Raw genomic sequence first — 144,179 nt, forward strand, 5'->3', positions numbered from 1 at the left:
GTTAACCACCATCTGGTAAACCTTTTATAATGTAGCTTAGAATTCAGAAGGCCAGAGAATTTAATATGGGAAAATGAGTAAGGTACTTAAACTAAGCTTTGCATTATATATATATATATATATATATATATATATATATATCAGGAAATGAATAAGATATAAGTCAAGAAAAAAGCAGCACGCTGACTTCAAAAGTCCTACAGTTTGGAAGAAAATAGGTTGGTATTTTCTTAAAATCCTGCAAATAAGAAAGTCCATTTTTAGTTAGAAAACATAAAACTATTCCCAGGAAATAATCCTGAAGCACTTTTTCTCTAGTAAGAAATGAAAGATGAGTTGATGAATAAGTAGCACACCTTCTCTTTCTCTCTCTCTCTCTCTCTCTCTCTCTCTCTCACACACACACACACACACACATATACTGAAATGACATTCCAGCTCATACCTAACTCTGCAGACACAAAAGAGAGTAGCAAGACAGCAGAACATATTTGAAGTCTGAAATGAAGTTGTTTATCTATAATTAGTGAAACATATGACAAGTTGAAGAATTATATAATCATAAATAAGCCTAGTGTACTTGTTTCTCTCGGGGATTGTTATTAGAAAATATGAAACAAAATCATTAAAATTGAGATAAAAACACTCTGAAAATTCACAGAAGAACATAGAAACAACAGATAATACATTGATAATAAACAAGACATTCATAGGAGATAGTGAAGTGGGTTATATCAATATAAAAAGAAAGCAAAAAAGAAAGAAGATTTTTTGAGTAAGGAAAAGAAATAGAAGTAAAAACAAATTCATTATTATGTGTTACACACACACACTCACACATACATGTCTACACACACTATCTTTACAGACAAATTGTACCCATAGTTTTTCAAACACAATCTCTGATATTCGTATTTACTGTGAGCATCTATTCTCTATGTTTCCCTAAATGACAATAAATACAGCATGTGCATTCTGGTGGGAGAAGCCATCTTGTTACCTTTAATTTTATCCATTAAATATTTCTATTGTTTAAAAATAAAGAGGGTGGATATAGAATTCTTTTAATTAATGAGTTTCAACAATACAATAATTATCTTATCCAACGTGAAGCTTTATTGCATCATTCAGCCAGATATTCACAGTTCATAATTCTAGAATCAAATTTGAAGTTCATATGGGACTAAATGAAGGGCAACAGAAATAGATTTATATTTGCTTCCTGAAGCTAACTCCAGTTCTGATGAATGAGTACCTAGGCCAAATTCTAAAGTTAACCTCAGGGCACCTGATTTGTAGTATGAGGCACATGGTCATTTTTGGAACCCTTGTCCACACAGATTTCTTTATGGTAAATAATTCTGCCTCCTTTTACCTCCCTCAGAATCAGTCCAGCTATTCTCTTTCCTAGCCGCGCTCTATAGCTCCTCTAAGCAGTTTCTGGGATTTTTGTTTGTTTGTTTTTGTTTTCACAGATAACAGCAAAAAAACTCTTTCCCTTTATAACAGTCATACCATTTGATTACTTGGAAAGTATTCAGATTACACAGGCTCAAGAGAGATATGCAATCTGGTTCAACTGCAGTCTTCTTGGTACCAGTAGTGGGTAGGATGTCTGTAGATAACCAAAATGGAGATGCTCAAATCACGTATGTATTATTGTAGTATTTACACATTCTCTATATAATGTTGTGGTAGGTTTCAACCATATATATCATGTTGTAGTAGTTGCAAATCCTGTATATGATGTGGTAATGTTGGCATATAATCTAGTTCAGCCCGTGTATACATTAATTAATAGAAATATTTTACTATAAATATTATTATACATGGTGTGTTAATAGTTATACTATGTTGTTTAAGAACTAATGACAAGAAGAATATCTACATTGGGTAAAGCTACATTCAGTTGACAGAATATTCATCATGTAGATTTGGTCTTGTGGATTAAATCAGTGACCAAATGTATGAAATTACAAAAATAAAATAATGAGAGTTTAACATTAGAGATGGCAGGCTGGCGAAGTATGGAGCACATGAACTTAGATTTGAATTTCTGTCTGTAAATGCTATATATGGTCTTATAGCCCTATACTCTGGTTCACAGAAAGCCAACACTAATCACCCAGGAAAAGGTCAACTATTTATGGAGAGTTCTATGTCCCCATTTGTTTTATAACTATATATTTATATATAATAGGTAGAGTTGTAAAAATCTAGGAAACTTGTGAGGCAGATTCAATTTCCCTTTGTTCAATCATACTAAATCAGAAAAAAAACAATCTAGTAAAAAAAAAAAAGCATGTGAGCAAGAGAGAGAGAGAGAGAGAGAGAGAGAGAGAGAGAGAGAACATGGTGTTTCCCCCCAGGTAAAATTAAGAAACAAAAATTAGTTCCAGAATTTTTCACTTAAATAAATGCCTTTTTTCCTCACAGAATAGGTTCTCCAGTAGACGTATTTCTTTTGTTCAGACTATAGTCTCCCACAGGTAGCTAATCGATGCACTAGTACCATAATTTCTTTATGGGACTTACAACAGGAACATGACTTAGCTTAAGATGAAACTGACATTTTGGAACCCTGCTAAGGATTTAATATCCAAACCCTCTGGATCCATTTTTCCTTGTAATATAAAAATCACTCAAGTCTACCAATGTGCAGATAAAGGTAAACCCCTAAATCTTTTCTCGTACACCTGCTGTAAACATGCTTCTTGCATTTAGGTCTAAAAAATAGATGCTCAAAGAGGGCAGGGTCAATATAAAACTATAATATATACCCAACTCTACATAGCTCACAACAAATATTACTTCTGTCAAACTTAACAGAGGTTTTCTGTCCTTATGTAAGGAGTGTGACTTGGATACAGTTCTTAATATTCTTGTCATTAGCTGCTATTTTATTTATCAGGAAGAATAATCAATAAATGAATTAAGGTTCCCATAGTATAAAATTCATACCATCTTTTTCATTATTTAGAGAATACTTTATTTCTGTAATCAAACCCATAGATAAAACTTTACATTCTTTTTTTTTTTTTTTGTCGGTTGTGGGGCTTGAACTCTGGACTGTCCCTCAGCTCTTCAGCTCAAGACAAGCATTCTACTGCTTGAACTATAGCACCACTTCTGGTGTTTTAGTGGTTTAATGGAGATAAGAGTCTCATGGACTTTCCTGCCCAGGCTGGCTTTGAACTGCAATCCTCAGATCTCAGCCTCCTGAGTAGCTAGGATTACAGGTGTGAGCCATCATTGCCCTGCGACTTTACATTCTTAAGAATGAATTTACCCATGTACAAATGGAAAAAATAAGTAAGTTTCTAAACTAAGGTGGCTATTAATTTCTACAATGTCAACTTTATACAGTAAACTGGGATAATTTTTTCCAAAGTTTACAGCCCAGATACAGTTTCCAATTCAAATGATTTATATTTATATTTATAGAAAAGGCCAATAATAGCAGTATGTTATGCATCAATAGGAGCAAAAGTCTTTTTTTCAAGTTCTTCAGTCATCGGAACAAAATTAGAAATCTAGCACATCCTATTAATAGAAAGAAAAGAAAGATAAAACACAAAACCTAAGAAATATGCAAATTTCTGTTACTGTTGTGGTAACTGGCACCTATTTGTTAACTTCTCAATCATCATCTGGAAAGAGAACATTCTTGAGTAACCCCATTAAAAATAGTTCCTATAAAGCACAGTCACTACTATGCAAAATAAATCATACATGTTATTTTACATCCCAGAGGTACGATGCAGTACTCTCCTGTACAATACTAGAGGAGGCAATCATAAAGGCATTAATAGCCTACATTTTTAGCAGTGGGCCAAAAGCATGGTATGACAGAGCTCTTTAAAGAAATGCACTTTCTTAGACAGGATTTCTTTCTATCTGCAGCCTGGTTCTAAGCATTCATTCTTAATGAATATCAGCTACAAACCACTTGAAAATGGCGAAGAGGGAGAAGAATAGCAATCAACACAACAAAACAAAAACCATTCCCCACAAACTCCACATACCCTCTTATGTTAAGAAGTCCTGGAAATTTAGGAATTTATGTTGCTTTGTATGATTCATAACATGTGTGTCTCCTGCGATGTGTTCCTCATCTTAGCTTGACTTATGCGAAAGCTTACCTCCCACCTTCTCTGGCAGGCACACATGTATTGTCAATGACCACTACTAATAAAGCACAGGCAATATTCAACATCATTCTCACCATATCTTATTTATAAACTCATTAGTTAATATAGTTGTGCAATTGACCGTACTTCTTGTTCCTCCATATAAATAAATGCTAATTAAAGCATTATTTGTTGTTTTAAAAGTTAACTTTTGGGGCTGGGAAGGTGGCTCAGTGTTAGTGTGCTTGCCTTGCATTCATGAGGCCATGGGTTCAATTCTTCAGCACCACATAAGCAGAGCAAGCTGGAATTTATTGCCTGTGTACAAACTTTGCAAACTCACAAACAGTTTTAGTCTCTTCATATTTGTTACTATTTTATTTACAAGTAAATCTGGTATACTGATCAACTTAGCTGGCTTTTTCCTTGCTCTGAGAATAAGATTCATAACTTGCCTACCATTCCAGAACTACACAGGTGCAGTTTTGTAAACAATGTTCCATTCTCTATTTTTATTTGCCTTCACATCTGCACTCTGGACATTGACTTTAGGCCCTAAGCTTGTTAAGCATTTCCTTTAACAAGTGAGTCATATCTCCAGACCTTTTTTGCTTTTTTTTTTCTATGAACAGCCAGTGTTGGACAGTGATCCTCCTACTATGCCGCTCTCAAAGCTGGGGTTAGAGCCATGGAATGCAAAGCTTATTTTAATGAAACAAGATCTCACTATGTGTGCAGGGACTGGCCTAAACCAAGAGTCATTCAATCTCAGCCTGCTCAATAGCTAGAATTAAAGACATGTGGTACCATATCTGGCTTTCTTCTTCTCTTAAAATTTGACACAGTAACAATTCTATTCAGAACTCATTCACACACACACACACACACACACACACACAATCTCCCTCATTATCACTGCCCCCATACATTCCTAACTCCGCTCTACCAGCTCCCTGAGAGTTCAATAGTTTATCCTTATTATGTAGCTTTTGTTATTTTACTTCCTTGCCTCTAACTCTAGTCTTTGAGCCTTTGGGAAATAAATTTTGTTTTGTTGTTGCTTTGATTCCGAGAAGCTGCTGCAGTGCCCACGCACAATAGGCAAGAGCACAAAGCAACATGTATTGTCAATTATAATCCTTATTAATTTAACAGATTTCCTTGTCTGGCATTATTTGCTTCTTAGACTTATTGCTGTCCCTTCTTGTATCCTGGTCCATTTTAGTTTTTCTAGAGGTGAACTTTTAAAGAATTTTCTGTCATGTTTTTGTGTAGTTACTCAAAGAATTATTAACCGTCTTCCTCTTTTTTCCCTCTTTGGCATTGGCATTCACTTGTATTACATGTACTCAAAATTATGTTTTTGAAATATGATTTCCTTTAACCTGCACAGTCCTTTCTCCATTAAATCACCTAAGACCTTCCATGCTAGTTTGCCTGAGGGAAGATATGCAATAGAATAGAGCACAGAAAATAGGAATCTATTCCTGGGTTTTAATTTTCTAGATCTTACTCACCAGGAGAAATGGAAAAGAGCTAAGGAAAGGACAAAATATTTATAAAGATACAAAATGGCTTAAAGCAATACTTTCTTCCCCATTCCTGCTGCAGCTGGAAAAGGCTCCTCTAGACTGGGGAAAAATGAAGAAATTCAGTGGGAAAGCATAATCTACAGGCTTATCTTAAAGGATCCTTGAATTATGAAGATAAGGAAAGTTTTACAAGAGTTGTCTGTGTACAACTAAAAGACAAGACATAAAAGTAACTCTCTAACATAGAAACAGCTGTGAGGTATAGGTAGGCAGGTTGAGGCAAGGTGTGTAGTGTGGTTTGAGGAACACAGACTATTGCAGATGACCTGGGGCAAATATTGGTGAATGTCTAATTCTAAGAGCAGTGTTTAATATCACTCTTATTTATCACATGACACGGTTTACACATTAAGAACTGAGACTAAGAGAGAGGCCTCAGAGAGAAATCAAATAAAAAATGTGTGTATATGCTGTGAGCAGAAATCAAAAAGGGATTGCAAATAAAAATGGTATTCACCACAGACCCTGATTATGTTTTGGTCCTTAGCAACATGAGGTATCAGAATGAAAGAATATAATTTATTGTATGGTAGCAGCATAAACACATAAACCTATCTATTAAAAAGTGAATAGAAGCTCCTAAGTGAATCTATATTTAAATCTGAAGTGTTGTGTATCACCTTACATATTGAAGTGATACTAATTGGTTAAATTGCTTGATATTCCCATTATCACATCATAAGGCATTGGCTTTGTAGAACACAGGAAGGAAAGATTTAAATATAAAGAAGAGGGTTTTTTTGGGAAAATTTTATTGTAAAAATGCTGTAAAGAGGGGTTACAGTTACATGAGCAAGGTAAAAGTACATTTTCTATCCCCCTACCATCCCCTCCCTCTCACCTCCACAACTTACCCCCCACCCTTCCGCGGCCGAAGTTGTATTTCATTTTCAATATAGTGTTTTGTACATCTCATTGTTACAATGGGTCAGCCTGTATCCTTATTTAAGCATTATTTTCCCTTCCACTCCCCGAATTAGAGAAGCATATATACAAGAAGAGGTTTTTAAGGAATTGACTCTACCAATCATGTGTTTAGAACTACGATCACAAAAGATGACAGAGAAAACAAGTGCAGGGTACTTTGTGCTTTAAAGATGCTTGCATTCCATTCTAACCAAATAATTTCTGTAAACTTTCTAGATATAAATACTACTTTCCCAAATGTTGACAAAATTGCAAATGGCCAACACAATAATATGACTAGTAAGATTTGGTTTGCATTTTTGTCCCCTTAAATAACTAAATAAATTCTGAATACATTCTCATTTAATTTTGAGTCTGAGTCATTTTAGACCTTTTTAATCAGTTTAAATTTGCCCCTGAACCCACTCCATTTTCCTAAATTCCTGTAAGTAGTCTTCCAGGTTATCATCAACCATTTCTCTTGCTTTTAGAGTTAGGATCTGTTGCTATGACTCTTTTCAGCAGACCTCTAGGCTGTGTTTTGAGGCTATTTATAAAAACATGGATGCTTTGCTGTTGTAAAAAATACAATGTAATGATTTTTAGTCTATCTTTACTAGGTTGCCTCTGCCTCCCTATATTTTAACATCTGTCATGTCATGTATGGATCCATGTGTCTGTCTGAACATTGTGTAGGCGGGGAGGGGAAGGGGATTTGAATTTTCCTTACAGGCTTTTTAGCTACAAATACTTCAATTTGTACAAAAAATTCGCTGAAACAACAAAACATAATTTACTTTTAAATCTTTGTTCCAGACAAGAACTCTACTGAATGCTTTTGTATCATTTAACTCTTTTATAAAAAGTAAATCAGCATTATAAACATGGCACTGCTATAATTTATGCTTACTTCACACTTTCATTTAAAAAACGTGAATATTTCATTAAAATCCACAAAAAGTAAAAATTTGAGAATAGACTGAGATACATTACCTTGCATTATAACTTTAAGAAGACTAGTAATTATTTAATTTCTTATCCTGAAAGTTCACTCACCTAGTCAGTCGACAATCTTTGGAATTTGTTTCTGTTTGAAGCCTACCAATAAATTTGTGTGTGTGTGTGTGTGTGTGTGTGTGTGTGTGTGTGTGTGTGTAGCATTCCAACTTAATAGTTTTCAAAAGAATAACATTTATTGAAATGAAATAATGAAATAGTACTAGATAATGATATAAAGGAATTTGCAACTATGTTCTTATCAAATGCTTGTTAACAGGTTTGAAGTGTATTCATGTATTATCTATCATTTAATTGATTGTAAATTTAAATACATTAACTTAAAATCTGAATTTCATGGATTCATGAATGCCATTTTTTGATTGTTTATAGATGTGGTGATTATTAATGTATTTTCTGCCTTTTTCTTTTTATTGTATTTCCTTCTGTCTCTTTTCCCCAAGTGGTATGTTGCCATCATAATTATTTTTGCTAGAATACTTCATTTTCCCTAATTATGAGATAATAGAATTGAATGTAGCTAAATATTATAAATTATTTATTTTTGTCAAGAATACCACCCTCTACTGCTTGAGCCACAGCTCCAATTCCAGCATTTGCTGGTTAATTGGAGATAAAGTCTCATGTACATTCCTGCCCCAGTTAGCTTTGAACTATGACCCTTACATCTCAGCCTCCTGAGTAGCTAGAATGGCATGTACAAAACACCAGCTCTCAGTTAAAAATGATTTTTAACCCCACCAGAATAAAAAATAATTCTACCACAAAGCAACATTCATCTAAAATGAGAAGTCAGACATGGTAATGCTCAAGTGTGACCTCAGCTTTTCTGGAAGCTGACACATGAAGATCTGGCCAGTTGGAGGTTAGCCCTGGTAACCAGTGTACTAAAGAACAAAGAGCTGATGGAGGGGTTGATAGCTGAAGTGGCTGAGTGAGCCCTTGTTCATTCAAGAACTCACGCCATTCCTCCTTCATCATATAGCGCAGCAGTACATATGGGAATTATCACTCTCTTTCATACTCAGGAGGAACTCAATTATCTGCAATTGTTTCTAACATAAGATGATTTCTTTGTTGCTTTGTATGTCCCTCCCCCACGGTATAACCCCTGCTTTCACTGTATTTGATGTTGGTATAATTTGTGGAGGAGAAGGGAAAAAATAAAGCGTTTAAATAGGGATACAGGTGGACCCATTGCAACAATGAGGGGTGTGGGGATGGCGGGGTAGGGGTGTATGGGGAGGATGGGAAGGGATGGGAAGGCATGGGAAGGGGAAAAAAAGGAGAAGGCAACAATGCTTGATAAGAAATGCCTATGTAATTGTAACCCCTCTGTACGGTATTTTCACAATTAAAAAAAAAAAAAAGAATCCCGGGCAGACAAAGAAGAATCATTCAGTTATTGTCATATAGAATTGTGCTCTGTTATGTCTCCAGATGCATCGCTGAAACTCTAAATCCCATGGCTAATCAAACTAGGCCACATTTTATCATTTTCTCTTGGATAATTTGAAAAAAAAACTCTTAAGACTTCAATAGCATCATATACTTGATATAGATAAATGATTATATTCAAGTGTAACAGGTTGCACTGCTATTTCATAAGTTCAACAGATAGGAAATGATTTTGCACTTAAATTTTGTGCTTAAATTTCAGGGCATTTACATTTACTTAATCTATGAAATTCTACATATTCTGCCTAATATTAATTCACACTTCTGGTTCAAAAGACTTAAAGTAGAACAATAAAATGTCTTGGTAAAATGAAAAAAAAGCACTTTTAAAATGAAATCAAAATCAGTTCAAGAACAATAGAATTTCTTCCATGAATCACATATTTATACTCTTTATAATCTCTCATAGATCGTTTTAACTCTCTCTCGGGTTAACAAAGATCTGTCAGTTGAATTCGTTATAGGACTCACAATGATATTATTTCAACTTCTCTGTGTTCATAGCTACATTCTTCAATAGAGCACCGAAGATAAACTATGAGGTATTCATTGTTTTATTTTTAGCAATTTTATTTATCACCAGCTTTCTGCTAGCTTCTCTGAAGCCATAGATCAGGTACACTGAATAATTTTGGCAACTATGAAATCCAGATAAACACATCTAGATTCATTTATACATATTCTGTGTGCTCAGCATTTTGATTAGGCCCTTCTATTAGTTTTAAATTACTTTTGATTTATCAAATGAATACATATTAGGATGACTACTGGACACTGGTTTTCAGAAAATTCACTTTAAGATGGACTGACCATTACAGTAACTCAAGCTAAAATGTTAAAACTCATTTTAAATGTTGTTTACAAACACAAAACTACAGCTCATTTGTACAAATAACAGGGAAGTTGGTTGTTTTATATCATCAGATCCTCTCATACACTTTCTGGTAGATCAAAAAGATATTACTATTATGATTAGCAAAATTGGACCAATGCAGTCTGCATGTAAGCACACAATAAAAGAAATCTGACAAAATTTCAACAATGAGACATCACCAAAAGGCACTCAGAGTGTATTACCCAACGAGCAATAAACATTTTACATATGGTTTAAAGATAAACTTTTTTAATACAGGAGAATGCCATAAATACAAAAGTGATGCATTGGTTTAATATTAAATATTTCTAGTTGCTCACTATGATGTCAGGACATGAATTATGTGTAGAAGATACTAATTTTCAAATCTTTTCAACAAATCTTTTTAGGATTTAAATTGATTGTGGCTTTCTTTCTTATAATCAATGAATTAAATATGTAAGACATTTCTATAACTTTATTGTGCAATAAAATAGGTCTTTAAGTCCTAATGAAATAAAATGTTGACATTTGAAAAATATCTTAAATATGACAGTCCCTGCTGCTGGAATTTTGTAATGAAACCCTGTGCACATTCTTTGTGATCTGAATTTCTGTTATATAATTCCATAAACATGTTTGGTTCATCCTGAATAGACTACAGGAACAAAGAGTCAAGACATAGGGATTTTAATTAGCATGTTACACTCAGTGCCAAAAGTTGTGTCTGTTTTATAACTTGTACTGAGTAGTTGTTGGATTAAATAATCAAAAGCAAACTTTCAATGTATGATAAAAATATGGCTTCATGTGGGTGTGATTGTGTTTATACTACTTTATAAGTGAGTGCTCTGAACTGATCTTACTAGTTATTTTACAAATGCAAAAGAATGCATATTCTGAAAGACAGAATTAAATGTACTTTTATCTAAGAAATGAACTATGTACTTTGTATACTGCTGTGATGAGACTCAATGACTTCAGAGGAAATGAAACACTTTCATAGAAGTTGGCTCTAAATTTACAGGCTAAGGGAAATAACAACTAAAACAAAAACACTGAAATCTAATTACATTTGTTAGTAAGTTAGGAAGTTCATGATGATTTTTAAAATTACTTCAATTTCAGACTCCTCCAATCCTTTTAAATTGGAATGTGATGACTTATAAAATGAAAATGATATTGCATATTCAGCTTTTGTAATGGAAATTCATAAAATCAAAAAGTTATCACACTTGTGTCAAAAATGCTAGTGATGGTATATTCTTCATTTTTCTTTCTTTCTCCTTAATAAATGTATATTCATAAATTTAGAAATTTGGAACATATTCTATTCTGGCAAATTTAAATATATAAGAGAGTATTTCCCATAACAGAACTTAGCACTCAAAAATATCTCTCTACTGGTGAATTTTATTAAATTGTTGAAGTTTTGTGAAAGTTAGGTTAGTCTTTGAGAAAAAATAATTTCTATCAAAAATGAAAAATAAGAAATTGCACATTACTAATAAATAAGTATACTATATATAAACAATATATATTTAATATATATTTGTATTTAATTATACATAATTATTTAACTATTTATACATATATATATTTTTTTTTGTCAGTCATGGGGCTTGAACTCTGGGCCTAGCCATTGTCCCTGAGCTCTTTACCTCAAGGTAAGCACTCTACCACTTGAGCCACAGAACTTCTTCCTGTTTTCTACTGGTTTATTGGAGATAAGTGTCTCACAGACTTTCCTGCCCAGGCTGACTTTGAACGGTGATCCTCAGATCTCAGTAGCTAGGATTACAGGCATGCGCCACCAGTGCCCGGCTATATTTAATTAAATTTACTATATATATATATATATATATATATATATATATATATATAAAGTATAGATCTTAAATATTGGTGAAAAGTTAAAATTTGCATTTTTGTATGTGGCTGAAAATGAAAAGTGATCAGGAAACATGTCCCTAAGTTGCTTCAATTACTTAGATGATGAAAAACTGTTTCTCTTCCATTGTTTTGTGTATGTATGTATGTACATACAAATGAGTGTATGTATATATCATATATTTATGTTTAGACAGATAGAGCTAGGTGCTCTAACACTTGACCTATAGTAATAATTCTTTTGCTCAGGTTATTTTTGAGGTAGTCCTACTTTGTTCCCAGGGAAATATGGACTGTGATCTTCCTATCAGTTTCCTTTACCAGTTGAGATGTGATACTGTGAGTTAACACAGGACGCCTGGAATTTTGATCCTTCTGACTTCAGTTTCCCATGTAACTAGAATGCAAGCTTAGCTAAAACATTATTTTGGAAGAAATTGTGTGCTGCATGGAAAAATTTATAAAATATTTTTTATAAGTAATTGATTAAATATATTTCAAAAAAAGAAAAACCCAATATATATATCCGCTAATAAGTAGTTAAATACATATATATACTATTTGCTATGCATATTTCTTTCATTATAAAAATGATAAAGCCAGGATCTAGTGGTTGCTCATGTTTATAGTGTGGGCTACTCAGGAGACTGAGAATAGAAGGATTATTTTTTCTATGTCAGCCTGAGCAGTGAAGCCATTAAGACCCTGTATTCACTTAATACTAACATTCCAGATTGGAGGCTAGATGCAAATGGTAGATAACCAAATATCACCAGAAAAACTGAGCAAGCATTCAAGTCCCTCATTTCAAGCCCTAGTAGAAAAACATAATTTAATTGCACATTTTATGATTTTTAAATCTCATAAGTTAGCATTAGACTGGATTGAAAGAAACTCTCCTACAGTATCTGAGACAAAATAAACCTTAGGCACATCTCTCAAAATTCTATGCATCATTAATTATCATTAGGAAACTTGGTCCAGGAAAACAACATTCTTTGTTTTCCTGAAACTAAAAAACAATGCTATTTAAGATACTGTAGAATTTTGGACATGGGACATCAGAGTTGCAAAGGAAAAAAGCAAACAAAAAAACAACAAAACAGTGTCCCATGGTGGGCACAAGGAAACTAAGAGTACGTTTTTACATGTTTCTTCCTATTTCTTCTGTAAACAAGATTGCTGCTTCTCTAAGACACTAATAAGTCATCCAGTAGGAACTTAGTTATGCCATGGTGAGAGAAAATAAATAGGATTTCTAGACTAAATAAGGCTTCAATGCTCTAAATTGAGTGCTTACAAACATTTTCCCCAAAAGGTCAGAGTAAATATTTTGGGCTTTGTGGAAGAAATGATAACTTAAACAACCTCTTGATTGGTTATTGTAGAGTGAAAGCAACCACAGTTTATGTAAGCTACAAATGAGCACAGCCCAGTTCAGACACATTTTAGTTTTTATAATCTATTTGAATTTCATGTGGTATTCATATATCATAAAACATTTTCCTTTCACAATTTTTACAGTAATAAAAGCATGGGAAATATTTGCTCTTAGTTCATAGTCTAAACAAAACACAGCACTTGCCATCTCCTGTTTTATTAACCTAAATGTTTATGTTTCCTTAAGAGAATTATTTTTCCTGAAGGGCATGTGATATGCTAACTAAAGATATATGTATTTATAATATATATAATGTGCTTTTGTGGTGTGAGTTTTGTATTTGTTTGTTTGCGTGTGTGGAGTATGCATGGTCTGTCAAAAATATATAATATTAGTGGATTAGCTGTTTGTGTATGTATTGTATAAGTAGTGAATGTATCCTGTGAGGTCTGTGTGTGTGCGTGTGTGTTTATGTGTGTGTGTGTTGTCTGTGTGGTGCTTTTGCTGTTCTCTTGTGTGTGTGATGTATGTGGTGGGGGTATGCCATGTCTATATTGTATGGTGTGATCATATGTAATAGGAATCTACTATTTTTCACTAGACTAAGATTCCTGATCATTGTAAATTTTCTACAATATTTCAGTGTCAGGCATGCAGCAGGCGCTGAAAAGATCTTTGCTTAATAAACATTTACTAAAAAGTGACTAAATAGTTGAAGCTATAATAAAAGGTACTTGTGTTTTAAATCGGCTAGACTTTATTACTGTATATGTATCATCTGTTTATTTCTGTCCTGCACAAAATAATTACAGAAAAATGTAAGCAATATTTTGAGACAGTTAGGCAAAAGTGTTGGCACTGAAGACATTCTAATATACTTTTCAGCAATTTTCAGGAAAAACAGAATTCTTTACTTGAGCAAGGGCCTTAATAACATACCATATATACATCACTCTAAAAAACATTAAGGAAAGGTTCTCAGATGACTCAGACTTTCATTAAATTAAGCAAATAGGGAAGTAGCTTCAGTGGATACAATGATAACAACACAAATGCTCTGTCAGGATTAATTTAGAGTCTTGCAGGTCATAGGTGTATAGATGAAGGAAGAGGACTATTCTCTTACTTTTCTGACCCTGAGAACATTTTGCCTTTCTAATTTAAGTTTTTAAACTTTTGCTCATTCTGCACCTGTATATTTCTGCAGTCAAATGCTCTACCACTGAGCTAGACCCCCGCGCCATGCACCTGTATATTTCTATGTGTTTTTCTTAACACATTTGTTTTTGCTCTTTATTTAAAATTACACAAGAACATTATTAGTTTTCTCATTAGTGAAAATCACAAGATAGTGATTTCTAAAGTTCTTTCCATCCACAAAATTGATGAATAGGTTGATGGGTTAAAATAAAATAAAACCTTGTGTGGTTCTGCAATCTAATCTAAAAGTTATAAAAAATAAAGGTATTTAATTATGTAGCTCTGGTATTTTAAAGACTCTATTACTTCTTCTCTAATCTCCATTGGTCTTGTCACCCACATTACTGAGACAAGTTTTGACACCAAAGGGAAGAAAATATATTTTATCATAGAAAAAAAATTCTGACTTGTTTCCATCTATCTGGTGTTTTATCTGAAAGATCAGCTCCAAGAGTTGCTTTGTTTTTTAGCTACTTTGGAACTTCTACAGATTTAAGGTCATTTCTGGGTTCCTATTTGTCAAAATATTTAAGTCAAAATCTATTAGCAGACAAGGAACCTCCTTTTGTTAAAATAATGGAACAACAGGAGAGTTTGGAAAGGGATAATTTGGGGAAAGAGGAGTTTGGATCAGCAGCATCTGTGGATTCTATCAAGAGCACATCAACATTGTTAGCAACTGTGAACGCATAGTGTTTACAATGCACTGGATTATTATGAATGATTTAACATATAGGTAAGCTATGTAGTGGTTATGTTTGAAAATGTTAGTCCATTTTAATACAAAAAGTAGAGAATTCATACATTTCAAAATTAATCGGTGGAATTCAAGATCAATTCTTCACTTATTTTTTTTCAGGAAAAAGGAAAAATAAACATATGGAAAGTGTTTTTGTTTTTTGGAAGTAAGAGGTTTTTTATTGTTTGTGCCTCTTCTTTTTCTTTCCTTTTTTCTTTTGTTTATTCCCTTCTGTCTCTGTTTTTTTTTAATTGTTAAAATACTGTACAGAGGGGTTACAATTACATGGGTAAGATAATGAGTACATTTCTTATCAAGCATTGTAGCCTCCTCCTTTGTTTCCCCTTCCCATCCCAACCTCCCCTGCCCCCCACCTAAACCCCCGCCCCACCAAAGTTGTAAAGTTCGTTTTTCGACATAAGGACTTGTACATCTCATTGTTGCAATGGGTCCACCTGTATCTCTATTGAAACGATTTGTTTTTTCCCTTCCCCTCCACTAATTATACCAACATCAAACACAGTGAAAGCAGAGGTTATACAGTGGGGGAAGGACATACAAAGCAACAAAGAAATAATCTTATAAATGTGTTAGAAACAATCGCATGAAAGAAAAAAAAACATTTGAATACATATCTTAGGGTTCATTTCCCTAACATCAACTTATCTGACCTTTTCTGCTTGACTCAGACATATACTAGATATTGCAAATAAAGGAAACCATGGTGGAAAGTGTTTTTGTTTATCCTGGAGTATCCAGAAAACCTTCCAAGGCCGACCAGCTCTAAGCTTGCTAAGAAAAGAACTGTGAAGACAGGAAACTGTCATGCTTCACCTTCAAGATTCCAGATATAGGATGTGAAGGCTGAAAACAGGCCTGTTTGAGAATGGATGGGGTCCCTCAACACAGACATAACTTACTAACTGGAAGCGTTCTGATACGGGTGTCTTTCTTTTTCTTTTGTGATGAATGTTGAAAAACAACAACAACTCTCAAATCACTAAGTCAGTAATTTAATGGAACAGAGATATCCAATGCTGTCACATTTTTTATCCCACATTACAATATTAGTTCCTAATGCCAGTTAGTGGGAAGAGTGAGTATTACGATTTCCAAATTTATCATACTAAAATACCCAGAATATCCAGTTAAATCCAACTGTTTGATGTATACAAGAAAACAGACGTATGGTTGACTCCTAAGGAAAAACAGAAAACAGTTATATATGATTAAGCGCAGACTTAGGATTTCCTAGATAAATGGAATAAGTCCAATGTTTTATTTATATAAAGAAAGCCTACCAAATGGAGACAATTCACTAAGATTTAGGAGTTATGTAAAGGATTCATAGGAGTTTTGTTAGGACATTCTATCTCACATCAGATTAATATACCTTTTTAACTGCTTTCCATTCTGCAAAAGAGTTGATATTTTATATTACTCAGTTCTGGATAATTTCAATACTGTAACTTTCATATACTAATGCAAAGACAAGACCAAAAAAATACCTTCTCTGACTGCATACAATAAAGCTGGAAACCAAAGAGATGAAAATCTGAGAAACTAATAAATATGTATCAAGTAAGCGAAGCCTTCTTAGTCAACCAAAGGTAACAAGAGAAAATATTTGGAAACAAATATCAACAAAATTCATAATAGCAAAAGACATAAAATTCATCAAAAATGGAACAGTAGAAGTAGTGGGACTATAAAATTTTACAATAAAAAAGTTAAAAAAATCTCTAAAATAAAAGAAATAGAAAAAGAAGAAACACTTTTTAATTTTAAGTGTCTTAATTTTACAGACTAATATTCCTTAATAGTTTCCCCAAGTACCATGATGAGATGACCAGATAAACACCCAATAGTGCCTTTTTTTGGTCTTCCATAAAGACATATCATTGAGCAAATCTATCATCATTTTTCCTGAAACATTTCATGTGTCTTCAATTCCTTACTTCTCTGATTTTATGTTATATCTCAATTTCATTATTTCTCAAAACTGGCCTTGTATACTGATTTACCTAAGATGAATAATCAACTCAACTAGTGTATCTGTATAAAATAAGAGCAAATAGGAGAACAATATGAATAGAGAATAACTATTATTTGGGGAATAAGATATACTCCTTAACTGAGCTATTGAAAAATATTCAGTTATTTTAATCATCTGCTTTAAGAAATAAAAAATTGAATTAAAATATCAAAGCTATTAAATGAGATAACTGGTTTTGGAACTGAATTGAAAATTCACAAATATAGTCAAGATCACAAATTTCATTACAACTACATTAAAGCTGTGTGGACCAAAATGAAATAGTTTTATTTTGATCCACACAGAGAAGGATGTGAAAATATAAGAATATTTGAATGTTAATCAGATAGTTTAAAAAAGTATAGACATGACCATTTCCATATCATTTTAACAAATCAGCTTGCTATTATAAATGCTTTTTAGTAAGTTAATAGAAGGATTAACATTTTTCAGATATTACAAACTTCTGAGGTAAATTGACATTCTATGATACTTATCTGATTCTCAATATTCACCACTTTGTACTTAGATTTTGACTTTCCTGGAATTGATAAATCAGCGATAAATTTCTCTTCTCTTCAAAAAACTTTGCTGATGGCATTTTTGTTGTTTTACTTATCTGGAGATATATATCTTTATAAATATGTGTAAATTCTTATTTTAGTGGGGTATAGGAAATTCTTAATGATAAGTGTATGGGATACCATTTTTTAGCCTGAATTTATTGTTTCTCAATTTGAATGAAGTACATAAAACTCAATAATATCATGAGAAATTAACATACATAACCGAAGAATCCTTGTTGGCACTGAATGTCAGCTGGCTTTTTATTGCATATATTTAATGAAGCACATAGTTAGAAATTAAGAGTCCTAAGTTACAGCAGGTCTGAGAAGGAAGACTGTCCTCTGTTTTTTATATCATTTTATTTTTATTTTTACCCAGTAAAAATAAAATGCACCAGTATGGTGCATTTCTATTTATCATGTCCTGGCAAGTCACTGTCTGACTATAGATGCTAAAAATACGAATAGATAGTGGATTAGCAAGACATGTTTTATCTTCCCACAGATTTACTAATAATCTCCTGACAATTCAATATTTGTCAAAGATCAACCTGAATCACTGTATTTTTCATCTACCAAAAGACGAAAATACCCAATGCATATATATTTGATGACTACTATCTACAAATGAAACTTTTCTCCTTTATAAAAATGCTTTTTATTCCAAGTCAGATTAATTAGGCTTATGCTGATGTAAATAACATGGATTTGGAAGAATGTCTGCACTTACCCTGGCTTAACTGAGAATGGCATCTTCAGGGACATGAACACCATGTGTTTTTCTCCTTTCCTGTTCTCTACTTGGGGATGTGTGCCCTTTTCCTCCTCTGAAATAGCACAAGATACTTGTTTCGATTTAAGACCTTCACATCTGTTGCCAGGTTGAGGGTAATGAGATAAAGAAGAGATTTCTGGCCGGGTACCGATGGCTCACGCCTGTAATCCTAGCTCTGAGGATCGAGGTTTAAAGCCAGCCCTGGTGGGAAAGTCCGTGAGACTCTTATCTCCAATAAACCACCAGAAAACTAGAAATGGCGCTGTGGCTCAAGTGGTAAAATTCCTGCCTTGAGTTTAATAGCTGAGCCCAAGCCCAGAGTTCAAGCTCCACGACCCACCAAAAAAAAAAAAAGAGAGAGAGAAATTTCTTTCATTAAGAAGTTTTGATTTCCTTACCAATTCAATTACTTTTGTATTATTATTATTGAAGCAAAGAAAAGGAAACCAGGAAGATTTATGCTACTTTTTCATTATGCATACCTGGTCACATGCGTGACTAAATACCAATTTAAAAACCCAAAATCAAAGATGTTCTAAGTTTTTTTGTGAACAAATCTGAAGTATTCAGCATTATCACAAATATTTGAAACGACTATAACCTACTCTTATACTATTGCTTATGTATAAAAAGTTCTTTTTTATAATATTGATTTTTTAAAAAGTTGCTAAGAAACTTCTTTGCTCTTTTATGAGAGAAAATGTCTGGGCTTTTCCATAACAATTTATTAGTCTGCTGAAGTTATACCTGGACTCTGAAATTAAGATTTTAAAAATTGTGTTGCAAAATATTTGAATGTTTCCCATATATCATAACTGTAATTGCTTTAGGATATATATATATATATATATATATATATATATATATATCAGTGAATCAGGAGCTCAAGAATGAGATTAATAGGATTAATAGAGCTTGGGCTAATTTAAAACAAATTGTAGAGACTCAGCATATCATCTATCATGCTATCCTTTAAAACATTTATAAATTTTAATAAAATATGCAAATATTTTTATTTAAATGATATACCCTTATTGGGGCTATTGTACTATTAATTTATGATCTCATGTACAAGTTAATCAAAATGAACAAATGTCTTTCTTTAATAAATTGCAAGCAAGTCTTGAACTAGTTAGCTGGAAAATAATAAAAGGCAATCTCAATCCTATTAGCCATATAAAATAAAATAAAACACCCAGTAATAAGCATAACTAAGTAGGTAAAAATGTCAAAAATGGAAAGCATATAACATGTATGAAATAAATTGGAGAGGGGACACAATGGTGCAAACACTTCTTATGTTGATGAATTATCAGAATCAATATTGGTTAATGAAAATTTCTTTTTTATCTAGTTCTGTAATTTTACACACACACACACACACACACACACACACACACACACACACACACACACAGAGCAATCTTGACCAAAAATATCAAAGTGAAGGCGTGACTCTAACCCCAAAGAGGTTACAAATTAAAGAGGTTTCAAATTAAAACAGCGTGGTTTTAACATAAATGTATTCATAGACCAGTAAAGCCAAATTGGGAGCCAATAGTGAACCCACAACGTGGAACCGGCTGATCTTCCACAAAGTTTCTTGTAACACTCAATGGAGGAAGAAAAATTAAATTGATGCTGCAAAATTGGAAATCTACACTCAGAAGAATCCACGCAATGTATGTCCTTTACTTATTTATTACAAAGGCCATCTCCAAATGGATTAAATTACTGAATGTCAGAACATACTAAAAGAATGTGCAGAATCAATGCTGTAGAACATTAAAGTGAGCAAGGAATTTTTTGAGAGACTCAAAGGTATTTGGCAAAAAGGAAAAATCCAAAAATTGGATTGCATTCATCTAAAAACGAATTGGATAGTATAATAATTAACTGAAAGAATAAGAAAATAATATACAGGATAGGAGAAATTTTGGCAAATCCTCTATCTGACAAGAGGAAATATCCAGTATGTATGGGGACCAGGCAACCAACTGAAATAGACATGGATCAAAGGATATCCTGCCTTCAACATGTTCAAATGCTATAATTACACAAAAGAAGTTATTCAAAGGTTTAAGACTGGAATGCTAGAGTGGATTCATTTACTCCCTATTCACAGTCACTAAGAAAGAAGTTGATGAAGGAAGTCCCAGCATCTTGAGCGACCTCTATGGTTGCTCTCTGCAGGTCTGCGTGCCTGCAGTGCCAACTAATACCATTGAGCTAGGATTGTTAAATGCCACTGGGCAGTAGGACATAGGTCAAGAGTTGGCATTTACTAACAAAGGATAAGGAAGATGCATTTTTCATAAGGAATAGCAAAGTCAAAGAAATAATCAGAATAATGGCTTCTGGAGAATTATGGGATTGGTTAGTTGTGTATGGTGCAACTAGAAAAGAAATAGCTAGCAGTTTAGTGAATCCTTAGTTTACGTAAGTGGAAGGACTCAAGTCAAATAAATAGAATTCACTTTCCTTAAGTTAATTCCCAGATAGGAGAAAGTTTATGGAGCAAATTTGAGGCTAGGTAGGTCACTCAGAGGAAGGACCTTGACAATGCAGCCTACATTTTAAAATGTAAATATTTCTCTTAGTTTTCCCCAGAGTCTGATAGAGTTTTACTAAGGTGACTGTTCATTTGGAACAGAAAATGACCAGTCATTCCTTGAATTGCTGGATATGGGCTCAAACAGTATACCAGAAGATGCATCATATCCTTATAACCCAATAATCAGGTCATGGGCTTAATGCACTCAGGGAAATCACTTCTTCAATGGAGTTTTATTTATGGTATTTTTTATATTAGGTCCAGCTTGTCCCTAAACTTGTGATTACTTTCCTTATTTCAAATTGCATAAAATGAAGATACTTGTGTGTAGGTGTGCGTGTGTATTTGTGTGTCTGTGTGTATTCGGACAATTGCCTAAGGAATCACATCTATTATGGAGGAACATGTCAAAGGAAACTAGGAAAACTGATTTTTCTAGAAAAATCTTAATCCAAAATAAATATGACACTATATATTTATATATATGTGTATATATATATATGTGTGTGTGTGTGTGTGTGTGTGTGTGTGTCTCACATACATGATGGGTAAAAAGCAATCTCTCTTTTTACTGTTGTTTTTAATGATTCTGTCGTCTTTTCTTTATATATTCAAGTGTATATCTTTGGGAGGGTGGTGTAGGAGTTCAGAACTCAAAAGAAAAAGGGAATACAAGTTCAGCATTGAAGCTCACTGGACAGAGATAGAATGAACTATACAATTCCTATGTGGAGACAGGAAGGGGAGACTGAGAGTGAGGAAACTGAGACATGGTACAAAGAGAAATGTATTCATAACCTGAGTCATGTAATTGTAACTCTGCTGCACATTACCTTTATAATAACAATAAAAGAGACTCATTTTAAGAGAAAGCCTAAAAACACATAGAGAATAACACAATGCCGATTATACCTCAGTAATGAAATAAAATGATATACATAAACAATAGTAAAAATTAGGGATGTGAAAAAATTGAAAAATTAAGGTAAATGAGTTATCAACGCCTGGTTGTCACAGAGAATGACAAGAAGACAATAATTGAGAAGCAATTCTAGTTTTCGATGATAAATTCCTAAGTAAGAGAATGTAATCATTCCTTTGGGTCATATAAAATTTGCCATAAAGGTATAGACAAAAAAAATACTTATCCTTTCATTCTCAGAAGGTTAAGGTCAGCATGTCACCATTTCTATGCTCTTTCTGAATGTACTGTAGGAGAATTTATTATCTTTCTTTTTCCAGCTGGTAAGGTGCCCATATACTCTGAATAAAATGTCACTTGTTCCTTTTTTACAAGCAGGAAAGGTAGTTTGATTTTTATCGTATCCATTTATCTTGAATTTGTCTTCAGCGTCTCCCTTCCAATTTACTGAACCCTTATCATTAAATTGATCTCACTTGGATAATTCCACATAATCTTCTCATCAAAAACTCAACTGGTTAGCAACCTGAAATTTATCTTCAACCATCATTCCTCTTAGCCATATAACATAAGATATTCACAGTGTGGGAGGATTAGAATGCAGACCTCTCTGTGTTACTGTAATTATGCCTATCACGAAGGATATAAGAGAAGCCATCAAGATGTGGAGTTACTTTACACATTTTTGTTAATTGATTGGACTATATTTGTACTGTTATTTTTAGTATATTTTGACCTGTGTTCCCATTCATACTAACGTATCTAATAATGTTTTGCACCATCTTAACAGATACTACACACTTTCTATAAAAACTTCAATGCAATATTACCTTAGTAGTATTAAGAATAATTTTAGAAGACACTCAACAATGTCCACTAAGTGTTGAATAAAACATACTCTTGTATCCTTATTTCTGCCTTTTGTTATTTCCCTCCCCCTCCAATGCTGTACTATGTTGCAATCGAACTTTACAACTTGGCGGGTTGGGGGGGAAGGATTGGGGAAGTAGGGAGGGAGAGAAGGGATGGTAGGGGGTAACAATGCTTGATAGGAAATGTACTCATTACCTTACTCATGTAACTGTAACCCCTCTGTACAGTGTCTTTGCAATAAATATATATATTAAAAACATATTCTTCCACTATAATAACAATATTCATCCCCATGTGATGTACTATGTACTCTGATTTACTCTTACAGAATTCTTCCATCCACCAAAATAAAAGGGAGAAATTCCACATGTGATAGAACATACATAAAATCTTTCATTGCTTTCTTTTCATAAATCAGATATTGATACTACAATTTAGGTTTTGCTAGCATGTCAATATTATTGAGAAGCTTTTGATGTGGTTTAAAGTCTGTGAGCACCATAAGTAAACCTTTAAAGTTTTGTTTCTCTAGTTAACAACTATATATACAAAAATGAGTGGTTTTTGGAAATAATTGTTTTTCAAGGTCAAAAAGACAAAATTAAGTGAAATTATTATTATTGTAGGCTAGAAATAGTGTGTTATTAAAAATCCTTGCCCAATATCTTTCCATTTTACTTTTAATAGTAAGTGTAAGAGAAAAGCACACCTATTCCCAGCCTCCAAAGCATCTAACTTTCAAATGTAAATTGGCACTGTTGATTCTATGGGAAAAGGAAGAATATTATTGTTTGTTATGAACATGAGTTCATACTCCAACTGCTCGTATATATATATATATATATATATTATATATGCATGATTGAATCATATTGTGTAGAAAACATGCTGTAGCCCGTGAATATCAAATGAAGTACTATGTCAGGAAATTGCAATCTCCTTGAAAAACACTGGGTAAATGGTTCTGAGACATGGGTTTTATAATAAGGTCTTAGAGGAAGTCAAATATTTAAAGAAATTATATATAATATATTGTTATATATAATCTTTTTGTGTGTTTCTTGGCTATAGTTTCTTAAAATGTGACTGGTGACTGATCTAACTCTGGTTACTAAACAACTCCATATTACATTCAGACTGCTGGGTGTTTTATATATATTTCCCAAGTAGTCATGCCTTGTGCACATAGACAGATAGGTAGATACATAGGTAGGTAGGTAGTTAGACAGACAGACAGACAGACAGACAGACAGACAGACAGACAGACAGACAGACAGACAGATAGATAGATAGATAGATAGATAGATAGATAGATAGATAGATAGATAGATAGATAGATAGATAGATAGATAGATAGATTGGGTTTATATAAAGGCTAAGCCACAGATTGTTAATCAAATTGTTTCTTAAGTGGGACCTCCTTCCTATTAAATAATATAGCACAGATACATGAACAGTTTTTAACTAAGAGTTACAGTAGAATTAAATTATATTGGGTCATATGTCTCCTCACACCTATCCAGAACCTACATCATGTAGAATCACTGGATAATTGCATGGTTCATTGCTATTAACACTCTGATGTTTATTGTTTGTCATACTATCAGATCTATAGGATGGATATTGCTTCCAAGAAAATTTGCCAGTATGGTAAAGAGAACCATGAACAAAATAATGGCTGTACTTAGCTAGCTGCCCATAAACACAGGGATCTGGGAAAGTGCTTTACTTCCCCCCACATCCCACCCCTGATTATATGAGAAAGGATTTGGAGAGAATTTAAAAGCCAACAGGAGATTAATCTGCATACCATAGATAAATCAATGTGTCATTTTTTCTCTTGCCTATTATTAATAAATGACATTTGAAAGAGTTGGTGAGGAATATTATTTTCTTGTTTGATCTCCTTACAGAATTATCATAACATTTCTGCCTGGGGATTGAAGTCTATTTAGGAATATCACTTCCTTTTGCCATGACACTTATCACTTTATTTGATGTATTTGACCTTCCTATCACCCACATAGCTCAGGTCCATTGCTTTATCAGGTGTAGTATTAACTTAGAGATCTGTTAATAATGAGAACTATATTGATTAGTTAGCCGTATACCTGAACAAATGTCAGAACAGAGAATTTGTTTATTCTGTCTAATATTGATGCTAAATTTATTTCTATATGGAGTTTTGTCACTATTCTTACTAAGTATTTTATAGAAAACACATGTTTTCAAGACCACTGGTACTATGTCTTCTGTATTTATATGAGCCTCTATGAATATACATGAAATTCGAAATTGTCCAGGTCTCCTTAATAAAGCAAAATGGTGGAAAAAATCTGTCTAGTAGAAAATCGATTTAGTCATATATTTGTACTTTTCCTACATTACTATTCATTGTTCCTTATCCTAGAAGTGCTTCAAAGTAGTATTCTACTCATGTATATGTCTTCCATAGTCATAGCAGGATAAAACCACATCATCTGCTTCAGGTATTTTGTGTGACAAGTTAATTTTTTACATGCATGGTGAAAGGTAGAGAATATCCATGGAATGGCTTCCCATTGCTTATTAATATACTTTTCTATTTGTGAATATATGCATTGGTCCAAAAATACATCCTAGATGAAGGCATGAATTAATGGTTTGTTGTTGTCAATGCTCTATTCTATTTTCCCAGGCTGCTTCTCTTGTGAGTAAGTGACTTCTAGAGCACATTAAGGATGAATCCCAGGTAATAGCTATTTGTTGCCACTGGGATCCATCACTAATGTTCTGATGTAACCATTTGCTGGGAACACACTGCCCATATCCTTGGAGAGTTTCACTCTTCTAGATTTTTAGAATTTTCTTTTCCTGTTAGCATTAAGTAACTTCTTTATATTAGCCATTTCCATTCTGTATAAGGGAAATTCACTATGTTTATGACAATGAATGCATGTCTTAAAACGTGCCCAATCATTTCCTGAGTACAGTAAATACCATAGAAATCTAACATACCAATAACATATATACTGGAAATTCTATCTAAACTTGGAGGTAAATAGTATTTAACTTTTGGACTTCTTTTGTATTTATGGTTGGATATTTCCTAAAGCTACTATATTTTGTCCTCCCAAGAAACAGAGTTATTTCCATATGTATCTACCCTTTATCCTTTCCCAGAACATTATCCATCTGCTGAACTTGAAAATTCTTTGCCCATAGTTGAAAGTGTTTGTTGTTGTTGGTCATGGGGCCTGAACTCTGGGCTTGGGTGCTGTCCCTCAGCTCTTCAGCTCAAGGCTAGCACTCTGCAACTTGAGCCACAGAGACACTTCTGGATTTTTCTTTCTGCTTATGTGGTGCTGAGGAATCGAACCCTGGGCCTCATGCATGCAAGGCACCACTGAGCCACCTTCCCAGCCCAGTCTAAAGGTTTTAATCATGCAAATAATCTAAACTAAAAACTTATTTTCTCCTCTTCCTCCTGTAACTCTCCTTATCCTCTTCTTACCCCTGGTTTTTGTTATAATACTTGATTTTGAACTCAACATCTCACACTAGCTAGGTAAGGGCTCCACCATGGAGCCTGGTCCAAAGCCAGTTTTTCAGATAGGGTCTTGTATATTTGCTGAGGCCAGCATTAGGCTGGAATTCTCTTACCTTGGCTTCCTAAGTATCTGGAATTGCAGACATGAGCAATCATGTCTGGCCTTCTAGCTTTCCTTCCATTTCTAATAAAGAGTCTTTTTCTCTGTCTAGCAAATGCACTTTCTTATATCTACTTCCATCAAGTGTACCAGCATGTAGTCAGAGTACTGCTGATTTCAAAAGTAAAATCTGGTTTTCGGTCTGAGTTTCACCATCTGTGAACTAGGGAGCTGTTTGTACCTTGAGTGGAAAGGATTATGAAATTTAGATAAAACAACAGTGATAGTTCAGAGGTCCTCTGAGGACCATCTGGTTGCCTCTATGGGTGATCTGCCGATCCCTTTCTGCGCACAGAACATTACTCCTGAAATTCTGTCTTTTGTAAACTCTTGAATGTGCAATTTCCTTGTGAGCGAACTTTGATATGCTGTTTCTTGGCTATGGATGCAGCTTCCTCTCAGCCAAGATCAGATTGAAAATATTTTCTTACTGGCTGTCTGATAATCTAACAAATGTAGGCAATTTGGGGCAAAATGAACACAAAGTTAGCATTTCTCTTTGAAATGGCAGATTCCAAGTCTAAAGTATTTGAAGCTACGTCTTTACTCAATTCAAGTTTGCATATAATCTAAATACAGATACGTTTTTAGGCAATTTGAAGCCTGGTATGGTATAGCTCACCCTTGTAATCCAAGCTATCAACTAAAATGAGATCAGAAAAATGGTTATTCCATCCAAGTCAGGCAAAAGAGCTTAAAAGACTAAATCTTATCTCAACACAAAAAGTTGAAAATGGTAGCATACGCAAAGTCTAAACTAAAAAGTAAGCTCCTATGAAAGACAATAATAATAATAATAAAATAACCAGTGAAAAAAGAGCTGCATGAGCTCAAGGGATTGAATATATATAATAATATATATAATATATATAATAAACCCCAATGTGTTAAATAAATAATTAATATCTATTACTTGATTTATTGGGTCACCTGTTCAAGATGGGGCTGCTTGTGCTATAACTAATGAGGTTATTTAATTTGTTTCTGTCCTACTTATTCCCATCTGTTTTTTCACTGATTTTGTGTTAATATTCTATAATATATTAGGATTTCTCATTGACAAAAGTAGCCAACTAAACCACTTTGATTCTCAGCTTCTTTTTTTGGTGTTTGCAGGAGGGAGGGGGTGGAAGAAGTGGAAGGGCTCTTCCCTTTCTCATCGTTTTTAATTTTATAGGATATACATTGGATTCTTGACCTCATTCTTCCTTTTTCTCTTCTTTTGTCCACCCTTTTCACTGTGACCCCACCCTAGACCTTTCTACTATCATCTTCTTGGTGTTATACTATGTATAAAAGAATGGAAAATAATATGTTAAGTGAAGTAAGTCAGGCCCAAACATATAAATAATGTTTGTTTAATTTATAGGTGGAAACTAGATTAAACTTTTATATTTATAAGTATGTCAGGTGCTATGCAAGGGTATAAAACACATTAACTGAAATATGATAGATTCAAGGGTGAACTCAAATAGTGTAATTGCTTAGACAAAGTCAAAAGGCAACAAAATAAGCACCAGGAAACAAATAGTTGCAAGAGGTGGGGAGGGGTGGGGGGCGGGGGGGGGAAGTGGTAGACAAATGAATAGGAGAACAGAGAAGGTGAGGAGGGGCAGAGGAAGAAAGCAGTCAAGAATTCAATGTATATTCTACAACATGAATAAAAGTAAGGGATGGGTGGGTCTGGAGAAGTGAGTGAGAATGTTATAAGATTTACTGTATTCAAAAACTGCTTTCTCAAAAGGTAACTGCTTTGTAAAACTACTTACAGATAATTTAAGAAAGCCAACTGGAAAAACACCTCTTTTGAAAAAAAAAATCAAACAAAAACCCTTGTGTAAATAGAAAATATAAAAATAACTTAAATCCATGATGATTAAATCCAGAAACTGTTCTTAAGAAACCATGCATTTTCATTAAAACAAATAGTGTGGTGTATGTAATTCTTAATCCTTAATCCTAGTGTCATCTGTACATTTCATATTTGGTTATTTGACATCGGTTGGTGGTTAAATGGAGATAAGACTCACATGGATCTTACTGCCTGGGCTGGCTTTGATCTGCGATCCTCAGATCTAAGCTTCCTAAGTATCTAAGACTACAGGCCTAAGTCACCAGTGCCCAGATTAGAATAGATTTTTATCACTTCAATAATTCTAATCATGGTATTGACTTAATTTTGTGATTACTATTTTGGCTGGAGGTTGAGGGGAAAGCAGTAAGGAGGCAACCATGTAAAACACTACACCCCGTTGATGTTCAATATTTGATAGAATTCTTGGACTTAAATACTCCCCTTCTCACAATTGCTAAGCCATGGCTCCTTCTTTCTGAACAGTTAGAACAGTTGAAGCAGTAATAAAGATATATCGAGCAGCATAAAACTGAAGGTGAGTTGTCAGCTGAAGAGCACATGCCAACTGCTGTCTCCTGTATACTCAGGATTTAAGCTAGGTTCTGTCCACAGAAAAACAGTCTTCAAAAAGAAATATAGTACTACGGCAGACAGTGCAAGCTAAAATATTCATGCTATATATTTATTACTGGAGCAAAAACAAAACTCTCCAGCCTTTTCTTTTTTCCTTTTTGTCTTGTTCTTCTTGCCTTGCTCACCAGTCTTCTCTCCCACCCTCCTTCCTTCCTTTATTCCAACATAGAAATATCACTTATTTAAATTTTTAATCATTTAAAAAAGATTTTTTGTTTTGTAGCCTTTCATTTATTGTTAGATTTATACCTAAGTACACTCATGGGTTAGATACACACAATGATGGTAGTATAGTAAGTTTTGAAGGATTCCTTTGCATTTAAGAAATATGGTGTGTGTGTGTGGGGAGGGTATATCAATCCTGGGGTTTCAACTTAGGGCCTTGGAAATACCAATGAACTTTTGTGACACAGCCTAGCACTCTACTGCTTGAGCCATAGCTTCACTTCCAGTTACTTTTTGGATTCTTTTGAGATTTTAAGATATTATTTAAAAACTTTATGATTTAAATTCTTTTGTACTTATGCATTTGTATGCTAAGAATTGATATTCTTTAATTCTTTTAAATTATGCATGTTACAAAGCAGTTATCCAATAATATTTCTCTTTTCCAAGGTTTGAAATAATATATAAATAAACTTTTGAGTTCTCTCTCAAAAGTTTATTTTGCCAAACTCTTCTTTTCTGTTCATGCAAGCATGTTTTCATTATATCAATAAGCAAATCTTATAAATATTAAGAAAAAAGAAGATAATATGTCTATTACATCCCAAATTTGGTTCCACTAATACATTATACTCCATTAATTATTTCTGTTTTTTTAAATTTTTTTCTATTGTGAAAATACCGTACAGAGGGGTTACAATTACATGGGCAAGATAATGAGTACACTGCTTATCAAGCATTGTTGCCTCCTCCTTTTTTTCCCCTTCCCATCTTCCCCTTTCTCCCTTTCCACTCTCCTCCCCTGCCAAAATTGTAAAGTTCGTTTTTCAACATAACGTCTTGTTCATTGCATTGTTGCAATGGGCATACCTGTATCCCTATTTAAACAATTTGTTTTTTTTCTGGTTTTATAACAATTATCTTATTTAAATTGTATGCATATAAACATTTCCTTGGTCTATAACATATTTTAAAAATATTTAAAGTATTTAAATTATACTTTCTTTTTTATTGTGAAAATACTGTACAGAGGGGTTACAATTACATGGGTAAGATAATGAGTACATTTCTTGCTAAGAATCAGTTTTAGATTTACATATGTGAGCAGTTGTACTCACAGATATTTGGGGATTTTATTTATTTTTATTTATCTAATATTTATTTATTATTTTCTTATATTAGCATATATTAATTGTACAGGGGGATTTTTTCTACCATTGTATTTTAAAGTGCATATATGACAATATGTGTGTACATACAGTATATCTATCTTTATCTATATCTATATATATATTGTCCATTCTTCTTCATTTTTTTACTCACCCCCAATTTCTTCCCCAAATAGAAAAAAGAAAACATACACTCTATACATTCCCTTTCTCTTTCACATTCATCTGTGAATCTAGACTTAAAAAGTGTTTGTTAGAGTAAATTAGACTCAGCCAGAAAACTGTTCAGACATCCAGGTAAGAAGAGCAAAGGAAAGGTTTATTGCCAGTAAAGGGGCAGGCAAGACCCCATCTCACCAGGTGAGAGGAAGTGAGCAGAAGTGCTAGCTGTTGTCTCTTTTATAACCTCCAGAATTTGGTATTTGGGGGAATCTCATTGCCTTTTATGGTCATAGCTACCCCAACCAGGTGCTCTCTCTCAGGGAAAGGCAGGGCAAGGGCTGATCTTTTGCTACCTTTACTATATGCGCTTAGTGTTGTCTAGGGAAAGAGCATGTTAAGCATTGAGGGAGGAGGCTTCTGAGCCAACAGTATTCATATACAGTGATACTTATATATACATATCTAGTTGAGCATACTTACATCTACAAATGTGGTTTCTTTTCTTAAAACCACTGTTACCAGGAGAGAGTGACATCTGACTTAGAGAGGATCAAAAGGATTGTTAGTAGAAGAAACAAGAAAAATGTCAAAACATTCATTTATTTACTGTGGTTCTGTATTATATAAAATGATTTTGAGATGTTTAGTCAAAGTGCTTTTCCATCATATACCATCACTCTACAACCTGACAATAAATTTTCACTTGCTTATAGTATACTTAAAATGCCAATTTCATACAGAAGTCTCTTGTGATAGTAGTCCTGAATAAAGCTTAATTTTTACCAACACAGCTTTTGTATACTTCTGGTTTTCCTTTGACAAGAAGAGATTTGATAGAATTGTAACTTAAACTGATCTTTACAATTTTTTAAACATCACCTTTATGAAGGATTTGTTATAAACATTTTCTGACAACTGAGAAAATTCTACCATCAAATTAAAATGAATGATAAGTCATCTAAAAATTTAGCTTCACTAAAGTATTATTGAAATCATTTATAAAATATACAATAAATCAATGCTAAAAAATTAAAAATTCTCAACCCATCTCAGCCTATACTTTCAATTTAAAAATAAAAAGAGTAAAATGGAGTCTATATTGATATTAAAAAATTTATTCATAGGGCTGGGAAGGTGGCTCAGTGGTAGAGCACTTGCCTTGCATGCCTGAGGCCCTGGGTTTGATTCCTCAGCACCACGTAAGCAAAAAGAAAAAAGCCGGAAGTGGTGGTGCTGTGGCTCAAGTGGTAGAGTGCTAGTCTTGAGCTGAAGAGCTGAAGGACAGCACCCAGGCCCAGAGTTCAGGCCCCATGACTGGAACAAAAAAAAAAATTATTCATTAGTATTTACAATTATTCAACAAACTCTAGATATACATTCTTTGACAGATAAACTTAACATAGAAGTATATATCTACATTTAAAGAATTTGTTGTTTGTATTGAATTTGAGCAATGTGATTATTATTTCCTTATAATCTCAAGGCACGTGGATTCTTTCATTTGACTAATAACGTATCTTTTGGACAAATATTGAATTTCACCATAAAGTCAGTTAAGGGAAACTCAAACTTCATCTTGTAACCTTACCAAAAATTGCTTCTAAATAATTTCCTGCATGGAATTGACCAAATGAAAAAAGAGTTCAAATCATTATTATTTTTATTTTATTTATTTATTCATTTATTGTTCCAGTCGTGGGGCCTGAACTTTGGGCCTGGGCACTGTCCCTCAGTTCCTCAGCTCAAGGCTAGGGCTCTACCACATAAGCCACAGAGCCACTTCTGGCTTTTTTCTTTTTGCTTATGTGGTGCTGAGGAATTGAACCCAGGGTCTCAGGCATGCAAGGCAAGCACTCTACCACTGAGCCACCTTCCCAGCCCCTCATTATTATTTTTAATAAAAAGAAAACATTTTAGTAACAATAAAGAAATATATATTCTGAATGTACTATATATTTTTGCATTGAAATGTATTTTCAGGAAAGTGTGGAGGACTAGGGAAATAATTTTAAGAAATAGAGAAAAGCCAGGCACTAGTGGCTCAGGCCTGTAATCCTAGCTACTCAGGAGGCTGAGATCTGAGGATCACGGTCCAAAGCCAGCCTAGGCAGGAAACTCTGTGAGACTCTTACCTCCAATAAACCACTAGAAAACCGGAGGTGGTGCTTGTCTTGAGCAAAAGAGTGCAAGGACAGTGCCCAGGAAGAGAGTTCAAGCCCCACAACTGACCAAAAAAAAAAGAAAAGAAAAAGAAGAATTAGAGAAAACAATGCATATAGTATTCCATTCATTTTTTCTATTTTACTTTAATAGTTTTATTATATCTTTTTACATACAATGGTTTTATTTGTAAATTCTAAGGATATGTCATATTTTTGTTTATCTTCCGTATCTTGCAAAAAGCCAGATATACAAAAAGTGTTCAACTATGAAGGATACAGACATTATAGTTTTGCCTTACCTTGTGTATCATTTTTGGTTCATAAATTCAATTGACTATAACCATTTTATTTTTCATAAATATTGAAATAAATAATTTAAACTCATTGGAAAGTAAAATACTTATATTGCTAAGATTTTTTTAAATATATTCACTGAAATACAGAGACCTATAAGAAAGCAAATTGCAGAATGAATAATTTCATATATTCAGATTAAACCTCATCCAAATAATTGAGAAAGGTACCAAATAAAAATATGCACCATCTATTATATAGGAAAAAGATAATGACTTATTAAGAGTACATTGTTATTGTTCTAAAAATATAAAAAAATCATCTCTTAAATTTTCATGTTTTATTTAACAATATTCATACTTGATAGGCTCAGGAATACCCCAAATAATAATTATATGAATAAAAATAAACAGAAATTGTGAATAATCAGCAAAATGTAATCATAAGGGAAGATTAGTCCTCGAAGAAAAATCTGGTTATATATAGTGTGGGTTTTCCTTTTAAATTCATTGAAGATGAATATGAAGTATTTATATTTACACATAATAGAAGAGTATAGGAAAAGTTGAATTGTATTTTTCAAATACCTTTTGTTTATTGGGAATATATTGAAGCAAGCTTACTGACAAGGATGACATATCTCTCTTGAATTTTGATATGAAAGAGAATATGTCATCATTTCCCTACCACACAGGAAATGACGACAAGGACAATTATTTAAATATTTTAAATAAATTTCTGAATTGATACATGTCAGTGGTAAATTCATTGTCCAAAATTGTATAAATCTGTTACTTCAAAGTCAAGTTATCATGAATTTTCATGTATAGAATCAGATTGGTGAAGAAGGGAAAAACCTCTCAAGTAACTTCATATATATCATGATTGCTAGAGTTCACACATTCAGAACTCTGACAATTTGTTTCTCTCACTTAGCCAATGACATGTTGTAGGCCAATTCTATAATTCAGGTCCCAGTTCTTTAATAGGACAGAAAGAAATCTTTTTTGGGGTCTCATAAACTAAAGACTTCATTAGGAATATAGGTATGGACAATTACCATTGAATTATTCAACTCTAAATTTGGATTATGACATTCTTTTTATTCAGCACCAGAAAAATTGTGACAAGTACAGTTTGAATATGAGGTTTAATCTGAATATATGAAATTATTAATGCCATTAATATTTAAATGAACATTAAATTTCCACATTTATGATGATAGAATGAGGAAGCAACTGATTATACATGGAATTTGATATTTATCAATCAGTAAAGGAATGACACACAAAATTTTTTGAGGAAGTGAAAACACCTATGACTGGTAAAGGACAGAGGTTCTAGTGTGGGCATGATGTAATTATACTAGCTATGTTCTCTGGTTATTCACCTGGTCCCTTTTCCAATCCTATCTCTTCATTACTCTATGAAGTTTTTCACAGAAGGCTGAGAAGGTGGCTCAGTGGTAGAGTGCTTGCCTAGCATGCATGAAGCCCTGGGTTCAATTCCTCAGCACCACATACACAGAAAAAAGCCAGAAATGGTGCTGTGGCTCAAGTTGTAGAGAGCTAGCCTTTGGCAAAAGAAACTCAGGCCCTAAGTTCAAGCCCCAGAACTGCCCCCACCCCCCAAAAAATTAAGTTTGTCACAGAAGTACAAGCAGAGGCAATTTCCTCCCACGATACACAGGTCAGAATATATTTAGAATTTCTCGTTCAAGCAGTGAATAATACCAGAAAACAACTGTAATTAATGTAATTTACCCTCTCCTAGGATGGATATTTTCTGGAATATCCTTGGTATAAACAACAAGCAGTATAGAATCTCATATTTATTTGCATGTCTTAGCATGAATGCTTTGTCTTTAATCTATCCTGTACTGTATGTGCCTTCCAGCACATTGCTTTCTTTAAGGGAGATATGAATACCATAGGTCATGGTTGTCTTAGATATCTTGGGAAAATACACAATGTATATGCTATCTTATAGTGCACAATTGCATTTTTAGAAAATATTCTTACATTTTAGTGTACTCAATGGGGAGTCTCTAGATTACAAAAATAAAAATACTTGTGTATCATATAATGCTACTCATTAGGGTTCCACCCACCCACAACTTTGTATGTTCCTCCCCCACAGGATATTTTCACTGTATTTGATGTCGGTATAATTTGGGGAGGGGAAGGGAAAAAACAAAATGTTTAAATAAGGTTACAGGTTGGCCCATTGTAACAAGGAGATGTACAAGACACTATGTTGAAAATGAACTTTACAATTTAGGCAGAGGAGGAGGGGAGTATAGTTGTGGAAGTGGGAGGGATGGGATGGTAGGGGAAAAATAAGGGAGGAGGTAACAATGCTTGATAAGAAATGTACTCATTATCTTGTTTATGTGACTGTAACCTCTCTCTACAGTATTTTCACAATAAAAATATTTAAAAACATAAAAAAGAATAAATTAAGACTCTGGGTTGTAAAGGTTTTATTTTGAAAAGAAACTGATTCATTAATGTCACAATCAAATTTGATTGTGGGTTTATAAAATCACTTTGTTTTCATACTGCCTGAATTGAGGGACATAAAATATAACAGAAGGGAGGAAAACAATTATATATACTGGCATTCTGAGTGCCTTAACTACATTCTTATTTTTTGTAATGTATATGGTTTGCCATAGGCACCAGTAAAGACAAAAAGTTCAACAAGCCTGATTTAGTTGGAAGTGATTCTAGTAAGAACCAGATACAATAGGGAAGAAATATTACAGGACAAGAAAGAGATCAACAAGTGAATAGTCACAGATGCAAGTCCATACCAAAGTCTCACAGAGGGGAAACTAGGTTCAGTTCAGGCCAGAAAGGAGGGTTCAAAGTCTGTGCTACACACTTCAGTGCTAATTGATTAGCCAATGAGCCTTTGCATATACATATATATTTGTATATACAGTGTGTGTGTGTGTATATATATATATATATATATGTGTATAAACTGGCCCTGAAATGGCTCCTAAAATGCCTCCAAGGCTTTCTTTGCATAAACACCAGAGAGAAATCCATTAGAAAATATTCCAGTAAAAGTCTGACCAGACAGCATCTGACTAGAAACTTCAAGATAACGCAGAAAGAGCAAAAATGGCACATATTAAGATTTGGAGGGGCTGGGGGTTTATCCCAGTGGAAGGGTGTCTGCCTGGTGTGCGCAAGGCCCTGGGTTCCGTCCTCAGCCCTGGGAAAAAAAAAGAAAAAAACAACAACAACAAGATTTGTATTTCATTTTAGTTATTATTAATAAGGTTTTTTTTATTGTGAAAATACTGTATAGAGGGGTTACAATTATGTGAGCAAGGAAATGACTACATTTCTTATCAAGCATTGTTACCTCCTCCTTTGTTTCCCCTTAGCATCCTTGCCCGCCAATCTCCCCCCCCCCACACCATAACATCTTGTACATCTAATTGTTGCAATGGGTCCACCTGTATCATTATTTAAACAATTTGTTTTTTCCCTTCCCCTCCACAAATTATACCAACATCAAATACAGTTTCTTTACCCTAGAGAATAATTTTGGGAACCATATTTGAGAGACCCTGTATGTGTAGAATAACATTTTCCTTCATTCTGAATTCAAGTGTAAATTTGCATCTAAGGGGAAGGACATAGATTTCTTGAATTGAAATATTTAGACTATATATTTGAATGCTATAAAATTTTCTGCATCCTAAGCATGGGTTGATTAGTTGTAATGATACTGTCCTGTCAGGAAAGAAGACATTCATATGCTCATCTGTTTAACATAAATGTATAAAGATATTTAAATAGTCATTTATAAAGCTTACTAAAATTTTTGAAAGTATTATCAAAGTCATACTCAAAAAGGAGGATTAAAGGTCAGTATTATTGTGTATTGGAAAAGGCCAGCCTAATTTGTGGATGATCAATCATGTGAGATTCGAAGATTTACATCACCTTGAAGCTGAGGAAATCACAATGAAATCCACCTCTGAGACTCCCTCTGATGAGCTGATTATGACAAGTGAGATTCAGAGGATATCATTTTAGAGAAAATTTACAATTCATGTAAGTTTCCTCTAGATTTGCTATTCATAAAATTCAAAATGAATAAGCATACTGAAATTCAAGTGGAAAAATTTCTATGGCTTATCAAATGCAGGTGCCTTATACAGAAGGAAACATTTGTTAATCAAAATGAGTACATGTTTCCAAGATTTCTTCTGGTAGGTCTTTTATTCTTGGAATCAATATCCTGGGAACAGTCTTTGTTAATACCTCAAACATTACACTGAAGCCCCCCAAAATGCATTTCAACACAATTTTGGTTAAAATATGTTGTTTACAAAATCATTTAAACAGAAAATATTGAGTTCTTTTCTCTGAATCAATCATAAAATACTATCTCTTAAACTTTGCTGGTAAGTTTATTGGTAATAGTTGTAACTTCCTAACAGCCTTTCATAATTTTATATACAACTCCACAAGTATTATACCAATTTCAAATTTATTTCCAAAGAAAATATTCAAAAGATGATATTACAGATATTTACTTAAATACATTGTATTAACAAGGACATAAAAATGATGTTCTTGAGCACAGTATTAGTAGCCACAACATCAACAATGATAGGAAGTGTCTATAAACATAATTTGGACTTTAATACGGATGAGTTGGCCCCACCAGCCGATTTAGCTTTCTCCAAAAAAAGGGTCTAGGATCATCATGTGTCCTCATGGTATGACTGAAGAAGGACCAGATAATTTGTGTGGTAGCTTTACTGATAGAGATAGATAGATAGATAGATAGATAGATAGATAGATAGATAGATAGATAGATAGATAGATAGATAGATAGATAGATAGATAGGTAGATAGATAGATAGACAGACAGACAGACACTATGTTGAAAAATGAACTTTACAATTTGGGTGGTGAGGAAGACAAAGGAGAGGGCAACAATATTTGATAAGAAATATACTAATTACTTTGTTCCTGTAACTGTAACCCCTCTGCCCCTCTGTACAGTATTTTCACAAGAAAAACTTATTTAAAAAGATAGATACAGAGAGAGAGAGAAACATACATACATACATAAATACTCTTATGCAAGAGGAAAAGGGAAAAAAATAGTTTCCAATCACCACACACAACAGATTTCAGGAAACTGAAACAGAAGGACTCACAGAGAAACTTGGGAAGACAAGCCAGGTGCAAACTCGCTTTGCCACTGGGTGAATATTGTCCCCCATGCTACCACTGCAGGCTGAATCCTGAAATGCCATCCAGAACACCAGGGAAGAACACCAGGGGAAAAGGGCTAACCTTCTGAATTCTGGGCCTTGAATGGATGATAAAACAAGAAAACCTGTAGAGAAACATGGCTTGGCCTGGGAGATAGGGAGAAGACTATTTTTTTTTCTTTTTTCTTTTTTTGTCAGTTGTGGGGCTTGAATTCTGGGCCTGGGAGCTGTCCCTGAGCTCTTCAGCTCAAAGCACTTGAGCCACAGCGCCACTTCTGGTTTTCTGGTGATTAACTGGAGTTAAGAGTCTCACGGATTTTCCTGCCCTGGCTGGTTTTGGACCGGGATCCTCAGATCTCAGCCTCCTGAGTAACTAGGATTACAGGCATGAGCCACCTGTGCCTGGCAGGAGAGGACAGTCTTACAACAGAAGCCTCACACCAATATAGACAGGAAGTGAATGGTCAGAGAGACAGGGACTAAAGGGCGATGTTGCAACCCAGAGACCTGCCCCTGAGCTCAGAGAAAATGTATGACAATAAAGCAATTGCTTCACAGCAAGAGTATAAAGATTTACTGTCTTCCTTTTTTTCATGAATTTAATAGTGGAATAATGTAAGAAGGTAACATCAGGGTATGTGTTCATAATATGTTGGAAAAGAGTCTCACACATCAAATCATTTGCCAAACTATGTTAATATTTTTAAATGATATTGACCCCCAAAATTTAGCAATAGGTATGATCCCCAAAAAGGAATTCTAAGACATTTAAGAAAAAATTTAAAAAAAACAACCAATTGTATTACCCATGTGACTAAATTCACCCTGACTTATGAAACCATCAGGTTCATACAAAATAAATATTGTCAAGATCTTTGGAATAACATAGTTAACAAAATCTATAAAGTAAATCGGAAATTTCATTGGCAAAAATAACATTAAGCTATAAAACAGAATGAGTAGAAGTTGTAAAGAGTATATCTGGATCCACTCGATTAAGATACTATAAAGCATTTATTGAAATAAAGGTTAGCTTTCTAGGAAGCTCATCTAGATGAAACAAAGAAAAATTGTATCTTACAAAATATTCATAGCAGGAAGCTGATATCACAAGCTTGTAATCCTAGGCATTCAGGAGGTTGACATCTGAAGATTGTGGTTCAAAAGCAGCCCAGTCACAAAAAGTCCATGGGACTCTTATCTCCAATTAACCACGAGAAAACACAGAAGTAGTGTGATGGCTCAGAGTGTTAGTCCTGAGCTTAAGAGTCAGGGAGAGCTCCCAGTCCCTGAGTTCAAGCCCCATGATGGAGAAAAAAGTAAATATTGAAGAATATAATGAGAAGTAACAAGATACCACATAGTTATAAAGTGATAAATTAGCATTCATCAACAAAATAAAAGGAGTCTACCCATATATGCATATATGAAGCTGTATATTTCTTTAAATAACACATTAAATAACGTATTCCAACCATTGTTGTTGAAACAATTTTATGATAGGGCTTAATTAAAATATTTCATTGTTTATCATCAATTTCAGTATAATAGGTATAGAAGCTATATATAATATTAAAGCACTAGTGTTTCTAGCATCTACCTTTCAGTGCAGGCTGTGTTTCGGATTTGGGAGAACCCCATACCATTATCCAATCTGTAGTCATTTCTTTTACTCACCCAGATGCACTGAGACAATCAACATCAATCAATCTCTCTGAATTAGAAGGATAAATATTAAAGCTGTACATTATTTTTGTACAAAAATATTAGGATAATCTAGTATCAACATTCTCTTATACACGCTCATACTCAGACCATTTTCAAAGCGAGTTAATAATTATTCATAATAGTAACACTGTTAATTTTGAAACATGCAATTTCAAGTAATTATTTTAATGTTGCTACCCTTTTAAAACTGAATGAAATGTGCATATTCATGTGCAAATATTGTTGAGGAAAATACTCTCCCCTAACGGGTTCTCTAGAAGTAAAGGCTGAGATGAAAATGTTGAATCTGTTAGGGAGGGGAGCTTATTTGGATGAAACTATCATTTTTGACCTCAAAGAGTCTTGATACGTTTTTTTGGGGGGGTCTGGTCATGGGGCTGAACTCTGGTCTGGCCGCTGTCCCTCAGCTCTTCAGCTCAATGCTAGCACTCTACCACTTGAGCCACAGCACCACTTGCGGCTTTTTTTTTTCTGCTTATGTGGTGCTCTACCACTGAGCCACCTTCCCAGCCCCTTGATACATTTTCTAAGTCCAGAGTCAGACTTACCTTAAGGCAAATGGTCAACTTACTCTTTTGTATCCTGGCCATATTCTTTTAGAGGCAAAAGAGGATGAAGGCAGGGATAGAAAAGTGTGTAGAGACTGTGGCAAGGGAGAGCTCAGGTGGAGGAGAAGAGAGTATCTTTTGCTATGAGACAGTTTCCATTATCCAAGACCAAGTAGTGTTCAACAAGAAAGGACAGAGGTAAGAGCTGAAAAGAAAAGGTGTTCTCGGTATACCCTGTCAGTTCTGACCCAAACTGGGCAAAGCTCAAAGCAACGTGGTCAGTTCCGATCCTGTGGTCTGAACTAAATGAGCAAACTTTACAGAAGGTAGTGTGATCATAATAAATCTAATGCACTGATGAATGCAACACTCTGAGAAAAGGAGCTTTTAGGATCTATTATTGACTCATAGAATACAAAAGGAATACTTGATCAGAATATTTTAGATTCCTCTGACAGTTAAAAATTTATCTAAAACATAATCTCCACTACATGAAGACAATGAAAACATTAGTACTTGAACATGGCATATTCCTGAAGAACTGATATAATGAAATTGATCATAAATAAAATGAAATATTTTATTTTATGCCTATCACGCAAGTCTTTCAATCAATGTAGTTGGAAGCTGTTATTTAATGTAAGAATTATTTAAAGTAATATAAAATTTTATATGTTGGCCAGACTTCTTTGTATATCTTTCCTTTTTATTATGAGGTAAAAAATTAAATCACCTCTTGGATGCATAACACGAGAGATAAACTTGTTAATGGCATGGAAGTTAAAAGTACCACTTTCATGTAAATTACAATATATATTGTGTATATATAGATGTCCTAATTTTTAAACTAATTTTTTAAAAGTTGTAGTGTGAAAAATGGAAAGAATGTTTTTTCTATGTAAATGTATATTTTACTTTGCCTAGAATAGTTGGCTATTTTTATTCTCTTGTTTGCATTTTTGTTTGAGCAGGTGAGTACAAGAAATTTTAAATACAAGAACTGAGCTGCAAAGGACTAGAGAGAAAAATATATTGCAAAAGGGTTCACTTCAGGTGGGAGAAGGGATATAGTTTTAAAAAAACTGCTCTAGACAGCTAACAATATATACTTTTATTATCACTGAATATTCCAGCATTGCTAATATTGGCTACTTGTATTATGTGAGACTTGTTTTATTTAATCCAGAGGGAATAAATATAATAGTGAAGGTGGTAGTTAAAACAACAGACTCTCCTTGAAAGACTCTGTGTCCTAGGACAGCAAATATGTGTAGAGACGTCTTTGTTACACTGCACCAAGTAGCACCTAACCTCTTTCCAACAGAGCTCCTTAACAAATTGGCTATAAGAGAAATACACTTACTGTTGAGCCTTTGATATGATGGGCATAAGCTTGGGCCCAGCAAGAAATGGTAATCTAGGAGCTTGACCAACATATAGGTCAATGGGCTATAGAGAAAAAAATTCTGGAATTTAGATTACAACATCCACATGGTAACCTTGACTATGAATAAAATCTTGATAAAAGATTCAACTAGTCTCAATTCTGCTACAGACACCAATAGTGAGGTCTCCTTTGTACTATTGACATATAAGAAATGGCATTGAAGAAAAGTTGATACAAACATGAGCATAAAATTAAGCCAGAAGAATTTCATTTTCAAGGTTTGCATACCAGCAATTGCATGGCAGCTGAAGTCTTAGAAGTCATGCGGACTGAAATATGGCCAGAGACTTGACTAGGAAAAAGAATCACTTCTGAGAAACAATTACTGATAAACGTGTAGAACGATTTCTGAGGGAAACAACGTTCTGAAGAATTGCTTCTCAGGAACCCAGTGTCTATATATTATTTCTCAAAATATTTTAGAAAAATGTTTTGTCCATCACTGTAGTTAAATAATGGGTGATATCTGATATGTGGGAGAGAAGTAATCCATACTTGTGAATGAAATTTCAAGGGTCTAAACAAGTAATTGGTCTGTGGATAGAAATTTTAGCTTCATGCTGGTAAGTGATAATAGTCATAATAGCCATATAAGGAAAACAGGAGTTTCATAGGACTTTTCTCTTCCTTTGCAGCTGAGCACAATTCTAAATGAATAATATTGGTTTCTGCCAAAGATTGCTCCAGCTAAATAGATAATGTAGTCCTTTGGAAATATTGGTACACAAAGAGAATCATTTCTTTTTATGAAAAATAAATCTTTCATAGAGTTAAAGCCTGTTTAACCTTTTTTTCAAAGTTGTGTATATCATCCTTGGATTAAAGTATCATGAACTATTTCACAGTATTTACACAAGTGTCATAGACTAAAGCTTAGTCACATGACATATAAGAAGTGCAATAATAGATTAAATGTAAAAGTGCCAAATATCCATTTCTCAACACAAACTGAATTCTGCACAAATGGATGTTGGATTACCCCAAGGTCAGATTGATGTAAAACAACTTGATTCATCCTTTAAAAATTGTATAAAAGAGTCTTTGTTTTACATAAGTTTAACTGTAAGCTTACATTTACTCCAAATTTGTTTCTAGGAAATAACTACATTATCAATGGGTCTAGGATGTGGTGTTTAATCATACTAGAGGCAATCCTGATTCAGGACTTATCGATTTGGTTGATGCTCATTAAAGGAGCTTTCATTAAACATTATTTAAAAGATGTGTATGATAAACTGTAAGAATGATAGCTCCTAGAGATGTACTTGTTCTAGTATATCATTGAGGACTTCATGTCTAGGATAATCTTACCAGACAAGCAGAAAAGATCAAAAAGCTATGTACATTTAACCATATAAGATAATGCTAATATAAGATAATGGGGTTCATAAGATAATGAACGCCAACATAGGAACACAAAAGGCTTTGTCTTTGTTGTTGCTAGTACTTTTACACTTAAAAATAATTTTCCAACAGATAGTTTCTGAATGAGGCTCTATTTCAAAAATTTACTGCAAATACTAAACATACATATTATTAAAAACACTACAGACTCATGTAGAACTATGTCCCAACTATTTATTGTTTAGTTGTTGGTATTTATTTACCTTTATATTATTGCCTCTGTTTCCTTTCAAGACATTTTCCATAGAACATTTCCTTTAGCATAATTCATATCTGATGTTTCTGCATAACTGCTTGCTTAATTTCCATGAAATTCACTTTTGGCCTTTTATTTAAAATTTATTTTCAGTTTCTGACTTTCCCATTTCTCCACATTCCTGGCTTCTCTGAAAACACTCAACTGACTAATCAGACCTCCAAATAAGGCAATGGAAAAATGACCATGTCACTACATAAGGATGAGGGCTTGCATTGAGTGGTTAGTTTGTGGTGTTACATGGTTGGACTCATTCCCAGGCTAATCCTTTAATTACTCTATGTTTTGTTGTTTAAATTTGGCTTTAATCTTATTAGAGCAAAGTTAAAGAATCAATTAGAATGATTTTTATATCAAATTTAAAAAAATCTCATTTATTGGCTTTGTATACCTCCTTAAATCCTGAAGTTCAAAACCTCTCAATTCTGCCTTCTAAAAAGAGTCATGTATACAACATACTAATCCTGACATATAGAGGAACTGGAGATTATTTCTGGAAAATAAATAAATAGGAGTTTCTGTATCTTTCATATAAATACAAAGATAGGTGCTTCAAAAGGCCGTGAGATATTGACTACTTTCTCTTGTTCTGAATCTCTGCTTGAAGTGCTTTCTCTCACAGATGAAAATTTACATATGCCAGCCCAACAGCATAAGTTAATTTACATTCAATCACAGTAAAAAAAACTTACTATGATGAATTTTTTCATGTAATAATAATAGCAACTCATTTCTACCACACAGTAGAAAGTATTTAGAAAGAGTGACATTGAGATCTTCATTTCATATGAACTCAGTTTCATAGATACTGTCCTTCTATCTTAAGTAAAGGGAGGCATAAAAGCTTACGAGAAATGGTGCAGAGGTGATTTTATGAATGAGTACCCACACAGATTTCCTAGGATGTGCTGGTTGTATCAGTATAGGGATTGCAGCTTTCTTCTGTTTAAAATAATGTTGCCCATGTATTCTAGGAGTAGATCAAGGCTCATTGTCTTATATAAGTGTCCAGGTCTGGTTTTTGATTTTTGGACTCTTTCAAAGACACTTGGGAACCTTTTCTCCTTTCTTTCAAAGTAGTTTACAAGGTTTCATATCCTGTATATTTTATATCAACACATATTTAAAGTGTAAATCAAGGATTTTGACTCCCTTAAGCACATTTGAAAAGGTATATTTGTCTGTAAGGGTTTCTTGCCTTTTCTTTCTATTCTCTTCTTGTGATTTTTAGTTTATTTATTTATTTTTGTTTATTCATTTCTTTATTTTTGTTTTAGTTTTGATGCAACTTCTCTTTCTGTGGCACAAACTGGCAGAAGCTTACTCATTCTTTTTTGATAAATGAAAGCTTCTATTAATGTAGTCCATGCAAATGGTTCAGAACCATTTTTCCATAGAGAAAAACAAAAAGTACAAAGTTGAGTGTGGATGTTAATATAAAAACAGACAGTGGTGGAAGTGGCGCTGTGGCTCAAGCAGTAGAGCGCTCGCCTTGAGCTGAAGAGCGCAGGGACAGCGCTCAAGCCCAGAGTTCAAGCCCCACGACCAACACCACCACCAACAACAATAACAAAATAGACAGTGGTCTAGGGTGGAAAAGTACCTACCACCTCTGCTGTGGAAAGTGCTGGACAGGTAGGTCATGTCATTGTCAGCTAATGCTCAAGAAGAGATTGACACACAAAGCCAACAACATTCCTGAAAAAAACCTGTCATGTTACTAGGCAGTACTAAATCCAAATGACCTATTTCCACCAACCACTCATCACAGCACATTGGAAGCCTCCTTTCTGACAATGCTTGACATGTAATCATCTCCTTGTTCTTACATGGATACTCAGCTTCTCACAGAAGCAAGTGAAGATATAATGCCACGTACCATGAACATGGACAAACTCTACTCCCTGTACCTATAGTCTATCTACACCATTGCATGTGATACCCTTGCTGCCTCAGATCCTGTAAGACTGGTCCACATTTTAATGGAAATAATATAATGCTCTTGGAAATTTTTGAAATATGTCTTTTGACATTTACTAAAAAAAATAATAAATTTTTCATTTCAAAAAAAATGAGAACAGTCACCAGAAAACCAATTTGCTGGTTCTTTCACCTTACTCCTTGCAAAATGTGATTTAAAGGTTGTAATTTATATATGAGTATAACCCAAAATCTACCCAACCATTAAACCAACGCCTAGAAATTCCTTTTATTTCCCTTATATCTTTCCCTCTCAATGTAAACAAAAATCATATTTGAATAGATAGTTAACTGGACATTTTGACTACAATGTGACTTATACTCATTTAAAATAGCAGTTTACTATGTTTTTCTCTATAAAGGACAGGCAACTGCATCTTTCAGACTTTATGGTCCATATGGTTTACATGGTAACTACTAAATTGTTGAAAACTGTTTCCCTAAGTATCACCAACACAATCTGTTGACAAAGCAAGGCTGAGATTATTGATTTTTCCCTCAAAGAAGAGAGTCTCCCCCACAATGTTTTGGTAGTAGGGGAAGGTAAAGTCTTAATATCTTTTGAGTAAAGAATTTGGAAGAAATGGAAAGAATTGGAAAAAATTATATTAAGTGAAGTAAACAAGGCGCAAAGAAACATAGGTCCCATGGTTTCCCTTATTTGCAATAACTAGTATATGTCTGAGACAAGCAGAAAAGGTCAGATAAGATCATGTTAAGGGAAATGAATCCCAAGATAAGGACACAAGTGATTTTTTCTTTCTTCCTATTGTTTCTAATGTATTTGTAAGGTACCACATCATTTTTGTTGTTTTGCTTTGTATGTCCCTCCCCTACGGTATAACCCCTGTTTTCACTATATTTAATGTTGGTCTAATTTGGGGAGTGGAAGAGAAAAAACAAATTGCTTAATTAGGGATACAGGTTGACCCATTGCAACAACGAGATGTACAAGACGCTATGTTGAAAAATGCACTTTACAACTTTGGCGGGGTCGGGTTGGGGGATATAGTTGTGGAGGTGGGAGGGAAGGATGGTAGGGCACAAACAAAGGAGGAGACAACAATGCTTGATAAGAAATGTACTCATTATCTTGCTCATGTGATTGTAACCCCTCTGTGCTGTATTTTAACAATAAAAATTTATTAAAAGAAAAAGAAAGGACAAAAAAAGAATTTGGGTTACGGTGATCAAGCAATGTGAAAAGTTGATTAGGATTCAAGAAAGATGATCATTCAATCCACACTGGGAGAAAAGAAGGCTCTGAATGTGCATTGACACTTTCCTTTGAATAGTTCATGTTTATTTCAGATCCTGTGATGAGAAACCAAACCATTTACATGGGCAGAAAAGTCTTGGAACACCAAAGCAATGCATGTCATTTGTATTTTCAGTGGGAACTGAGTTTCAGTTCTCAAAATTCTGCTATATTATCAAGGAACAACTGGGAGATTACACAATCCAAGGAGCCATGCCTTGTGCATTTAACAATAGACATTGAAATTTGCATTTCATAAAATGTTGAAGTCATTACATATTCTACTTTTAATTATTTCAAATCTTCTTACCTTTCAAGCAGTAAAAGCTAATATTTGATGGCATTGGTTGGAGTTCAGAAAACAATATCTTCTAAATATGATGGTTTGAGACTACTGAGCATTTTTCTGTTAGGGAATTTTAAAAAGGCTTCAATATAGGACCAGAATCAAATTCTTTCTGACCTTCCTGTGTCTCTTTCCAAGTTTTTTGAAGGTGTCTGCTCCACCTAAATTCTGATCCTCAATGAACACACTGATATTCTCTGCTTCCTTCCCTGAGTTGCTATATACTAAACTTACATAATAGAATGTAACTGAAGTCTGCCAATATACTTACTAAGATAGACTTTTGTCAAAAACATTATTTTCGATAATGAATCCATATAGGATATTTTTAAAACCAATGAACATTGTATGAATCAGAGTCTTGGGCCGTAACATTTCATGTTCTTTTGACTCACAGATCTGCCCTCCGAGTCATTCTCTATTTCTGCAATTCTCTGTTTTCATGCTCTCCTACAAAAAGGGGTTATCTAAGTCTCTAAATAATTCTGAAAAGGGGTGATGAGCCTTTTCTTTTTTCTGCAAAGGGTCATTTGGATTTTTAACATTCCTGTGCCATAAAAACGATTAGTTCAGACAAACAGCATGGGCAGTTGGTAACAAGCAAACATGTCTGTCCTATCCGTAGTGAATGATTTTGTGGTCTCGATGTTCTTCGTTACCTGAAGATGGTCCCACCTTCATACCTTTTCCATATTTGATATAATTTTGCATTTTCTTATCATTTGTTCTTGAATATTTTGTTTGTCTCTGCTTTGATCACTTACAACAAGCTATTCTTTTGATTATTAGAACATTGGGATGTTCCAAGTGTTTTTTTTTCTTCTTGCTATTGTTTTTAATGTATTTATAATCTACTATATGATTTTTTTGTTTCTTTGGTATGCTCCTCCTCCATGGTATAATCCCTATTTTCACTATTTTTGTTTTCAGTGACCTGCATCATGTATATATATTTTTTTCTAATTTGGGTAGGAGAAGGGAAAAAACAAAATGTTTAAATAGGGATACAGGTTGACCCATTGTAACAATAAGATGTACAAGACACTATGTAGAAAAGGAACTTTACAACTTTGGTAGTGGAGGGGGCAGAAGAGTTGAGGAGGTGAGAAAGGAGGGGATGTTAGGGGAAAAACAAAGAAGGCATCAATGCTCAATAGGAAATGTAGTCATGTAACTGTAACCCCTCTGAACAGTATTTTTACAATAAAAATATAAAAAAGAAAAGAAAGATGGGGCGTTCATCTTTTGAATATTGAGAGAAGGAAATTAGTTATTTTCGAGCACTATAAACACTAGAGCACTTAGAGTTGTTCAACTTTGCCTTCTTTTCACTACTCATATTGTGTTAATTTGCTTCTCTGAGAACATAGTGTTCTGATTACAAATTCACAAGTTTCCTTTTTACAAACAGGAATAGATTTTGAGCATATACCTCACTTCACATAAGTATGACAACAGTAAGGGCACAAATATAGGATACATTCCTGAGTCTGCTTTATTCTTCCAACCCTCAATAAGGTTTTTTCACACAATCCAGCACTCAAATTCAAATGCCATTGATCCCAGCTCAAACTCCATTAATCCCATTCATCTCCAATTCTGTTGTCAGCTATACCTTGGCCACAACTGATACCTAAGCTTAGATATGCTGATAGTGGATTCTGACTTGAGCAGTTGGAAAAGAATCTTATGAAATATTTTGCTGTGACTAGAGGTAGATGGTTTCTAAATGGTCCAGTGGCCTTGGCTGGATGATCTTCTTGCCTCATAGGCAAAATTACACAAAGATAGTATTGATTAATTAAGGTTGCCAGAGTATATCTTTTGTTTAACCAAGTAAATGTCTTATACCTGCCTTAAACAGCTTTTGAGGGTGGCTTCAACCTCTATAATAAATGAAATTGCTTTATTTCTTCTTTTTGCAAAATAGAGCCCCAACTAAAATTCAAGTATCAAGATTTCTGATGTTGGTAATGGTGCTAGGATTGTAAGTACTTAGTTAATATTCAATATTTTGCTTCCTGAGACTTTCCCCTCCACTCTTTCCGATACATCTGCACATTTAAGAAAATAATTATTCCAGAATGTGTAGACATGTCGTAGGAGGAAGTTTTTAGTTTGTTTTTCAAAATAAGGGAACTCATTAAAGCTGGATATGGAAGCTTGAATTTCCTGTTCAAGTCATTTTTGATATTCATGCTATGAAATGCACAGAACCATTCTTTTATTGTATTCTTTGTTTGTAATTTTTTCTTCCCTATTAGATTTTCAGCTCCAGGGACTCTTTTTTGGGGGGAGTAAAGTAATAACTGCTCTAACTCAACATTTTAATGTTTGTTTGGCAGCAGATTATTTCTAGTATTGATTATGTTGCCAAATAATTAAATACAATAACTTAGTTTCAAATTTTTCATGTATGGTTTCAGTTTAATAATATTCATCTTCAGTGTCTTCATCATAGTCATGTCTTCCTTCTGGAGGAAATTAGATTGTAGTACTTTTTTAATAAAGACAAAATTGGCTTATAATTGTTTCTACTTTATAAGAATTAATGCTTTATTTTTCTTGTAGTGATCAAGATTCAATGTTTGTCTAGTTAAAGCAACAGAGGTTGCTTTAGCTAAGCAAAGTATTGCTTAGAAAAATATAGCCTTACAATAACTCCCAGTTAATATATTTTTATGTGTGCATTTCACAGCAAGAAACTCTTTTCTTTTTAGGGTCTGTAGTGACGATATGAGAACATGTGGATTTCTGTGGTACAAAGAATTCATTAGCATGCCTACTGAAAAGTAAAATATGTTTCATAAAATAGCTGGAAATATAAAACTATCTGTAGACACAATAGTTGCTTGGAATTACCTTATATGCTTGAATAATAAACATATTTTACCAACTTGAAAAGAGGATGGACCTTGAAATCAAAGAGCAAGTACATGGAATTTATTGATTTCAGGAAACATTTAGAATTATGAGTATAAATTTTTAAATACTGTAAAGTCAAGTTAACCATGGAATTTTAGTGAAGAACATTGTTTTAAAAACTTGATGGATGATGATTTACTTTGACAATTTTTTATAATCTTTTTATTTTTTTATTTTTTTGTCAGTTGTGGGGCTTGAATTCTGGGCCTGGGCGCTGTCCCTCAGCTCTTCAGCTCAAGGTGAGTACTCTACTGCTTGAGCCACAGCACCACTTCCTTTTTATTTGCATTTTAACTGTACTATCCTTAGGTATTCAAAGGGGTTTCAATTCAACATGTCAGTTTGTTTGTTCAATACAATTAATATCTCATTGCCATAAAATCAGATGGACATAGGTAGTTTGTTTTTGTGCTGCTCTCCTAGGAATATTCTGTTTTGGTCTTATCGTGTGTGAATACCTAGACAGATATATCATTAATTTTGTCCCAGTCTGTCTTCTTATTCTATTGGGTTTTCTTTTGTTTATCATTCAATATATTTACTTGTAGTTTTATAGGTCTTTCGAGTTACCACACATGAGGAAAATCATGCATGCTATGTTTCATTGGGTCAATGTTTTACTTTTCTTTTTGTCTTGTTTGTTCATTTATCTGTCTTTTGAAAGGGAAAGGAGGGACACAGAAATGAGCAAATGTATCAATGATACTCACTAGACAGAATGTTGAACATGATGTCATATATACAACTTGTTGGTGGGGATAGGAAAGAAAAACTGTGAGAGCAAGGGAAGGGGTGACAATGTTCAGAAAGAAATGTACTCTTTAGGTGACTTTTTAGGTAACTATCTCCTCTGTACATCATCTTTATAATGACAATAAACATGCATGAAGAAGAAAATAACCAACTCACGTTTTAACAACAGCAGTAAAACTAACATACATTTTAGAAAGAATTATTTCATTTATTCTATATTCCTATATGGAAAATTAACAAGTACTTCTTTTAAAGGAGCATAATATTTTTCTAAGCAGGATACTGTACATCTTTTGGAAATGCTACTCATCATTTTATCAGATTTGAGTATTTTTGTAAATTTTCTACTGTGACTTTAATAATAAATTGTGTAATTGGACAGTAAACTATTATATTAACTATCCTCTTGCTTATAGCAACATTAAAAATGCAAATTTAATACATTCTGTCTTCATTGCTTCTGGATGGCTGCCTGTACTTTAGACATGAACCCCTATACTCTGCAGCTCTCTTTGATTTCTCCCTGATGCAAAATTCTCTCACCATCCCACCTCCTCCCATATCAATCTTTTCTATCCTCTCAGTTCTCCACATGTATGTCACTTTTCTGTTACCAAAATAAAATAAGTAAGTTATGACTTATACTGACAAGCCTTTTATACCACTACTTAATAATAACAAGAAAGTGAAAAAATATTTGAGACAGGTGATATTTATTTCAATGATTTTTTCATATGGAAGAAAAACAATGACAATATCAATTTTGGTACCAAAATTGTGACTTCTACAAGAAAAAAAATCTACTCTTCTTCCCAATACTCCAAACTCTCAAAGGACCAAGTCTGGAAGATCCAACATGTCCAGTGTGAGTATTTACACCAAAGAAATCAATCAAAGATAATTGTGAAAAGACAGGAATCGATTTTCACAACATGGCTATTGGTGTGTTGGGAAAACACAGGACATTAAGAACTTTAGTCCATCATCCAGGTGCTGACATGCCCTTGAGCTTTAAATAGAAGGAGTGTTGGAGTAAAAGATGAGATTTGTGTAAAATAAAGCAGTCTTTAAAAATAACTGTAATCTGATTAATATTAGGTCACTTCTGATTTTTGCACTGACCCAGTGAATTGTTTATTGCTTCAAGGGATAATTTAATTCCCACTAAAGGACTGACACTCTTTTCAAGGTGTATTCATGCTGGGATGACTCGTTTATAAGTTTTTTCTTGGAATCTCAACATGAATTGAGGTTTAGAAAAATTCCTGGAGAATTTTGTGTATCTTTTCAGGGGTGGGGGCTGACAGTAAATTCTCTAATTATGTATCTTTGTGACATGAGACATGAACAGGGACAAGAAGGACCACATATGACCAGTTTTTAGATAGTCGGTCCATAGTTAAGATACCTATGTGAGTGCTCATCAGAAGTCTGTCCATAAGTTTGAAGACAGAGACAGATGCAAAACTAAGGTGAGGATACCCAGATTTTATCCTGCTTATAGTTACCTTGTAACTTCATCTGAATAGTCAGTGCTCATAGAAAAAGCACTTTCCAGTATATGATGTAAAATTATCAGCTTCCAGAGATCAGTATAATCAAGAAAAAGAAATTAAAGATTTATGGAAAGTTTAAAAATATTTTAGAAAATGTCTAAGAATTGTGCTACCGGGAAATTTTTTATCTCTTTGGGATAATATGTTGTGTGATATTATATTAATTCAATACAATATACACCATAAATTTTACTACAGATACTAGATCAATACTATATATAGTATAAGATTGATACAGAAACGATAGTATTATTCAGTAGAATGAAATACAAGATATGAATATTATTTAGGTACTTCCGTGGATAGATCTTTTATTCAACAGAATTTTTATTATGATACATTAACTTTACAAAGAGCAAGTTTTTGGAACATTTTTGTGTATGTGCACACTGCTTTCCAATAAATCTCTGAGAAGTTTCTCTTTAGTTCTTTTGTTGATGGGAATGTAAACTGGTACTACCACTCTTGACAGCAGTTTGGAAGTCCATCCAAAATCTAAGCATAGATCTTCCTTATGATAGAGCCACACCTCTCCTAGGCATTTAACCAGAATATCAGAATTCAGGATAACATAAGACATTTGCATGGCCATAATTTGGAAACAGTGCAGAATCCCTACTATAGATGAATGAATCAAAACAATGTGATACCTATACACAATAGAATTTTACACAGCCATTAGAAAGAATATATCATTTGCAGGGCAATTGATGTACCTAGAAGAAATCATGTCAAGTGAGGTAAGCAAAGCTTAGAGAGAGAAACGGCATATGCTTTCTCTCATATGCAGAAGCTACATCTAAAATAAATTACACAGGTCTCTAGGCATTCACACATCTCACACAGTGAGACCAAAGGAGGATACTCTTAGGAGAAAAACAGAAAAGCACAATGCCTACGTGCAGCTGAGCACACAAAATAATATTTATTGAAATGAACCCCAGGAAATGAAATCAACAGTATTTTTTCTGTTATTTTCCTTTCCTTTTTTATTTTGTGCATTTATTTATATCTTTAGGTTGTTGGGAGAGGCACAGAAATGGAGGGACAAAGGATGAAAAGATGTAGCAAAGGTACTCACTGGACACTGTAGGGGAAGTGAACTATAAAACTTGTGGGTGGAAATGGGAAGGCATAATTGGGAGATAATGAAGCAAGTGGTGAAATTGTTCAAGAATAAGTGTACTCTCTGCCTGATTTATGTAATTAGAAGCCCTCTGTATATCACCTTTATAATAACAACAAAAATATTTAAAAAGCCAGGCACTGGTGGCTCACACCTGTAATCCTAGCTACTCAGGAAGCTGAGATCTGAGGATTGTGGTTCAAAGCCAGCCTGGGCAGGAAAGTCTGTGAGACTCTTATCTCCAACAAACCATCAGAGTGCTGTGGTTCATGTGGTAGAGCACTCGCCTTGAGCTGAAGAGCTGAGGGACAGTGCCTAGACCCAGAGTTAAAGCCCCACAACCGAAAGGAAAAAGTTGAAAAAAAGTAAAAAGAAATGAGCAGTTACTTGTGAATTGTGGAATTTACAGCTATTGAGAAGATTTGATATCTTTCTGCTCTCAACAGCTGAAATAAACAATATGTGAATTGACTGGACTAAAACACAAACCAAAACTTAAGGTTGGGAGTAGCAATTGAGTATTATATTTATGTTACTTGTCAGTCCTACAGATAGTTGACTTAATGTGGTCCACATCTCACTATAAACATCATTATTTAGTTACACATCTGAAATTTGTTGAAACCAATAAAGCTTACCAAGTGACAGAGATTTAATACCCCACTCTGTTAATGCATAAGTTGAAGTCCTAACAATCAGTTTTACTATATGTACAAAATAAGGCTTGTAAATTGACTGAGGTTAAATGAGCTATATCTGTGGTAATTCAAGCCAATAGAAGTAGGCACTTTGCAAAAAGAGAGTAGGCACTCTGGGTCTCTGTTTTTGCAACCTCACTCTTACCCACACAAAGACCAGAGAATAACAGAGTCGGAAATCAATGTTGCAAGCCAGTTGGACATGCCTCACCATAAACCAGACCTCCACTTGTAATCTTGCACTTTCATCATATATAGAAAAATAACATTTCTCTTGTTGAAGTTACCCAATATAGCATTCTGTTATGACTATCCGAAGAATCAACATACCAATCAATATTGGTTTGGATTTTACATATTTTGTTCCTTGGGGACATAGTAGTTTCTGAAACCTTCTTCATCTTATATTCTTCATTTCTGACTCCATCTCTGTCTCCCAATATATTAAATCATTCCTGTCCTATTTGTCATAAATATGCTATAGCCACCTTTTAAACTTGTCAGTGCAAAGTATTAATGTTTTACATAATTCTCGAAAAGTTACAAGCTTATGAAGTTAATTGCTTATTTTTAAAAGGACATAAGGTACAATTTCTTAACTGTATTTTTCGCATTAAATAGTATGCTAAAACTATCCAGGTGGACATTTTGATTTTATAAAATGGGAGAAATTATGATGTTTTCATTTATATGTCAATGCTATTTCCACTTTAATATAGACTTTCTTTCATCTTGTTTTAAGCCTATATTATTATTTACAAGAGAGAAAAGATAATAAGAATAGTTTTATCAATGATTTTTATGTTTCTTTTTTATTAATAATAGGATGATGTAGGAGTAAAATGAGAAGTGGAGGTAATGAATCCAATTGATATAACTTTTGGAAAGTTTTCATTTTAAAGATAATTTCCTAACATAAAAGTATGTAGTTACATTACTTGTGAGTACTGTAAATGAATATTCTTTTCTTCCATTGGCTTCAAAATCAAAAATCAAAATCACTCTTCAAAATAACTCTTTGTAGAAATTATAGCCAAAAATATTCCTTGAAAATATTTTTTTCTTTTTCTATGACTGAAGACATAGTGATGACTGTAAAATTTTCACTAGAATGCCTGCTATAAAATCTTTCCCAGGAGTAGTTTTCCTGAGAGAGCACCTGTCAGCTATGGTCTCTTAAAAATTCAGTACATCTTTCACTCTTTAGTGTACTGTGTGCATTACTATAACTGATCCTTTAAGAAGAGTAATAGAAACAGCTTGCTCACAGAATAGTAATAATATTCTCAAATAAAGGGCTTTAAAAGGTTATAGAAGAAGTTTGTATGAAAATTGAGTTCCCGTATTGAAATGATTGGCTATTTTAAATGTAAATTTTTAGATTATATATTGAATGGAGCAGACATCAATCAAACGCTATTATGCAAAATAAATATTTCCATTTGAGTTCAGAAAAAGTACAAAATAATGAACCAGCACAAAAAATTAGGAAATAAACCAAGTTCTATTTCTACCAGTCATATTTTCTACAGTTTAGTTTACAAACTACCCTTTTGGTCTAGTACTCCTGCAAAGAGTTAATATCCCCTCATTCCTTCCACATTATAAAAGAAAATCTGAAGAATAAGGAGGATCTGAACTTTTTTTAATTTATGAAATTGATCATTGTTCTGAAGAAACATGAATCTTTTTATATTACCCTTTACCCCTTGATGGAGGAGTGTCATGCAAAATGTCCCCAATGCATTATGTTCTTAGCCTTCTATTTCATCCCAGTACTTTTTAACAATCCCATTTTTATTAAGTTGTTAACCAGAGATGTCTATTTCTTGGATATACTTAAGCAATCACTCCTTCTAAAATGTATTTTCTTGCAATGATTTTCCTATCCTTGCTTCAGTATTACTCAATTGCCCAGGATTTGTTTATTGACTAATGCTAAATATTTTTACCACGTAATATTTATATCTCTTCAACTGCCTTATAATTCGTTTGTCCTAATATCTGGGGACCTCTCCACTAATTCAGTAGAAGTATTTTGCTTCTAAGCAAACTTACATTTTATCATTTTTTACATAATGAACTTTCTAGAATTCTCTGGAGGATATAACTTAGCTTATGGTCCTCAACATCCCAAAATACTGAATATTGTGTACTCTGAAACTTTGACTTTTCAAAATTTCTCAGACAGGACTAAACTTACATTTGCAGAAATTTCCTATGGTCAGGCTTTGCTTCTTTTCCTTCTCTCCTTTCCTTTATCCATGGATAATTTCACTTTTTTTCTTTGCTTTATGAATATGTAAATATTGGTAGAAACATGATGTCTACTGTGCTACCTTTCGACTCTGCTACAGATGCATTCATTGTACAGTTCCCCTCTCTCCACTCCTCTCTCAACCTCTATAATTTTATTTCTGGAGAAAGAAACCTGGTGTTTTATAAAGTACTCTTCTAATTCTATGCACCCTTAAACAAAACCCATTTTCCTGTGTCAGTGCACTCTGATCCATCCTTTTTGTTTCAAAAGAATGTCTAGCAGCCCTTCTCTGTTTTGCCAAATCCAGACCCAACTATTATATTTTAATTCTTTAATAATAACCACATCTTTTTCATCATCAGTTTTTCTTGTCTCTGTACCTTCAGACTTAAGTTCCCTTCCCCTCATTTTTCATAATGCTTTGTAACTACTACTTTTATATCTCAACTTACAACTTTTTTTCTAACTTCCATTTATTTATCAAATGTTTATTGCATCAAAGTGTAATCTAAAATTAGATCAAATAGGACTATACCAATATCCTTGTCTCCAAGAGTTTGGGCCTGGTGCAAAATAGGTACCCATAAGATTAATCCAAGGAATGTATGAAAGGTAATCTGAAATCTGATTGGGCTAAAATTAATGAGCAGAAAAGCAATGTCTTTGTAGAATAATAAAATATATCTCTTGAACTTTGTTTCTTCACTAACACTTCACCAACATGTGTCAATATCTCTACCAGAAGAGAACCCGGCTTACAAATTAAAAAAAAGAAAACACTGAATAAGAGAAGACAATATAATAATTCAATCTTGGACTTATTCTCATAGATTTGCATATGGTTAACTCTGCTCTACTGGAGATAGAACTATAAACAGGCAATACACTATTCTCAGCTTAATGTAGAACATGCTCAAGTGGGCACTTATTTAAGTAGTGCATTATAAAGTGGGTATGGGAGCAAGTTTTCCAAAACCTATTGAGAATTCTATAAATATGTCAGTCCCCAGTGAAGGATTTGGAAGAGAAATGCTAGGTGCATCTGATGGCAATAAGGGAAGAGTCCTGGCTCAGTCCTTTTTATTTCTATTCTTTTCTCATAGCACAATACCACTGTCTAGGTGAGAGCTACAAAGAAATGTTATTTATTTTGGCTCTCAGCTGTGGTCTGACTGAGAGCTGCCTCTAGTCATCGACTTTTGCTGAAAGCCTCAAGGTACAAAAGCATGCTTCTCATAAAGCAGCTAAAATCAAATGATGGAGCTCTATTCCAATGTCATTATTACCAATCACCTCCCAAAGGCTTGGCTGCCTAACATTATATTTGGATTCATAATCACCTCTCTTAATACTCCGAATGTCACTTGAATGAGCACACGACTTGCAGAGAAGACAGTTCATATTCAAATGAAGACCCACCTTTAAATCTAAAAATTGCAGAAATATTCAGGAATGAATATTAGATATTTTGGCAATGTTCTGGCTTTGTGTGCTGTACATCAGTGTGTAGTAGTAATTGTGTGTGTGTGTGTGTGTGTGTGTGTGTGTGTGTGTGTTGAAATAGGGGATGCTGCATGCAGAAATAACCATAGAACTCTAGAGTGGGAATGCTTGTTAGCTTTAAAAACACTGAGGTCAAGTTCATGGAAAAAGGTAATACTATCAAGGCGTAGATGTAGACCTGTTCATCATAATGTAGTTTAATCATTAAAAGCAAACAAATGAATAAGCCAGAGCTATTCCTATGCATTGGTTTTTGAGATGTGGTAGAACTTTCAGATATGAGTTAAGAAGTCACAACCTAGAAATGCATTGCTATCGTTTTATCAGACTATATACACTTATTACCTTACCTTGTAAAAGCAAAACTTAATAGGCATTAAGTAGAGAGGGTTTAGGCTAATAGTTTATTGGGCTAGTGGACTAGTTTACCTGGAAGCTTCTCTCTTGTAATTCAAAAGAGAAAAAGGTAGCAAACACTGTATGTACATAATTATCAACTGGGCTACTACTGCAACTCATTAGAACTCAGTCTCTCCAGAAAGATAGAGGAGGATTTTCCATTTCAAAATTCTTTCTTTTCAAGGACAGATATTTCATTTTTTTAACTTTATTTTATTGTAAAGATCCTGTATAGAGGGGTTACAGGTACATGAGTAAGATAATGAGTACGCTTCTTGTCGAGCATTGTTATTCCCTCTGTTGTTTTCCCACTATCTCTTCCTTCCCCTCCCACCCTCACTCTGCCCACCTACCCCAAAGTTGTAAAGTTCATTTCCAACATAGTGTCTCATGAGTATTATTGTTGCAATGGGTCATCCTGTGTCCTTGTTTCAGCGTTTTGTTATTCTCCTTCCCCTCCCCTAATTAGACAATTGTATATACAAGATGCAGAGTACAAGTACAGAGACAACAGGGGATATACGGTAAGGGGAAGAACAGATAAAAGAAATGAAAAAAAATCACATAGTACATTAAAAACAACAACAACAAAGAAAAACTATTGTGTCCATAACTTAGGGTTCATTTCACTTAGTATTATCTTATATGGCCATATGTACATAGCTTTTGAGTTCTGCTCATCTGATAAAATTATTCTAGATGTTTATTAATTTTTTCAAATGAGGGAAAACATGGGTCCTATATTTCTTTCTACTTTAAAATTCTTTATCTGGGTTTCTAAATGGGGATGATATAACCTTTACTTAGTCTGCGATGGGTCAGGGATCCACTACCCAGGTTTTATATTGCAGATGTAGATGGTTGGTGCTAAAATATGAGGAATTCTTGCAGAGACTCTGCCCTGCAGCCACAGAAAAGTCTTGGGACAAAAAATAAGATGGGAAGGGATGGGAAGGGGAAACAAAGGAGGAGGCAACAATGCTTGATAAGAAATGTACTCATTACCCTGCCCATGTAATTGTAATCCCTCTGTACGGTATTTTCACAATAATAAAAAAAGAAGAAGAAGTACCAAGGACAGGAACCTGAAAGCTCATTCTTGTCTCAGCTGTGCACATTTGTTCCATACCTGTTGGGGGTTAGAAGAACAGAGACCACCCAGGCCTCCTATATTCCCACCTTTGAGAGTTATTATATAAACACGAGTGCTTTTGCTTGTTGTTTGCTTGCTTCCTTTTTTGGTTGAGAACATTTCCTATCAATTCTAGTTGCGTACCTGATAGAAATGACACAGACAAGAAAACTAAGTAAGAGGCATTTTTTTTTCACTCTCTACCAATTGCCAGCTCTGTCTGATAAGCCTACTCTGTTCAATCATTCAGATTTGGTTTGCACCTTGCTGGCATGGTTGAAACTAATGTTAGCTTTTCACAATCTTAGAGCTAGCTTAGGCTGCAAGGAGGGAATTTGCCAAAAAAATGTGGAGTCCCTGAGCACATTTCCAATGTGGAATTTATCTACATAGTTAATCTTTCTGCCTGGAAACACAAGTAATCCTGTTTGTTCACTCTTTCCTTTTGTATGTTTTCATGTGAATATATTTTATTCATAAATTAACAATGTACCAGTCATCATTTAGAAAAAAATCAAGATCTCAAATTTTTAATAGTTTCCTCCCCTTTCTAAATGAAAAGCATATATACATGTGCAAGTGCACACAAACACACAAATTTTGTGGAAATAGGAAAAACAGATAATTCATGTAGAAGAGTGAAAGCTGAGAAGACTGTTCTTCCTTGAATGTTCATGACTCTTTACAACAAAAACTGAAACTGTTTTCTTTACAAGTGGATTTTTTAAATTAAAATAACCTATTCAGCTGGATGGCAGTTCAGATTTTTGTAACATTCTTGATTTTCAATCATATAAGTGAACCCAATTTGTTTTTTGAAACATTATTCCTCAATTTCATGTTAGAGAGAAGAGAAAGACTACAGCAGAGATTTACTAAAAAGAAAGCAAATTTGCCTCAGTGTTTACAGATTGAAAGTAAAATGGAGCAGTATGTGGTCTGATTTTACTTTTTTTTATTTTCAGTAGCAACAGAATACCTAAATGAGCTAACTTGCACAACCACTGAAAACATAATAGCAATAACAAAAAAAATAGATGACAGTCATTTCACTGCTATCCAAAATGCATATGAAATCAAAGAACAGCTGCTGGAATATACCTTGCTTTAAAACTATTTCACTTGGAGAAATTCATAAAATTGGTTATATCCGATACCATGAATAGTATACTGCCCACATCTTTCAAGAAAGCAGGCCCCCCCCAAAATAGCTAGTCCATTTTACACTTGACTACCATTCACTACTGTCAAACTATCAGTTGTGTGATGTTTATGTCTTTTAATGCAATAGATTTAATACACAGCAATTCCAGTTTTTTTTTTTTAGAGCTTTATTGGTGAAATGAATTTCCCACCCCTTCTCTTCCCTATTCTATTCCCCAGAAAGGATCAAAAGCACAACAAGTGTATTCACAGAAGAGCTTTTTGAACACCTCACCTTAAAACCTTCCTACTCCCACACAGGGTAACCTCAGATTTCACTTCACTGCCTTCCTAGCAAAATTGAGTCTCTTAACATTCTTCAAAGGAATTCTAACAGCCCACTTTTTAACTTCGAATCTTTGTGTTCATACTTGGCTTAAAAGCTAAGAAAGACCAGAAATCTTATATTCTACAGGCATCCTGAACTGCAAAGTATAGTAAATTTCACTATAAATTTCACTATGAATTTTGATAAACAGTGGCTTATCATTTTTTCCTGGTTGAAAAAAGAGTTAGCATTTTCTAATAGAAATGTATATATGTATATATTAAGTCTTCTACATAACTTATTTTTAAAAGAAACATCTGGAACATTGGGGAGATTTAAGAGAAATGTCATCTAAATTCAAAATATATTCACTGGGCACCGTAAGTTAAACCTCAAGTTAAAGAAGCCTAAGTTGTTGAGGTGAGGGTTTGACTTTTTCTGCTATATGTCATTGTATCAACTTTCCTTTGATCCATTTCTTCCTTTCACTTTGGCTAATTTTCCTTATGGTAAAGCAGAGGCAATATTAAGGTAAGTTAGTACACAGTCACTCTGACACAGACATTCTAACTGTTCCTACCTCTAAATATAGTGACCAATTAGCTATTATTTGTTTCCCTTTGATTGCCAATCTAACTTCATTGAATAATCAAGGAACCAATATACATATTGTTTGGAAATGTTTTACAAATGTATTGCCTGATAAATATTTTCCTCCTATTTTCGTGCCTCACATTACATTGGGCCAAAAAAGTGATATTTATTTTTTATGTTCCCTGCAACTTTAAATGCAATGTATCATTATACTAAATACATTACTACTGGACTTTGCCAGTTGCTTATAGCTCCAAACCCATTAATGACAATGAATACATTTTTTTAGACAAATATATTCCTTCCCATTTACCTTGTAGAGTTCATGGTGGAAAGTTTTATAGTCCTGGATAAATGATTTGTTTCTAGGTGGAACAGGATTTTAATGTAGAGACCCCTTTTCAATTTAAGTGGTTTTTATTGTGTGTGTTTGTTTTTTACATAGAATCTTACGCCTTTTTTTTTTTTTTTTTTTTTTACCCAAGATCAGCCTCCAGAGTAGCCAGAATACAGCAGCATGCAACCACATGGAAATGATCGCGATGTATCTGGCCTGACCTTGAACAGCAATCTTGCTATCTCTGCCTCTGAAGTATTTGGATTATAGAAGTCATCATGGGGTTTGGCCTCTGAGTTACAATTGTGAATCTTAGCATAGTAAACCTAAACTCTTCCATGCAAAAAACGTTGATTTAATAAAACACATGCATGTTTGCATGCATCAGAAACATCTTTCAAATATATCAGAATTTGGTTCGTGAATATATTTAATGTCTTTGCTCTATAGCTTGCCACATCATAATTAGTGAGTAACTACTACTTATTTACATCATTACATTTGTTTCTTTATGCAGTATTTAATGCATAATTATATGCTATAATTTTCACAATATTGGTTCTTACCCTTAATCCTGCATAGTTTCAAATTTATATGTAACTTCATGAAATACAATTTGAAAGGGAAAACACACACATTTTTGTCATGGGTTTATTTGATAGTGGGGCTTGCATAAACTGTTCTTTGCTTTCTATTCAGAAAACCCATTGTTGCTCCCTTCTCCTGCTTTCTATTATAATGTATCTTATTTTATAGAAGCTATTTTATAATATCTTCTTTTAGTACTTATTGATAACTGACTGTCTCCTTTTCCTTTCTTTCTTTCTTTTCTTTCTTTATTTTATTTTTCTGGTCAGTGGTGGGGCTGGAACTCAGGGCTAGGGCACTGTCCCTGAGCTTTTTGCTCAAGGCTAGAACTCTAGCACTTTGAGCCACAGCACCACTTCTAGTTTTCTGGTGGTTAATTGGTGACAAGAGATTCACAGGGAATTTCTGCTTGGTCTGGCTTTGAACCACAATCTTCTAATCTCAACTTCCTGAATAGCTGGGATTACAGCCATGAGCCACTGGTACCCAGCTCAGATTATTTTTTTAAACATGTTTTTTTATTGGGAATAAGTCATCATATAAATTCCACAAATTTCACAATATTGTGGGATAACGATGCTTAAACTCACAAACACATTATTTAATACTATTTTTATTGTAAAATACTGTACAGAGGGGTTACAGTTACATGAGCAAGGTAATGAGTACACTTCCTATCAAGCATTGTTACCTCCTCCTTTGTTTTTCCTCTACCATCCCTTCCCTCCCACCTCCACAACTACATTCCCCCCCATCCTCACCCAAACTGTAATGCTCATTTTCAACATAATGTCTTGTACATCTCATTGTTACAATGGGTCAACCCGTATCCCAACTTAAGCATTTTGATTTTTCCCTTCCACTCCCCAAATTAGAAAAGATGCAGGGCACCAGCTCCAAATATAGTGAAAACAGGGTTTATACCATGGGGAAGGAACATACAAAGAAACAAACAAAAAATCACATGGAACATTATAAATGTGTTAAAAAAATAACAAAAAAGGAAAAATCACTTTCGTCCCTATCTTGAGGTTCATTTTGCTTAACATCATCTTATCTTATCAAAAGCTATGTACATAGCTTTTGAACAATGCAAATTGTAATTGTCATGGTCTATAAAGTTTGTGAATTCTGTAAGCTTTGACAATACAACTATTTCTTTCTCATCGGGTGATATATATTTTTCTTTCCTTTTGCTTAGTGTAATCTATTCTCTTTTTCCTTCTCATTCCTTCCCTCCCATCACTGCCCTTGAGTTGCTTAGTTCATTTTCATTGATGTCCAGTGCAGCTGATGGGCTGCTTTGTTGAATTTTTTACCTGTTTCCCTCTGATTCTGTGTCCTCCTCCTATCTTCCCCCAGATGTGCATATATATATATATATATATATATATATATAGCATATATATATACACCATATATGAGGTCAAAAACATGGAGTCATCTAGAAATGATACAACAAATTAAGTAGAGGTCCTCTGTATCTTGAGTCCTATTTACTTAGTCATATCTCCTTGCATTTTGAATTTAACATCCACATATCAGGGAGACCATGTGCCATTTGTTTCTCTGATCTAGGCTTACCTCTCTGAAAATGATTTGTTCTAGTTCCATCAATTTCTCTGCAAATGCTATATTTTGTCCTTTCTTTTTTATTTTTTTATTTATTTTTATTTTTTTATTGTGTGGCTGCATAATATTCCATTGTATCTAGGTACCACACTTTTTGTATCCATTCATCTGTAATGGGGCATCTGGGTTGTTTCCATATCTTGGCTATTGGGAATAGTGCTGCAATGAACATGGAGGTGCATGTGTCCTTGTATACTGGTTCCTGTTGTTCAGGAGTGGTATGGCTATGTCTTTAGAAGGTCTATATTTAGCTTTCCGAGGTACCTCCAGAATGCTTTCCAAAAGTTTGTATTTGTGTGCATTCTCACCAGCAATACAATAATGTTCCTCTTTCTCTATATCCCCACCAGCATTTGTCATTGGCTTAATTTAGGATCTGGGCGATTCTAACTGGGGTAAGGTGGTATCTCAGAGTTATTTTTATTTGCATTTCCTTTATGGCCAGGGATGATGAACATGTGTTTCTTTGCCATTTTTAATCTCTTCTTCTGAGAAGTCTCTCTAGTTCCCTTACCCATTTAATGATTGGCTTGTTAGGTTTGGGAGGGTTTAGTTTCTTGAGTTCCCTATATATAATGGATATTAGGCTTTTGTCTGATATATTGATGGTAAATACGTTTTTCCCAATTTGTTGGCTGGCTTTCTAGTTTGCTGGCTATGTCTTTATCTGTGCAAAACCTTTTTATTTTAAGGTAGTCCCATTTGTCGAGTATCTCTCCAATTTGTTGAGACCCTGGAACTCTGTTCAGGAAGTTTCTGCCTGTGCCTATAAGTTCATATATCTCTCCTAGTCTGTCCTGTCATAGTTTCAGAGTTTCAGGTTTAATGTTAAGGTCTTTAATCCATTTTGAGTTGATGTTAGTGCAGGGTGACAGGCTGGGGACCACTTTTAGTTTTTTTTGCATGTGGCTGCCTAATTTTCCAGCAACAATAGTTGAAGAAGCTATGTTTCTTCCACTGTATGTCTTTGGCTCCTTTGTCAAATATTAGCTAGCCATAGGTATGTGATTTTATTTCTGTATCATCTAATCTGTTTCACTGGTCTTCCTGTCTGTTTTTGTGCTAATACCAAGCTATCTTTATTATTATGGCTCTATACTAGAGCTTGAAATCTGGTATTGTGATCCCTCCCACACTGGCATTTTTCTTTTGTCTAGAATTGCTTTGGCTCTTCTAGGTCTTTTCTTATTCCATATGAAGTTTTGGACTGTTTTCTCTATTTCAGTAAAGAACACCATTGGGATTTTGGTGGGAATTGCATTGAATTTGTATATCATTCTGGCAGTATGGCCATTTTCACGATATTGATTCTGCCTATCCAAGAACATGGAAGGTCTTTCTATTTCCTGGTGTCCTCTTTGATTTCTTTCTTTAGTTTTTTATAGTTATTACTAAATAGGTCCTTTAAATCTTTGGTTAGGTTAATTCCTAGATATTTTAATTTTTTTAGGTTATTGTGAATAGGTTGTTTCCCTGATTTCCCTTCCGCTTGTACATTGTTGGTGTAGAGAAAGGTAACTGATTTTTGTGGGTTAAAAATGTAGCCTGCTGCTTTGAAGTGCTTTATAAGTTATGGGAGTTTGGGAGTAGAGTTTTTGGGGTCATTAAGGCATAATATCATGTCATCTGGAAATAGGACTAGTTTAATTTCTTCCATCCCTGTGTGGATCCCTTTAATATCCTTTTCTTGCCATATTGCTCTGGCTAAGGATTCCAGAACTATAATTAATAGGAGTGGAGAGAGTGGGTATCTTTGCTTGTTCCTGATTATAGGAAGATTGGTTGTAGTTTTTCCCCATTTAGTATAATACTGGTTATTTGTCTGTCATATATGGCTTTTATTGTTTTAAGGAATGTTCCTTCTATTCCTATTTTCTCAAGAGTTTTTAACATGAATGGATGCTGTATTTTATCAAAAGCCTTTTCCATGTCAATGGAGATCTGTTGATCTGTTGGACCTTGGATCTGTTGATGTGATGGATCACATTTGATTTACATATGTTAAACCATCCCTGCATCTCTGGGATGAAGCCTACTTGATCATAATGTATGATATTTTTGATATGTTTCTGGATTCTGTTCGCCACTAAAATTTTATTGAGGAGCTTTGCATCTGTGTTCATCAAAGAGATTGGTCTGTAGTTCTCTTTTTTATTGTTGGATCTTTGGCAAGTTTGGGGATGAGTGTGATACTGCCTTCATAGAATAAGCTTGGGATTTCTCCTTCTGCTTCTATTTAATTGAATAGCTTGAGGAGTATGGGTATTAGTTCCTCTCCAATAGAATTTCATAGTGAATCCATATGGGCCTGGGCTTTTCCTTATTGGAAGAGTTCTGATTGTGTCCTCTGTCTTATTGGCTTATTTAATTGATTTGTTTCTTCTTCAGTTTAGTCAATTCATATTTCCCTAAAATTCAGCTATTTCTGCTAGGTTTTCCTTCCTTAGTGAGTATAGTTTGGATGTATTAAATATTTGTTGTAATTTTTCCTATGACATCCCTGATCTTATTGATTTGCATCTCCTCTCTTCTTCGTTAAGTTAATCTTGCCAGAAGTCAATTTGATTATTTTTTAAGCCAGCTTTTTGTTTTGTTAATTTTATTTATAGTTTTCTTAGTCTCTATGTTGTTAATTTCAGCTCTCATTTTGGTTATTTCGCTCTGTCCAATAACTTTGGGTTCAACATATTCTTACTTTTCTAGCAGTTTTAGTTGCATCATGAGATTATTTACTTGGTCTGTCTCTATTTTCTTGATGTGTGCACTGAGAACAATTATTTTGCCCCTCAGGACTGCTTTTGCCATGTCTGGCAGATTTTTTTGTAAGGTAAATTCATTTTCATTGACTTCTAGCTACTTTTAAATTTTCTTCTTTAATTTCTTCTCTGACCCAGAAGAGCAGGTGTGATTCGGGTATTGCTCAGAAGTGTGCTGTTCAATTTCCATGTTTTTGAATAATTTCTATAGTATGCTTTGTTGTCGAGAACTAGCTTGATTTCATTATGGTGGGATAGAACCCAAGGGATTTTGTTGATCTTCTTGTATTTGCTTAAAGTCTTTGAATGAAATATGATATGATCTAATTTGGAGAAAGTTCCATGGGCTGCTGAGAAGAATGTGTACTGGGTTGTTGTTGGGTAGAAAACTCTATAGATATTTATTAAGTACGTTTGAGACATTCAGAGGTGTCCTTTGCTAATCCTCTGTTTGGTAGACCTGTCCATAAGTGAGAGTGGAGTATTAATGTCTTCTATTATTGAAATTGGATCTATTTTTTCTTTAAGTCTGAGAGTATTTCCATTATGTATTTGGGTGCTCCAATGTTTGGAGAGTATAAATTGATAATGGTAATATCCTCTTCTTGGATTGTTACCTGTATTAATATGTGTGTCCCCCTTTGACTTTTTGTGTTGATTTTAATGAAAAGTTTATTTTGTCAAATAGCAGAATGGCAACTACTGCCTTCTGCTGGGGGCATTTGCATGGTAGATCTGAATCCATCCCTTCACTTGGAGTTTGTTTTTATCTTTGGCTGTGAGATGGGTCTCTTGAAGAAAACAAATGTATGGATCTTGTTTTCTGATACAAGCTGCAGTCCTTTTTGTTTTGAATGGTGAGTTGAGTCCATTAATTTTTATTGTTATTATAGAGAGGTGCATTGTGTTTACTGTTGTTTTCCTGCATTTCTAAGTTTTTTTGGGGGGAGGGGATCAGTCATGGAGCATAAACTCTGGGCCTGATTGCTGTCCCTCAGCTCTTCAGCTCAAGGCGAGTGCTCTACCACTTGAGCCAGAGCCACTTCCAGGTTTCTGAGTGATTTATTGGAGATAAGAGTCTCACCGACGTTCCTGCCCTGGGCTGGCTTTGGACTGAAATCCTCAAATCTCAGCTTCCTGAGTAGCTAGGATTTCAGGTGTGAGCCACCAGTGCTCAGCTCCTAAGTTTTTATTCTTTCCTAAGTTGATCTCCTTGTGATATCTTTCTGATGTGGATTGCTGATCTTGATTATTTTCTTCAGACTGTATTCCCTGCTTAATATTCTTTGTAGTGCTGGCTTATTGTTTGTGAATTCATTTAGCTTTTCTTTTTTTTTTGGGGGGGTGGTCTGGTCATGGGGCCTGAACTCAGCCTGGGTGCTGTCCCTCAGCTCTTCAGCTCAAGGCTGGTGCTCTACCACTTGAGCCACAGTGCCACTTCCAGCTTTTTTTCCCTCTGCTTATGTGGTGCTGAGGAATCGAACCCAGGGCCTCATGCATGCAAGGCAAGCGCTCTACCACTGAGCCACCTTCCCAGCCCCTAGTTTTTCTTTACTCTTAAAATTTTTAGTTTCTCTGTTGAATGTGAATGCTAGCTTTGTTGGATATACTAGTTTGGCTTGGCAGTTATTGGTTATCAGGGCTTGGATGGTACTTTTCCAGGCTTTACTTGAATTCAGTGTCTCTCTGGAGAGATCCGCAGTGATTCTGATTTTTTTCCCATTATAACATAGCCACTTCTATACTTTTGCCACATGCAAGAAGGTTTCTTTGTTACACAGACCTATTGTTTTTACTATGATATTCCTAGATATGATCCTGCTGGGATCCTGTTTTCTCTTTTAAGATTGGGGAAATTTTTGGCAATAATCTTATTGAATAAGTGTTGCATCCCTCTATTCTGGTATTCCTCACCTTTGTTGACACCAGTTACACAAAAGTTAAATTTCTTGTCATTGTCTGCCTTTTCTCAGACTTCCCGTTGGTGTGTTTTGAGTGCTTTTTCCACATCTATGACTTTTTTATCCAGTTGCTGCATTTTGTCTTTATATATATTCTATTTTTCATTTTATTCATGGTTTGCAGGGAGGAAAATGAACCATTTATGATTTCTATGTCAATTCTCAAAATGTTAATGTCATCTTTTAAGAGGTGTGTACTGCACCTATTCTTGAGTGCATCAGTTTTATAAAAATCCTGGATATCTTTTGATAATTTAATTCTTTGTTCTTTAACTTTCTGATCCATTTCTTGCTTTAATTCTTGAATCATTGCCTCTATCATCTCTTGGATGTAGTGTTTGCCTTTTTCACTTTTTTTCTTTCACTGGAGTTCTTCTCTAGTTGACTGCTGACTTTTGGCGGTGATTTGCTGTCTTGGCTGTTGATGAATCCTGTAAGTTTTCGCTGTGACTTTCACATGAGGATTTAGGGATCATCAGAGTCGAATCCTGAACTGGCTGATTCACTTGGTTCTGGGTTGGTTCCTGGGTCAGTTGTTAAAGCCTGCTCTTAGCCCTGGGCTGACTTGAGAGGGATTTTGCCTGGTCTTGATTCTTTTGTGGGGAAGGGCCGACCTCCAGCCCTAGTCTGACCCACAGAGGGCTGACTCTTGTTAGATTCTGATGGACACACACACTCCACCCTCTGCTGAAGCATGCACTCAGTTCCTGACTTCATTCAGGGACAGGTGGTTTAGGCAGCTTGGACTTCCACCTGGACACACAGGTGGGGCTCATTCAGCCACCTGCTGGAGCCCACAGGCAATTCCAGACTTCAGCCAAGGACTGTCAGCCTAGGGTGCTCATGCTACCTCCCAGGGACACTCTTGTCAAAACCTGGCGGGCCGGATATAATCCACCAGTTGTTGGAGCCAGCTTGCAGTTCCCAAATGCAGCCAGGTACCAGCAGCCTGGGCTACCTGATCTCTTGCCTAGTGCACACATGTGAGGCTCCTTTCACAGGCTGCAAGCATAGTTCCCGACCTCAGCCAGGGACCAGCAGCATAGGCCATTTGAGCTTCCACCCAGGGGCACCCAGGTGGGGCTCCTTCTGCTGCTGGCTGTTGTAGCTCACTCTCAGCTCCCAACTTCAGTCAGGGACCCTCTATTTAAGTTGCTCGAGCTCCTGCCTGGGGCACCCAGGGCTCTCTCTGCAGCTTTCTGCTGGAGGCCCCATGCAGTTCCCAGAACTAGGCTGTTGTCTCCTTCCCCGGGGCATCAAGGTGGGACTCCTTCCACAGCCAGCTGCTGCAGCTCCTGAGCACAGCTCCCGAATTCAGCCAGAAACTGCCACTTAGGCTGTTTTATCAACCTCCCAGGGTGCTCTTGTTCAAACCTGGAGGGCTGGGTGTGCTCCAAATCTGGTTGCTGGGGTGCTTGCACAAGACCCAGCTTCAGTGGGATCGGTAGGCGGGGTGAGATGGGATGGGGTCCGAGTCAAGCTCTGGGGGTTACTGCAAGCACTGGTGTCCCGTGGCGGGGTGGGAATTGTCCCCCATGGGGTACTCACTCATCCTGGAAATGGTGAAGGGCTGTGCAGTGGTGCTGTGGAAGATTGCTGTATGTGTGCGCTGCAGGTCGCCGGTCACCACCGCTCCCGTTGCCATGACTGTGGGCTGAGCAGTGTGGCAGTGGAGGTCCTGGTTTGGGTTTCATGGTACCTGTTCTCTGGTCTCTGTCTCTGTGTACATTCGCTGATTACCTTCTTTAGGATAATTTTAATTTATAGCTACCTAGTTGCATAGTAAATAGTTGTATTTTCTATTTTTGCTAGTGACAACTGTTTCTGAAAAATGTACCATTTTGTGCTAATAGATACATAGGTTCTGGAATTCAAGTTTGGAGTAACTGTCATATAAATGTTATCTGTTTCCTGAAGGAGGTCACACAGGTTTGTGGAAGTCATTTAAAGAGTTCCCAAAGTTTGGCCCCTGATTTGGGACTTCAAAAATGCTTCCTCATATTCAATGTGTTTAAGAAATATAGCATACTTTCAGTTGTTTTAAATATTTAAAGTCTAACAATTTTATATAACACTAATATCTTGAATGAGACTGCTAATTATTTGAGGATCCCCAATAAAATAACGACAACAGGAGAGTTAAAAATCACCAGGAAAGTAAAGACATTATTCTGTCAGAGTAAACAAAGTCTGAAATGAGATTCAAAATGGAAATGGAATGAAAGGAGGAATATTTAATAAGCAAGTTTGAGCTTCTTGTTAAAAGCACAGGAGAAGAATGTATGCTTGTATGCTGAGAAATAATGTGACTAGTTGTAAGCAGCTTGCATGTTAATGTTTTTGTGATCCAATCCTTATGGTTATTTTTGTTTTTCTTTAAAGGTAATTACCATTTGCTACCAATAAACATATTTAGGTCTCAGGGCAGTCATACCTACATCACTCCTTGAGAAGACATGTTTTAGAAATATAGCTTTCAGCTTTAGAATTTACATTTTGATGTCTCCTATGTGTCCCCATCTGTTTCATAGCATACTGCCGATTCCAGGATGGTTAGGACCCTTGGCAACACTGGAAACAGCACAAGGCGCCAGGTAATACAGAGTTTAAGGAAGGCTCCATGCAGAATTTTCCTTACAACATCTGCAAAATTAGAAGTGTGGAGGGAAGACTATCTTTTCTGACAGCCCTGCAACATTGGCTCCACATGTCACCATAGATTTGGTGACACCTGCTCAGGCTGGTGTGCCAAAATATAAAACACACTAAAACATTTAGAAAGCTAACTCAGTTTCGTAGACCTGTTTGTATATACCCACTTACACTCATCAGTGGGTTAGGCACTTGGTGAATCAAATAGTTCACATAGCTTATATCTTATCTCAGAAATATATACACATATACATATTATATATGTATATATACACATATATATTAAATATGTATATGCATATATACACATATATTAAGTATGTATATGTGTATATATACATATTTAATATATACATACATGTATACATATACATATACATATTTAATATATATGTGTATATATACATATAATATTAATATATGGTAATATACTGGCCATTTACATATATACATATTACAACACACATATACATATATGTATGCATAATTTCACAAGACACACACATAATAACATACAATCATACAAGACTTTATTTTGACTTTCTTATATTTGTTTTATCATGGATGATGGCCTTAAATAAGATGTATTTTGAATCAAGTTCTGTGAGCTGATGAGATATCAGATGTTAGATATACAGATATCAGTTGTGTGGCGTATAGAATATTCTGTATATGTCCGTTTAATACATTTGCGTTTGTTGGATAGAAAGTTGCTTTTATTTATTCATTTTCTATATAAATGATTTTACTAATGATAAAAATGGGGTCATCTATCTTTTTTTTTTGATTGGTCATACAGCTTGATCCCTGGGCCTGGGCACTTTTCCTCAGCTCTTCAGCTCAAGGCTAGTGCTCTACCACTTGAGCCACAGCATCACTTCTATTTTTTTCCATTTTTATGGTGCTGAGGAATTGAACAGAGGAACTCATGCATGCGAGGCAAAAACTTTACCACTGAACCAACTTCCCAGCCCCTTATCTGTCATTCTTGTAAACCAGCATATTCTTTTGTACAAGAATATTTATTGTATTAGATAGCATGCCCCCAAATTTGGTTGATAATAAAATAACAATTAAACCAGGCATTGGTGATGAACATCTCTAATCCTAGCTACTTCCACTTTGAAGCCAGCATGGGCAGAAAAGTCCAAATAACTCTAAGTCAAAAATAACCAGAAAAAGATAGATTGGAGGTCTTGTTCCATTGTTAGAGTAATAGCTAAGCAAAAAAGCTTAGGAAGCACCAGTATATGAATTTAACACAATAGTATGGGTAAAAAATTATAATTGCTGAGTCTTCCTAGTTCAATGCTCATTTGATTTCAATTATCCCTTCTGAGTAATTTTGGCTTGTAGTCATTCCTTGCAGATATGAATACAGGAGCTCCTAAATGCTTTCTCTTTCAACTTGCTTGATATATCATTTTCCATCCTGCTATTTCCAGCTCTGTTTGGTTCTGCCAATTAGATTTTTGTTTGTTTGTTTTTAATTTTCAGTCAAAAATTAAAGGTAGATCTTGTTTTCTAATCCAATCTGATCAAATCCATTCCAATGCAGTCACATCCAATTTATCTTATCTTTAATTTTTTTTAATTTATATTGCAAAGGTGATATACAGAAGGGTTCCAGTTGCATAAGTCAGATAATGAGTATGGATGTATAGTAATATTTTATATTTCAGAATATTTTATTGAGAAGTGTTGGGATATAATTTTACTGTGATTTAGTTTTTTATTAAAATATAAAATTATCTTGAAATAGCTGTACAAAAAGATGTTAATTTGTCAATATAGGAGTACAATGCATCTTGAACAAGGTCATCATTTCCCAGTTTTCCCTTCTATCTATCCTCACATTCCTCATCTTCTGAAGTTACCTGATTACGTTTTAATCACATCTGCATTAAATATTATCACTCTCCTTCATTTCTCTTTACCCCCACCATCCATTTTCCTCTTATACTCCACCTGCTTTACATATGAGAATCCACGCCTGAGCCCTGCCCTAAATATACCATAATGTAGGCAGTTTGAATATATATATAATATACATAATATATTATATATGTAGCATATATAATATAAATGTAATATGTATGAATGTGCACTTAGGAAGACTAATTAGTTTACTGAAGTTTTCTCATATTGACTACTTCAAATTTTCTCATTTTGCCTTGCTTATATTTCTTTAAAAATTATGTTTAGACAAAAATGATCCATAGGTGACACATATTTTTTGATAACCAGATACAAGACACTGGGTTTCATGAGATACATGACTTCTTCTTTTGTGAATAAATTGATCATAAATCTCAATTGATTATTTACCCTTTCAGATTTTTTCTTTATTTTAAGGCACTTTTTTAAAGATAAGGAGATAATGATATATGCATGTATATTCATTAATGTATACTATACAATAACTTATGAAAATATTACACTAAAATTCCTTATCATCTTATTTCTCTTCAGTTAAATAGAAATTTTCACTCTTTTATATGTTCAGTGCATGCTTTGACACCATGTTTAACTTATAATGTATTCTGAAATGGTTCCAGATCATGATTGAAAACATAGTTTGTATATTTAAACCTATATGTGCCAAACTTAAACTATATGCCAGTTATTTCTCTAGAAAAAGATTGTGTTGTGTTATATTACTTATCTATTTCATTCAAACACACTGTTATGGGCTCATCTGGACATTTCCATCTTTAGTCTTATCTGGTAACATGCTATGTTATTCGTTAGCAGTTATAAAGAATGATTGAAGTGAGACTCACATGTCAGGACAATATATGGAGATTTACTTATTTTCATTTTATAAAATGAAACTATTTTAAGGAAGTAACATTCAAATGCAAAGACTACTTGCTCTTAAGGATGAAATCTTAGGTGTGCTTAACACAACACTCCAGATCTATCCTGGAAAATGATGAAGACTCAAAATTACATATTCTGTAGTATCAAACCTTGAGAATTAGTGACTGAATTGCCTAATTATTAATTATAATTGTATAATTATGAACCAATTTCTATTGTACACAACACACCCTCAATTTCAGATGGTTGTGACTAATGTTGGGGACCTTCACTTTTTTTCAAGTAATAATTGGTAGAGAAATGTCTTCAAGATCCAGAGAATTCTCAAAGGTCAAAGTAAGCTAGCAATACTAAGAATATGTAGTATTGTGATTAGGGCTATGAGCAGCACTATCCAGAGGAAAAAATCAATGGTAGTTCAGATAGATGGCAGATAAAATAGCTAGAGAAGATGAGACAGAATCATGATAGACAAAGATATTAAAAGTTTGCTCATGTGACCATAGAAAGCAAGAATTCCCATAATCTGCTATGTACAAGCTGGAGACATAGGAAATCTTCAGTTAGCTGCCTGAGGGTCAGCAAAGGAGAGTATAATGCCAGTCCAGGCTCAAGGTCAGAGAACCCAAGGTCTTACTGTCTGAGGACAGGAGACTGCAGATGCTTCCCCAAACAAAGAGAGACAGAATTAACCTTTGTACATTTTTCTTTTGTTTGGTCAATGATACATGGGAGAGAACAATCTTCTTTTTTTTAATTTTATTTGTCAGTTGTTAGGCTTGAACTTGGGGCCTGGGAACTCTCTCTGAGCTTTCCAACTCAAGGCTAGCTTTCTACCACTTTGAGGCACAGTGCCATTTCCAGTTTTCTGATGGCTCATTGGAGATCATATTCTCACAGTGTTTGCTGCCCAAGCTGGCTTAGTACAGAGATCCTCAGATCTCAGCCTTCTGCGTAGCTTGGACTGAGTCATCAGCACTGGCAACATTCCTCTCTTCTTAGTCTACAGATTCAAGTACTAATTTCTCCTGCAAACTCCCTCACACACAGATTTAATGTTTTACTCACTTTCTGGACATTAGCTCAGGCAGGTTAACATATAAATGTTAATTATTACAAGACTTCTTTGCATTTGCCATGTCCATATGGTAAAGAATAAACTTTTAAGAAATGATGATAAATAACAATGTCTTACAATATTTGTGTAGCTCATCCATTATTTACACATCTTAAACTTTAAACATATTGTAAATAAACACTAGTATTGAAAATCACAAAGAAATAATAAGATATTAAAGCCAAAGAAAATCCTTTTTTAAAAACTGAATAAAATTCAAATGTATCATGTGGATTTTGGGTTGTTTTGTTTGCTTTGTTTAAAAATTTACTATTTTCCTGGACATCAAAATCCCCAAATATAGTGAAGTAACAATAATACCCTCAGCTGTGCTTCTGACAAACATAAGTATAGGCATTTTTTTTAGAAAAAAATAGAATTTTACTTTTTCTGAGATTCAGTTAAGTCAAGTAGAGGCAGTATATAAAATAAAAAGTCACACTCAAATACAGAACCAAAGTCTATTAACTACAATATTTTTGCTAATTTTAAATCATTCATTGAACTTTGAGTGATGATATTCCTGTTCTTTAAATTCTAGACTATTTGTTATGTTAATTGTAATGCATTTTTGTTGCATAGATTAATCAATTGCTTTGATAAGTCAATGTTCTATTGTGAGGCCCAACCCAAAGTGCTAAACAAACAGATTTCAAGATGTCATTTTCCATGGAAATAGCAATTCATGTTATAGCAGTTTATAAAAAGTTTGCCTGACACAAAGGTACTAGGTAAATATTAATAAAAGAAATGGAAGATTCCAAACCTTTTAAAGGTAATTTTACAACCTCTAGTTAAAGGGAAAAAATCAGTATAATGTTTTAACTCAATGTGAATTAAAAAATATAAATGTTCATTCTATTTTTGAAAGTAGTGAGGAAATGCTAGATTGAGCCTTGGGGAACTCAATATATTACAAGCATGAAAAATGTTTCATTTCTGATGTTGCTTTCAAATGACAGCATAATATGTTATGGATCATTTGATTTTTTTGTATGAAAACGCTGTTCAGCACCCAAAAAGGCATATGCTGCTAACGGCATGTGTTACAGGCCTTTTATGACAGCTGGCAACAAGAAAATGCCAGTCACAACACAAAATGTCAAGCAGAAAATTTCCCAGTAAAGTATTAGTTTGTAAAAACCATTCATAAATAAGCTTCACTAAATTTCCTTCATTAATTCCAAACACCAATAGAAAGGAACTTCACAAAATCTAAAAAAAAATCAAAACAACACAAAGAAACAAACAACCAAAACCTCATAGGCCAGGAGGGTAACACTTTCTAAGAAACTCAAGCATTTTTCTCCTTAATTTTAAGAAGATGTTTTCTCCAAACCACACATGTTCATATCTTAAAGTCTTCTTTACATAACTTATGAGTTTTGAAATTTTGGCTTTCTGAAAACTTGCAGCGATATTAACAGCTATACATTACGTTGCATTTTTTCTTTTACATTTGAAAAAAAATAAGTGGAAATCTTTTTTTTTTTAGCCTCTTCCATAGAAAATTTTATTTAGTCAAAGTTTTGTTGAATTGTTTGGCTTCCATGAGCCAAATGTTCGCTTCTTAATCTATAAAACTGGACCACATTAATTTATGAACATGCACGGCTCTGTGTGGGTTTTATAATTTATTAGCACTAAGGCAAAAAAAGAATTCCACCAGGTAAGTGAGATTATTGCTGTTTTTTACTTCTTCAGCACAATTTGCCTTAGCTCATTTAATTAAAAAGGAGAGTTAAAAAGGGAAAAACTAAAATGAGCCAAGAAATAATAATACAATATTATCTAACTAAGAAAGTATATTTCCTAGTCATCATTATCCCTAGTGAGGAAAAATATTCCTCTAGGTGTTCTGAGCATTTTTACAACGAAAAATAAATTTAATTTGTGACATTTGAAGGCTTTGTTTGTTGGATTTTAATTGATTACAAGTCACATTTATTGGAGATGTTTTAAGTATATATGTAAATATACATATTCTCTTTCACACACACAAATTCTCTACATATAGTTTATTATATTATATAATAATATAAGTGAACTTACTTTAAAGGGGAAAGAGATGATGTAAAAATAAGTATAAAATATTCTTTCAGAAAATAACTTGGTGGAACAGAACTAGAAAAGTTTAAGTCTCATATCTAACTAGGTGTACCTTAAACATGCCTTTGATTTTTTAAAACAGAAATCTCAATATTTAGACATACACAGGCAGTAAAAGCTGGTGATAAAGGAGAAAGCAATAAAAAATGAAATGAAATAAATGTTTAGTGCCTGTTTTAGGACATGGATATGTGCCCACAATTTATGTTATGTGTGTACCCATTTTCTCTGTCTCTACATCCCATTTTTGTAGAGCAATGTGATCCAATAACGAGAGCCTGTCCTCTGGGTCATTTGCTTACTTGCCATAGAGCTTCTTATGTCTGCCAAACTTCATCAGCTACAACCGCCCATAAGATTGCCAGGATTCTAGAGATGGGAAATACACTTTTTTTTCCCCTGTAAGTTAAAATATGTGTCAGAATGAAAAAAAATGGGAGGAGTGAGAAAACATAGGCATATTTGTGACTTACTCTAGAAGACATATTCTCTATGATAAGTTCCTTATATAAAATAGTGAAGGAATGTGCTCTTGGGCCCAAACTCTGATGTATATGTAAATAAATCAATAAAGTATATTTTGTTATTTTTATATTAAAAGATACATCTTAAATGAACCCTATTAATTTTTGTAATGGGAAAAAATTAAGAAGCAGAGAAATTACTAGAAGATTTTTTTAGCTGCATAGCCACTGTGAATATTTTCTAATTAAAGTTATTTTTCAAATTAAAAAAAATAAATGTCATGCAACTTGACATTTATTCTAAATATATGATAAAAGCAATAAATATGAGTCCAATATTTATTTGAGACATGAATCCTAAACAATTTTAGTATGGAGCAATAAAATGCATAACAAATGAGCATTCTTTTATTTATTGAATCAGCATCATAAATGTACATGACATTTCCATGATCAGAGTTAGACAAATAGCAATGCTTGTTCCCGGAATTTATACCTATGTATAAATATCCCTTATGGAGAAGAAGCAGGCTCAAACTTTAAAGGACTTATATACATGTGATATGGTTAAAAGTATGTAGAAATAGCCAAAATTAGATATATTATGAATAGCAATAAATGTAACATGCGTTGATATAAACATTGATCTACATGTTTACAATCATTACATTTATTATGAAAAGAAATCAAACCTACAGGAAAAGTAAAGGTAAAGAATAATAGCTCCTGTGTATCATTGATCTAGGATTAAACAATTGTTTATGTTGGTATACCAACTTAACAACTTCCTCCACATGCTCCTTTATCTTATATTTTTTCTGTGTCCTGTCTTCTTTTCCTACATCCCTTAGTTTTTGCTAAAATATTTGAAAACTTTTAGCAATGAACAGTTATATGAATACAGTAACATTATTACATAAAAATGATATATTATTAAGAAATTTTCTGTCATAGATTCCATTAACTAAAATTTCCAGTGTTTCCAGTGTTTCCATTACAGTTGCTTTTCCCAAACCCATAATTTTTTCAGCTTGGAAAAAATTCAAACATATATCTTGTCTTCTGTTGATATATTGTTATATACAAATTCCAAAATAGCTGAATTTACTTTCATTAGCTGAAAAGTCAGAGGTACTAAAGATAGAAAACTGTATTTAATTTGGTTTGTTCCTTATTATGTCATAACAGAAACATAAAAGGTCAAAATTTCCAGTATTAATGATATTAATTTTACTACTTGCTCATGAAGGTACCATCTGCAATCTCTATACCCTGACAGAAATATCAATTTCTCTTTATTACTTGGAAAGAAGTGCAATAGAAAATGACACTTTGAGGAATTTCCTAAACTTTTCCATACATTGTTTCTAGACACAATTTCTGAAACTTTTAATACTGTTAGTGGATATAAAATAATAACTTCAGAAATACAACTTGTATTTTTTCTAAAAATGTTCTTCTCTCCTTCCTATTTTTAAAAATTAATACGTGTTTTTGTTCTATTTATTTTGATGCAATTTATAGTATTCATTTTTCCTTTGATTCTCAAGTTGTGATTATATTCTTTTGAGATGTACTCAGTAGCATTGGGGACATTCTTTTTTCTATCTTGAAAGCAATATTTGTAGAGAGCTCATTTACTCCTGTCCTGATATAGATGGTGTCATTCCTTCATGAACAATTTCAGAGGGTGCTTGGACAACATTTCTCCTTTGCTTAAGTTATATATGCATGAATTCTTATTCCTCTTTTTTCTTTCTTTCACTTTTACATACATAACACATGTTAATTTTCCAATAGGCTATTTTTTGTCAATATTCCCAGTGTCTTAGAGTATTATATAAACACATCACACCTTATATTTCTAGAATTTGGAGATGCCAAGGATAAAATATAGAAGATATATATTACCATATCCCCCTGAGTTCATAATAGTATTTCATCCATATAAACCATGGGGCAAGCGCTCTACCACTTGAGCCACAGTGCCACTTCCCATTTTAGGATTTTTTTCTTTTTTTGGAAAATAATAGTGCATATGGAGGAATGTCAACTGGCTTCAGGTGAGAGTATGTTTCTGAACCATGCTGGTATATACCCATGTCTGGGTATATATTGAATACCTTCTGAAGTATATCATTGATTCTGCTATGGTTTTGGAATCAGAAATATGCAACAATCATATGCTGTTCTTATTTTTTCTTTGCTTTTTTTTCTAATGGTATAGGGATTTGAATTCAAGACCAAATACTCCGTACAGCTTTAAGCTGACGCCTTTTGTATCTTAGATGTTTTTGGTGGGGTAACAGGTGTTTGTTCTTCCTCTCAGGGCCTTAGATTACAGAATCTATGCTTTCCATATTGCTGGGCACTCAGGCATATTTGCAGTGACATTCAGCTTATTGGTGGAGATAAGGTTTCACAAATTGTGATACTTTTGATCTTCAAATCTTGAGTAGCTGGCTTTACAGTTACCATACCTAACTATATGTTTTTTAATTTTTTTTAAAAAATTATTTCAATGAGAAATTATACCTAATAAAAATTTGAATGAAAAATGTAAGGTTTTTATTCCCCCTAATTTAATATTAATGTGTTGCTGACACATTAAAAAAGTCTCAAATAAATAAGTACATTTCTTACAGAAAAGTTTCTTTCTTGATATGGTCCAAAGGAACTTATCAAGGTCAAGAAAGTAAGGCTGATAGATGACTGCCATATGCTTCTCAGATGCCTTTCAAGTTTATTTCATTATCCGGATAATGTCATCTATACAAAATATTCACTGTCAAGAATCAGAGTTTGCTTTCTCCTCTAACTCCCACATATTAGCACTCTATATTGAGCCATGCCTCTACTCTGATTTTCTGCTGCTTTAGCTGCAGATAGATTCTTCATGACTTTCAGGCCTGATCTGGCTTTTAACCATTATCCTCTGACCTCACAGCCCTGAATAACTAGGGATTCAGATGTAAACCATCAGGGCATGGCTCATGTAGCTTCATTATGCTCTTCAGCCTGTGACACATTCTCAATAATTCCTGGAATTTTAGACAATTTAAAGTTTTTGATAACATAATGTTCTTATTCTAAGGAACTAGTGTTTGCCCAGATAAGCAAAGAACATCAGAGAAACTTGTATCTCAACAGTTGTTCTACAACTCCAGTTTTTGTGATCATAATATTGACAGATCTTTTGATTAAAGTGGGGACTTCTGGATGCTTTGTTTCAGTAAAGTCATTCTTTTTCTCTCCTGGTTTGATTTGTCCCCCCCCCCCATCCAAGTCCACAAGCCTAGACCATCAGCTGTACCTTAAAGCAGTATTTCATCATAGTTGCGTCCCATAATTCTGTACCTCTATTGACCATAACTTAACCTTTAATTAGCCTTAACACTTGCACTGTTTGAACTGATTTTTTCCCAAGAAATATAAAGGATTAAAATTTTAAGTTCATCATCATCATTGTAGAATGTAAATGTTGTAATTACAAAAAATATAAACATGAAGAAAAATCATGTAATCTTAGATGTTTTGTAATGCTCAGTTGAGTAATACTAACCATTTTTGTATATTAATAGTGTTGCCTTATTATAAATCAAAGTATAGATTAATGAGTAAGAACACTGAAACATTTCAGGAAATGAGGGGCAGGAAATTGGCAAGCCATCTTTGATGAAGTAAAATAACCTAGGTGACTAACTACATCTGTTAAAATTGGGAGAGCACCAAGGTGAGAGTTTCTAATTCCAAGATACATATTTCTACAATAATACATAATTTCTATAATAATAATGCAAATAATCTTGGATTACATTCAGAAAGAAAACATCCAGAAATTTTAAGTCATTTTTTTCAAGTTCTAATGATAGACTTGTTTGATTTAGAGAATAAAATAGTATTTATTTTTACAAAAAGTAAATTAATCTTTTGGTCCAAATTATATTTGAGCCAAATGCTATAATTAAAACAATAGTATTGTTTTACATGTAGTATTGTCTACATGTTTTATAACCTGTCATTAATACCTTTTGTATTTAATTATTTACAAATGCAAATTTCAATTTATAAGTCAACTATAATAAACAAGGTCCTGGGCTCTATCCTAGAAACACACACACACACACACACACACACACACACACACAGAGCCATTTTATGCATAAACAATGCCAGTTTATTTTTTTAGAAGGTAGAGGAAAAGTACTACCAATGTAATTCTCTCATCAATATGTATTAGAATAACTATCTTTACTATTTCCATTTTGTTTTTTAATCTAAAATTACAAGCATCAAAAATTCCTTCAGAGCTGGGAAAGTGGTAGAGGGCTTGCCTTGCATGCATGAGGCCCTGGGTTCGATTCCTCAGCACCACATAAGCAGAAAAAAAAGCCAGAAGTGGCACTGTGGCTCAAGTGGTAGAGTGTCAGCTTTGAGCTGAAGAGCTGAGGGACAGCGCCTAGGCCCAAAGTTCAGTCCCACGACTGGACCCCCCAAAAAAAATTCCCTCCAAAACTTCATTTCTATTGTAAGAAGAAAGGAGTTATAACTGTAAAACCAATTTTGCATGTCCTTGAAACACTGAAGTTGGCAAAATCCCCACTGAAGTGTAAAATAAGCTAGGCTTCCAATTAAAATGTTACAAGTTAGTACTAAATCTAACCAACAATCTGAAACCTTCAGTAACACAAAAGTTGTCACTGTTTTTTTTTAAAGGTGGTAGACAATGCCTCACTAAAAAAAGAGATTTTAAAAGTAACTTTCCTAAGAGCAAAAGAATTGAATAGTAGAAACGATGTAGAAATTAAGTGTACAGCATTAAAATATACCAGCATAGTCCATTCATTATATAATAAATTAAAAGCAAGAGGAAAATGGCCTTAGAAATACTGGAATTTATGATTCTTACAAATGTATGATAAATTATGCCTTAATTTTAACTATAGATATTATGGCACCAAAATGGTAATTTTGCAAATTAAGTTTTGTGTGTGAAAAATACTACATTTGAAATGTACTCATTACCTTGCTCATGTTACTGTAACCCCTCCTCTGTGCAGTATTCTTACAATAAAAATTCTATTAAAAAAACAACTAAATGTTCCCTAATTGCTCCTGATGTTCATTAAATTTTACGTTTGTTGCAACATTTCTTGGTAATCTGAAGTTTCTCTGTTCAGAAATTCTTTCTGTACTTATATATATATCTTTAATATATTTGTACTAAATAGAAAGCTTATTTAATTAAAGTTTGCTTAAGTTTCTGTTCAACCATAGAAATACCTGTATTTCAACCATGGAAATACCTGGGTTTGTCTCACGGATAATGATATGTGTAAAGTTTTATCGCTAAGGAACTATTCTGGACTTCTATAAGTTCCTAACTATAATAAAGTTACCTTGTGTTTTTTTTTTGGGGGGGAGATTATCTTAAAGCATGTGATTAGTTAATTATGCTCAATTTTCATCTTTATGAGATAAATGACGTTATATTCACAGTCAATCAGAATAATTACAATGGAAGTAATTTCAGGATGTGGGCTACACATAAGTAAGTTTATAATTCACAGGAAAGCATATCTAGTTATACATCATTTGTTATAATGCGAGAAACCCTAAACCTTCCCTATTTTTTTTCCAGTTCTGGGCCTTGAACTCATGGCCTGGGCACTGTCCTTGAGCTTCTTTTGCTCAAGGCTACCCCTCTACCAATTGAGCCACAGTGCCACCTCCAGTTTTTGTTTATGTGATATGGAGGAATGGCAAGCAGGGCTTCATGCATACTAAGCAAACACTCTATAGCCATATTCCCTAAATTTGACCTTCTAAAGAACAAGATTACCTCAATATAAAACACCTTGCTGCCATACCTAATCTCAGTTTTCTTCTCCACAATGAAGAGTCATCAAGGTGAATGGAGAATCCTCAGCATCTTGGTGACTCCTCCAGGTGTGCTGCCTACCACTTTAAATACTGGCCAGTGACCGCAGATGTTTCAAGTAAAGCACTTTTATCAATAATGTTATCTCCAACCCACTTTCATTAAGAGTAATTTTCTATTTCTCAGCCAGTAACTTGAGACATAGTATTCCACCTTTCTTGGGAAGGTGGCATGCATAGTTAAGTTTCTCTTGAACAAGTATACTGTGGACTCACTTGAAATATCTATTAGGCACAAATTATATATGGCTCTATTGAGGTCCTAGAAACACTGCTGCAAAAAAAAAAAGATTTGTAGCCTATTAGCTAAAAATTTTAAATAAACTAGTATGAATAAAATATTCTAATTTGAAACTGGACTTTTCAGATATGTTTAAGGAAGATTTTTTTTAAATGCTCCTCAGCTTAAATTTCCACAGTGAAAGACAAACCTACTGAACACTAAATGGAACTTTCTGGAAGTTGGCCAGGTATCTCAAATGTATTTCATTGAAAAACTTAGAGTTTTCTACTTAAGTGTATGCCAGTGTCTATCCAAATGTTCTGGTCACAAAATGGGGCAACTTATTATATTCTGTCTTTCTTTACCTGCTGAGATACAATTACTCTGTCCTGTGGTTCTGAAGAAAAAAAAACAAACCAAAACAACAACAACAAACAAACCTCTCTATCCCATTACAGAATTAATTTGTGATGAATTATAGAATTGATAGAAAAAGCTAAGCTACCTTCTGTACATTGTATCTGTCATTTAAAATTATTGTTTTGCACTACATTCAATGCACATAGAACAAATAAGTGAAATTAACTCACATACTCATTGATATCTTCTTCTCATACTTAGGATGACTGGACTTACTATAGTCCCTCTGTACTGAAGCTCTTCCTTGCTGGATCCCTTCTTTCTCTTTGTAAATTTTAACCTGGCTACCCTTTCAGTGGACCTCATTATTTTCAAGATAAATACTACTATATGTTGGGCTTTGCTTCTGCTATCTGGCATCCCTCACCTTTCTGATTTTATCTCTTCACATTTTCCTTCTTTATACAACAAATGTTGCGAACTTGTTTGTGGTTCCTTATTTGTACTTTGCTTGATCTAATCTATAAACTTTTGCACAGACATTTCCTCCTTTATAGAATAACCTTTTCCTCTCGTTTGTTTTTTAAAGATTTGTTTCAAATACCATTGAGTTTATAAACATTCCAAGGAAATTTACGGGCACAGTTAGATTCCTTTCAAATCCTCTGTATTGCTAATGATATGTTTTGTACGGTTATTAAAATGCTTTGTTTGTATTAATTTTCTCAATTTGAGTCCATTGAGTGAATCAATGATGTGCTTTAAACTCACAGTCCCATTACACTCTAGTATTAAGAGCAAGGGATATAGTTCAATGAAGATTCCTTTGAATGGTACTTGTGATCCCCTGACTTTGATCCCATCTGCTAGAAGAAAAAAATAGAAGAGATTAAAAAGGGGATATGTTGCCTTAATTTTCATAATAAATTAAATAAACTAAATAAATTCACAAGGAATGAAATGAAAGAAGTGTGCAGAAAAGGATAGGAAGAAATTCTTTGTGCTGTAAATGCATCTCCATTAAGTTGAATTAAAATGAGTATCAATGGGTTTTGTTCCTTAGTTTGTATATGAAATGTGAAATCAGGGTGCTAAATCATTTGTGATTTGTTTTAAAATATATTAACACTGTAAACACAACACATATTTGTGTGTGTGTGTGTGTGTGTGTGTGTGTGTGTGTGAATTCTTGCTAGTTTGTACTGCAGGAGCTACCATCTTACTGCTCAGGGATTTCCACACTTGAAGGAGAATCATGATGTAATCAGAAAAAAATATACTCCAGAGGGCAGTATTATACATATTTTAACTATGGTTTACCTCTAAAACTTTGCTAATTTTTTTAGTGAATATTAGACATCAGTTTTGACTATGGAGGGTAGCCTATTAATACTCAAAATAGACTTTAGAAATCAGCTGTGACATATTTGGATCAAATTATTGTAGATGCATGTTCCACTCATATATATGTGTATGTTAGTCTGAATTTTTAGGGATTGTAAATAAGCATTTATTCAAAAATATTTTTTTAAGTCTAGGTAGTAATAGGTTTTTGAGGTGCCTTGTACTATAAATTAAGTCTTGCTTTCAAAAGTATTGTGTCTGAGATAGGTAAACATTTCATAAAATACATGGGAGATTCTGAAGTAACAGAGCATTATTAGCCATTTTCGGTACATTATTAACAATCTGCTCTTGCTGAAAATATGTTTATTGATTGTCTCCTATGCATCCTAAATTAGTTAGGGAAGAATGTGTGGCAAAGTCATTTTATCACACCCAACTCTAACCTTGGCCAACACCATTTTAAGGAGCTGTTCAACTAAATCTAATTGAGACAACTTGAAATCTTGGGAGTGCCTACAACTATTGAGTAAGAAATCAATGAGACATGGAAAAACAGCAAGGGAGAGGGCAGACTGGGAGACAAAGTGTTGATGAAAACTGCACTTTCCAAAGTTCCTTTAACAGTATGCTGAAGTGAACTAGAACAGAAACAAAACTTCCAAAAATTGATTCAGATAGAAAAATAAATCCTTAAAAAGATAAGAAAATAAAATCCCTTTCCTCAGACCCTGCCCTGTATCTTCTGTTTTCTCTCAACAGACCACATTAAAAAAGGTTTGACTAAAATAGGATTGATCAGGCAAGGCTTGTTTATTCTTGGCATTCTCTCCGTTTCCAAATATAATGTTCTCATAAGGCCTTCATATAAACTTATTTCTTCAGATTACTCTTTATTTGTTGGTATTCATTTCCCAAGACAATCTCCTCATGTTTAAGAGCTAGAAAATTGGGAGAATTCTTGGAATATTCCAGGTGAAGTGAGTTTTAAAATTGTTGTTATGTTTAAATTTTTATGCAGAGTTGACATTCAAAGCAGTTTATGAACACAATGCATCTCCATCAGTGTCACCTCTTTCAACATTCTCACCCATCTCCTGCAACCTCTCCTTTCCTTACTTTTCTTGATTTTGTAGGCTATACATTGAATTTTTGACTTCACTGAAAAATAAAATATCTGATAATAATCTAACCCTATGTCTCTCAATTGCAGTGAAGAGAGATACTTTTCAGAATGAAACTCCTTTTTTTTTTTTTTGAGGAAGCACTGTCTTACATATGAACTCACATTTAAACAAGCCAGACGCCAGGATGAAACGTTGTCTGTACTGTGAGACACTGGCATCTTTCCTTGTACTACAATTAACCACTCTCCAGGTTGTAACTTCTTCAACATCTCACTCCTCCCTGTGATGGTGTTGTTTTAGGTGCTGCAAGAATTCTTCACTTCTTTTCACTATAAAAAAAATATAAAAAAAGAAGGGAATGGCAAGATAATTATCAGTTACAACTTAAGAGAATTATCCAGTGAAACTGAGTTTTAGTCCTAAAACTCAATCTTCTCCAAATGAACCCCAGGAAGTACTACTTTGTTTATTAATATAGTACTATCGTCAGTTTTTAAATGCTTATGAAAAATGATCAGATCACACATAAGTGCATGGAAATTGTACAAGAATTATCTTCTGCTCATTAGGATGAATTCTTTCAAGGCAGAATAGTACCTTCACTGTTACAGTAGACTGAGAAGCATTCCTTACACCCTGCTTATTTTTAGCTTGGGGACATCAGTGTCAGGTATTTGATCTAAAGAAAAATAAAATGATAAATAACTGTTGTGTTAAGTAGCAATTATTTTTGTTACAATTAGCAAAATAGTAACTAACGTAGCAAAATAGTAACTAACGTAATTGCCTGAAGAAAGAGGGAAATCAATAATTATTCATGAGATAAATGAATAAATAGCTCTGTTGCACCAACTGTATATATTATGGCATTCATCACTATCACACACTCTAATTTCTTATGTAAGTAGAATCTCTAATATGATGGTGTAATATGTAATTGTATCTAACATGTTGAAACTATCTGATGATTTAAACAATTCTATGTAATATTTTCCCATTTTATTCAGTGAAATATTATTGAAGTGGGTGCTACTACTAGAATGTACTTTCTTCTAGCACAAGACAAGGCTCGCAAGGATCCTGACACTAATATCTTTTTCTGTTTTTCTTGGACATAAAACTGGAAAGACATATCGAGAGAAATCCCTGTTTATCTCAAAATTGGCTCAGATGATACTTAAGTTCCATAGTTAGTAAATGCACTTGTTCCTTTGGAGATACCTCCTTGGCCTCTCTCAAATGTTGCTATATTCACATGGACAAACTCAGCTATTTAAATGTAGCTATCCACCCCTAATCCCTTTTCCCTATGTGTGCAATTGGTTTCACTATAAATTCATGTTTTTCTCTCTGAAACATATTTTGAACACTGCTCACTATTTTTTAGAGTCTATTAAATTCTGAACATATTTCACTCTTACATACTATTCAACATTTAATCTATCACATGAATTCTTAGCTTTAATAACAATTTAAAAACAAAAGAGAGTTTAAAAATAGCTTTAACCTACTTGTGAATTTGTACTTAGCTAATTTAGTTCTTCTGTTCTTAGATGAAAAGCAAGGTAAGGTTTGATTCTGAACTTACATGTTAGAGGTAATTTCTCTAATATATCTTATACCTGCATTTTCTCACTCTTTCCTTTATATCATTGATTTTTGTGTCAGGAAAGAAGAGAGAGAAAAGAGAAACAGACAGAAAGAGAAAGTAAAGAGATATTAAGTGCTTTACTTAAGTATTAATACCATCTCAAATTTAATAACCTCTAAACTAAGTTTCTGATTTTTACTCTCAATCATTTACCTCTATCCTAGTAAATGGTGATATTATTCTTACAAATCACCAGGTCCTAAACGGCCAAGAAAGATAGTATTTACCTCTTTCTTTTCAATCGAAATCAATTTACCTAGTTCTTCTCTAAACAATCTAAAAATCTAAAATCAAATCAAGATTGCCATTCTGGAGTTTGAACTCAGGGCCACATACTTGCAAAGCAAAGCAAACACTCTGTCACCCAAATTATTGACTAAGCCTGTTTGGCTTGTCTCATGCTTTTGCTTTTGCCTCAGACCATAATCCAATTACCTTTGCTTCCCACATAACAAGGATCAGAAAGTATGCCACCACATCTGGTTTATTTTAAAACAGAGTCTCCATAACTTTCATCTTGATTGTCCCAGAATCTTAATGTTTTATAACATCTCCACTCCAAGTACCTAAATATATTATAACATCCCACCAAAAAATTCATCTTTAATTCCAGTAAATACCCAAAGGAGTGTGCAGCACAATAATTCTCAGAAAGCGACAAATTTTTTTTTTAAAACATTGCTTCTCCTAGGTGAAGACTGCTTCAATGTGGTGAAGAAAAGTTTGAAATATCTATCCACCTAACTCTACCAATCTAAATCATTCATCCCGGGCATGCTACCTATCTAAGATAGTGTTTCTGTTCCCAGCCTCAGTTACTATAGCCCATTCCCTGTATTTCTTTTCTTACACTGTCTCTTTGTCTTTCTCTGTCTGTCATCCTATTATCTTTGTCACTCTGCCTCTTTCACATATATACATGAACATATGAGCTCATGAGGTAGTTGTAATTGCTTTCAAAAAATTTGAAAATTAACTGAGCTTCGACCTACTCAGAATGATTGTCATTAAGCAGATCGTATAGTTTAAATTAGTATTATTCATAATCAAATTAGATGAAAAGTTGTTATTGAAAATATAATTTTATCATTATTATTTGCAGAAGAAATAATGTTGTATATATATAAGCAATATGCATATAGATCTACATCCTCATGACAATACAGGTTTTCAGATTTGTATTAGAATTTAAAGTGTGCTGATGAATTTTACTTCTGGATATGAGTCAGAACTGAATTAGTAAAGGAACTTAAAATGTTACTCTAAACTTCAAATTTCTCACATGGAAACCCTGAGTCCTTGAGGCATTGAGACTGAGCTTTTGAAATTTTGAAAGTTGAGCCTAGCTATTGCTTTCTTGCTTACTTATTTTGTTAATTTATTTGTATTTCAAATGTAAAATAAAAATCTTGAGCCAGTAATCTCTAAATTTCTTGGTGCTCATAATTCCTGATGTCACAGTATTGTATTGAAAACATTCTGCTAAGTCAATATTTGTGAAGCAGAATGAATATAAATGTTTTGCTCATCCTCCATGAACAGTTTGGAAATCATGAGTAATGAATACTAAACTCACATTTCTTATTTATGTATTTCTTGATCTCATTTTGTGGAAATTCCCTCTGCAGTAGCCTCCGGGCACATTTACAGGATTTAATAAGAAGAGAGATGTTATCTGCATTCTTAATTGTATAGCAGAACGATAAACTCAGAGATGGAAAGCTTGTCTTGTAAATTTAATTTCCTCTATGCTTGTTAGGAAGAGCATACTAGAGGATATAACATCTTTCATCTCAGGTCATTGTATTACATGAACTTTTCAATTTTCAGGTCAACTAGTACTAATACATTTAAAGGCACATGGTCTATTTGGGAAGGTATGTGGCACATATACTTTTTAGTTTCATTCAAGGCACTTCCATGTAGTTTAAACTCATCATAGACATACCTGACTTCTTAATAAGTTGGATTTTGGAATGCCTGACTGTTACTAAAATTTGTATTTCAAAGGACAATAGCTAATTCAGTTTCTCCTTACTTAAGGGAATTGCTTTCTCCCATAACTAGGTTTGTAGCATATGTAGAAAACCATGAAGCACTGGAACTGCTTTTTAATTTCAGCACACAACAATAGATTTCTATTTGATTTTAAGTTATTTTTGCTTCATTTTTTATAAGAAATTTCCATATTGTCTATATCTCCATGGGTCATGTCTGCTTAAAATTTAATATTATGCTATAAGAACAAAAAGAAAAGGTTTTTATTAGTTGCATTATAATTTATGTAATTGCAGAAGATCAGTAAAGGCAAAAAATAAGTTTAGGATCATATCTGCAAAAAGGGGTACAGTAAAGAAAAAATCTCCTAAGGAAATCATGATGTAATAAAAAGTACATACCAAAGGAGAAATAATTTGCTTTGTTTGAAGAGGAACAATGTTGTTTTTGTAAGTTATTGCATTGCTAAGGATTAAATATAAGGCCTTGCCCATGCTAGGCAGGTCAGTTGGCTGTTCTTATAGTCACTTTGCCATGTATCCATTGCTGTAACACAGCAACAAGGCTAAAACAAATTTCTCAATGGATTAAGACATGGAAATCTAGAAAATCAAGACAGCTGCTCAATGACAAGAGATGAATGGTGAGGTTTAGAAATTGTGACGTTTGACAGGGATCCTATCATGATATCAAATAGTCATTGATATTCCAGTTATTGGAAGGTGAAGTCCATCTTCTTTCCCCTCAGCTCCGATTTCTGTAGTTTTTCTAACCAGTAAAAGTGATTCTTTGCTAATTTCTGGGACCTGGCAACAAGAAGTCAATGAAAATTCACACATTTGATATATTTGTGAGTCATATGATAAACCTATGGATATTCTAGTATAACTTAGTTATTAAAAAGGAGCATAGAGGGAGACCATTATCTATAAGTAAGAAATACTAGCAGAGAAATATTACCATGTATATTTATTCCACAAATCTATCAGCGCTTCTTCAACAATTTATTAGACAAAGAATACAAATTCAGATATGTAACTGACATTTTGCCCTGAAGATTAAGTAGTTTTTAAGCCCACCTGTAAGCTATTATCCATCATGCCTAATGCACACAGATTCGAAATAAATCTTCTCAAAGGTCAGTTCTGATTATTTCATCATTCTGCTCAAAATTCTTCTATATTCTCCACTGGCTGTAGAATTAGAACAAAATGTTTTTTGTTTCATCCGAAGCTATTTTTATATAAATATTTTTCTTTGTGAATCTATTCTAAAAATCCTGCTGCATTGTAAATTATTCTTTTCCTTGAGCCTAGAAATTGATACATCCAAGAAAATACATATAATATATAATATTATCCTCAATAATAACTACAATTGATGAATTTGGAAAAAGAAAGGAGGAAAAAAATCCAGCAGTCAATTTTCTGTAGAAATAATTGTTTTTGCCAGACAATCACTGGTTTGGCAGTGGATGGAATTCATTTATTAAGTTCTCCTCTATCAGAGGAAAAGAATTGCACTTGTCCATATTTTAAAGGAACTCAAGTTTTGCTAAATTTTTCTTCTCTGCTGTGATGAATGGTAAATCTGAAAGGATGTGTACCAGGTTACATTTTCTGGATTACTGAAATTGTGTTCACAATTAAAACATGTTTTAGCTCAGATCAAGGTTTCCTAGGCAATGTTATTTTCAATAAAATTCAGAAGGGAATTGGTGTATTCATTTTTTGTCTATTCCTTGGTATTCAATATCCCTTGATATGGTAACATAGAACTTTCTAGCCCAAACAACTTTTCCTTAGGTTTCTGGTGTTAACTCTATGCTAATGCTAACATTTACCTTACTTTCTTTTTTGTGACGTCTATAAATCACCGTCATGGTTTTAATAATGTTGTGTGTGTGTTTGTGTGTGTGTGTTTGTGTGTGTGTTTGTGTGTGTGTGCGCGCACTTGCTCTAGTAGTGTTGCTTAAATTCAGGACCTCATGCTCGTGCTTGGCTTTTTCCCTCAAGGCTGATTGCTGCTGTACTCTTGGAACTACACCTTCAGTTCTGGCTTTTTGCTCGTTACTTAAAGATAAGAGTCTCACAGTTCTTGCCTTCCAGGTGCAGCTTGATCCTTACATCTCATTCTCCTGAGTAACTAGGATTACAGGTATGAGCTATAAAATAGTCTAGAATGTCAGTAGGTTGTAATGAATGAAAATAAATGGATGTAACTACTATAAAAAATTTAAAATATAGTTCAATTTTTCCTTTTTTATTCTGTTTCTTTATTTGGAGTGAGGGCAGTTTGGAGGCTTGAACTCACAGCCTGAGCACTGTCCTTGAACTTTATGTTCACTTGAGACATAGATCAATTCTCAACTTCTTGTGATTAACTGGAAATGAGAGCCTCACATACTTTTCTTTCTAGCCTGACTTTGAATCATGATCCTTCGATCTCTGTCTCCAGTGTAACTGATCACAAGCTGGAGCCACCACCGCTCAGTTTTTAAAACTCTTTTTATAACGCTATCACCTTAAGTATTTTATCTGATTGAATGTAAATAGTTTATGTAATAGACACTTCTGATTTAAAATTTTCCTGTTTCAAAAACCGGAAGTAATGTGTTATATTGACTGATGTCTTGTCGCAGTTATTTTATGTAGATTTATGCTCTATAGAGTTTATATTCTGTAATCAGTATTCTGTTCTGGTAAAGAGAAGCACATATATAATTCATATTTATACAAACTTTTGAATAATTTATAGCACAGCACACAATCCTATGTATAATTTATTATATAACATATATTTTCCATAATTCATTACATAGTGTATGTAAAACATTAGGACATACAATGTTTACCCATTTCTCAGTGATTAAAAAAATTTTAGTTAAAATATAATGCCTAATACCCTTCGAGTTAAGTACAATCGTATTGGGAATTTTCCAATTGAAAAGGATGTTTTGTTGTTTTCTACCATGAGTACACTTGAAGAGTGTCCTTTGCATCCTTTCTATTTACATCCTTTCTATTGGGCATGATAGCCTAACTATTGCAGACATGTGCATTGTCTTTGTGTCTTTAAATCTATGAATTTCTCTCTATGAAGCACTGCTCTGTTTGGCTTGTAAATGTAAAGTAAAATAATTAAAATTTTGATCATAGTAAAAGCTAATATTTAACCTTAATTTTGATTCAAACATATATACACAATTAAGTAAAATCACAGATACTTGCATTTGCCTTTATCTCTCAATTGTGGTTTGGTAGTCTAACCCATATAAGCTTTGGTATCTCACTAATTGTTTTACTTTGTTCCACATGACACTCTAGTTCTTTTTAATGAATCCCAACAGTGTAGTATCACTTGGCAAGATTGATATAAGAAAATTTATCTCCATTATATTTTGTGAAACTACTCTTTATAAAAATGATAACAAAATTATTCAAAGTGTTATAATTTATATATTACATTTAGAAAAACAAAAGTAATGGAAGTGAATGCATATCAAGGACAACATATAACTGTATCTCCCATTTAGTGTTCATTTAACAACATACAAAATATTTATACACAAGATTTAAGAAAACCAATAAATGTCAATATCCATACATGTAAACAATCAACTCTCCTTATCTCTTATTTAGCCTACACTCAAAAATATTACTATGTAAATTTGACTATGGAATTATCAACTATTCAAAATAAGACCTCAGAATATTTGCTGCCTGCCTGCCTGGTATATGAATAACAGATTCACATACACATATCCTAATGAAACCAAATATTTATGGTTTAATTAATAACAGTCCTAAAAGTTTAAAAATACTGCTTAGGCCGGTGGTATGTAACCTATTAGCAAACAGATATTCACAAAAACATCTCACCACAGCTGTAGATTCTATTGAAATGTCAAGGACTACATAGAAAACTATTTCCATTGTTCAACTGGCAACGACAGCAGATTATAGATGATAGCTGTTTAGGTACATACAAAGATAGATGAGTAAATAATCTCTGCTCTTTCCTCAAGAGATTTTCTCTGGCCAGCAGCTGCATCATTACATCACCTTTTCCCTTTGCCTTTGCCCTGTTCACAAATAGAATCTACAGTTGCTCTTTCTTTCTAAAAATCAATACTAACTTTCAGCAAGCATATACTTCAGAACAAAACAAAAACTGCACAATTACTAGCATAACCCAGAGTTCCAGGAAAGCTATCAATTGATTATGCATTGTCTCTTATGTGTAATCATTTCCAGCATATTGTTTTTATCAAGATCATGATAAGATTTCTATAATTTAGGTATATACTTTCCAGGTAAAATGATGACTTGGATATACTACACCCTTATGTACCTTGGGTACAAGGCCCCTTTATTTATATGGGGCAGAGATTGTTCCAAAAAATATATAACAGTTGAGTTGCAAGTCAGTACTTTTCCCTGTTAAGATATTGGCCATGTCTCATTCATTTTTTATTACAGTTTATAATAACTCCTTCAAAATAAGAGGTATTAGAACCTTCCTGAGGGAAAATGGCATAGATAATAATAATCTTTGAGGTATTTATTTTTTCAATTGGCCTGGTGCATTTGGAAATTCATCATTTAACCGGCAAATTTATAAACATATTTGTTATAAGATACACCTGTGCAAGCTATTTATCACAAGATGGAAGGAAATTTTCCATGGGTCTCTTGTTTCGGCATCTTATCTAAACAATGACATTTCATTAGTTAGATCTAGCTATGTAGTCTATTACCACAAACTATCATTTTTTCATTATTTGACAGACCTTTCCTAAGATTCCCTGTGACCTAGAAATTCCAAAATCCAAGAATTCCAAATCCTTTTTTAAATGAAATAGAGCACCATTTACATAATCACAAATGTACTTTATGTACATTACATGTATATGAATATTATATACATGATATGTACTATGTAAATCTTCTCTTAGCTGTCAAATAATCTCTAAATTACTTAAATTAATATCATGTAAATGCTATATAACGAGTAACTCTGTAATGGTAGAAAATAAAAGTTTGAATATGTTTAGACAGGTATAATTTTTTCTGTTTATATTAAAATTTAGTTGCTATAGAAAGTCTGTAGAGGGCTGGGGAGGTGGCTCAGTGGTAGAGCACTTGCCTTGCATGCCTGAGGCCCTGGGTTCGATTCCTCAGCACCACATAAGCAAAAAGAAAAAAGCCGGAAGTGGCGCTGTAGCTCAAGTGGTAGAGTGCTAGCCTTGAGCTGAAGAGCTGAGGGACAGTGCCCAGGCCCAGAGTCAAGCCCCAAAAACCGAACCCAAAAAAAAAAAATAGAAAGTCTATAGATACTCATGACCAAAAGTATCTTATTGTCATTATTTTCCATGTATCACAAGTTGAGGCATAGCTTACCAATGTTCACTGCTCAGGATTTCACAAGTTTCTGACCAATTTCTAGGTAAGGCTTTTGTTACCCCTCAATCCAAGAAGATTGTGCTTCAAAATATTTTCAGGATATTGTTAAATTTCCCAATCTTGTAGCAATACTAATGAAGCCCCAATTTCTTGACTGTTTGTTGTAGATTCTTCCATGACTTATCTAATGACATTCTTAGTTATTCCTATATGGCCATCTCTGTAGACAGTGTGTTTCCTTCTTTTCACTTATGATTTTTTATTGTCAAGGCCATGTACAGAGGGGTTAGTTACATAAGTAAGGTAATGAGTATATTTCCTGTCAACTTGTCAATCCTTCCCTCATTTTTCACCTACTTCCCCTCCTCCTACACTCCCCCTCCACATAGTTTCCACCATATGGTCTTGTGTATATTGCTGTTGCATTGGTTCCCCCTTGTGCCTTGTCTCACCATTTTGTTGTTCCTCTTTCCTTCCCTAATTCAAATAAACATATATACAATACCAGGGTATCAAAATCAAACATAGTGACAATAGGGGATATTCCACAGGTGGAAAAACATACAAAAGAAACAAGAAATCACATAGTACATTAAAAACAACAACAACAAAGAAATCCTCTTGTGTCCTTGTCTTGGAGTTCATTTCACTTAGCATCATCTTATGTGGCCATATGTAACACAGCTATTGAGCTATTCTGTTAATCTGATAAGATTATCCTAGATGTATACTAATTATTGCCAATAAGGGAAACCATGGGACCTATATTTCTTTGGGTCTGGCTTGCTTTACTTAATATGATTTTTCCAAGTCTTTCCATTTCCTTACAAATGGGGCAGTGTCATTCTTTCTGATGGAAGCATTAGAATTCTGTGTGTCTGTGTGTGTGTGTGTGTGTGTGTGTGTGTGTGTGTGAGAGAGAGAGAGAGAGAGAGAGAGAGACATTTTCTTGGTACATTCATCTACTGAGGCCATATTAAAGCTACCAGCACAACTATGTTTATCACAGCATTGAGTTTTTTTTCTTTGTTTCTTATAGGCATTTAAAGTTAAAGCTTTGTTGTTGTTTGTTTCTCTAGTCACCATCTATCTAGATTTTTATTGGCACCTTCTCCGAGTTTGCGTCCTCCCTTCCTAGCTTTTGCTCAAAGGCACAGACCTGTGGTTTTGTGGAGACACAGGAAAGTGCTACATTAACAATATACTGCATGCTTTTTTGCTTGTGAGGTTGTTGCTTCTTACTCTTTAAGCAGAATCTTGCTAAGAAGCAATCAAAAGTTCTGGAATTATAAGCATGTACCACTACTAATGCTGAACAGTAGTTTCTTCTCTAAGGCCATGAAGAAAGAGTTCAGTGGTGTATATTTTCAATTCCATAATTTATATGTCTTGTAATATACTGGATATTACATATATTGTAGAATGCATAACATATATTATAGAATGCATAACATGATATAGCATGTGTACTGTGTGTTCTCTCTCTCCATATATATATATAAACAAAATTACAGTTGTTTTTTATTTAAGTAGATATGCTACATATTTTAAAACATTGATATATTTTAAGCTAATTGAATTTTTTTATCCAAGTAGGTATTTACTTCAGCTATATCTATAGCAGTAAAATGCATTATTTTGTTTTTATTATTCTCTCAAGTGTATACCATTGTATTTAAATGTTATTTTTAGCTATCTTGCAAGGAAATGTTAGGTTCTGTTATAAATATTAATTTCCTCTAGCTATAGAGTAGCATTTTAACTTATTTTATGGAATTTTAAAACAACAAAAATATTCTACATACAATTTTCTATGCTTATACATTAAAAAATGTTGGCAGCTATAGGAAATAAATGCCTTCATATATTTTATACATTTTATAAGTTTGATTCATTTCTTTTTTTAAAAAGATACTTCTCTTTTTCTTGTTCAGTGATTAAAAGTATACTCATAGTGGTGGATACCTAGCTTAGTGGTAGAGTACTTGTCTGGTATGTACAAGTCCCTGAGTTCAATCTCCAAGAACAACAAAGAAAATCTACATATAAGTAATAGAAAATGTGTATTTAATGTTATTGAATTTCCAGTAATATAAGAGTTTCTTTCCTTATAAGTGTTAGCTTAGCTCTGACTGATTTTCCTTTTAGACTGTCTCTTTATGTATGCATATTTTGTAAATATACGTGGAAGTTATTGACCCCTCTAGAACAAAGGGTAATTGAACTTCTTAATCCATTCTGAAAGCTTTCAATTTCCTGAGCCAGAATCATTATCCTAAAACAGGGGCTTCATGTCCTCCCTGTGTGGGTGTGGAAAAATGGAACCTGATGAACCAGTGCAAAATGTGCCGATACTCCGGTTGCTTCTTTTGTTTTCAGAAATGAGGTATCCTCTGACCTAACCCAGAAAATGTGTATATCCTTCAGCATGCTTTAAGAAGTGTGCCAGTCTAACTTGTTAAATTGCAAACAGGTCAAATCATACACTGTGCTGTATATAGTGGAATTCACACTTAACATTGTGACAGATATTCTGACAAAATATGAGTGTCAGTAGAGACAAGGGAATTCAACTTTAGTCAAGCAAAATGATTTCATGCTCAGGAATATTTACTAACTTCAATATATTACATAGTTTAAAATACAAAACAATTCTGCAGAAGTATAGAGAATTTAATGAGAATGAATAATAGGAGAAAGATGTAAAACCACAAGAAAATTCCAACAGTAGTGTTTTCTTTGGGGTTAGAACTCTGTTGTCCCCATCAGCAAGAATGTCTCTCCTGGGGAGATTAAACACATTAAGATGTGTTTTCTGACCCTTTGCTCATGGATTGGATGACCTAATGAGTTCACTGATTATACAAAGTTCGCAGTAACTATCTTTTATATTCCCTCTTCTAAACAGGCAAGAAAAACAAGAAAATGTCAGCATGTGAACAATGAAATATATGTGTGTGTGTGTATATATATATATATATATATATACATATATATAGTAGAATAATAGAGCTGCTTATAGTTAAAACATATACATCTTGAATCTTAATATACTGGGCTATTTCTTCCTTTTTTTGGTTGTTGATTGTGGGGCTTGAACTCTGGACCTGGTTGCTGTCTCTCAGCTCTTCAGCTCAAGGCTAGCGCTCTACCACTTGAGCCACAGCTCCGCTTCCGGTTTTCTGAGTGGTTTATTGGAGATAAGAGTCTCAAGGACTTCCCTGCCAGAGCTGCTTTGAACCTCAATCCTCAGATCTCAGCCTCTTGAGTAGCTAGGATTACAGACGTGAGGCACCAGTTCTGGGCTTATAATAGGCCTATTTAAACTAATTTTTCTCTGTTATTTTAACAAAAAGTAAAATGTATCACGTTAAAATCATATAAAGCTAATTTGCATATTGATATGTGAAAACATTATGAAAATATTTATACATTAAAATACATGAAAAAGCTAATTTGTCACTTTTACCTCTGCACCTTTGTATCATGAAAAATAGACCTGTGTAAGTCTAATTTTAGGGTTTTGTTCCTTTGGTCCAAAAGAAATCCAGATACATGAGAAAATATAAACTAAATAATGAATAGGCTAATGGTGAGTGATCTTCCTATTTCTCTTATTAAAATTCTATAAATTTAACATAGCCTATTGTTAACCACACCCAAACTGTCATAAACAAAATGTATACTATTCACTAAGTGAAAGGTGAAAGAAAATATGAAAAATATGCTAGAACTGTTTTATTTTGATTTATTATTTTTTAAAATTGTTATTGTAAAGATAACCTTCAGAATGGTTACAGTTGCACAAATCAGGTAATGCATACGTTTCTTTTTGAACAGTGTCACCCCCTTCCCTCTCTTTCTCCCAGCTTTTCCCTCCTGTCCCCCAGTTCCTACAAGTTGTATAGTTCATTTTTGACATGGTGTCTATTGAGTATCACTGCTGCATCTGCTCATCCTTTCTTCCACCATTTCTGTGCTGTCCGCTAGGTTGGACAGACAGCATAGTTTTTCATTTGAATATAATTATTTATTTTTTAAATTTTATTTATTGTAAGGGTGATGTCAGAGGGGTGGTTACAGTTATGTAAGTAAGGTAATGAGTACATTTCATGTCAAACATTGTTACCCCTTCCCTTATTTTCTCCTACTTTCCCTCCTCCATCCCTGGCCCCACACAGGACAACCACTAAGTTAGAAGTAGTTTGGTAGTTAAAATTCACCAGGCATTATTTAATTCTAGAGTCTACTTGAATATTCTAGTCTATTCTAAAAAAACAATAAGTCTCTACTTAAAAATCCCTTTCGCTGACAATTGAGTTGGTCACCTGAAAACTGAGAAGAAAGTAAACATTCAATAAAAATAAGCTGCAGTGGTAACAGAGTCCCAAAGGTTTTTTAAATAAAATTTCTGCATCTCTAATACCAGTAACCTGCTAAAACTACATGTTTTATTGAAGGAAATGGAATAGAGTTGTTATTCCCTTAAGTTCTTAATACTAAGCACAAGAATTTTAAATGACAAATGGAGACACATGGATTGAATTTTTGGAGCAGTCAATTTAGTAGGTAGTCAAGATGTCAGAAATGATTTATGAACTTACAACTTTGTGTCTTTAATTTTTTATCTCTAATATTAAGGTTTGAATTTAGTAACCAGGAGAATAAGCTTTGACCAATTCAAACAAATCTAAAAACAAAATAGGTAAAAACCACTGGGACTATCAAATGGTTTTAGTGTTTGAATAGAGCCTCAAATAAATTCAATTCATTCTGACCTCTTCTTTCTTAACTGCTGATTACTTATTCTGAATATTGAATTACTCTAATAAGACCACATCTCTGTCCTCTGATGAAGATGCAGAGTATTCCTAAATATCAATCTCTCTCTTTCTCTCTCTCTTTCTCTCTCTCTCTCACACACACTCAGTACATGCATCCTGAACTAATAACCCAGCCATTAGTTCTAGTTCTACTATTTACATACCTCAAGAAAACATACATAAGTAAACATGAAAGCAAACAATCTCTTTTTTCTATTCATTTTGTTACCTTCTAAAATAAAATATTCACCTCGTCTCAAACACTAGACACAAAGTCTTCAATTTTGATTGAAATATAGCAAATATTATTTCCATACACTCTGTGTGTATTCTCTATACTCCACCACCCCTTTTTTGGCAGTCCAAAATGTTTTATAATGTATATTTTCAAAACATTCATGTACAATAATTTTAGAATAGGAACTAGAGCTTATAAAATTAAATTGAACTGTTTACTTGTACTCATTGAGAATTAATTCAGGTAGACTGCTTGATATAATTTTTTTCTGTGTCCTATATGACCTTTCCCAAAATATGTATTTATTTTGTACTGTCTCTAAAACTCAGGTGTCCCTGATTAAAATATCATTAACACTGAACAATGCAAAGGCTAAAGAGGCTAAAGGATATAAAGAACTTAGCCTAAAGTAATTTTTAACAAAACACTTGACATGAACATTATTATAGAAATAACGTAAACTCTAATTGTTAAAATGAATACAAATTCTACTATGAAACATAAGCTTTTGAGTATTATCTCTAAACTTACTGAAATAGCTTTGTCCTACTAAACAGACACATGAGGATACTCACTTATGCAAGAAATGGCAATTAACCAAGCATTCCAATTCTATTTCAGAATCTCACATTCTTCTCCAGAACTACTGGAGGAGGATATGCTCTCTTGATTTCTGAAAAAAAAAAAAGATGTTCATCTCAGACTTACTTCAGAAGATTGATTGGGTGTTGATGCTTCATTTCCCTTAGACGGGATCAAATTAGCAATTAACTCCTTCACAGGTAGAGACAGACTAAGCTTAGTGAAGCTTTATAAGGGCTTATCTGGTGAAATATTAGTAATTGCCAAAGTAATGGATGAAGTTAAAGAAATTTCCCTGAATCTGAAAAAAGTATAAGTGTGCATTTTAACAGGATGGGCTTGCTTGTAAGTTTTAAAATTCCTTTTGAGTGTACATTGATGTCTGTGATGAATAATAATGCAATTAAATAAACACAGAAGAGGAATTGTTATTCATCAAAAGGAAGGTTTTAATGTTGACAGGACCTGAAAATGACTTAATTACTCTGATAAAAATTAAAGAAAACAATGCCCATAGCAAATTGTCAGTTACCTGATATATAATGTTGACTCTAAATAATAATTCTGGTTTAAATTCAAAACTGACTAATTGGTATACATGTACTTGCAGGATAAAAACAATCTTTCTGCTTCAAATGTTCAAGTTCAATTTTATTTAGATTTAATTAACTTTAATTCATATTAGCATCTCCTATTGATCTCTGCTTGCTGTGTCTTGCTTTCTTTTTCCTAGCCTTCATATATGAAGTCTGTCTAGTCAGTTAAGTTACTGACCCCACTTCTGTACCAAGAAATTTTCCTTACTCTCCCACAGACACAAGACCTATCCCTTTATGAATGAGAAAACCTCTCATTTCCTTTCTCTCATATTAGCAATTTTATTTTAAGATTAATTATACTAACCTAGGGAAGCTTCCTTGATTTTCTTTGTAATCCTCCCACTTTCTTATATAATATAAAGTTGTCAAACCAAATAACTTGCTGTTGGCCTCTGCAGTATCCATTTCTCTAGGCTGAATAATGCTCTCAGTAGGATAAAATGGTAAGTATTGAAGTAGGTCAGGGATTTCCTTGCAAATACTATCACCACTCTATTGCTCTACTATAGAAAATAACAAGAGCACATTTTTATCTGATTGGGAAGTCTTTGGCATCTTCTTTACACTTTCAAGGCCGCAGGCAACTGTGGAATAGGTCGAATTAATCTCTTTAGGTTTAAGCTTATTTATCAAAAAGGAAGAAGTCTGCATGCTAAAGTCTTAGGTCAAGCCCTGTGCTTTCAACCCTGTGTTCCCCCTGCACACAACGGAGGTCTGACTTAATAATGTCTTTACACATGGAATAATGCTTCTCAGCTGCTTTATGTTCACAAAGCACAATAAGACATTGTGCAAATGTTGAATGTTATAATATCATTAATCCAGGACTGCATCTAGCAGCAAGAGAGTGACAAGGAAATGATCTTTTATAAAATCAGTGAATCAGTGAAAAAGTGATCTACTATTCATTGTACCTTTTGAATGTGTAATAGACATGTATAAATAAATACAACTTCCGATTTTAGTCAGAACTCCAAACTCATAAAGCAGTTGTGAAAGGCTGTCTAAAATGTTTCTTGAAAAATTATTAAATATTGTTAAATCATATGCTACCATTCAGGTCCTCAAGTAAATTTCTTGGGTAGTTTTGTTTAAATTTTCTAAGTATAAGCAGAGGGAATAAATGACCTCCTTGTCAGAGATGCAGTTGTTTATACTAACATGGTTGTGACCTTAGACACATTTACCAAGTTAGTAAGACTTATTCCTGTCAAACTGTCACCAGGTCAGATTGTCTCAAGGAATAGAACCTCCTCTGCTTTTCCCCAAGGCCAACCTTAAATCATTTATTTATTACCATCACTTCTACCTTTTCTCCATCTCTGTATATCTGGCAGAATTTACTGAAAACCCACTGAGGGTAATTTTCACATATAAAAATGATCAATAAAACATAATACCTACAGGAAACTGAGAATAACAAGGCATATTTTCACTCTGAAAAATACATAAATACTTAAGTTCTAAATCCTTCTGGACAAAAAAATAGAAAAGAAAATAACCTAATTGTCTAATGTGGTGTGTAATGAAATCCAAATAGTCACAAATATAGGGTCAGATACAGGAGTCATTTGGAATAAAATATAAAGCTTCTGAGATTGAATATTTCTGGACCAAGACGTTGAGTTACTTAATCTGAATTTGTATTAAGAAATAAAGAAAAAAACCACAGCTGTTGTAGATTGAATACTCATCAATAACAAATGGTACCTAGTTAATCAATCATTTAAAATCTTAGAAACATGAATTTCACTTTTTATATTGCTCAGGTTTGTTAATTGTTATGGGACACAAGAAAAACCAGAAAGTATATGCAGAAAGTGATACCACTCCAGTAGATGATGTCACTCTCAGTACATCATTGCTACAATACTGTTAAATAACAAACACCTCGGATCTCAGTGATTTTTTAACATATGCAATTACTCTTGTAGATTCATATTGGTCTAATATGACCACCTATTCTCTTCTACAGTGTCTTCTATTCCAAATTTAAGAAGTAATAAATATTTGTGATAAGTTTTGGTTCTTTTTATTGTTGTTGTTGTTGTTGGCCGTGGGGTTTGAGCTCTGGGCCTGGGCGCTGTCCCTCAGCTCTTCAGTTCAAGGCTAGCACTCTGCCACTTGAGCCACAGTACCACTTCTGGTTTTCTGGTGGTTTATTGGAGATGAGAATCTCATGGACTTTCCTTCCTTGGCTGGCTTTGAACCTCAATCCTCAGATCTCAGCCTCCTGAGTAGCTAGGATTACAGGCATGAGCCACCGCTCCAGGCCAAAGTTTTGGTTCTTACAAGCAATTAAAACAGGAGCAAAGAACAAGGATAATTTTGCACCTGGTGAGCTTACACTATACTGGCCACTGTAAGTCAAATAATCAAGGTCAAGATTAGTGTGGTGCTGTATGTGTCAGGTTCAATCAGGAGACACAGTTATTCAACAATAGTTAATAAAAGGATTTACTCATGGGATATATGTTAATTCAATAAATAGGTGTGATTACTGTGCCTAAGAGAACAGAAGGGGTTTCAAATAATCAAACGTAAAAGCATATGTAGGGGGGCTGGGAAGGTGGCTCAGTGGTAGAGCACTTGCCTTGCATGCCCTGGGTTCGATTCCTCAGAGCCACATAAGCAAAAAGAAAAAAGCCAGAAGTGGCGCTGTGGCTCAAGTGGTAGAGGGCTAGCCTTGAACTGAAGAGCTGAGGGACAGTGCCCAGGCCCAGAGTTCAGGTCCCACGACCGGACCCCCCACCCCCAAAAAAAGCATATGTAGGACATTATTGCAGACATAATTGTGTCGTTTGAAAATTCAGAAGTTAAAACCTTAATTTCAAGTGTAACCACATTGTCCCTGGGCTCCTTTTACTCAAAGCTGGCCTTTTTCCACTTGAGCCACAGCTCCACTTCAAATTTTGTTGTGTGATTAATTGGAGATAAGAGTAATACAGACTTTCCTGCTAGAGCTGGCTTTGAACCACAATCTTCAAATCTCTTCCTCCCGAGTAGCTAGGATTACAGGTGTGAGTCACCTGTGTCCAGCAATAATGGCACCTCTCTATAAAGAGAGGAAGACATACAAGAATATTGTGCACAGCAATAAAAGCCTATAGAAAAATGACATTAAGTAAAATAAGCCAGACCCCAAAAAACATAGGTTGCATGATTTCCCTCATTTGTGGTAAATAGATTGTACCTATAAATCTACACTGTATAGTTCAAAGAAAAAATACGCTGGGATATCATAAATTATATATGTCTCTAGGTATTCACACAGAGTGAGAACAAAGGAAGATATTCTTAGGAGAGGATCACAACGCTGCAATACTGAACTCCAAGAAAAATGGAAAAAGTTTTTTTTTTCTTTGCTACTTTTAGTTTTCTTTTCCTTTTGTTTATCTGTCTTTGAGAGTGTAAGCAGCATTGGTACAGAAATGGTGGGAGAAAGGTTGTACAATAGGAGCAATAATATTCATTAAACACTATGTTGAAAATTAACTATACTACTTGTGGGAAGGGATAGGAAGGGAAGAACTGGGAGAGAACAAGAGAAAGGGTGACAGTGTTCAAAAAGCAATGTACCTATACCAGTATTATGTAATTGTAAACCCTCTATACATCATCCTTACAATCATAATAATAAAATGCACAAAGAATACAATAAAAATATTTCTTAAAAGACTATAGGAGTGACAGAGAACAGGCAATTATATTCAGGTGGTGAACACAAGACCCAACAAGTCTTAAAATGTTATTGCATATCTAAAAATAGTATTTATTTCACAAAACTATATCAGGACTGAAGTTAAGGAAGTACACCAAAAATTAAATTACAAATTAAAGATGGGACAGTTTTACTTTCCCACCTTTGAGAACGTGAACTTATCCATGTGATTAAAAAAATAATGATGATTCCAACAACCTAGAATACTCTGAAAAATTATGAGGAAAATGAAAATACAAAACTTTATCAGAAACGAGTTTCAATCTGATGGATCAGTAGTTTCTCCTGATTAAATATTTCAAAACCATAAAGAAATAATCCTGACACAACTGAAATTATTCCAGAGCACAAAATCATTAGTTTCTAATGGCAAATTTACAAATATCAAATTTTGTAAAGTTTGTAAAACGGCACACAAAATTGACAGTATAGCCTGATATTGCTAACAAAATGTCACAGAATTGTAAAAAATCAAATTTAATTTGTTGTATATGAGCAATATATATATAATTAAGATGTATATACTTGGATATATACATAAATTATATATCTTTAAGCAAATCACAAAAAATTAATTAGCTTCTGGATGATAAAAGCTAATTTTGCTATGTTCATAACGAAATAGTGCTGAAATGTATTTACTGAGGCAAGAGGTGAAAGATTCTTATTTAACATCAGAGATATACATAGACACATTATTGGAATGTGGATGCATAAATATTCAAAGGCAGCTGCATTCTAAATGGGGAATGACTAAAGCTTTTCCTAGCAGTGTCTGGGACAGTACAAGGGCATCTATGTGATTGTTATCATTTTCTGTTATTCTAGAAGTTATAACCAGAACGTTTTGATGTGTAAAGCAATTATAAACTTTCAATGTTGAACTGGAAACAGCAATGTAATTACTAGTAGGTTATAGGATTAAATATCTGAAATATTAAAAAATTCACATAAAAACTTAGAAAACAATAGAGAAATGACTATGAACATACCATTTCTAAAATATAATTTGAAATCAATCACTACTCACATGAAGCATGTTCAACATGAAAAGAGCAATACGATGCTATATTTATTTAATCTAAGTTGGAGAACATGTGATTTTTGATATATTTGAATTGCTAGAATTATAATTCCATAGAATTTTATGCAATGTATTTTAGAGTATTTATTAGAAGTAATCAACAGCAGGAAGGCTCACTCTTGCAATTCTAGCTATTTTGGAAGCTGACATCTGATTATTATTGTTCAAAGGCAGCCTAGGAAGAAAGTCCATGAGATTTTTCTACACTTAACCAGAATAAAGCCAGAGGTGCAGGTGAGACTCAAATGGTAGAGGACCAGCCTTGACTGAAAAAGTCAAGTCAAGCAAGAGCAAGAGTATGAGGCCATGAGTTCTAGCTCCAGTACTAGCATACACGTTGTGCCTGCACGTGTGTGCGTGCACACACACATAAACATACACACTCGACACTAAAAATTATAACCAATGAGATGTACAAAATAAACTTGGTGAGGGAGAAGTTGGGGAAGTGGGCAGAGAAGGGATAGTAGGGGAAAAACAAAGGAAGGGTAACGATGTTCGATTAGAAATGTACTCATTACCTTACTCATGTTACTGTAACCCATCTGTACAGTATCTTTACAATAAAAACATTAAAATTAATATATATAACCCAAAATATCATTGTATGATTTATTTTTACAGATAAATTTTATCTAAATTCACAAAGATATTGTTACGCTATGTAGATAAATGGAACTGCAGATTTGTCTGCAACAACAAAAGCAGTAGAAGCAATATGACTGCCTATCATGGTGAATATTACCTAACTTATGGTAAACTCATACAATTTTATACAATATACCAGTTTAAAAAACTTACGTGCATGCTTGTCCTGATAAAGTTTTATTGATCTGTTAATAATATTGGACCAGTGAGAAATTCATGGTTTTTCAAATGTGTTTGTTCAGGTATTTGTTAAACCTATTGGAAAATTTGGGTGGAGACTACAACAAAACACTATTATTTCCTGGGTATGTTTGTAATTATTCAAAATTTAAAATGTTGGCTAACAGGAAAAAGGAGAGAAAAGAAAAAAGTAGAAAAAGGAGGAGGGGGAGTGAGAGAAGGAAATAAAAAGGGATGGAAAGAAGAAAGGGAGAGGAGGAAAGGGAAAGGGAAAAGGAGAGAGAAAGAGAAAGAGAGACAGAAAAAGATTTAGAATAACTAGAAGTAATACTTTAAAACCTGGAGGTTGAGCATGGGAAAATTTATTACACAGATCAAAACACAAACCAGATAAATTCTTCAAACTGGATGCATGGAAATAAAAAGAAATACCACTCAGTCCAAAAGAATGCAAGGCCTGAGAAATTCAAAGGATTTAGGATTGAATACCAGTAAGTGTACAGTAGATGGTTGACTGAACTCCAAATTCAACAATTATGTTGAGAATACACTGAAACTCAGATTGGAGAGGTGGGCTTAATAAGCATGTGCCTCCAATATGAAAAGAATGAAACACAACTTGTGCACATGCTAGTCAGAAGGCTGCCTATATGTTTATCAAAGTAGCTTTCAATATCGAAATAACTTAAGAAAGAATGATTTTTTTAGGTTAAGCTATTATTATCATCCTTCTCTTGGTAATATACAGGACTTTTAAAGCCAGGCACTAGTGAAAAGGCCTTCAATGCAAACTGTTTTACTGCAAAAAATAAAATAAAATAAAATCACAGTATACACTTCCATCTATTTTTTTTTCCATAGAAAAACTTTATCACATCAAAACATTATCTGCATATTCATAAGATTCCACCTTCAGGCAGAGACAAGAGCTCCTTCTCTTTTTTTAATTTAATTAATTTATTTTTTATTTGTGAACATACTGTACAGAGGGGTTACAATTACATGGGCAGGATAATGCGTTGTTGTGTTTCCGGGTCTCTATTCAAAAAATTTCGGCCTGTGCCAAGGAGACCTAGGGTTTCTCCTATTCCATCCTGTAATGTTTTCAGAGTGTCTGCTTTGACTTCAAGGTCTTTGATCCATTTGGAGTTGATTCTGGTGCAGGGTGATATATAAGGATCTAGCTTTAGTTTTCTACATGTAGTTAACCAATTTTGCCAGCACCATTTACTGAAGAGGCTGTCTTTCTTCCATTCTATTGTTTTAGCTCCCTTATGAAGATTAGATGGCTATAGGTCTGTAGGTTCATTTCTGGGTTTTCAATTCTATTCCATTGGTCCTGAGGTCTGTTCTTATGCCAGTACCAAGCTGTTTTGATTACTATGGCTTTGTAGTAGAGTTTGAAATTTGGTATTGATATTCCTCCAGCAGTGTTCTTTCCGTTGAGGAGTGTTTTTGCTATTCGGGGTCTTTTATTGTTCCATATGAATTTTTGGATTGCCTCTTCTATTTCCTTGAAGAATGAGGTTGGAATTTTGATAGGTATTGCGTTGAATTTGTAGATAGCCTTGGGAAGTATTGCCATTTTCACGATGTTAAACTTTCCAATCCAGGAGCATGGGAGGCTTTGCCATTTTTTTAGTTCTGTGGTGATTTCCTTTTTCAAGATTTTAAAGTTTTCATCATAGAGGTCCTTCACTTCTTTAGTTAAGTTAATTTCTAGTTATTTTATTTTTTGTGGGGCTATTACAAATGGAGTTGCTTTCCTAATTTCAGCCACACTTTTCTCATTGTTGGCATACAGAAAAGCCATTGATTTTTGGGGGTTAATTTTATAACCTGCTACTTTGCCAAAATTTTGAATCAGCTTGAGTAATTTGGGAGTGGAGTCTATGGGATTCTTTAAATACAAGATCATGTCATCTGCAAAGAGGGAGAGTTTTATTTCTTCTTTCCCTATTTGGATCCCCTTTATGTCTGCATTAATGCGTACATTTCTTACCAAGCATTGCAGCCTCCTCCTTTGGTTTACCCTTCACATACCTTCCCAGCCTCCCTCCTCCCCCCCAATCCCAACCCTTCTCCTCCCCTCCCTTCCCCCCCCCGACCGACGTTGTAAAGCTCGTTTTGGACATGACAACTTATACTTCTCTTTGTTGCATCAGGTCCACCTGTATCCTTAAACAACTGTTTTTTCCCCCTCTCCTCCACAAGTTATACTGACATCAAATATAGTGAAAGCAGGGGTTATACTGTGGGGGAGGGACATACAAAGCAACAGAGAGATAGTCTTATAAATGCGTTAGAAACACATGCATGAAAGAAAAAACATTAAAATACATGTCTAAGGGTTCACTTTCCTGACATCACATTATCTGACCTTTTCCGCTTGACTCATACATCTACTACTTCCATCTATTTTTAATAAACAACTAGCAAAATAAGAACAGGACTGAGCTTCCATAATACAAATATATGTGTTTATAAAAAATCAGCTAACATGCTCAATTGGTTAACTTTGTAAGACCTGTCAACACATTAGAGATTTATTATTTAACTAATTTGTTTGCCTACATGCTCAATGATATATACTAACATTATTTCTATTATCTATTTAGTACTGTAAGAAAAACATATATAGACCAGTTGTTAAATCGAGAGCTCAACTGCACATGTTTGGGATTAGAAAATGTTTCCCAGCTCATCTAAGACAGTAAATTTGGGCAAATTGCACCTCTTAGGGAGGAAAAGTGGGAGGAATTTCCTAGAGCCAGGTGCAATGAAAAAGTGAGTGCCAAGCAGGAAATGATCCCAGTGTGGTGATACTCAAATCTTGAATCAAAGCTGGGCGCTGATGACTCATGCCTTTAATCCTAGCTACTCAGGAGGTTGGGATCTGAGTATTGGAATTCAAAACCAGCCAGGGCAGGAAAGTCCATGAGATTCTCATCTCCAATAAACCACCAGAAAACCAGAAGTGGCGCAATGGCTCAAGTGGGAGAGAGCCCTAGTCTTGAACTGAAGAGTTGAGGGACAGCGCCCAGGCCTAGAGTTCAAGACCTATGACCAACCCAAAAACAAACAAACAAAAATCTGCCACAAAACTTGCATCTGGTTAGTTATAACTTCCTATTCTCTGGCCCCTTTATTTTAAGAGAGTACTAGTAATTCTTTGTTTCTAGTACTTTCTTATCATGACAAATTCCTTTACCAACCCATCACTCCAAAATCCTCCATACTAACTACAAGTGAAGAGACTGATAATACTAGAAGTGTTGATCACAAGCTGTAATTAAGACAATAAATACAATCTCAAAGCACAGAATGTTTAAAGTATTTGATAGAAAAGTCTACCCCCACTCCAATTAAACAGCAACATGTTGGACTAGACGTATGACTCTAGTGATTGAGTACTACCTGAGTCCAAGCCCAGGTACTGGTTAAAAAAATAAAAATGAAAATGGAACAAATTTATTTAAGAATATATTCTTAAATAGCAGTTTGCATGAGGAAAATGTAATGTCTCAGTATAAACATCAAAAAGATTTTCATTGGCAGGATTATGAAGTAACAAAACTCCAGGCAAGGTGAGACATGTGCTCCTATGTGTAAGATTTATTTTTTCCCTGCTGGAAATGTAATTATTTTAGCACATTTTCTTCTTGGTGAGAGTTTGTATATAATGGCTATTTAGGTAATTTGTTATTGCATGTATAGCTTCCTGTTAGGAGAAAATATCATTTTGCTTTTTAACTTCAAAAATTATTCAATTGTGATTTTCCTTATTCTTCCATATTTTAGGATGTTCTCAGTACTTTGCAAATTGTCCAGTGGTATGACTTTCTTTGATCTAACAAAAAGTCATATAGTTAGATATGCATTCTTTATTTCTAAAAGTTTTGTCCTGGTATTGTACTGTGTAAGATTGGCAAATGGAAGATTTAGCCTTGACAAAATCATATCCTTTCCCTTTAAAATGTTTCAATATTCCTGAGATGCTTTTCCTGCAGGGGTCCAGCTTTGCCATCATCTGTGATGAATCCTGTACTTCCTGCTCACATAGATTCAAGATGATAACCAGACAACTGTCAGGTTATTTCCACTGAAATATTTGTGCTAAAAAGGGGTTATCCATTTTTAAAAAATCATTTCAACCCTTCCTGGAAAAGCATTAAAAGTTTTTACCCTCTCAGCTTGAACTAACAGAACTTCACATGTATGTATTTAGTTGATTTTAGGGATTAAATATATTTAACAATTTAGGTTATTTGTTGAATGTGTGTGTGTGTGTGTGTGTGTCCATTATTCTACCTTTTGATGTAGAGTTTGACTACATAACTCTTGCAAGCTCTGAACTTGCAAACATTGATGCTCAACATCCTAAATTCTGGGATTCAAGGTATGTCATATCCAGCTCATGGTGACTTTATTTTTTATTTAATACATAAAATATTCAGAGAAGACAAAGACTTTCTTGAGGAGTCATGATTAGAAGCTATATTTAGTACATACTTGCTTACATGAGCCAAAGTAACTGAATTATATCTAGTTAATGTTAATAAAAAAGATAATAGGTACAGCAAATTAAGTAGATGTTGGATTCCTATAAAGGTGAAGAATTTTGCTAGCACTACAAGAAATGTCCTTATAGTTCAAATACCCTTGAAAATGTCCCAGGAAGACTGAATTTCTGGTCAAGGATCCCAAATAAACAAATGGATTAAAAAAAATCTATTGACATTTAATCAAGCCAGAAGTGTTTTGTTGTTGTTGTTGTTGTTGTTTTATACAGAGCATTACATACATTTGGAATGCTTCTCTTTCAATGAGAATTAACTGCACTGTGCTCTTTAGGCATAATATAATTAAGCACACATGCAGACATTTCAAATATATGAATTGAAAAAGAACAAAGGAGGGAGAAAAATGTCCTGGTGCTTATCAGATGTTTAATATCTGACTATAACTACAGTAGGTTCGAATTTTTAATTGAAGTTTCAAAGAACTTCATGAAATATTTGTGTTTCCAAAGGACGAGCAAGAACATAAGAAATCTTTAGTAACTTACTCAGTCATTCAGCTTTTATGTAGGACATCTGGATTCTAACTTCAAAGGCTATGAATTTGTCTTTATTGCTTCTTCCTAACTGCCGTCTGTTCACCTGGGTAATGACAAATAGAACATGGATAAGCTTTCCCCTAATTACCAAATGTCTTGTTTAATCACTTTCTATTTAAAGTTGCAATATCTAAATTGAATTAATCTTTATTCATTACTTCAAAATATTTCCCATTAATAGTATCCTCTCATTTTAAAGAATTCAGAAACATCTTATGTTCAATAAGTGGCAATACATATTAATTGAACTTGCCTAGATATTTTTATTAGTAATTTCTAAATGAATTCCAAATATTTCCATAGCAAGGATGAAAGGACTACTTTTGCTAAAAATAATTGACTTTTCATGAGACAAAATGCCTACAGACAATTAAGAGAAGAATAAAACTGGGTTATTTCTACTTCCTCTTTTTTTTTTTAAATTTGGCTTAGAGTTAGATTCAAGTTTAATTGCACACATAGATATGTTAATCATTTAAAATGTGTCTATATAAGATGTGGTAATCAATGTTCAGCCCTAATCTCATCAATCTTCTTTTGCCTCCATCAAGCCTGAACTAAGTAAGTGAAGAGTATTTTCTGTTGTTCAAGAACAGGACCATAGTCTTGGCATGTTGGCACCATCCAAAGTTTGGTGACACTCTGATCTAGGATTTCCATAAAAATTTCCACCCCACAAAAATTCCAATTTTTAAATAATTTCTTTTATATAAATATTTCAGGGCTAAGAGAATATTCATTTTCTTTTCTAGAGAGGTAAGAGCATGTTCCACTTCATAAAAACACAGTGAACTCTGCCAAGAGAGTACTGTATATATATTCATACATATACATATATAATGTATGTGTATCTGTATGTGTGTTCACATACACACATTCATTATGATGTGTAAGAAATGAGAGGCGAGCAGGAGTGACCAATACAAACTCAAGGCTTTACTGGGGACAAGCTGCCAGGCTGCTCTTACCAAGAATGGAGGCAGCAACCATGGACAGGTGAGGGTAGAATTTAAACAAAATTTTAGGGAGCAGTCACATGGGTCACATAGGCAGTCACATGGGTCGTATTACCTGGACTATGGGGATTGGGGGGAGAGTCACATTCAGAGAAGTTGCACCAAGACTAATTGGGGCAGAAATTTGTACCTCACACAGGAAAAACAATACAATATTGGGGAAATAGAAACTTACCAGATTTTTGTAAACAGTTAGGGATACACTCGCAGGGACTTAATCAGTAAGCTGACTTTGAGACCTTAGATCACGTATTAAAATAGATACTTATGGGTTAAAACATAGACTATTGGGAGAGAGTAGTTGATACTTATGGAAGAAGTAGAACTTCAGGATGAAAATCAAGCAAATGGTGAGAAAGCGGAACACATTAAAGGAGAAACCTTTAGTGCTCTGTACAAAATTTAGAAGGATGCCATTATAACTTAGTTGCAGAAATCTTGCTGTGCATAAGCATATGCTAGTTGTAGTCTCCAGATTCAAAAAGGTAATCTGTAGATCAGTAGTGGATATATCAAGTTTTTATGAAGGATAGAAACTAAGATGGTAAACCTATAAAGCCAAATCAGACTATTTTTTAAAAAATTTTATTTTATTTTATTTTTTGTGAGCATACTGTACGGAGGGGTTACAATTACATGGGCAGGGTAATGCGTACATTTCTTATCAAGCATTGCAGCCTCCTCCTTTGTTTACCATTTACATCCCTTCCCAGCCTCCCCACCCCCCACCTAATCACCCTACCAACATTGTAAAGCTAGTTTTCGACATGACAACTTGTACTTCTCATTGTAGCAACAGGGCCACCTGTATCCTTAAATGACTTGTTTTTCCCCATCTACTCCACAAGTTATACTGACATCAAATATAGTGAAAGCAGGGGTTATACTGTGGGGGGAGGGACATACAAAGCAACAAGGAAATAATCTTATAGATGCGTTAGAAACAAATGCATGAAAGAAAAAAACATTAAAATACGTATCTAAGGGTTCATTTTCCTAACATCACATTATCTGACCTTTTCTGCTTACTAGATATTGCAAATAAGGGAACCCAGGGGACCTATGTTTCTTTGGGCTTGGCTTACTTCACTTAATATAATTTTTTCCAAGTTTTTCCATTTCCTAACAAATGGGGCAATGTCATTCTTTCTGATGGAGGCATAGAATTCCATTATGTATGTATACCACATTTTCTTGATCCATTCATCTACTGAGGGGCATCTGGGTTGGTTCTAGATCTTAGTTATGGTAAATAAGGCTGCAATAAACATAGTTGTGCTGGTAGCTTTAGTGTAGTCTTGGTTGTAAACATTTGGGTAAATGTCCAAAAGTGGGATTGCTGGGATATAGGGGAGCTCTATGTGAAGTCTTTTGAGGAACCTCCATACTGCTTTCCAAAGTGTTTGAACAAGTTTACATTCCCACTAACAATGAAGTAAAGTTCCCTTCTGTCCACATCCCCTCCAGTATCTGTTGTTGTTAGAATTCTTGATTTTTGCCATTCTAACTGGAGTGAGGTGGTATCTCAATGTTGTTTTGGCCAAATCAGACTATTAATCACAAATATGTTTCTCAGTCATTCTAGCTGACCCTAGAAATTTAATTTTAATAAATTTCCAGAAATGTTCATTTTTCAACATAATGACTTGTACATCTCGTTGTTGCAATGGATCCACCTGTATCCCTATTTAAATGGTTTGCTTTTGTCCTTCTCCACAAATTATACCAATATCAAATACAATGAAAGTGGGGGTTATACCTTGGGGGAGGGACATACAAAGCAACAAAGAAGTCATCTTATAAATATGTTAGAAACAATTGCAAGAAAGAAAATAAAACATTTGAATAGTTATCTTGGGGTTCATTTCACCTAACATCAACTAATCTTACCTTTTCTGCTTGTCTCAGACATATACTAGTTACTGCAAATAAGGGAAACCATGGGACCTATGTTTCTTTGGGCCTGGCTTACTTCACTTAATATAATTTTTTCCAAGTCTTTCCATTTCCTACAAATGGGGCAATGTCAGTCTTTCTGATGGAGGCATAGAATTGCATTGTGTATCTACCAGAAATGTTTGTTTACTAAAGGTGAAAATTTCTTTCAATAGTTGAATAACCTCTTATGGATTCTTCTTTTTTTAATTTAACAAAGTAATACCATATTTTCTTGAAGCTTTCATCCACTGAGGAACATCTGAGTTGTTTCCATACCTCAGTTTTAATGAATAGTGTGGCAATGAACATGCTTGTACTGGTGGCTTTACTATACTCCGACTTGTAATTTTTGTTGTTTAATTTATGCATCCAGGAAAAATTAAAGTATTAGGGAAGAAGAAAAGAAAAGAATATAGATTTCTTCAGTGAAATTCTTTAAAATATTCTGTGAATCAACATACAATTTACCAAAAATTCTCTCAAACCAACTTATTTACAATTTACTTTGATAAAATTATGACTATGACTCTTTGGGCCTAATTTTAACCTAAAATTGGACAGTTGTACTGTGAATACTTTTAGTTGAACAATTTAAAGTAAATATGATTATACTATGTAGATATCAAATTTAAACTCTAGAGTGGAGGAAAGAAACCATAAAAATGAAAAATGCATATCAACCAGCTTTGCAGTCTGAACAATCTAGCTATATAAAGCTGAGTAATTTGTAGAGTACTGTCTTAATATTATTGTTCCAGATTTGAACTGAGGGACTTGTGATTGGCAGTTCAACCAGTACACTACATCCTGATTGGTATCTCCAGTTTTTTGTTTTTTGTTTATTTTTGTTTTTTGTTTGTTTTTCTTACTGGTGAATTGAAGATGGAATCTCAAGGCTTTTTTTTGTTCACAATGGAGTCAAACTTTGATTCTTTAGATCTCTCTCCTCTGAGTTGAGCTCAGCTATTCTGGTTGAATTTGCAGCAGGGTCTGTTGTTATATCTGCATTTACCTGTATTTCAATCTTCCTACTTTGTCCTAAGTTATGATACTGGGTGAAAGGCCTGTACCACTGCACTCAGTCACTGCTTTTGATGTAGTTTTGAAAATTACTCCTTGTCAGGGCTAACCTCTAACTGATTTTCAATATTAACCAAATACATTACTTGAGCCACCACTTCTGGCCTTGAAAAACATTTCTGTTTGGTACCCTGTTCATGGTATAAATGTTGACCTGAATTAGGGAAGGGAAGGGGAAAAACAAAAATCGTGAAACAAAGGACAAAGGGTAAGTCAATGCAAAAGTGATACACACAAGACAGTATGTTGGAAATGAACTTTAGAACTTGTGGGGGGGGAGGGAAAGTGGGAGATAAATGAGGAAGGAGGTAATAATATTCAACAAAAAATGTACTTACTACCGTACATATGTAGCTAATCCCTCGATACATCACCTTGACAATAAAATTAAATTTTAAAAAATTGAAACAATCCCTTTATTTTGTATGTGGTGAAAAAATTCTTCCCAAATAACATGTTTGAAATAATATTATTCCTTATAATCTATGTAAGAAAAAATAAAACAATGCACTCAACCTCTCCTGGTTTAATATTTCTGGTTTATTAAATAAATATAAATAATAACATTAAATGTATTGTTAAAACATGGTATCATTATAGTCTTAAAACATTCACTTATTTGCAAAGAAATGGCTGATATAAGAACAGCAAACAGGAAATATGAAAGCAAGTTCACATCCTTAGTATTTAATTAAAAAAATAATTCTTTGTAGGTTATTGGAAATTACTGAACTGTTTCTAACTGATATAAAAGATGATATCTTTTTAGAAAGTTCAAATGGAAGTGAAATATGCAGGTTTAAATATGTGAAAGACACCACCTTTATTCTGGGTAATAGCATCTATTATTCTTCAAATAATAGCAGAGTATGAGATACACTTTAGAAAAACAACAGGTCTAAGAAAGTATGATTATGGAAAGATCACATTTGCCTGCTTTTGGGAAGCAGGATTTGAGAAATAGTAAATGCTGGGTGTTCCTTTCTATCTACTAAAAAATAAGTCATTTTTCTATCTGGTGTGGTATCAGCTCATTTCCTGATTTTCCCTCAAAGAAAGTACGAGAGGTGTGTTATACATCATCCAAGGATGGGTTGCGGTTTATCAAATCCTCTGTGATTGGGCAACAATTTTTCTTTCTGTTGGTATTTTCATTTGTTTAATTTCATTCTCCTTACTGTGTCATAGGCATCATTGCTTATGTGACGATTGTTTTGTTTTTTCTTTCTTTTTTCCCTGTAATCTCTATTTCTTTCCCGTCTGTGTATTTTAGATACCAACCTGCCATCTTCTGTGATACTTTGGATATTAATAATAAATAACTTTTCAATGAATGTGATTGTTTATTTCTCCCTCTGTTTTATACTTACATCCATGATTTACAAACAAATTGCAAACCACAGGGCATTGGTTTTCTTAGAAGAAATCTCTGGGTTATAAATTTCCAGACTACTCAACAGGCAAGATTCTTACTTCATCTCCAGTATCTCATAATCATAATAAGCCAATAAATAGTTTGAATAGTCAGTCACAATTTGAAAACTTTTTCTGCACCATATTTATTATGACTCATGTAAACTGAGGTAACAAAAAGTTGGACGTAAACCTCCTGCAGACATACGTTATAAGCCTATCTATCCATTGTTTATTAACTGTACCATATGTGAATGATATTGGAGAAATAAAATATAAAATTAAATCCTTTCAAATAATGATAAAGGATTAAGATACATATCTTGGAACAGGATTCAAATTCCAGGTTTTCAGTAGCTGTGTGAATGAGAAGTGAATATTAAAACATCTAAGAATTATTTTGCTAAAACCAAAGAATAACTGTTAAAATATATATGAAGTGTTATTGTTATTATTAAAATGTTGTACACAGGGGCTATAATTTCATAAGTCACGTAATAAGTACATTTCCTCTTTTGACAGTGTTACTCCTTCCTCTGCTTTCCCCAATTTCCTCCTCCCAATTCTAACCAGAAGTTATATAGTTCATTTTCCACAGAGTATATACTGAAAACGATGATTTTATAATGACTACCATGATTTTATTTGTTCATCTTTCATCCTTTCTTTTATGCCCTCCTCTATTCCCTCCTAAAAAAGAAATAAAAACCCCAAAGGATAAACAAACACCACGATGACAAGCACCACCACCATCACCATCAAAACATATTTCCATTTCCACAAATTCACTTCAATAAATAGTATTTTAAATGTTCAGAGTAGATACACCTTTGGGTTTTTCCCCTAAGTGTATTCACCCCTATCCTGTATGTGAATGACTAGAGTGCTGTAGAGGTTATCCTGGCCAGTTAAATTTTAGATCTAGCTTCCACATATGAGAGTAAACATGCATCATTTTTCTCTCTGAACTTGGCTATTCTTACCTAGCATGATTTGTTTCCTAGGTCCATCCATTTCTCTGAAAATTACATAATCTTCTTTCTAATGGAGGAGTAAAATTCCACTATGAATATATACTACATTTTATTTATCCATTTATGAATTGTAGGGCATGTGGACTATTTCAATTTCTTGGCTATTGCAAATACTGGAGCAGTGAACATGGATGTGCAAGGGCAATCAATAACGTTAGTATCATAACTATATCAACGATGAAGAGATAGGTACTAAGACAAATATAAAGGTGAGATAAAAAATTGTTTTTGGGTCAGAGTTGTCCATCTTTAGCATTTATACTAGCATTTTCTTCATCTTTTGTCAGTTGTAGGGCTTGAACTCTGGGCCAGGAAGCTATCCCTGAGCTCTTCAGTTCAAGGTGAATGCTTTACCACTTGAGCCACAGTGCTACTTCCGTTTTTCTGGTCATTTGTTCAAGATGAATCTTACTAACTTATGTGCCAAGGCTGGCTTTGAACCGTGATCCTCATATCGCAGCCTCCTGTGTAGCTAGGATTACTGGGTGGGCCATTGGCCATTTTCTTAATCTTTGAGCATAAGAAACATATTCTAATTTAAAACAACAGAAGTAAAGCAACAGGAACAAATGATAGATAATTTTCTAGATTCTGTTAATAAATAGCTAAGACAATATATTTACTTTTTAAGCCATTCAGAAAGGTGATTATTAATAATATAGGTTAAAGATGAAAATGTGAAATGTCTAAAAGTTAGTGACAACAAAAACATTAAAATATATAAAGTTACTGATACGTAAATATTACATAATATAAGAAAATGTGAATGACAGCATATGCATGTGTGGGGAGCCGGCGCGAAGGCGCCGCCCACTTCCTTGCAGTTTTGAGGTAACTCCCTAGGCAGTGCTTGGCAGGACGGTGGGTCCTGGGCTTTGAGCATGCGCGAGCCAGGTAGAGTCCCTAGCCAATCCCGTGGCACCTGGTGACGGCAAAAGGCAGACGACCAATGGGAAAAACGGTTCCTACTCCCTATATAAACAGCCATGCTTTGGGTACACGCTCTCTCGCGTTCAAGCTCTCCCATCAATTCAAAGGCTCTCCAATAAAGCGTGATCTGAGAAGACTCCTGGTGTGGTGGTCGTTCTTCCTCGCTGGCCGAGAAGGCGTTCGCCGCATGCATGCATTTAAAAACAAAGGAATCTGCAGTGTGACTTAATTTATTTGAATTTCCTCAAGAGTATGTTTTGGCTTTTATATGAAAACATGGAAGTAGGAATATAGATTTCTCTATATAATTTAGAAGAAAATCTTAAACTATATTTTCTCTCATTGGTTGTGATTCTTTTTTATAATACTTTTTATTTCAATCAATGTCAGTTAATCTCAAAATACTGAAAAGAGAAAGTTTTCTGAGTATCAAACAACATGTAGCACTTTTGCAGTCTAATTATGGTGAAAATATTACCACAGAATCTACCACCACATCAGTGGTGGTAATGTTATTATTTGAGCATGAAAATTTTTGTATTTTTATTTTTAAAAGTGTTAAAATGTCATTAAAACCTTCCTCCAAATCATAAAATTTGTCAGATCATGATTAAAGTATACATTATTCTAAGATTATTTTCCTCTTTTTATGGTTCTCATTATCTTAGCCTCATGTTTTGTTTAAATTTTATATTAGAAATGTAGGCCTATAAAATGTATACATAAATAGTGTATGATATCTACAGTTATTAATTAAACTATCAATATGGAAGAATTTGCCTAATGTTAGATGCATGATGTATTTTAAAATATTGCATTCTGAAGCATATAAACTCCTTTAAATCCAATTAATCTAATACTTGTAATTAGGCTCCTATTAAAACATTGAACTTTAATTAGGAAAATAATAAATAGAGCTTTTAAAAATACACTTTAAGTGTTTCGTATGTGTATTCAAAGACATTTTCAAAGTTACTCAGCAGGTTAAATATCAATCCTAAGAATATAATATTATATGATGAGCTAGAAAATAACGTATGATTTTTCTTCTATAAATATAACCTTATATTCTTTCCAGATGATCAACCAACAGCTGCTGACTGCTTCAGCTGTCCTTTATTTTGGTTGACAAATGAAGCATTCTTTGATTTTAAAATTTGCCATTACTATGTATATGCTGGTATATTAAAAAGAAACCTTTAACAGTTCTATATTTCTAATTATCTGTGAGAAGAATATGTTTAAATATTATGAGTTATAGCAAAAAGGAAGTTGTATTACTACCAATTTTAGAAAACTTATTTTTATAGAAGGATCTATTAAAACTCACCTTCTTTAACATTGTTATTTACCATTATTTACATTGTTATTACCATTATTTTCCATAAGCTTTCTGAAACAAATATTTTTGTCATATGATCATAAAGAATCCACTTTTAATTTTAAACCTGATAATACCAAATGATCTCAACTAATTAACAACCAGCTCACTTTGTAAAGGCAGATATGCTTCAGCTTCACAATATTTACTGAGTATAGTTTTCTAAAGAACATTTTGCAATCAATAGCTTGATTTTTATTGTGAGGCAGAATTAGCTTCAGAAAAGTATGTGCAAACTAATTTGTATATATCAAATCCCTTGGTTTATTTTCTCCACAGCCTTTGAGAGCAGTAATATTTTCTCTTAAATTCAAATTGGAAAACAGTTCTCCAAAATGCAGAAGTGGAAACAGATTTGAAACAAACAACAAAAACAGATATCACGACACATCTTTTTAAAACTTATTCTCTTCTTGAAAAAAATACAAAATTTAAAAGTCTAACACTGTTGATAATTGAACAAGCAATCTAAAGTACTTTTCTTATTAAAATTCTATGAAAATAGCCAGGTATGAGTGGCTCATGTCTGTAATCCTAGCTAGTCAAGGAATCTGAGATCCAAAGCTCTAGTTCAATTCTAGCTCAGATAGACAAATCTGAAAGATTCTTATCTCCAATTATGTTCCAAAAAGCCAGATATTGAGATCTTGTTCAAGTGGAAGTGCATCAGCCTTGAACAGAAAATTATAAATAAAGCCATATCTATCTATCTATCTATCTATCTATCTATCTATCTATCTATCTATCTATCTATCTATCTATCTATGAAAATTGACTAAGAAGTATGGTATGCTATGTGTTGTATTCTAATGATGTAATTTCTTTGAACAATGAATATGCAATTTAACCAAATGAATTCCTGGAAGCTGAAACATGTTTTCTGGGAGGGAGGTCTAAGTAAGAGCAGACAGACAAATGGAGACAGGAATGATGGATGACTAGAGTCATAATATCCAATGTATATTTGTGTAAATATGTGTGAGGACATCAAAGGGTGACAATTATCAATATACATTGTAATCATACACTAACATGTTGAATTAAACCCCTTTATAGTACTAATTAAAGATAATGAATAATACAAATTAAAAATTGTAGTTCTGATTGTAATAAAAACAAAAATTTGATTAGTAGGGAGAAGTAGTCGAGAGGAAAAATAGCAACACTTTCCCATATTGTTTATATCATTATGAATGAAGATTTACTTTTCCCTTCCTTCCTTAGATAAAGGGGAAGAGGATTAAAAAGTGTAAATTTCTAGTAGTAGAAAAGTATTGTGAAAATTGGTCTTGACAGGAAGTGGCATTAGTAAATTTTATATTAGACAATTCCCTAAGATCCTTCTGTATGGAGTATCTCTTTATTAATTTAAGCTGTTTAATAACATGTAGGATCAACTTTTTAAAAGAAATTTCAAATTTATTTGTTTGTGTTAGTGTCCCTTATAAATTCCACCTTCAAATTCCTTAGCATACTCTCCAACTCTAAATTCAAAGTGAAAACAACTAAAATATTATATTTATATTTTCTCATTATTTCCAGCCCTGTCACATCACTTATGGTATATAACTTGATGATAAATAGTGTCATAAATGAAATTGCACACTATAAAATGCCATAATAGAATAAATAAGACAGAGAACTCGGTAGCTTCATTTTATTTTCCTTGAGCCATTAACCAAGCATCCCTATTATCTTCGGTGACAGAACTCAATGATGACAAAAGGCTCCCATTTTCTGCTGCTGAGCTAAAAACAGAGATTAGGAAAGAAGCAGAATATTTTCGTAATTTTCTTCTGTGGTGTAATATAGATCAGATAATCACTATGCTTTTTCCCACCAGGTGTAATTAAAGCCATTTTGACATGTAGTATGGCAAAATGATACATCATTAACTTTCTAAGGCAAGAGATGCAGGAGAAGATCACTTCATCTTGTCCTGTTTGTGAAAGTACGGTTGAGATTGAGTGCTCAGAGGGAGATGAGTCAAACTGTAGAATCAAAGTAAAAGCAGTCACCTTCAGTCATCATTCACGTTCCCATTCACTGATCCATCCACTCAACAAACAACTGAGTACTTTCCACGCACTACACAGTGAAGATACAGGCTCTTATCTTGATGATTCTAAGTCATTGCCTCCGATAAACACGCAAGTGGCAGAGGCGATGCTTGGAGGTATTGAGAAATGATAAGTCTTTGACCAGGAGTAGGACAGGAGGTTCAGGTGTTTGGGTGAGTGCAGGGCATGAAGAGTGGATTGGTCACCAGGAGGCTGAAGGGGAAAAGAACAGGAGGAAATTTTTACCTTGAAGTCACTGCTTCAAGTTCAAGTTAAAAAGCTTTAAGGTGGAGAAGGATACTTTCTCATTTACATGTTGGAAATACCGTAGAAAAGAGAAATGTCTAGATAATGTGAAGTGAGAACCTTTCATGGCCCTATGTGAGGAGCAAATTTTACCCGGCCTTGTAGTTATAGCCAGCAGGAATATAATCTAGTGAGCAGAGAATTGTTTCAGGGATCCCTCTGTTTAAAGTCATGCATCTCACTTTAGTTTCTTTTTACTTACTTTGCTTGTAGCTTACTTCCTGTATGAAAATAGAAACTGATAGAGGAATTACTGTTCTAGAATTTATTCAATTAATTTTAAATATCATTTAAGGTTCAATACCCAGTACTGCCTCAAAACATATTTAAGAGTTGTAAGCTAAACTTTCATTTGCCTACTTTATATTTCAGCAGTTGATATTTTCATATTACCTCCTATCAGGATGAATAAAAAATTATAATTAATGAAGTATTCTAATTGGTTGAGCACTAGCAAAACTCTTTAAGTTAACATCTAAAAATGTTTATCTTCATTTTCAATCTTAGGAGCTTGGACTTACAGAGTTTATAATAACACTAAGTTGAAGCATATATAAATACTGAATGAATATCAGCAGTAGAGTGAGTGATTTTTTTTCCCTCAGGGATGTGGAAATTATATAACTCAGGGATATTCAAAGTTAAGTTGAACCAAGAAAAAAATATATCCATGTTCTAAAACTAGACAGTACTGGGTAGATTCTTTAATATTCTGTTAGTACTTATTTTCTATAAATTATTCTAGATATAGCATATAAATAATTTATAAAACTCAATTAACAATAAAGCATAAATATTAGAGCAGACAATGGCAGTATGCACTTGAAATCCCATCTACTTTTGACTCTGAGGAAAAGGATCACTTATGCCTAGGAGTTTCAGGGCAGTTTGGACAACCTGGTAAGAATAATTTAAAATAAATAATAATAATGTAAAACAATATTAAATTAGCATCAGTATACTTTGTTTGCAAATGGCAAATATCTAACTAAAAAGGAAGATGAAAGAGAGGAAGGAAGGCTGGAAGGAAGGAAGGGAGAGAAAAGAGGGAGGAAAGAAAGAAAAAAGGCATGTAAATAGAGGGAGACAAGGTGGGAAAGGAGGAAGAAAAAAGGAAGGAAGGAAGAAAGAGGGAAAGAAGGAAAGAAAGAAAGGAAAGTCAGAGAAGAAAGCAAAAAGGAAGAGGAATGAAAGACGCAAAAGGAAAAATGAAAGGTGGAATTAACATGAGGAATACTTCTACTGCTTTTAGAAATTGAAGTCCATAGGGTTGGTCTCAATGGTAGCAGTGTTAAATGATTCAGAAAGCCATAGCCATTTTCTCTCTATCCATTCTTTGCAGTAATTTGAATCTATAGCTAAGGTGGTTCCTCAGCATTTGCATCTAACTACATGCCACAATGGTAGTGCTTCTTTATTTAGAAATAAGAGGAAAAAATTCTAAGCAGATAGTGGTTTCAATTAATCATGGGTAAGGTAAGTTTGCTTATTAGAAGAAACTGTCAATATCATGCAGATGGAAACAGATTCCTAAAGGCAATACAACAATGTCTTTCCGTTGGACATATAACTTACTCTCCATGATACATTGTTATCTGGAAGTGTAACATTCCTCCTGCCTAGTAGGTATTAACTCCATAAAGGAAAATTAATGAATATGATGAAAGAGTGAAATGCATGATGTCTTAAGTGGTTGTAAAAATAAATGGTATTCAGAGAAATAAAAGCAAAGGGAAGGAAACTATAAAGATGCAGAAAATATGGGTGAATTTAGAGAATTGCTAAGAAAAGTTCTGAGTTGGTAAAATTTGAATTATGATCTGCTATAGTCCAAGACACAAACAAATCAAGGGAGAAAATTGCTGGAGCAGAGGCTGAGACAGGAAGAGACACCTGCACTTGAAGAAGGGCAGTGGGAATGGCGGAGGATTAGCTGTTCTAACAATGATGCTAGAATGGTCTGGAGAAATTATTTTTCATTTGTTTACAAAAATAATCTTTTTTGATATTTGGCAAATTAGCCTAAATCATCCTAAAATAATCTCTTATACAATTTGGTCTACCTTAATAGAATTCATCAATATAGTTAAGAAAGGAATATCACCCAAGAATAAAGTTTAGTTTCTTTTATTTTTGCCATGCTTTTTTTCATACAATTCTCTTTGTGTCAACTCATGATAAAGTCTACTTTATTAAAATAAAAATTAGATTTTCCTACATGATATAGTTAGAGCTTTTATGCCGATGGCATCATTTAATTCTAGTTACAATTTAAACTTCCATATAGCTAGTTTATAGTACAAATAGTTACCATTTTAATGCTTCTTTTTTGTCTTAAAAAACTTCTAGCGTGGGGCTTGGAAGTCAGCTCCGTGGTATAGCGCTTGCCTCTCATGCATGAGGCCCTGATTTCGATTCCTCAGTACCACATAAGCAGAAAAAAGCTGGAAGTGGCATTGTGACTGAAGTGGTAGAGCACTAGCCTTGAGCTGAAGAGCTGAGGGACAGCGTCCAGGCCCAGAGTTCAGCTCCACAACTGACAAAACAAACAAAAATACTTTCAATGGAATGATACTGACTGATTCTGCATTTTGTTGAGTTGTATCAAGTATTAAGTTAGTGCTCTGTGGCCATATTGAGATGTAGATATTTTTCATGTTCAATATGTTTAGCATATTATAAAGACAAAATTAATATTGAATTATTGACTCTAGTTATTTTTGGAAAAAGAACAGAAAATGGAAATTATCTATATATCAAATACTTATTAAATGCACAATTCTAAACCTCAATTAAGTTAAACATCCAGTGCTCTTTTACAAATACTACTACTCACACCTTAACTAAAAAGAAAATATTTTAACTTTTCCTTCAACTTTTCGGTAACTATTGGCAAAATATGAGATTTTTTTTAAATTAAAACTTATTCATGAGAGGAGCCTTAAAAGAAAAAAAAGTTGATCTATTTTAGTATTTGTCAGTTGAAAACTATAGCTTTAACAGTATAATTTTATAATTACAACTATGACTCTGTAGTTGGTCAACCCAAAAATTATTATTGAAGACAAAGAATTCTTTCAATTGGTTGATAGTGACAATTAAAAAATAAAATGAAATCCAGTTTATTTTGCTTTCACAATGTATGACTTTGAAATAGTAATAGGATATAAAACTCACTTCACATGTATCCATAAGAGGAACAAAGCTTTTTAAAAGTGGGTGCCAAGGAGAGTCATATGTACTTATATTGAGAGTTGGCAGGGACTTGTTGACAGACACTGCTCACCAGGTGATGTTGTATGGTGCCTGTATCTATCCTGTGGCACAGATAACCAGACTCCAGACATGCTCCTCTCAAACATGTATCTCTTAGACCTTCTCAAGGATAGACTACCATTTCCATTTTGTTTACCAACACCTTTACATTGATTTGCATTTATTTTATATGTAGTGTAAAATTATATGCTTCATCTTTTAAAAGTTAGAAATGAGGAATGGGGCATATAAAATATCAGACCTCTTAAAGAAAAACACATAAAACAAAAGGATTTCTTTTTCCACTTTAAGTAGTTGTGGTTTCTTTAGTATTGGAAAAATAGCATAATACCTTGACTGAATTATGCAATATGAAGAAACTAAACAGCATTATTAAATGTATATCTTCACATGTTTTTTAAACTGCTGAAACTAAATAATTTAAAAAATATAGGGGAACTATTTTATAGATTTTCAGTTCTTTATGCTATCCTCAGAATTGCCTATATAGATAACTCTATGAAGTGAAAGATATAGATATAGATAGATAGATATCTGATATAGATATATATCTAAACTCCAATGACAATGGATAAAGTTCATCCTGGCATATTTGACTTTTGAGGGATTTCTGCCATTCACTTGAACAAAGAACTTGAGTTTGCCAGGAAGGACAAAACCATACTTGTCAGATTAGGTACATCAGTCCCTTCTGTTTTTATCCAATATGATGCAAATTACAATCATAAAAGCATAATTTAGAGTAATAAAACAGCTTTCAACCCTGAAAATTACATTTCAGCTTTGCAGGGCTAAATATCAAAGGACAGTTGACATATATGACAAAATGTTATTTGCAAAACAAAGACAATAATTTGTGTTGTATTTTTCTAGATGTATATATAAGTTTCCTAGTTGAAGCTCTTTTGTCTAACCCTCCCCTCAAATTTTAGAAAATAAGTACTTAAAAATGTATACACTTGTCTGACCAACTCTCTTAAAAAAATTTTGGTGTGCTCTTAACTGCCATCACTAGCATAGGACCAACTTTAAATCTTATATTTGCAATAATGCATTTTTTTAAAAAAAGGATACGACAACAAGGAATCATTCCCTGACAGAGAAAATACAGCCAGGTCTCAAGGGACTAGAACTGGGGACAGGAAAGCTGGAGGAAGCAGCTGTCACTTTATTGGCTCTGTCACGCCATAGAGCCTCACATCATCCCCAAGCCTGCTTCTCCATGCTTCACCTTCCTTTGCTGATTACCTTTATCTGCTTCCCCAAGCACATCAGCATCCTCAGCTCCTTACTCAAAACATTCAGCTAACTGTGCTAGCATGTCAGTCCCAATTTAGAATTCTTATCCTGAAGATATTCTCTCCACTTTCTCACTAGACAAGTATCAAGAGTCTCTGGCAGAAATGAATTGCTACTAGTTTGACTTATCTCCACCCTTTCTTATCTAGGATATTCAAGTCATTTGACCATGTTTGAAGACAATGCAGTTCTTACTATACACAACACAGGAAGAGTGAAGGAGAATTTTCTTAATTAAAAATAAATTACATAATTTTAAATTTTAAATTATTTCATTAAAATTACTTTCAATAACCAAACAATTCAGGGCCTTGTGCATGGTAGACAAGTATTCTGCTATTGGGCCAGGCTTTGAGCGATTTTTGTGTGTGTGTGTCTGTGTTGCTTCCTTTTTAGATAGTATTGCACAAAATCTGTTTATATTAGTCTTACTATTGGAGCTTTGATGACAGGTGTAAAGCATCAGGCCCATATTCTTTTGTTGAGATGAAGTCCTGTGGATTTTTCTGCCTGGGCTGACCTGAAGCCATGACTACTTCTTATCTCAGCATCCCCTGAATCTGGGACCATTTCACACAGCTATTGGTTGAGAAGGGATTTTTTTAACCTCATCTATCTGAGCTTGCCTTGAAACACACTTAAGTAGCAAGGATTCCAGATGGGAAACATAAATATCCAGATTGGGGTTGTGAAGGTGGCTTGAGTGCTTGCCTTTCAGGTTTGAAGCCATGGCTTTGATTCCTCAGCAACACATAAAAGCAGGAAAAAGCCGGAAGTGGTGATATGGCTGAAATGGTAGAGCACTAGCCTTCAGGTGAAGAGCTGAGGGATGGTGTCCAGGCCAAGAGTTCAGGCCCCATGACAGACAAAAATAAATAAATAAATTGATATAAATAAATAAATATTCAGATGAAAATTTAGTAATTGAGAGTTTTAAATAAATCTAATATCTTTCAGAAAGTTTCTTATTCTATTAATTTAATGAATCCCCAATTTATTAATGTTAAAATTGAACCATTTACAAAAAAAATTAAAAGTACATTAAAATATATATACATATATATTTGTGTGTGTATGCATTACAAAAATTATGGACTATTTTTATATAGGGTGACTCAATTTAAAACAAAAATTAAAATTTATGAGTTTATATTGTAATGTAGTTCACTATATAGAGATAACTTGTCAGTTTTGGAGATACTTTATAATAAAGTAACAAATATCATTCACTATAAAGAGCAGCTTCTAAAATAAGAAATAGTTTTAGTATCAGTCATAAAATAGGGGTAAAAATCAAATTTGCAAATGCAAAGAACTTTTGGTAGAAACTCAGTATCTTATATATATATTTTTTTATTGTAAAAATACTGTATAGAGTAGGTACAGCTACATGAGTGGGGTACTGGGACATTTCCTGTTGAACATTGTTACCTCCTCCATTGTTTTTTCCCTACCATCCCTTCCTTCCCTACATCCCCAAATCCTCCCCCCCACCTGCCCACACTAAGTTATAAAGTTCGTTTTCAACATAGTGTCTTGTACATCACATTGTTACAATGGGTCAACCTGCATCCTTATTTAAGCATTTTGTTATTTCCTTTCCCCTCCAAAAATTAGAAAAATATGTATATACAAGTTGGAGGGCACAGAATCAAGTACAGTGACAACAAGGGTTTTGCCATTGGGGGAAAAACATACAAAAGAAACAAAAAAATCACATAGTACATTATAAAAATGTTTAAAACAATAGCAAGTAAGAAAAAAATATTTGTGTCTCTATCTTTGGGTTCATTTTGCTTAACATCTATCTTATATGGTCATATGTACATAAATTTTGACCTTTTCTGATTGTCCTACACATCTACTAGTTATTGCAAATAATGGAAACCATGGGACCTATGTTTCTTTGGGCCTGGCTTCCTTCACTTAATATAATTTTTTTCAAGTCTTTCCATTTCCTAACAAATGAGGAGCTGTCATTCTTTTGGATGGAGTCATAGAATTCCATTGTGAATGTGTGTGGATATATATATATATATATATATATATATACATACACACACATATATATATATACTCTATATATATATGTATATGTATATGTATATATATCACATTTTCTTGATCAGTTCATCTACTGAGGGACATGTGGTTTGGTTCTATATCTTAGCTATCATAAATAATGCTGTGATAGTTGTGCTGGTAGCTATAGTATAGCCTTGCTTGTGATCATTTGGGTAAATGCCCAAAAGTGGGATTGTTGGGTCATAGGGGAGCTGGATGTGTAGTCTTTTGAGGAACCTCCATACTGCTTTCCAAAGTGGTTGAAGAAGTTTATACTACACAACAATGCAGTAGGATTCCCTTTGGGCCACACCCCATCCAACATCTATTTGTATTAGATTTCTTGATTATTGCTATTCTAACTGGGCTTAGGTGGAATCTCAATGTTGTTTTGATTTGCATTTCTCTGTCTATTGGCCATTCTTTTTTTGTCATTCATGGGACTTGAACTCTGGGCTTGGGCGCTTTCGTACTCTCTTCAGCTCAAGGTGAGCGCTCTACCGCTTGAGCCACTGTGCCACTTCTGGTTTTCAAGTGGTTTATTGGAGATAAGAATTTCACGGACTTTCCTGCTGGAGTTGGCTTTGAACCCCAATCCTCAGATCTCAGCCTACTGAGTAGCTAGGATTACAGGCTTGAGCCACCGGCACCCGGCTATTGGCAACTCTTATTTCCTCTTCAGAGAAGTTTCTCTTTAAGTCTTTGGCCCACTTATTTACTGGGCAGTTTCTTTGAGGATTTGTTGTTGGGGGACTTAATTTTTTGAGTTTCAGGTATTTTTTAGATATGAGGCCCTTGTCCATTTTATGGCTAGAAACTTCTTCTTCCAATCTGTGGGCTTTCCACTGGTCTTGCTAGCTCTTTCCTTTGCCATGCAGAAGCTCTGCAGTTTCATGCAATCCCATTTATCCAATCTTTCTTTGATTTGTTGTGTTTCTGTTTTTTTTTTTATCTTTATTTTTTGGTCAGTCGTGGGCCCTGAACTCTGTGTCTGGCTTTTCCCTCAGCAATTCAGCTCAAGTCTGGAGCTCTACCACTTGAGCCTCAGCATCACTTCCTGCTTTTTCTGCTTCTGTGGTGCTGGGCAATGGAACGCAGGGCCTCATGCATGTGAAACAAACACTCTATGAATGAACCACACTCTCAGCCTGTTTCTGGGTCTTTATTAAGTAAATTTTGGCTGTGCCAATGAGTCATAGAGTTTCTCCTATTCCTTCCTGTAATGTTTTCAGGGTGTCTGCTTTGACTTCAAGGTCTTTGATTCATTTGGAGTTGATTCTGTTTCAGGGTGGTATATAAGGATTTAGCTTTAGTTTTCTACAGATGTTGAACCAATTTTGCCAGCACCATTTACAGAGGAGGCTGTCTTTCTTCTATTCTATTTTTTTTTAGCTCCTTATCAAAGATTAGGTGGCTATAGGTCTGTGGTTTCATTCCTGGGTCTTCAGTTCTATTCCTATGGTCCTCAGGTCTGTTTTGTGCTACTACCAAGCTATGGCTTTGTAGTAGAGTTTGAAATTTGGCATTGATATTCCTTCAGCATTGTTCTTTTTGCTAAGGATTGTTTTTGCTATTTGGGGTCTTTTATTGTTCCATATGAATTTTTAGGTTCCTTCTTCTATTTCATTGAAGAGTGAGGTTGGAGTATTGATAGGTATCACATTGAATTTGTAGATAGCCTTTGCGTTGCCATTTTCACAATGTTGATCCTCCTAATCTAGGAGCATGGGAAGTTTCCCCACTTCCTAAGTTCTGCTTTAATTTCCTTTTTTAGGTTTTCAGTTTTCATCATAGAAGTCCTTCACTTCTTTAGTTACCTCCTGTGTATTTTATTTTTTGGGAGCTATTACAATGGTTGCTTTGTTACAAAAAGTTGCTTTCCTGATTTCAGCCATACTCTTTTCATTGCTGGCATGCTCAAAAGCCATTGATTTTTGATGGTTAATTCTATACCCTGTTACTTTGCCAAAGTTTCGAATCAGCTCAGTAATTTGGGAGTGCAGTCCATGGAATTCTTTAAATACAAGATCATGTAATCTGCAAAGAGAGTGAGTTTTACTTCACGTTTCCCTATTTGGATCCACTTAGTGTTTGCTTCTTGTCTTTTTTAAAATAAGTTTTTTATTGCAAAAATACTGTACAGAGCAGTTACAGTTATATGATCAAGGTAATAACTATGCATTCTAATACTAAATTAAAGAGAAGTGGAGAGAGTGGATATCCTTGTCTTGTTCCTAAGTTTAGAGGAATTGGCTTTAACTTTTTGCCACTAAGTATAATGCTGGCTGTAATCGTATCATACACTGCCTTTATTATATTGAGGAATGTTTCATAGATTCCTAGTTTTTCAGAGCATTCATAATACAGGGGTATTGGATCTTGTCAAATGCTTTTTCTGCATCTATGGAGATAATCATGTGGTTCTTATCCTTGCTCTTGTTGATGTGATGAATTATATTAATTGATTTGTGTATATTGAACCAGCTTTGCATCCCTGAAATGAATCCTGTTTAATCATGGTGTATGATTTTTTTATGAGTTGTTGAAGTTGATTGGCCAAAATTTTGTTGAGAATTTTGCATCAATGTTCATCAAAGAAATGGATCTATACTTCTCTTTCTTTGATGAGTCCCTGCTTGGTTAAGATGGCTTCATAGAAATGGTTTCATAGTGAATTTCACGTTCAATTTCATTGAAGAGTTGGAGGAGTATTGGTGTGAGTTCTCATACCTTGCTCATGTAAGTGTAACCCGTCTGTACAGTATCTTTACAATTATCTATCTATCTATCTATAATAAAAAAGAAGTCAGCTGTAAGTCTATCCAGTCCTGGGCTTTTCTTGGGTGGAAGGTCTCTTATTGGTGTTTCTTTATATAGGTCTATTAATTTGGTTTAAATCATCTTGTTTTATTTGCAGCATGTTGATATTTCCTAGAAAATCGTCCATTTCTTCCAGATTCTCAAACTTATTAGCATAAAGGTTTGAAAAGTATTCCCTTATAATGTTTTTAATCTTGTTTTTTTTTTCTGTGGTGATGTTTCCATTCTCAAATCTGAGTTTGTCTATTTGGACGTGTTTTCTTCTTTTTCTGATAAGATTTGCTCAGGGTCTGTCAATTTTATTAATTTTTTTTGAAGACCCAGCTGTTTTGTTAATTCTATGTTTTTTTATTCTAATTCATTTAATTTTGATTTAATTTTAATTATTTGTTTCTGTCTACTGATTGGGTTTAGCTTGCTGCTCTTTTTCAAGACCCTTTCAGATGTCTCATTAAGTTATTTGTTTCAGATTGCTCCAATTTGTTGATGTAGCAACTTAGAGCTATAAACTTGCCTCTGAGTACTGCCTCTGCTGTGTCCCAGAGGAGCTGATAATTTGTGTGTTCATTTTTGTTGAGTATCATGAGCATTAGAATTTCCTTTCTAATCTTCTCCATGACCCACTGGTGGTTCAATAGTGTGTTGTTCAGCCTCCATGTGTTTTAAGACTTTCTTTGGTGGCTTTTGGTGTTGGAAACTCAGTATCTTTATGAGGATACATTAGTTGTACAAGTTGTTACATTTTCATATGTTTTCATATCTGTAAACAATTTATCCCAATCAAATTTCCTTCTATCACTCTTCTCCATCTTCCTCCTCTTTCTTCAAACAATTTCAGCAGCCTATTTTCTTTTAAAAATAAACAAATTGGAGCATATTCATCCTCACTCAACTTCTTTGTTAGCTGCCTTCTTTCTCTTGGTACCCAGTTCTTCCTCCAAAAGGAGAGAGAAATAAATGTGATTTATGTTCTTTTTCTATCTTACAATGTTACTTTTAATTAAATTTCAATGCTGATATTTTGATGGGGGCCACATAGGTACTAGTGCATTCCTAATTCATTAATTATTTTCAAATTTAAAAATTGTAATGAAAAAATGATAGTTCAAAATTTACAATTACTAGCCACAAATGCTTGCACCTGTGATCCTACTTACTTATGAGGCTTTCAACAAGGAGGGCTTGTTGAAAGTCAGCCAAAGCAGGAAGGTACAAGACACTCTCCAATTCACCACTCATAATCCAGAAGTGGAGCTGTGGCTCAAATGGTGGAGCACTAGCTTTGAGCAAGAAAGCTCAGAAATAGCATGTAGGCACTGAATTCAAGCCTTAGGACCAGCGCGCATGCGCGCGCACACACACACACACACACACACACACACAGAGTAAGTGGACAATTTGTACATATTTAACTAGGTATGATTCTAATTTTTAAGAGCATTGAGCAGAAATTCCTTTTATAAAGTACAAATGTATTTATTACCATGCCTAAGACATGTATACATTTACATTAAAAACATGCAAATATAGTTAGCAGTGATGATGACTTGAATGTTAAAAATGGAGTCATGATACATAACTCCTACAAATACATAAGTATGACTAATATGAAGAGGACTAAATTCATAACTCTGCATTCCAACTGTGGTGATAGATGTTAGTCTGGATGTTTATATGAAATGTCTTTCTCTATTATGTCCTGCCAGATCAAACAACTGAACCTCTAAAATGTGTTGTATGCTACCCTGACAGAACTATTGTTTATTGAGAATTGTGATTGCATATTTATAATTGAAAAATTGTTAATAATTTTCTTATTCTTATTTTTACAAAGTGATTTTCATATATAAACGGTTGACTTACAATGCTGTTGCAAATAAATGCAAAGCAATGAGAAAATCAAAGTCATTGCAGAAATGTTTCAGCTAGGTTTTGCTAGTCAAACAGAAAGCACATTAGACACCAAGACAAAGGAAACATTTTAACTGACAGATAGAACAGGGAGTAATGGACAGCTTGTTTTTTCTAAATACTGAGGGCTTACTCAGGGAATAATAAATAATTAGCAAGCAAAACTAAAATAAATCAGTTCTAGTTCCCACTATACTCTAGCTATCTCTGACTTTGGAAATGTCATTTGCCCTATGTCTCAACATTTGCATTTTAAGATGAGAATAATAATGTCAATTTTATTATTGATATCTTGGCATTATTTGAAACAAAATAATGCATATAAACACATTTCATAAATTACAACCTTTTTGCAAGAGATAGTATTTCAAGCTAATAAAGACACTGCTTTGCTTTCCAACTGTTTCAAGGCACTACAATTTACTAACTTTAAAAAGCACAAATATTTGATAGATATGATAATTTTCAGATAAGAGGTAATCTAGTTGTCAAAATAATCTGTTTTCCTTTTTCCAGAAAACTCTATAAGAATCTTAATCTGTTTATATGTTGGATTGAAGACACACAAGGCCTAGCCATTTCCCATGGTCCCACTTTCTACATATTTTTTTGGGGGGGTCAAGTCGTGGGGCCTGAACTCTGGGCCTGGGAACTGTCCCTCAGCTCTTTAGCTCAAGGCTAGCACTCTACCACTTGAGCCACAGTGCCACTTCCAGCTTTTTTCTTTTTGCTTATGTGGTGCTGGGGAATTGAACCCTGGGCCTCATGCATGCATGCAAGCGCTCTAACACTGAGTCACCTTCCCAGACCTTTCTACATATTTTTATGTGTACTCTCTATACAAAGTGACAAGTATTAATCACTATTTCAAATTATACAGATTATGCTTCATGTGTTTGATAACAGGCTTTTAAACACACTAACAGGTAAAGAATGTCCAATGTATTCTTTCAAAAAATATTCAAACAATTGAAATCTCAGAAATCCCTTCAGCAATCATCCTCCAGGAAATCTGTCATAGATATGTTGATCATATGTTTAAAATTGAAGAAGGTTAATACATTATGATGAAATGGAAAAGTGGACAAATACAGAGAGACGTGATTCTCAGGCTTTCCTGTATCCACTGTATGCAAATCCCTCAGTGTATATAAATGATTTCACAGCCAAGGCTCTCACAGTAAATAATTTACTTTCTCACCATATACTTTATGGGTACTATAGACACTCTTTACGAGCCAGCAATAAAATTCAGGAGGTTGCTTTATTTGCCCTCCTTTGTTCAGTCATCAAAGCAATACTTACTCACAGAACTAATGCAACAGCAAGCCTCTTACATCACACAGATGAATAATGATAACTTTCTTTAAACTATAGTGTTAATGAAGCTATCATGTGGGGAATATATGAGCAGTAGTTTACTAACCTTATAATAAAATAAAATCAATGATAAAACTATGACATACATAATTTTATTCCACTGATAAACCAGAAGGTATGATTTTATTATCTCACAATGCAACAGGGACATGATTATGCCTATCAATTGTCCCTTTACTAAAATAGATACAGAGCTGAGCATTGATACAGGGTGATTACTCATGAACTTGTGTAACAAGGCATTTTCTGAACCTGTAAAACCATAAAGATAAAAATTTTATTTACATTCACTCTTCCACTACTTCTCTCTACTCTCATATTTCTTTCTTTCCTGCCTACTGGAAAATGAAAATAATTAGAACCTTGAGTTTATATGGCCTGATAGATTATATTATCCAAACTTCATGCTAGTGAAATTTGCATTGAATAATCCTATCCACAACATCTTCACCTGTCAAGGAAAATAAAAATAACCATAAAATATTTAGGTACACATATATACACATAGAGAAAAAAGACGTTTAGGAAGCTGATATAGTGACCTGCATCATTAGGTAATTAGGAGGCTGAGATTCAGAGGATGGTGCTTTAAAGCCAACCCAGGCAGAAAAATATTCCAAACTGTATCTCCAAAATAATCAGGGAAAGTTGCACTAAAGCATGTCTCAAGTTGTAGAGAGCCAGACAAGTAAAAAATGAGCACAGGGCCTTGAGTTCAAACCACAATATAGGCAAAACCAAAATTAAATAAAAATCTTAAAAAAAATCCTGCTTTCCAAAGTGGTTGGACAAGTTTACTTTCCCACCAACAATTCAGTAAGAACCAATCCAGATGCCTCTCAGTAGATGAATGGATCAAGAATGTGTGATGTGTGTGTGTGTGTGTGTGTGTGTGTGTGTGTGTGTGTGTGTGTGTGTGAATTCTATGCTTCTATCAGAAAAAAAGATACCTCCACATTTGTTAGGAAATGGAAAGACTTGCAAAAAATTGTATTAAGTGAAGTAAGCCAGACTCAAAAAAACATAGGTCCCATGGTTTCTCTTATCTGCAATAACTAGTATATATTTAGGACAAACAGAAGAGGTCAAATTCTATGTACATATGACCATGATGTTAACCATGATGTTAAGCGAAATGAAGGGAAAGATAGGGACACAAGAGGTTTTCATCTTTGTTGCTGCTCTTTTTAATGTACTTATAATGTACTATGTGATTTTTTTTTGTTTCTTTGTATGTTCTTTCCCCATCATACAACCCCTGTTGTCACTGTATTTGATTCCGGTGTCCTGCACATTATATAGACATTTTTCTAATTTGGGGAGGGGAAGGGAAAAAACAAAATGCTGAAATAAGAATACAAGATGACCCATTGTAACAATAAGATGTTCAAGACAGTATGTTGAAAATGAACTTTACAACTTTGTAAGGGGGGAATGGAGGGAGGAGGTGGAAGGGTGGGGAGGAAAGGGATGGTAAGGGAAAAACAAAGGAGGGGGTAACAATGCTCCATAGGAAATGGACTCATTACCTTGCTCATATCGCTGTAACCCCTCTGGACAATATTTTTACAATAAAAAAATACAAAAATTTTATTTAATTTGTCCAATTTTGGCTTTTCCTCTAATATTGTGGTTTTGAACAATTATTCCCAAATTTCTTTCAATACCAGAAGGCTCTGTGGATGGGAAGATACGATAACACATACAATAAAGTTTGCATAGTGTCCCATTGTACAATGTGATAACTTTCTTGAATGTTTAAGTTCAGAAAATTTTCATGTCTTTCATAATTCTTGATTCCTTAGTTGCTCTAGGTATTTTGATTCTTTTGTTTTGCTGCTGCTTCTGTTGTTGCTGCTGCTAAGGATCTTTAACCTATTTTCAGAAAGTGGATATAGTTCACTATTTGGATGATAAGAAATGTCTGGCCAAAACATCCTTGTCATCCCATGTAACCACCATACACCAAACATGGGGATGCACCCCTTCTATCCTGTCTTGAACTGGATGAGCCACCACAGCATCACAGCTAATGAGCAAATTTGGCTCCACCACACATATAAACATACATATACACATGCCAAAACAAAGAAACAAACACTTCCAAGTCTAAACAGAAAATATGTATCGCATAACAGGAAATATGTATCACATAAGGCTCATTTTGGAAACAGATTTTTAAGGCAGAAAATTTGGACTTGTAGTGAGTCCATACTGTTTACTACTATGGTTGTTTTTGTCTATTTAAATTGAATTTGTTCTTCTGAAAATGAAACTATTAAATGATGAGCCAAACTGTTTTATGTCTTTTCTTTTGCTTTACAGTATCGATTGCTTAGAATTATACCTGTCACAAAGAATAACACCATTTTCAACTTTCTACTACATTGTGCTTAGTTAAGCTGTATGACAAATAGAACATGGCAAAAAAAGACAGTATAACAATTTTGTGATTAGATTGCAGAAGAAACTATGTGTGTATTGAGCTTACTCATTTTTTTCTGTATCAGTAGGCATATACCATCAGTCATTATTCAAATTCTAGTGGAAGATGGCTACATGCTACATTATAGAAATACACAAGCAGATAAAGATGATGAGCTAAGTTGTCCTTCCAATAACTGGTGAGAAATTAAAGCCTGGCACTACTGGGCTGAATGAATTTGAACATGGATTCTTTATAAGATGCACATACTAATAACACTTGACTCAATTGTGAGTTCATGGCACATACTCAAATGAGCTCTCCCTCAGTCTTATCCACAGAAGCTGGGAAACAGTAATTGTTTGCAATTTTATCTAAATTTTAAGGATTAAATAATCATACAACCACAGCTAATAATTAGTGGCAAAATGCCCAAGCTCAATATAGATAGTCCTAACATATAAATACTTGCTTAACTGTCATTTTCTACCTTAGTAGAAATGATTCAAATGATTACTGAAATTATTGTTTTAGAATTATTGTTTTAGAAAGACAAGTTCAAAAATCTAATTAAATAATCAGTCATCAATGTAAACACTTACCGAAACTGAAGGTAATTCTTAATATCATCATTCTGATTCAGTTTAGAAAAATCAAGAGAACAAAGCATTTGTTAAAAAATATGAGAATTTCTATCATCTTGCCACAGGTTTTCTATATTTTATTTTATTTCATTTTATTTTATTGTCAGTGTGAAGTACAGAGAGATTTCAGTTATATAAATAAGGTAATGAGTACATTTCTTGTTGAACATTGTCACCCCTCCTTCATTTTCTACCACTTTCCCCTCGCCCAGACTCCCTTCCCCCAAAAATTTGTAAAGTTAATTTCCAACGTAGTGTCTTATATCTCTGTTGTATTGTTTGACCCTTTTTCCTTTGTCTCACCATTTTGTTATTCCCCTTCCTTTCCTCAAATCAGATAAACATATGTACAAGACACAGTTTACAAAAAAAAACCTCTTGTTTCCATTTCTTGGAGTTCATTTCAATTACCATAATTTTATACGGTCATATTTACATACGCATTGAGCTATTGTGATCCTCTGCTAGGACTATCCTAGACATATACTAATTATTAAAATGAGGGAGACCATAGACCCTAGGTTTCTTTGGGTCTGATTTACTACACTTAATATGATTTTTCCATGTCTTTCCATTTCCTTACAAATGGGGTGCTGTCATTCTTTCTGATGGAAACATAGAAATCCATTGGGTATATATACCATATTTTCTTGATCCATTCATCTACTAAGGTCATTTTGGTTGGTTTCATATCTTAGCTATGGTAAATAATGCTGCAATGAACATAATTGTGCTCGTAGCTTTAGTGTGCCCTCATTTGGAATCATTTGCAAAAATGCTCAGGAGTGGGATTGCTGGATCATTAGTCTTTTGAGGAACCTTCATACTGCTTTCCAGAGTGGTTGAACCAGTGTATTAGTATTCCCTTTTCAAACACAGGCTTTTATGACACTACTTTAAAAAAAACGTGCTGTATTGTTCAACATAAGCATACATATATACAATCTTTCTCCCCCCACACACAAATACACACACTGTCGTGTGCACACACACACACACACACAAACACACACACACTATACTCCAAACCTTTCAATATGACATTGTCAAACTAAAAAAATCAATTATTTTTCATTTAAATCATTTTTGAAAGCAGGTTTTATGTGTGCACATATGTATATATTATACACACATATATACTTGATTTCAAGTTTGCTGCATCATTAGATTATGCTATTTCTTGAGATTTCTTATTTTAGACATGTATATGTTTAACATTGCAGAAATTTTATGTATGCAGAGTTATATACTCAACTATTTCCACCTTTGGTATTCAAATTATAGAGAACTAATTCCATTGAGCTGTATTCCTTAAGTCTCTTGGGATTTACTTTAGAGGCATATATCTTGGAATTTATTACTATTAAAATATTTCCAGAAAAAAGTATATCTCCTAGAACCTTGTACTATGTTATCTATATATTTTTAACAGGATCTCTCCTATTGATGATTATACAATAGAAAACAATGATTTTCAGTGAAAGCAAAATGTGAATTTCATCTTAAGATAAATGATAAGGAGATATTACCCAATAAACAACAAGCTATCTCTTATCCCTGTAGAAAAATGTAACCAGTGCCTTCTCAGGGAAAAATGATAACCTAGCAAATGAAGGTTTTTTAGCATATATTCCAGGTATCTCATTTAGAATCTGTCTATAAATCCATTGTTTCAGAGATTTTACTGTATATATATATGTGTGTGTGTGTATTCATATATAATCATATATATATATATAACCATTTATGTAATCCTATATAACCATGTACATAACCATATATATCTAACCACATATAAACTCAGAATTGTGGTAACAGTTTGTAATTGTGGGACCAAACCGTAAATGATGTACATATTTGTGATGCTTTTTAAGCTTAGCTACCAAGCTACTTGCTAGAGAGTGGGAGAGAGAGAGAGAGAAAGGGAGAGAGAGAGAAAGAATCACATCACAGAAATCTCTATGCTATATTAAAATATTAAATGGGAGATTAAAATGCAAACCTCCCAATAATTTCCATTTATATCTATCTACATCTGTCAATTTGTCTTCCACTCACTGAAATCTATATTCCAGGCACATTAAATCTCAGTCGTAAAGAATTCATTTCTAAAATATGTTTCCTTAGCACATTAAAAAAAACTTTGTAATTCGATTTTTTGGTCACATGATATTTTTCTTTATCATCCAACAACTATAAGATTAAGAGAATTTATTGGATGGCCCAGGGCCTTGTGGCACTAGAATAAAAATTCTGTGTAACAATAGATTTGGGGGTTTTATATTGAAGCAAGTAAAATTATGCTTATTGAGATATAGTATGGTACTTCTGCTGTGTGAAGAATAGGAAATTAAATGTGCCTGTTTGACTGAAAATAGAGTGAAATGTCCATACCTCAACAAGTAGAGAAATTATGTTTGCCCATAAATAGTATCTTGATGACTCTATGCAAGTTGTGAATTTTTTCAAAAATTTGTTTTGTCTGTTTTCAGGCAGAGTTATTTTCCCATCTAAAATTTTGTACTACTTTCATAAAATCTCATGTGAACATTCAATTCATTACAGAACAGCCTATTTTTATCCAGGTTCTTTTCCTTACCCAATGATTAAATTTAAAAGCAAAGATGTGTTTCTGTTATTATATGCCAAAACAGGTCTTATTTCCCAATAATTTATTAGAGACCGAAATATTTTCAGGTTAGATGAAGCTTAAAATATTTTTAATGTAGGGCTATAAGGTAAAACATCCTATATGTTTAATTTTCATTGAGTAATTAACTATTCTCCATTTTTAATAAGTTTGTGAGGAGCCCTAGTGGTAGAATGTTGGAAAATCAGAAAGTTGAGAGTAAATGGGAACTCGTGAAGAAATAGCAACAGAAGGAAGGGAAGTGTGCTTGGAGAACAAAAGATGTATGTCAGTGATATATAAAGAAGTATCCAAAAAGACCTGGGCACTACTATTATTATATACTTGGTTTTTTGAATTCAGAATATACAAAACTCAGGATAAAAAATATGAAAAGAACACTGCTCTCTGTAAACCATGCTATATTGGCTGTTTCTGGCCACATAAGCTACCTTGTTCTTGCCCACATTCTGATATTGGCTGGTCGATTTCCCAGGAGGACAGCATTTCCTATCTTTCCTTCTAATAAATGTATTCTCTACTTGAGTCTAACATTGGCTACATTCTTATTTTTACATGGGAATCTTGCTTGAGTTAGATCTGTGGAAAGACATATCATTAGAGACAACCAAAATGTTTCAATTACTAGACCTGAGGTATTATATAGATATTTCTTACAAGAAACAAAATAGAAACCATTGATTCATTGGTGTATAATACACAGTGCCTACGCAAAGTGTATTCCAGTGAAAACAGTTGTTGATAAGAATTTATTTTATAAACATGTTGGGGAAGGAATTAATAAATGAGTTCATTTATCCAGAAGGGAAGGCTGAAATGTTTTCTGTGTCACTTACCTAACTCAAAGAATAGAAAACTGTACCTCAAATTCTAATATAATTCCACAGAGTATTTAAAGTTACAGAGAAAGGGACTTTTCTATATAGACAGAAGGATTTAGTTTAGTAACTGAATGTAGTAAACGTTATGCTCTCATGGAGTAAGATTACTTCCCTTAATAGATGGAATGTCTTGCTTTTTTCCAAAACTAAAGTAAGTTCAGGTTCAGATTTCTGAAATGAAAAAAAGTACTTAATATTTATTTTCAAGAAAGTAATGTACATTTTACCAGAAAGTGGTAATTTTACAAAATTTCCCTATTATTATTATTACTTAGACAATCAGTTTACCTCCTTATTCAGCATTATGAGGAAGAGGTATGGGTTTGAGGATTTCTTTCTTTCTTTTGCTACCTGTGTAAGAAAGCTAGCTACAGATTCCCAACCATCAAAAGTTTGAATTCCTCATAATTGACTATATAAAAGCTCCCAGACATTTTTCACCTGGTGATTTCTGACTATATCCTAGGTATAAAATGCATACACACATACATATGTACATACATACATGCATACACACAGACATACACACATACAT

The sequence above is a fragment of the Dipodomys ordii genome, unplaced genomic scaffold, assembly GCF_000151885.1.
Source record: "Dipodomys ordii isolate 6190 unplaced genomic scaffold, Dord_2.0 Scaffold8, whole genome shotgun sequence".
Taxonomy (NCBI): Eukaryota; Metazoa; Chordata; class Mammalia; order Rodentia; family Heteromyidae; genus Dipodomys; species Dipodomys ordii.